The sequence below is a fragment of the Taudactylus pleione genome, unplaced genomic scaffold, assembly GCF_031769625.1.
Source record: "Taudactylus pleione unplaced genomic scaffold, aTauple2 ptg000061l, whole genome shotgun sequence".
NCBI lineage: Eukaryota > Metazoa > Chordata > Amphibia > Anura > Myobatrachidae > Taudactylus > Taudactylus pleione.
Window position 1 is genome coordinate 8053315 of NW_028284463.1, and position 144179 is coordinate 8197493.

The following is a 144179-nucleotide window of genomic DNA, read 5'->3' on the forward strand; positions in this document are numbered from 1 at the left end:
TCTACATTTAAACTTTCACCCTTTTTTGCTTCTTTTTCCTAAATAAATGAAATATAAAAATTTTTGAGAGTTAAGATATACTACAAAATATATTTATTATTGTGCTAAAATGCATCTTAATGCTCACGTTTTAGTATATTATTTGCACATATTGTATACACATAATTATTGTATTCAAGGTTTAATTACTTAGGACATAAATCACCAGCATGATAGTAAAACTTTCCTTGAACATATCTGCATGTTTGTGAGTCATGTACAGAGCAGTGTGGGTTAGTTTATATACAGTAGAATCCTTACTGAGCATCTTATGGAAAAAAAACAATTTATCAACAAAAAATATCTGATGTATTTTTAGACTTATTTCAATCAGCACAGATGTAAAAATAGTCAATGTTTATAAAAAAATGGTCTTCTTTTCTGACAAATTTTAGCTGCAGAAGCTGTGATCAGGACAGACTAATGCCTGGTAAGTGTGTGACTCCTATTTTAACATGGATTTAAATAAAATCCTAAAATCAACAATTGTTTTTCTGATACATGAAACACAGATGTATGGTAGAAGTGGAGGATTACTGAATAAATGTACAGTAAATAGATATAACATGATATTTCCCTCCTTGTATTATGTTGTTATTTTACCTCCAAATCATGATATATATTGGATTATATACTCCCTGCTGTAATTTAAAATGATCCTCAAAGTTATCAAGTAGCTCAACCATACAAAAGCATGAGAATGTAGCCTCTACTGTTATACAGGTCACACAAGGTGACTATACATTGCACTCTTATTAAACACCAACTTACTACAGAGGCAAAATATGCCTTTATGGTAAGGATGGCATTATAATGAGGTTAGTTAGTGCTAAGAGAGATTGTGAAGTTACATAGTTGTTTGTCGTAGACTAAGGTGACAGTACATATCAGGTAAGTGCAATGTAAATGATAGAAGGCCTAAAAAAAGAATAGCTAATGGTAATATAAACAACATAGATCAGGGGTAAAATAATACAGTTATCAGAAAACAAAAACAGCAGGACTGCAGTGCCACATAAATAGTAGTGTTATTTTATTAGTGTTACTGAATTTAGTAGATTTATCACAAAATGTAAACAGAAACAGTCAGAATATAGGTAAAAAATTACCATGCAGAGACAGGAGGAAGGGTCAGATTCAGGCAAGAGGTCAGGGCAGGCAGCACACAAGAAAGAGAAGGAATGGAAGTCCGGGTCATGGAGCAGTGAAAGCATTATAGTCATAATACAAAGCTAGATTAATAAACAAGGAATCAGGAATATGGGCAGACTTCTGAAATACTGGATTCACAGACAGACAGTCAAAGTCATGCAAATGTCAAAGTCAGGCAAAGGTTTACATAGGCCACTTACTGTCATGATCAGCAGCAGGTGTATGTGTGTGTATTTGGGAAGAAGCAGTGACCATTTTCAAGAGGGTGGTATATTAATCAGGAATTTTCAACATACAGAAGATTTCACAATAGATCACACTCTGTGAAAGCTAACATAGACAAAGTCCTAACAGTTGGTGATTAAGTGGATCGCTATACAGTATATAAAGTAGCAGGGGTTTAAATAATTTTATTATGGATAAAAATATCAGTTTGCAAAAACATAAATATTTATTAAAAGTAGTTGAACTGTGAATAGAGTTTAATTTGAATTTGGAGATAATAAGAAAAAATATTTATTTTTAAATAACAGAGACTTTTTTAGTAACACTGAAAAGAAACATTAAATATATGCCATAATATGGAATAGAATAAAGGAATGTAAAAAAAATATAAATTTATCATTCAAAGAATATCACTAGTTAATTACTGTCAATACCACATCTGAATTAACTGAACAGAAAATAACTGCAAATTTACAGTAACCATAATTCATGGCTAATAAAGTAATGGTTGTGAGAAATCATGGAAAATGTCACCAGTCAAAATAATTCAAGTATTTATAGACTCTCACTAGTGGCGGCTCCTACCTTTAGACTAAAGGGGGGTGCAAATTTCTAGCTACTGTTAGTTTCTCACGGTACACCACATACAGATAATCTACTTTAAATTTACCTTAAGATGTGGCATACAGCAACACTCCCTTAACATGCCCATAAGACAGTGTATCTCCATGCATCTGACATGTCATCACTTAATATATTTCCAATAACTTTTTGAGACCGTGCATCTCAATCACTATTGCGCATCTGTGCATACTCTGTGGGATACATGTGCAGTGAGACTTTGTAGTGATTAAGACAAATGCACAGTTGAAATAAAATGACCATTTGCGTGAGTATCGGCATTCCATGCAATTTAGAATCAGGCCCAATGTGTTTGTATGCTATCTGGATAGGGTAGTTCAGGGTTCACTATATATTTACTATTATATAATATAAAAATATCAGATACAATTAATTATCAATTGTTATGTTGTAAATATTTTTTTTATATTAGTGGCTAAGTATTCTAAAATTATTATATTTCCTACAGTTATATGATTCATTTTCCATCATCAACAGGTGGAATATTTATCCTGTAACATTAGTAAGGAACATTATTTTAATACACTAAATCACTGTTATAAAAATATGTATTTATAACAGTACAATTGATAATTAATTAGATCTGATGTAACTTATTTGATATAATAGTGAATAATGAGTCAGTTAGTGTTTACTCATGCAATGCATCAGTAAAACATCTTCTAGAGCTGCACAGTCTGCAGCCCCTAGAAGCACATTATGGCAGCAAATACTGTAACACAGTGTGGGAATCCTGCTTGTAGCTCTTACTGCGATTCAAAATCTGGACTGGCAGTCCCACAGGAGTTTCCTCCATATGAGACTGCCTGCCCTGTGTGAGATGATGAGAAGGAAGAGCTTCCAATTGGAAGCCACTGCAGAGACATCTCTGTCTCCTGCTCCCTGCCTGATCATACTCATGGTGGGGGAATCCAGGAGCTGGAGACAGAGCCAATTGCTGGTGGTGCGGACAAGTGTAGAGTGTTGAAATGAGTTCACTGGGGCTGGCTGTGGCAACACAGTGGTGAAATTTTACTGGGGGGATGCAGTCCTGCAGCTCCTAGATAAAATCTGCCACTGACTCTCACTAATTTGCAGCTGTGGTTAGTCCTTTAAACCACTGTGGTAAAAAAAGGAGAAGAGCATGGTGGATCAAGAAGATACAAGTAGATATATACAAATAATCGATTGATATTGAAGTCTATATGATATACAAAATATATTGTGCCTAAACACTAGTTCAAAATCCTCACTACCTCATGTCAATGTGTAACTTTTTCTTGTGGCCCACTTTAATCCAAGATGACTATTCTCCCATGTACTTGCAGTTCATTGCAAATGCAAGTCATTAACTTGTAGAAGAAGCAAATGGCATCCAGAGTGGAAGTAGCATGTAGCAGATAGATGACTATTCTGAGAACAGGGCACTGAAGTGCATATTTCTAACACACTTTCATTAAATGGTCCAGGTTTAACAAAAAGTCTCTAAAGGAGCATACACACTGGGCGATCAGGAAAGACAGTATGATTACAACATCATAATTGTACCATCATTCCTGATCACCTGTAGTGTCTGCACTGAAAAATCAGTCATTTAGTGCAGGCACAGTCCATCATTCCTGGACATGCCAATCTGTCATTATTGGCAGATTGGTCTGCATATTCGGGTGATGGACAATGTCAGAAATGACCAGCAGGCACGTGCATCGCTGGTCGTTTCTGATATTAAAAGTGCACAATTTGTGCATGATTACTGAGCGATTGCACTATTATGATGTCGTAATTGTGCAATCGCTCAGTAATATCGGCAAATGTGTATGCACCAATAGTCTTTGACTTGTGATCAACTCAGTAATAATAATAATAATAAAAATAATGATATGTATATACATATAATATTTACTCAACATTACAGCAATATGTAGCATATATATTCAAAATATGTACCATACACATACTTTAAATGGGGAATAGCCCAAACTAGTTATCTAGTTTGTGCAGGGATTGCCAACTGTGGTATATACTAAAATTAGAATAAAACTTGACAATTTATATAAGACATAAATAATATTTTACTACTTTCAATATACTCAAATTATAATTGACGACATCATGTAAATAGGTAAGAGGAAAAGAAAACATTTTTGGAAGTTCCTTTTTTTATTCAAAATTGTTTTAAGAGCTCTATTTGAAACAACTTTTTCAATTACTATATTTTTCTTGCAAAAACCATAATACATAGCGTATGCTATTTATTTTTTTCAATACACAATAAGGTGTAATGTTGTCAGATGCACATTTTAAAATTTACAATGTTTTCACCCACTATACTTAAAGCATCATGAACTTTATATATGGAAATAATAAAGTGACCATTAATGTAGTAAGAATAATTTGTTTTTAAAGAATATGCCATGGAGAACCAGACTTATCTTAAAGAATTCCACTTAATACTGCTATCTGGAAACTCTGATTATACAACATTAACTACCTGTGTGTTTTTCTTCCTATATATATTTGGAGTGCTCATTAATTCAATTTTAATTGCGATAATATATATTGATTACCAGTTACACACCCCCATGTACCTATTTCTCTGTAACCTGGCCTTAGTAGATATCTGTTATACAAGCATTACTGTCCCTAAACTGCTGTACATGTTATTATCTGGAGATAATGCAGTGTCCTTCATACAATGCTTCACCCAGATGTACTTTTATGTTTTAGCTGGGACCACAGAGGATGTTCTAATCTTCATTATGGCATATGACCGATATGTTGCTATATGTGATCCTTTGCACTATCACTATGTCTTAAAAAAGAAAAATTGTCTCCTATTTGCTTCTGTCAATTGGATATTAGGATGTTTAAATGGATTTATGATCACAATTCCAGTGTCACACATGTCCTTTTGTCAGACACACACCATACACCATTTTTTCTGTGATCCTAAAGCTGTGTTTAACATCTCCTGTGCTGGAAATGAAGACTTTTATATTATAATGTATATAGTAGCATTGCTATTTGCTGTTTTTCCAGTCATGTTCAGTTTAGCATCTTATATAAAAATTATCAGAGTCATCTTGCGGATAAAATCTAAGGATGGAAGAAAAAAAGCCTTCTCCACCTGCTCATCCCACCTCACCATTGTCATTACATACTATATGACAGCTTTGATTGGATTCATGATGCCACCATCGGAAAACTCCAATCTCCTAGAACAAGTATGCAGTGCAGTCTTCTCAGTTGTTACACCCATGATAAACCCCATCATTTATAGTCTACGAAATAATGATGTGAAAAAGGCTCTTCTGAGATTACGGGGTATAAAACAAAATTGAACAGTAAGAGAGATTTTGAAAAAATGATTAAATAATACACCCTTCCATAAATGATAATCAAATTGAAAAATGAAATGGTGAAGAATACATATAAAATTAAAATTCAGCAGTCTTTGAATCTGCTGTTGTTGTCCACTGAAGTTAATATTTCACTAACTGCCTTTCGAGACTCCTGAAAGTGATGCATTATTCTGTTTTTTAGGAAGAGAAAACACTGCTAATAATATATTATACACAAACAATAAAGCCTACAGTCAAAGGATTGTTTATGAATGTTGGCCACAAATTCACCTATTTGATTGACATTCATGGGTAAACACATGCATTCTGTATTTCAAAAAAGCCTCCATACAGATGTTTTTTGTGACCATTTGTAGGATGGCGAACATCATTCAATCCCAGAAAATTGCTGAAAACATTCAGCTTTAGAGGATACTCCTACCAAGTGGCCCAGTTTGTGCCAACACTAAAGCAGGAATGACCAAGAGACCTAAGGGTAATGTCTATCACAAGCCAACCCTCAAAAACTGTCCATTAACTCTGCAGAAAAAAATTCTCTGCAACTACCCAGAGATAAATGAACTCATAGATGTACCATCTCACCTATTAAATTTAATTTAATATATCTTATCACAAATTAAAACTATTTATTGAAAGTGTACATTACATGAGGTAAAATAGGAAGAATCTGACAGGACTGAACACTGTGGTGCTAATTAGAGTTGGGTCAATATTTGGTTCTTCCAGTCAAAATCTAACCTCAAGACGTGGTAAAACCTAATTCTCTGGAAAATGTTGACACTCGCATGTTTTTACCATTTTAGATTAATTCAATTAGACAGCATGCTTTTGTAACATACATATATCTAACCAGTGCTACATTTCTGCCTTAATATTATATAGAAAGTGTATTTTATCTGTGATACTGACACAATGAATAGGGGACAAGACTGTTTTAAAAATAAATGACATTTCCATGGAGACATTACACAATACTAATCAGGATACATTAGGATTACTTTTTTAAATCATTGGATTTTTTTTAAGACAAAAAACTTGGCACTTGGTTAAATATGCATACCAAATGTTGCATAAAATATTTAATTAGTAAGTTTATACCTAAGATCCTGAGAATCTGCAACAGTTCCTCCTTTCAAAATTCTAAAAGTTTAAAAGAAGAAAGGGAGAACATTTAGATTGCTGTTCATTCTTCCTTTTGATTGAATAGAGAAATCAAAAGGAGAGGGGTGATTTCACCAATAAAATGGTGTCACAATTTGAGAAAGAAATTGTAAGTAAGATTATACCATAGAAAAAGAAAAATCAGTAAGTAAGTAAACACTATGAGGTCAATTATATTAGGAGTGAGAACAAGTTTGGTCCATGAAGATCATGTACATCACGTGAATATACTCACCTAAGAAATGCAAGATTCATTTAGAAATGCCAATTCACTGGACTCATAGTGAGTTTGTATGACTTTTGTACAAAAAGTGAACTGGGAGAAGTGTCTAAAAACAGTGGGGAAACCATCTTGGACCCCATAAAAATAGGAACTGAGTTAGCAGGCTAATAGTGCCCATATGGAAAGTACTGGAGGTTCTTAAAAGGTGACGAATGGATAATTAGTATTTTTTATTAATGGTGGAAAAATGATAGCCAGCAAATTTGTTTAATCAAATTAAAGCATTCCCAGCATTTTTTGGTACAGAATAATGTATGTATAGTGAATTTTCAGTGCTTTAATACAATATTGTAAGAATTGAAAAAAAAACAACCAGATTTTTAGCTTCCATCTGCAAGTACTAAAATGTCTCTCCTACCAATATAACACCTCCGCATACCTGTCCCACATTATTCTTCCCATTTTTGAGCTTTTAACAGATATTCTCCTGAAAACTGACATGTCTTTATTTGTCATATTATGCTATTTAAGCCTCTCCAAGTGCATGACTATTCATTGTGAAGTGTGTATCACAGGTTCTGTGCCACTGTTTCAACTGCTTTTGGGATTTTTGCACAAAAAATGCAAATTATCTCACAAAACTCAAAATGGGTTTGGAATTTAATTGCAAATGCAATTCACAGTGTGATTTCACTGGACAGGTCCCCAAAGCCAGATTAAGACCCAATGGGTCCCTAGGCACGATACCAGTTTCTCTATCCTTACCCCTATTTATTTATCAAATGCATGCCCTTAAATGTGTTCTTGCATGTTCCTGCCTCATGGATGCCAACTTAATTACAGTCAGCTGTGGGTTAATTTATTGCATGATATATGAGTCACAGTATACAGTATGTTGATGTTGTTTGCTTGTCTTTTTTACTGTGGGATGTAATTCATAGTTCTGTTGACCTTGATACAGGTCCAAAATGGGGAACAAAATGTTGGTAGTTCTCTCTATTTGAACACTAGTGATATGTACTTAAAAATTTCTGTTTATCCCATGTATATTGTGAGTGCCCTCTTTCAAAATGAAATGAAGTCAAACAACTTACTGTACAATAACTTCATATATAATAACATAATTGACATAATGAATGGAGCAGCAAGAAAAAAGGCATATAGGTGGGATATAAGCAGCAGTGACTCCTAACCTCTTGGATGAGGGGAGCTGCTGCTGCCCATGCTACCACTAGTCAAGATGGGGAGGACACCTGCACAATGGATCTGGCAAGTGCAGAGACCAGCAGATATGAATGTTGGGACCACACATGTGGAAAAGCCCAGATTCGTGAGGCTTCCTTGGCTGCCCCTAAAACAATGTATGGCTGCCTGAAATGCATGTGAGTGACTTCCTATTGAAAACATGCAGCATGGACTGGCATTCTCATGGAGAGAAAACTACCCCTCTTGACTACCTGTTCTGTGTGTGTTTGACTGGTAGTGCTTCCAATATGAAGTCACTGCCAGTCACAGCATTGCCCTTGCAGTCATGGACTGCATCTGGCTCACTTTGGGGGTAGATTTTACAGAGGTGGGCTGCAGCCCCTAGGTAAACTCCACCACTGGATACAGGGGCCCATTTATTAAATAATATTTTTAGTTAGAGCCTATGGGCTACATTCTGTAAATGGAACTGGGAGAGGGGTCTGCAGTAACCAAACCAGTACTTTCCGCTTGCACATCTGCGATCAGCAGACTGTCTATGCTCAGTACTGCAGTGGCAATATGAAGCCTAAAGTAAAGTGATCACATTAACAATCACTTTTCTTTTTCTCAACACAGGGATGGGCTCCTCTCAGTTCCCCTGCAAGTCATTTTTAAAACATGCCAGTGACCTTTAATTTGGTTATTGCCACGGTGAATAGCAATAAGAAATTATAATTATTGGGTCTAAAACATGGTTATTAATAAATGGGCCCCATTAAATCATGTAGTCATGTACGAGTGTGTATGTGATAACTGGAATTTTTGACTGAAAGCAAAATTCTAATTTAAAAACAATAGTGGGGCCCTTAGAAAGGATTTATTTGGGGTAATTTTGTAATAACTCTCTGAACACCTAAAAACACTGGCTTTGTTTAGGCAGTGCTTACCTGTACTGCTGCCAAGGCTCAGTAAAATCTCTTTCTGAATGCACACTGCACAGCTCCCAGCAACTAACACATACTTCAGGGCTGGGGCCAGTACCTGATGAGTCTAGACAGCCAAGGTAGTCATACAATCACAGCTCTGCTGAGTATGGGAAATGGAGGAGCTGAACATAATATTGGATGCAATCACTGTTCCTCAGTCACAATCTGCTACTGCTGGTGGGGGGATCCAGTTCACACTGTCACTGTACAGGGCTCCCATCTGCTGCAGGATAAAATTCCTCAACCCTTTGCTCACTACTCACTCACAGCTGCTCTGATCCCACTCGTCCACTCATGGCCAACCTTAACTCATTCATGCCACCCTCCCTCACTTGGGCCACCCTCACTCACTTGCAGCTCATAGTATTTTAAGAGATTAAAACTGACTTGAAAAATCTAATGGTGTTGGGGAGGAGGTGGGTCCCTTATAACCAACTGGGCCCTAGGTAGTACCTGCACTGCCTTGTCCATAATTAATCCCTGGCAGGACCCAACTCACACCTACCTGATTCAACCCATTAAGTACTAGTGCCAGGTGACAAAGAAATAATACTGTAACTCATGTAAAACAAAGTGAATTATATTATTCAAGAGACAGAATCCTAAAATCTGCATAAAACAATTTTTCATTATGTTAAATAAATATATTGTGAGAGAACGCCACAAATAATATAGAAAAATGTCAAGTTACAGTATACAGATGTGTCCATTCTTACTGTTGCATCAGTTAAGCTAAATAGCCCCTCTCTGTGCACCAGGTCCCGTGTGACTTGGTCTTGATAAGTGTCTTTTTACTCAAAATGTGCATCTTATTCACAGAAATAAAACACTGAGAATCATTTACAGAAATAAAAAATAAAAAATTGACAAAACTACATTACTTGCGTACTCTGATCAATTTGGTGTGTGAAATGTGTACATCTGTTTACAAATGAGCCTGAATCTGTATAAAAAGGGTTCTAATGCGACTGGCCACAGCTATTCCTTACTCCAAGATCCATTGTTGTATATACAATAATGCCTAACAGAAGGGACAAAACAAAAGGTCTGTACTATACTTCCAAAACCTGGTTTAGAAACCAAGGCACTCTAACTACAGGCATACTGCTAATACACAGAGTACTTACTGTATAGCAGATACTTCTCTTACAATACTGGGCACATCATTCCCTCTGAAACTACAGATTTTATAAAAGCTCATATTTAAAATCATATCAATTGTTCTGTTCTACAGATATTTACATGCATTGATTTCATTACAGTATTTAGGGGTCTATTTACTAAGCAATGTTAGGAGACAAAGTGAAAGGAGATAAGGTACCAACCAATCAGTCCCCAACTGTCATTTTTTTAACACAGCCTGTGAGATGGCAGTTAGGAGACAAAGTGAAATGAGATAAGGTACCAGTCAATCAGCTTCTAACTGCCATCTCACAGGCTGTGTTTGAAAAATGACAGTTTGGAACTGCTTGAGATAAAGTACCACTTTATCTCATTTCACTTTGTCTCCTAACACTGCTTAATAAATAGACCCCTTAGTGTTTGATTTTTATTGTTTGATATTTGTTATACTTATCTGCTACAGTTTCTAACAAGTCCCCAGTCTTAACCAATAACAGCAGCAAGATGGTATGTGTGTCACTGCCAGACACCTGCAGGTCACGGCCCTCTAATTGCCTCCTGGATATGACCAGCTGGTTATATAACAGTTAAGAATCAGTAGACAAAATAATGGTCAGAAAATGTTAAGGTAAAGGTCACAAATAAAGGTTCTATACAGTAATATATACAGGCTGAGGTCAGCTACACAGGTTCAACATGGTTATGCTGGGGTCTTGTACACAGAATTCTAACAGAGACAAGGGGCAATACTAGAACAAGTTATGGGACCAGATTCTCTGGCACAGTATGGTGTCCAGTGTGGGCTTACAAAAGCAAGGCTCATTTGAGTATTGACTCCAGACTTTATCCTCAGACTGCCTGTGCCTAAGAAGTACTCAAAAGTCTGCCCCCACTACTAGGAGAAATGCTGCAACCAGAAAAGAATGCCAGCTCAGGAGGATGGATGTGGAGGAAGGAAGAAGGGAGCAAGATGGACCCATAGAATATTATGCTGGTCCTGGAAAGCTTCTGCATAGCACACCTTTCTCATAGCTTCTGACACTTCTATACATGAGTACAGTCTTGTGCTCCTGACACAATGCTATTAGAGTACAAGTTTAAGTTCCATACAATATGGTACAAAAATTAATCCTGAATTACTGACACTGTTACCTGTGTGTACTACTCAATTTCTGACACTGTGCTACCTGAGTGAAATCTTGACTTAATGACTATACATACAGTATATTTGCAAGCTTCACTCTGCAGTTTATTTGGAAACAATAGTCACTCTAATACTCATACTGCCACTCTGCTACACAGATAAAATCCTGACAGTCTACAGCACTTAGTTTAATCTTGAGTTTGTGACCCTGTTATCCTAGTGCAATCTGGAGTTTCTTAAACTCTGCTTCTTAAGTACAATCATTAGTTTTAGCAACACTCTAGTACCAATGTGTAATCTCAATTTCCTGACACATTAAAATAACAAAATGCCATCTTGAATTCCTAACACTACCTGCTTGATATCATGAGTAAATGTCATTATAATACCTTTTTGCAGTTCTGAGATTTGTAATTTCTTGACTCTCAACTACCTTAGTGAAATACTGAATTCGTAAACTTTTAACCATCCAATTGATCACTGGATTGTGGGCCTGATTCAGAGCCACTCATAAGCGGCCGCTCGTTCGCTCCGAGCGATGTTTGCCCAACTGCGCATGCGTACGGATCGTAATACGCATGCGCGAACCAGTCAGTGCGGCCGAAAATCGTTTGTACGCTAAATAGTGAATGCCTGCTAATATGAGTGACAGGAGGAGGCGTATGTGGGTGGTAACAGGGGAAGGTGCTTGAAAACGGGGAGTGGAAATCAGAACGCAGGCGTGCTTAAAGATCAAAACGGGCGTTTTAAGGGTGTGCATAATTAATACTGGAGCATCATTGACAACGTCACTGGGTTATTTTACAGCCAGAACTGCTTGCAAATTTGTGGTAGCAAACACCAGCCACAAGAATAGCGAGCAGTTCATACGCTGTTCGATGTACTCGATTAATCTAATAAATAGCGGACATGACGTATGGTGCGAGCGGCCAGGGGGCGTCATTTTCAAAATTACAACCGCAAGTTTTGTTTGCTCGTTCAGACATAGAGGCGTCAACAGACCGCAAAGAGCAAACGGTTCATTTGAATAGCCACCCCTTTTTGTTGAACGAACGACCGCAAATAGCGACCGGCTCTGAATCAGGCCTTGTGTCTGTAGATCCAAGATGATTGTGCTATTTGGGGTGTGGATGGAACCGAACAAAATCATTTCCCAGTAATATTAATCAACATATCAACACCCAAAAAGTATTATGGATTTCAATGATATTCAAACTTATCAAAAAGCTCAAACCATATAAAAGCATTAGAATGTAGCAAGTGCTGTTACACAGGTGGCACAATTTCAAGGTGACTACTCTATATATTGCAACATTTTTTTAAGCCCATCTTACAAGATAGGCAAAATATGGCATTATGGTAAGAAATAAATTACAATGAGGTTAGTGCTAAAAGGGTGTGGAGTTACATAAGTGCTCATATATGTCAGTGTATATTAAGTAACTGCAATGTTAATGGTAGAAGGCCTAAGTTCTGTACAAAGCTAATGATGATAAAATGAACACAGACCAGGGGCAAAAGACTACTGTTATCGTAAAACCGAAACTGCAGAGCCACATAAACAGGTATATTTTTTTTTATTGAATTTAGCAGAATGCTATTGATTCAGCAGTCATGCAAGTGCACTGCTGATTGCAGATTTACGATTATCGGGAATCTGTGAGTGTGCAGGGCCCATTCTGCGAGTGTGCAGAATGGGTCCTGCGAAGTCGCACACATACCCTTAAATTCCTGTGCCTGATTCACAGGCAGAGGCATTTAAGGGATGGGGTGGGGTCGGCTGGCATTCCTGGTAATGGGGACTTGTGCGCCCTGTTTTTGGGGAGTGGCCAGCCCAGGAACTGCGTTGATCAATGCAGTGTCCTGGACTTGCAAGCCAGCCAGTCTGAGTGAGCTGAAGCCTACTCAGCTGGCCAGAGGCCTGATGCCATCCACCATCGCAGCCATTGACCACCAATGGTCATAATGGTGATCCCAGCCTGTGACCTTCTTTGCAGTGCTGGGATTGCAGATGCAGCTAAAGGTGTCATACACCTCCTGCTACAAAGCTGCCTGTGTGCATACATCATATATTCATTGCCTGCATGCAGCTTTGCAATTGCAATATTTGCTGCATCGGGCCCATTGTCGCTAGCAGCTTGATTAATATGATACTATGCGGTATACATACTGTATAAAACAGAGCTGACGGTGGTGTAAGGATAGACTTTAAGCTTTCAATTAAAGGAGATTCTGACACTTGTAGTATTGTGTATCCCTGCCTCTTAAACTGCTACTCTAGGCACTGAAGAACAAGTCACAGACAAAATGTGTCACCCCTCTTGTTCGTACCCTCCATGCATTAGTGGTTAATGTAGATGCTTAATACATTGGTCACCTGGGGTTTAATTCCCATTAAGGCCAAGGGCATTGAGCAATGTGACTTTGTAATCAATATTAGTTTATTGACAGTATACAGTCAGGGCTGGTGCTAGGGTGTTCAGCGCCCCCTGCAAACTATAAATTTGTGGCCTCCTACAAATGCAACAGGCAGTGGGGGACACTGGGGAGGGGTAAAATAAAACAGAGTGGAAGACAAGAAGAGGGAGTGGGTGACAGATTATTGTCCCCAATTACTAAATAAGCTCACACTTCCAAAGAGCTCTATGTGGATCAAGTAGGTACCATAGCAGGGTGGCAGCTGTTGTCACCACTGTCAGGTGGACCTCCTCAGAGACACAGCCCCCCATAGTACAGCCCCCCTCAGCACAGCCCCTCACAGCCAGGCGACAGGAAGGCCTGAGGGGGGCCCCAGGGCAACTAAGTTGTGGGGAGCCACTCATATAAATTTGACACCCCACAGTGGCCCCATTTGCTAAACAGAAATACCACCTTGCTATATACATTAACACCCATTTCCAGCACACATTAACCTCACCATATCCAAAACTAATTAACACCTACACTCCCATCAGCCATCAACACATTCCCAAGTATCCATTAATGCATTTACCCCCCACAACCCATTAGCCCAATCACTCATACTAGGATGCCATTAGACAATTCACTTGCTTGTCAAACCAATGCTTATCAAACTCAAATGCCATTTTAGAGCTACTATATTCAGTCTCTGGATTGTCACCTACCTTAAATATTTACCAGGTGTGACTGCACACTAGAGGCCCCATTTATCAATGACTTTTATCATTAACAACAAGTGATAAAACTTGTTGCACATGTTAATGGTGCTACAGCCAATCTGCTCCAAACTATCATTTTTCAAACAGATGACAGCTCTGAGTTGATTGGCTGGAGCACCATTAATATATGCAACAAGTTTTATCACTTGTTGTGAATGATAAAACTCATTTATAAATGAGGCTCAAGATCTGCTGCTATTGTCTGGGCCTGTGGCCTGAGCAGACATCCGCTTCTGACATCCAGTGATCTTCTGAGTTTACCATGATGAGTGCTGGCAGTTTGGCACTAGCCACTGTCACGCATAATAGAACTAGGTAGCCATGGAGGGATGGGGAGTAGTGCCTCATAGGATCACATTGCAGTCAAAGAGGAGTGTTCAGGGCTCTCCTAAAATAAATCCATATGAAGTATATACTGTATATATGGGCAGGAGCTGTGTGCCGTTCCACAGAAGCACTAACAGGTAGATGTACCCTGATGTCATCAGTTACTGTTCAACATCATTCCCTACTATCCACATGGGTATTGAGGGGGAATATAATGTCATGTATAATGTATAACTGTGCCCAAAGCATGGTGAGCAAAGCGAGATTCCAGGTACATCTACTGAGGGGCATCTATATAGTAGCACCAAAGCAGGGCCAGACAGAGAGAATCTTCTTGCTCTATGGTACTGTAGTGTGGAGTTTAAAATCACTGCTGTCTAGTGGTCTGGGGCAGTACTTACTGTATGGTCAAGAGAGGAGGAAGGCTGGGAGGCAGAAAACTAGGAGAGGAGGCAGGCTGGGAGGGAGGAAGAAAGGAAGGATGCTGAGCATGAGAATCCATAGTCAATATCAGCAACTTATTTGGGGACCTGCTGAGGAAGAGCAGAACCCAGACAGGTTGGAGCTTATGGTGCATACACACGGTATGATAAAAATGCACAATATGAATGATAATGATAATCGAGCATAAAGAAGAACTTGAACTCTCAGTTCGTGTGGTGACATTTACAGTTTATGGTCCATTGGAAGGACTATGGGCTAGATGAGCATTTTTGGGTACCTGAGAATTGTGGGTACCTGAGAACTGAAACGGTATTATTTAAAAAAAGATCCCAATAATCTCAGCTCTAGAGGTTTCTTAACCAGTCATCAAGGGGGATACTTTCACAAGCTGCCATCCTGGCTTGTTATTTTCTCATACCTCAGCTGTCACTCTTCTTTTGATACACCGTATTCTCTGGCCCCAGCTTTAGACAGGCTCCACTGTTGCCGGGCAATGTAGATGCTGAACTGTGATGGCTCCTGTGGCTGCTAGGAAATCTAGATGTCGGGCTGCCGCACACTCTTCTGTAATTACTGGTTGATGTTCTTCATCTCAGCTGCTGGCCATCAGCTCATCTGATCTATCTTTTATAAGCCTGCCAGTTTAGCACAATCTTGCCGTTATAGTGTTTCCTAGTGTATGTTCCCAGTTCTTGCCAGTCAATCTTCTGCCTGTCTGTGTCATTGTCCATTAGAGGCTACTGTCTTTGCTGTGACACTGCCAATCATCTTAGATCTCACTCGCTGCAGTTACCACCCAGAGCAGTGTACCAGCTAATGGGAAGGTTACAGCAAACCATGGTTTTTTCTAGTCTGACCTTGGCCTGCAGCCTCACTGCATCCATGGCAATGCCACCTGACAGCCTCTGTCTGTTTCTTGGTCCCTTTTTTCCTCATTACTGTATTTCAGCACCTCAGTGCCGCACCTTAGCCCTCAGGGCCACACCTTGGAACCAAAGCCTCACTTTGGCCCTCAAGGCCACATCTCAGCTATCAAGGCTGCCCCTTAGCACCAGTGTCACACCTCATCCCTCAAAGACACACCTCAACCCTCAAGGTCACACCTTGTCACCAATGTCACACCTCACTCTCAAGGCTGCATCTCAGCCCTCAAGGTTGCATCTTCCCATTTAAACCACACCATTGTCATCTTGGTTGCCAGTCTGCATTCAAGTCACTCCCTGCAACCATATCACTATTTTTGAGACTGGCACTAGTCTAAACTATCATTTGCATAATATTGTGTGGTCACTTGTATTGCCATGTAAGCCTTTACTGTCCTGAGTTTAGGATCAGTCATCCAAATAAGTACCAATGAGCCTATCCAGCTCTAAGGGAACAGCAGGTTGCTCTTATTTGCAAAAGACCTTGCCAGCATGAATCTAGGGGTCTTACATAGTGGCTCCTCAGTGATCGTAACAATACTCCAGTATTTTGTCATAACAGTGAAAAAAATGGATCTAATCAGTGGTGTAACTGACCTGTTAGACACCCAGAGCAGTGGTCATGGATCTTATCTATTGCTGAAGGTGTGGCCTTATGCAGTGAATTCATGCCCACTCTATTGACACTCTTGGGGGCATGACTGCATGTCATGCCACCTGTTTTTGGCACTCAATGGGCACTTAGAGGCACGGGAGAGGCTGACGGCAACCTAGTAGCTGCTGTTGAAGTGTTCCACCAAGTAAGCCTTTCTTACTCGGTGCAGCAGTTGCTCAGCAGCCCCTAGCCTCTCACTACAATGTGACTGCTCAGTGATACCATTCAAAGGGGGTGACACCAAAATAGCAGAGCAGCTCTACTATTTTGATGTCACCCACTTGGATGGTGTCACTGGGTATGGCCCACACCCCCTCAACCCTCCTAGTAAAGCCAGTGGGTATAACAAAGCAAAATATAGCCCTATGATGAAAACAGGTAAAATGTCCACAAAAAATAGTTGTTTGAAAGTACACAATTTATTAGTGATATTGAAACTAGCATTTATCTTATCAGATTTAGCTATGTATGTAAATGCACCTTATATTAAAATTATAATAATTGATGCCATAACATACATGCTCTGTTATATTGAAATATTCAAAGGAGATTTTCACTTGGTCTATAATACAGCAATACATACTGTCCAGGGCCTGAACAGGAGTTGTATGCTAATGCTGGCTGCAGCAAATGTGTATGCAGATGCTATGCAAAAATTTGCAAATGTCTCAGATACCGTGAGATGTATTGAGCTGCCCACCATTGGCTTTGCAAAGCCAAGCATCTGCATGTAAAGTCACAGAAACTGCATACAATACGCAGCATCAGTTGCAGATCATATAATTTTTTCAGTCCTGAGTGAGTCTATGGTTCCCCAGAATGGATGTCAGAACTGATACACTGGAGTCATATTTCTTGCAAACCTTATCATAGTTGCAAGAAGAGACATGCCCCCAAAATGGTTGCACCACACCTGTGTTCTTTACCTCCTATCCTATTATCTCCCCCAATTGCTCCCTCTCTGTCAATCACATGGTGAGTAAAAAGTCACTGTATACAACTGTGTGCCTTGACGCATGTGCAGGGCAATTTTGAAGCATGCATAGTTTACTGATGATTGTTCAAATCCATAAACATATGCATTTCATATAACGCTGAATCAGGTCCTCAGTACATAACATAACTAGGCAATGACACTGTATATTAATCAATTTAACTTGCTAAAGTACTAGATTAATACATATCTCACCACGCTTTCTCTACTCCTTTCTTTTTCTCTATATGTACCACGTTCTACAGATACAAAAAGAAATTGTACAATGTGGCACACAAATATGAAAATATTGGTTAATTAAAACATAACTTTTAATACTGTTAAATAAAAAAGAAAAAAGGAGAAGAAAACCTTGTTCAGTGAAATGTTAAAAGAGAGTATTACAAAAATTGTGAAATAAAGATAAGAAAAGTGAATATTAAAATTGTAGCTGACACACCAAATGCTGCTTACTTATTATATATAATTATAATGGTTCAAATCCCTTGTTGTTAATTCACGTGTAAAAATCTAAATGGACAAAAATATAAATATTAATCAATTATATTGTCACCAGTAGGTATTAATTTCTAGTTTATATAAATTTTTCTCTAAATGAACTGATTCTGAAGCACTAGTTTTTTGATTCAAGGAGACAGTTGTATGATTTTAATAATAGGTATCTTGAAGATACTAGAATTTGCAATAGGTTGACTGGACTGTAGTAACTCCCTATTCAAAGACAATGGTAAAGAACATTTATTTTATTTATTTATTTATTAACAGTTTCTTATATAGCGCAGCATATTCCGTTGCGCTTTACAATTGGAAACATTGATCGAAGAAAACAGGGTAATAACAGATAGACATAGAGGTAAGAGGGCCCTGCTTGCAAGCTTACAATCTATAAGGAAATAGGCATTGATACACAAGGATAGGTGCTATATATTGCAATTTGGTCCGGCCAGGATGCAGAGTTTCTTGGTGGGCTGCATGATCCAGTCACACAGGAATGTCGGCAAAATGTCAGGAGTATGTGAAAGAAAGACAATATGTGAGGTTATGTGTGGACTGTGAGAGGGGATGTAATAAGACATAGAATAGACATAGAATAGAATGACCAATCCTAGCAACAAAGATGCATTAACAGTTTTAAATAATACATGTAGTTAAAGTGAGTCTATTCCTGATGCATCTGGGAAGTATCCTCAGTTGTAATTCTCTTCTTATAGTCACTCAACATAACATGTAAAATAACTAAACTAATATGATGAAGTAAGTCAATGCATATGATAATATCACCCCATGCTGAGATGATATTTGGTGAAGCTTCTTCCACTTAAATAATTTTGTAAAAACTGTAGAAATAAATCCCCCTTTTGGTATCACACTTGCAGAATCCAGGTGACAAATGGACAAATCAAAAGGTCTCTCAATTTTCAGAATATTCTGTCTTTAGTCAGGATAAGACAATATTTATTTCACAACTCAAATTAAAAACATGATGACATAAAAAATAAATCTAATACAATGGGATACCTACTGCTAACAAATCAATAGAGTTGTAAAACAGAAAAAAAATACTTTAAATATCAAAAGATATTATGTGGAATGGCAATGTGATAGATGATGAAAGCCAGAAGTGCTAGTTTTGTTTACTTCCTGTCTGTGGCTCCATGTTTCTGCCAAGAAGATGCTGTCTTGGAGATACCATCTATGTTTTTTTTTTAAAACATCACTCTATCTAACATGCAAATATGTTTCCCAGTTTTCTTACATTTAACCATTTAGCATACACTGTTACATGCCCATCATACAAGTACACAAACAAATGGAAAGATTTATTTAGCAATACATATTCATAGTTAGGACAGCAAATACTTAAATGTCTAGTGAAGACTTGGGAACCATGGTGAAAAGACTTTGTTACATGCAAACTTCCTCCACATATCCAGTAGATGGGCTATCGCCTTTTCTATATATTGTGATCTTGATTTTTTTTAAGCTGAAAAAGATTTTAGAAATGTAAGTGTTAAGTTTTTAATGTGATTACTAAAGTTAAGTGTGAAAGGTATTGCACAATATCTATTCCTTTCTGATTTTTTTGTATAATTGGAGTTACAATAAGGGTTATAAAACATCTAAAGCAATTTTTTGATGTGATTAAACTACTTACTATGGACTTTCTGATATTTACATTTTCATAAGCATACAAAAATAAGTGTGGCCCTAATGTGATTGGATCCCTTAGGTGGAGGCAAACTAAATTATCTGAATTAGACTAAAACACGAGGATATTTTTTAGCAGTTATGAATAAGGAAATACACTATTGATGATGATGATGATTATTATTATTATTATTATTATTATTATTATTATTATTATTAAAATCATCCAGTGTTGATTTAGAATCATTATTAATAAACCAATGGAGGGAGCATTTCTGAAAGCAAAAACAAATCCCTGCTTCCCTAGATACATTTTATTGGGTTTCAAAAGAATTCAGCAATAAAATAAATAAATTAAGGTTGGAAAAAGGTGCTAGATAGGACAGATATCAAAGTTTGTAAATAATTTACAATCCTATTCCTTCGCATGTAGGTCTTTTCTCTTAATTAAATGTAAGTTCATAGAAATAAGTGAAAAACAGAAACAATCATAGTAAAGTAACATTGGATAATGGAACACAGTTGTGCAGTGATAAAGTGGATTGTGTCCCAAAAACAGATAGAGTAACATCCCTTGATGAAAGAATTCCCCAATAATTTAACCTAACATTAATAATAAAAAATGAGTTCAACCTCTTATGGGTGTACTCTTATGATAATGAGATGATGGTAAGTGGTATCTCAGAAAACTGAGGGCAGTAGTTCCCTGCAAGTGGACAGGTCAACCATGTAAAAACACATTTTGATTTCCGAACATGAATCTTTCTCAGCATTGGATGTACTGCCTTCTCATGGCAGACTTCATTTTAGGATGTGGCCATTGAAAATCTTAAGATGCCCATCCACTAAAATAAATCAAAACGCATGCACGATTACGACATTGTAATCGTGCCATTGTTTGTCTTTCTATAATATGTCTACAGTGAACAAGCAGTCGTTCAGTGTAGGCACATCAATCATTTCCTAAAATGCTGAACCTGACGTTATCGTCAGGTTGTCCAGCATGTTTGCCCGATGATAGATGTCTAAATGATTAGTGGGAGCACGCATTGCTGGTCATTTAAGACATTTTTATAAACGATTTGCTAATAATTTTCAAATGATTAATGAACAATTGAATGATAACAATATCGTTATCATTCATTCGCTCACTTTAATTGACTAGTGGATGGGCACCTTAAAAAATAGTCACATGTGTAAGCACAGCATTTCACCTTTTCTCTATTTGTGACTCAGTTATTTGCAACTGGAAATTCAATGCAATCCACAAAAGATACTGTAGATGTTTTACATCAGGTGGTCCACATTATGGGTAGTGGGCTAACATATACAGCTCCGATATGCCAACCATTAAAACACACAGATAATCATCATACATTCCTCATAAATATCTATACTGTACATAAAAATACAATTTATCAAAATATTAAAATAGTTTAGATATCTCGTATGATAATTAGGTATTTTCTTTGTCTTTCTTTCAATCCATCAGTGACATAAAAAGGAGAGGTTAAAAAAGGAGGAAAGCTAAGTCAGAGTTCAAACCTGATGGTATAAGAGATTTTAACTTAAATTGTAGTGCCAAAGTCATGGGATAGCAAAATGTAAAGGTAAAGGTAGGTGGCGTCACCGTATTGTGATGTCTTGGAAATCCACAGTCCTCTTCCATCTCCCCTCTGCAGTCAGCCACAAGCTGCAAGCTTTCCCAGCACACGCAGCCCATCACATGTTAGAGACGGTGGTCTCAACGTGTGGATATAGCATGAGTGCAGTATTGCCACTAGAGGTCAACAGACCGAGAATCCATTATTGGACACTGCCATCCAGACAAGCAGCTTGAGGCCCACAATCACTGGGTGATTTGGAGATTATACCAGAATCATTGTGCAGTTATAAGGGTTAGAAACTATATATCTTATAAAATAACATTATGGACATCACTACATTCTATCAACATTTTTTAAATCAGAGTATGCTGGAATAAGAGCAGTGCTTTCTTGCTCTCTTTGCTCTCAGAGACTTGGACAATACATTTCATAGTTTTATATGTTATTGCTGCTATCATGAAAAAAATATTTGTGCAATATTATTATATTTGCTGCTCATGGCAAGGCAACATGTATTATCAGAGTTTTTATGGTGGGTGCCCATTGCAAGGGACATTTCATTTTCAAAGTTACAGTATTTGGACAATCAACATTCCTCAATTTATGGTGTCACATGTGTATCAGGCAGTGGTGTCACAAGGTGGGTGTGGGGGGTGTGCACCACCCCTGGGTGTCACCCGACAAGGGGTGACACCAAAGTGCCAACTCCTTTTCAGTGACTGGAGCCTGTTGCTGCATTGCAGCACTACATGCAGCACTTGGATCCTGACTCAGTGAGGGAGCCAGCACTGCAAATAGACAGGTCCCCGGGGGCAGTCTGCATCTCCAGGACCCCTGGATTTACAAAAATAGGGGTTAATTTTCATGGGGCCATGCCCCCACCCACAAGACCATGCCATCTTTTTGCTGGCTCACCCACCACTACCCACACTGGGTGTCACATGAGGTAGGAATGCCACTGATATTGGGAAAAATTCATGGAAGACATTACCAACCACCATGGACATTGCAGTGGCAAACCACAGGTGCTTAATAATCATGACCAGCAGCATCTGGCAAGAACTGTCCATGCTAAAAGACAAACAACACTGTCTCAAATCACATCCACATTCAATGCAGGAGGTACCAGACACATATCCAGCAAGTCAGTGCAGTGTTCTTTAGCTTCCATGGGATATGGGAGCAAAAGACACAACAGAGTGCCCCTGTTAACACTATGACACCGGACAAAGTGCCTCACCAGGGCTTGTGATGTCACTAATAGGACCCTGAAGGACTGGCAACAAATAACATGGTCTGATAAGTTACAATTCCAGTTGTTTCACCCGATATGAACCCAATTAAGCAATTATGGGATGTGGTGGAGAGGCCTATTTGCACTCAAGATCCACCATCTACAAATATCAGGGAGCTGTGGAATGCTATCCTTGTTTCAACATCTTCCATCCACTGGTGGATTCAATGCCATATTGAGTTGCTGCACTTTGCCATGCTAGAGGGGGCCCACATGATACTACACATCTATCCCATGACTTTAGTACTTCAGTTTATGTATCTATCTCATCTGTGATGTTATCAGTCATTTTCAACATCATTAGTTCTCCATTTTGGTACATTAGATTGTATTCCATAGAAACCTGTAATATAACTTTCAGAAGAATGTTGCTTATCTTTTAAATGGGATGCAAATGTACATGGCCAAGGTATTTCTTAAATTATATATGTTATCTGAAAGGCATATCTTTAATTGCCTCGAAGTATGTCCAGCATAAATAATAATATTGCAGCTACATGCTATCACTAGTTGGATATGGGTTGCCGGTGCTCGGGATCCTGATGGTCAAAATCCTGACACCAGCATCTAGACAGGGTAAGATACATACATTTGTTGGTAAGTATCCTAACCCTGCCCTACCAATCCCTCCCTGAAGCCTAAACCTAACTCTACCCCCAGAAGCTTAAACCTAACCTTCACCCACAGCCTAAACCTAACCATCACCCACCTAAACCTTCCCCCCTAGTGCCTAACCCTAACCTCTAACCCTCACATTCACCCTAACCTCACTACTTACCAATGGGATGCCGGCTGTCAAGATGCTGACTGATTTTGTCTTCTGGTTCTGGAATTTTAAGAGCCAGAATCCCAACAGCTGGGATTTAAACTACATCCCATTATCACATATTACTCATTTTGAGTATGACATGTTGTAAATGATTTCATGGGAAAGCTCACTCTGTTTACTTTTTGTATATTTACACTTTTTGGTGTTTTTACATTCTGACACATTAAACATGAACTGCAGTTATAGATCTCTTTTGTTCTCTCTAAATTTGTAATATGTTCTTCTAAAGTGCTCTTAACCAAATGGTTTTAGATTGACCAATATATTATAAAGTATGGTTGTACAGGTAAGACTGATTTACAGTTGGTTCCAGGATGAGTATTTTCCAATGAATTCAAATAATCTTCTTGATTTGTTTATATTTTGAACACAGTCAATAAATATAATGAAAATGTTATCTCTTTGTATTTCTCTTTTTTTTTCAAAAGTTCTCCCCTGCTAACCTTATTTAATTGGTCCTTAGCTTTTTTTATTAGTATTGTATAATTTTTGAATGAAGATATTACTTATTTCCTCTAATTGAATTTCAAAAACTGTTCCTTCTGCTTTAAATTTTTAAACTTTCCAAGTGCAATTGACTTCAATCAATTTACACAGTGAGTGATACTTTTTAAATCCATTTTTTGTGCATTCTGTTTTCATTAAAAGTTTTAAAGAAACAAGTATGAAGAGGCATACAAACATATCTGTATCCAATAAGATAATGTAGCATAAAAACACATTAATTGAAATTGAATACAATTAAATTTGTTCATTGAAACACTAAATACATATAAACATAGGAAAAAAGAGAACATGGTAAAATTAAAAATAGGGTGTTGTGAGACAGAGGGAGGGAAGCAAGGGAAGTTCACTGTATATAGGGTAAATTGATGTTTGCAGGTTAAAAGGAAGTCAGGACATATTACATGGAATGGTGGGTTGAAAACATATAGTTGTTATATTCAATAGATGACTTATATTACAGCCATGGGAACCAAATACTGGTGAAAGTAGAGGGCTTATCAGTAGATGAGCTTAAGAGGTCTTCCTCGGACATATAGTAATCGATCCTCTGGAACCAATCTTTATAGGAAGAAGGGGTATTGGAATTCCAGAGTGGTGGAATTTTGTACATATCTAGCTTAGTCTAAAAATGCAATCTCCACTTTTCTGATAATGAACAAAAATTTAATATTAAATCATTATTAATTAATGTACTTAAAGACTCAAAAAGACTTTGTCCCACTTATCTCTATATAAAAACCACATCATCTTTAATACTGTACTACAAAACCATGTTTGCTTTTTCCTCATCTCCTCATATATTTAGATGTTACCAATATGCCATAAAGAGATTTGCATAGCCAGAGGGAAACCTGCTGTCCATTTCAGTCTAAACAACATACTGTACCTATAAGAAATACTGGTACTGTAGAGTAGAAACAAATATTAAAAAGTATATATAGAATACTCTATTTAATTAATGTTTTAGTATAATCTTTAAGATCTGATTGTTATAAAAATAAAGTTATTGCCTCTTGTCCTTTTTCAGCATTTATAGTTGCAATGCAATTTTTGATCCCATTCATTCTCTTATATTTTTCTCTAAACATCAATAGTCTTCTTTAAATATCTAAATTAAATAATGTTTATAATCACAATTTTTTTTAAAGATAGAAATCTATCTAATCTGACAGATTTGAAGTCACACTATCCACCCCAGATATGATGGGTCTACTACAGGGGTTTTGAGTATTCTTATGGATTTTTTAAAAAACATAAATAAGTGGTACACCTAACTTTTGTATTTTCAATACGATGCTACAGTACATCATCTAAGATTACATTTTATTTAAAGGTTTTTTATATAAAATTATTCAGCTCTAAATGTTTTAGAAGTGGGTTCACTCTTCAAAGTTATATAAGTGCACCTATCATTAATTTTCATTTCTATTTATTTAATATATGTACCCCAGTCCATAAGAACTACCCCTCTTGTCTGCAGTTTAATAATTGTGAAATTTGTTTTGGGGATCTTAAATCATCTTATTCCTTTGTAGTTAGATTCAATCTTGTTTTTTAGTAGGTTTTACATTTTCAAATGCATCCACTAAAATCCTAAAAAAAGCATAAGAAAACTGTCAATGTGATGTATTTTCTACATTTGCTTTTGTGTGAAAGATTTTATTTTAAAAAAATCTGGTAAATTTTTGTACATCATCAACATTTTCAAAGGTATTAACAGTAGAGGTGGGCACATTTTTAAATCCTTTGTGTAAAATATAAGTGTCTGCTTCACTTAAACAAGTCAAACTAAACTTGAAGATATTCCCTTTCCTTATTTCTGAAGATGTTCCAGTGCAAATCTTTACTTGCCGGGAGACCACTGTACTACATCTTCTTTGGGAGTTTGGACAGACTATATCTGGAAACAGTTCTTATACGCGCATCTTACCCCTGCAGTTTAGTGTCCACTATTGTTATCTTGTGCCTATCTTGCATTTTAATATATACATTGTAAAGATTTGGAGTCATACTATATCAAGCTTTTCTTGCATCATAACAATGTAGAGAAATTAAAAAACAACAGAAACGAACGTTTTTTTTTGCAAACCTCCACTAACAGTCTTTCTGTTTCTACTGTTTAATTCACTAATATCATATATTTTAAAACCATTTCCCTCTCTTGTGCACTGAACTTATACTCAAGCATAACATGTACAAAACATTACAGCAATATTTAACAATAATTGTTACCTATAATTAAAAGTACTTAATGTCTCCGGCATGATAGATGCTCATGGATTACATCTTGATACCTCCTTGAATAGCTCAAGTATACTGACTGAACTGGCTGATTTGCAGTTTACTTAGTCTGGGATCCTGTGGGAATTTCTACACTAGGTCAGTTGTATGATAACTCAGTTATTTGCTCATTTGCTCAGCTTAGACAGAAGTACTATTACTTACCATAAGAATATTTCTATTGATATCTACAGCTTAGACATGCCTTGTTGATACAGTCCTCAAATTCACACCCTGTTTTAATTTCTTCTTTATTAAAAACAGTTTTGCTGACTCTTGGCCCCCGTAAGTCTTTATCACACTCTTAATCATTTTTACAATTGTTTCACTATACTGAAAATTTACCTAGACTTAAATCTCAGTGGGAAGAGGACTTTGGTCTTATTAAAGATGAGACTTGGGCTGAGGCATTGAAGTCTCTAAATGTTTCTACAACATCTATTAGATTTCAACAAATTCAATTGTTTACTTTACATTGTATGTATCTAACCTAATTTCCTTTAATTAGATATGGAGGGCACTCTTCTGATTGTTGTCCTAAATGCCACACTGAGGGGGGGTCATTTAAACATTAACTGTGGGAGTGTCAATTAGTTTACAAAGAAAAATAGGATCTCAGACTGCACACTCTGGACATACATATATATAATTGGAGGTGCTACCTGTGGAGACCATTGATATATACACAAAGAAGAAATACAAGTGCACAACTCCAAATTAACTGATTATATATAAATAAATACATTTTACAGTAAATACAATAGAGGTTTTTGTCATGATCTTGGCCAAGATTATGGGCCTGCCCACCATATCCGGGTAACCTCTTGTCAGGAAGGTCCCTAACATACTAGGGTTTAAATCCAGAGTGCAGGACACCCCCAAACTAGCCCAGCCAAACCACCCCAAAGCACTGCTCTAATAAGAAAAGTGAAGTGTAAAAGAAATAGTTAGGAGCAGCCTCTGGCCGCATATAAAGAATAAAAATAGAAAAAAGTGAAATACATATATATATATAAAAGAAACAGACAGTGAAGTATTAAAATGTGTTAAATGAAAATGTGTTATACTGCGGTGCCCTGAAGCAGACTCCATGATTTGCACACCTGGGAAGCCTGAACCACTTCCCACTCAGACTAGCACCTTTACTACATTGGTTATAGCATGGAGTCTGGCAATATAATATGCACACCAGTCAGGGCACAATATAGGTAAGTCCTGCTAATATTTAGACTGTGTAGTGGAGCTTTAGTTCATTTTTGGGGTGTGGGTCCCCCTGGATTGCTTTGCTGATCTGCTTCAGGGCACTGCAGGATAACACATTTTCCTTTAACACATTTTAATACTTCACTGTCTGTTTCTTTTATATATATGTATTTCACTTTTTTATTTTTATTCTTTATATGCGGCCAGAGGCTGCTCCTAACTATTTCTTTTACACTTCACTTTTCTTATTAGAGCGGTGCTTTGGGGTGGTTTGGCTGGGCTAGTTTGGGGGTGTCCTGCACTCTGGATTTGAACCCTAGTATGTTAGGGACCTGCCCGACAAGAGGTTACCCGGATATGGTTGGCAGGCCCATAATCTTGGCCAAGATCATGACAAAAACCTCTATTGTATTTACTGTAAAATGTATTTATTTATATATAATCAGTTCATTTGGAGTTGTGCACTTGTATTTCTTCTTTGTGTATATATCAATGGTCTCCACAGTTAGCACCTCCAATTATATATATATATATATATATATATATGTCCAGAGTGTGCAGTCTAGGATCCTTTTTTCTTTGTAAACTAATTAGTGCATTGATTTGCACACCTGGGAAGCCTGAGCCACTTCCCACTCAGACTAGCAACTTTACTACATTGGTTATAGCATGGAGTCTGGCAATGTAATATGCACACCAGTCAGGGCACAATATAGGTAAGTCCTGCTAATATTTAGACTGTGTAGTGCAGCTTTGGTTCATTTTTGGGTGTGGGTCCCCCTGGATTGCTTTGCTGATCTGCTTCAGGGCACCGCAGTATAACACATTTTCCTTTAACACATTTTAATACTTCACTGTCTGTTTCTTTTATATATATGTATTTCACTTTTTTATTTTTATTCTTTATATGCGGCCAGAGGCTGCTCCTAACTATTTCTTTTACACTTCACTTTTCTTATTAGAGCGGTGCTTTGGGGTGGTTTGGCTGGGCTAGTTTGGGGGTGTCCTGCACTCTGGATTTGAACCCTAGTATGTTAGGGACCTGCCCGACAAGAGGTAACCTGGATATGGTGGGCAAGCCCATATTCTTGGCAAAGATCATGCCAAAAACCTCTATTGTATTTACTGTAAAATTTATTTATTTATATATAATCAGTTAATTTGGAGTTGTGCACTTGTATTTCTTGTAAGTGTCAATTAGTTTGCCAATTCTAGGAGCAGGTTAAGTCTGTTTTAACTGGGAATTCTTAATGTAATGTTTACCCTAATAGCCCAGTAGCATGTTGTTTGGGAACAATCAAGGGAAATTTTGTTAATAAAAATAGTAAACAGTTTATAATAAATATGTGTGCCTTAGCTAAAGTGTCTATAGCCTATTTATAGTTGGCTCTAGAAGGACTGGAATTTGACGCCTGGTTGTCTTTGATTCCCCTTATTGTACAGCATGAAAGATATGTTTATATTACACATAAGGCTGAAATTAGATTTAATCAGATTTGGGGTAGATGGCTGGAGTCCATATTTGCCTCATCATAAAGAAATAAGGAAGATTTCATAATAGTTTATCTCTAGTTGAACGTTTACCAAATATTACATGTACATAATAGTGTATGGTATTCTTGAGTATTTAAGTTATGATAAGTGAGCCAGTGGAGCTTTTGAGTTATTTATTTATTTGTATTGTTTCTTTCTGCCTTTCTCTTTTCTTGTTTTTTTTATATATAAGTGATGTTATGTATAGGCATAACAATTTTTATTATAAAATGAGATAGTTATTATATTTTACATGGGAATATAATTTTTTTTCATAACATATATTTTGGTTGTAATTGGGTTGTTTATAAGTAGTAAGTATTTAAATGTTGTATTTATAGTTATTATATATGTCATTATTACATTTATAGACACAATATACATATGGTTTAATAACAGTAATTAATAAATTATCCATAGTCAATATTATTACCATTATATAATTACTTAGTAAAAAGATAGTTATTACACCTATAGTTAATAGACTTATAGTTATTACTATTGAAGCAAACAGATTTATAATCAATGCAAAGGTACATTTTCATATGTACAATCACTATATTTATAGGTATTAAGATTGTGATTATTATATTTGAGGTTAATAAATGTATATGTGATGTGCTAATGGTTTGGATACCTAAAATATTTATATAGTTGTTTAAGTTAGCTGTAATTGTAATAAATATTGTTACATTTAATTGTTATAGTTGTAGTTATGTTTCAGGTCATTATATTTAGAATATTTATATCGCTATAGTTGTGATGGTGAAATATGGAAGTGGATTTCAATTTGCCACTAGGCACTAGATATCAGGCTTTTTACTGAATTGGTATTGAATTTTAGATATATTGCTCTTATGCCTGTCAAGCATTGCCATGTTTTATTCTAAGTTGTATTGTTTGTTACATGTTTAAAAATGGTAAATTAATAAAATACTACTCAACTTAAAAAATATATATTTTACTATCATCAGGTTTGAGTTGAATAACTCAGATTTTTTCTGAGATTTTTTTTTTAATATTATCATTTGATAACCATTTAAAGACCTATGAATGTCTATGTAACAAGTCAGTATAAATAAAGATATGGAGAGTCGAAATTTGCTATTATGATATATGTTCAATTACAGTAATTACATTAAATACTGTAGACTTGCAATATTATTAATATAGGAAAAATAAAATGTAGGTGTGCACTCTAAGTACTATGGGGCCTATTTTGAGCTAGTTTTTTGTAGGATATCCACTGAAAACAACCATTTTCTAGGGGTATCCACAATTAATTAATATTCCCATATGTTTATACAGGGGACCACAGCAGATATCAGAGATATGTACTATGATTAATGTTTTTTATTTTCTAAGACAGCCCTTAGAAACCTATGGTTTTGTTTTCCAAATTTACCAATCTCTGGAATACAAATTATTCTGGAGTTTCAACAACCAAATTTTCAACAGAGAAAGATCCAATGGCACCAATTGCTGTTGTACATATATAAAAACTTTGTTTTCTAAGGACATATGCAGATCTGCAGAAATTATAAGGGGTAACTGCAAATATTATATATTATATTGTAAATCTTGTAACAACATGTAGCAGTCATTAATAAACAGACACTTTGTAGTGCTTTGTATCTACTATCAAAGGATTGCCAGGTGATTGAAAATGATCTTAAATAGTTGCACACCAATAGGATTACAAATCAAATTTATAATCCCAAAGAATAGAATAGGTTAGGTGTGTAGCAAAAGTACCAGCACCAAAGTCTCTCAGGGTGAAAGGAATATCCAAATTAGGAAGTGAGTGAAAGTCTCCAATAATAAAGTCACAAAATCCAACCAAAATGCTGATGTTTGTGAAAGAGGGTGTAATATTATAAGCTGTAGATTATCTAATCAACACTCTACATGTCTCACTCCTTGCTATGTTGATTTGGCTCACTGCTGCTTGCTGTACACCAGGCAATAGTGACTAATATCCCTTTTACAATTACCAAAAATCTTCAGTTGATGCACATCAACCCAGGATTTTTATCTATGTAAATGGATCCACCTGGGACCAGGGACCTGGGGATCCAACTTGTGTACTTTGCAGGGTTGACTTGGGTCATTCCTGTGGCACCCTGCAGTGTAAACGGCACAATCTGGGTCATGATGACCTGGATTTTGCTACATATGCCATATTGGCCAGCTTCATTGGCACTTAGAGATGACATCATCTCCAAGTGTCCACTACAACACCAGAAGAGCAGAATCACTGCAGACCTGGCTCTGTTGTGTAAGGCACTGACTCAGGATTATCCTGGGTCAGTGCCGCAGTATGAAAAAAGTTAGTTCTGGCTTTGATCCGGATTGGAATCATGTACCAACCCTCAGGTCAGACCCGCAACTTTATTATAAAAAAGGTATTATCACTTCCAAATAATGGCAGCAGATAAATAATATACTTTACAGGACAGGCTCTCTTGTAGCAATCTGTGGTGAGCAGTGTTGATAAAAAGAGCAGCACATACAAATATAGGCATCTGGTAAAAAGTATACTCCATAGGACAGGCTCTGTGGTGAGCAAAGACGAGCATACTGGAGGGAGTAAGCAGGTATCAATCAATCTTATATCCTATGCATTTCCTCTCACATCCTGATGGTTCATCAAAGATTCAGAATCTGTCTATGAACTGTTTGACCAATGTATTCAAAGCACAATATGTTTGTTTTTGTTTATTCTGGAGTTTGGCCCTGGTAGACAGTGTTAGCTATTTGTGCCTACACTGAAGAGAGATGTGACTCATGCTTACTGGATAGATGCTCAAAGATTCTTGATAATTCTAGGTGAAGAATCTTGGGTACAAATGGTCCTCTCCTCTATTTCCCATAATGCTTGATTGGTTTAATTTTGGGCAAACATGATGGCCACACCATTCGTCGGAACTCTTCAGAATGCTCCCTGAACCAATTCTAGACAACTTGGGACTGATGACACAGTGTATTTCCAGCTAGACCCAAATTTAGAAGCCATATCTATTTTCAAGGTGCAGCTTCAGGAAATCAATGAGTGGTCAGAAATTGAAAACCAGGTAGGCATGTCACCCCTTATGCTGAATTCAACATTGATGGTGCTTCACACAGTATAACATAAGATAAAGTTGCCTTTTCAAATATATTTTGTATGTTATTTAATTACTAATTTGATGTTACATTTCTGCAATCCTGAAGATTTACAAAATAAACATTAGAATATAAAAAACAAATCCATACAAACATTTAGAAAAAAACAAAACATTGGCAAATCTTACACTATGTGTGAAACAGTGTAATTTTATTTAAACTCTTTTTATTTATTTAGTTGAAAAGAATACATATATATTCAAGGATGAATACATACAAAGTAGGCAAAATAAAAAAAACATAAAATACAGTATAAATAGTATTCCAAAAAATAATAATATTGATATACAAAATATAAAAAATAGCATCAATATTGAATAATAAAACCTTATTTATATTTAGAAAAAAATAAAATACAAACTAAAAAGGGAGAATAGGTCAGGAGGGAAGATTAGGAAGGGCAATGGTAGGGGTTCTATAAAGGTGAGAAGAAGCAATGCAATGATGTCATAAAAATAGGTAAGCGGTGGTATCCATTAATGTAATTGGTTGCAAGAGAGAGTAGTTAAGGTGGAGGAATAGCAGGCAAAGAGGGAAACCCCAGGAGTCTCTTATACAATGAAGATTCTTTAAACTCTAGCCATGGGAACTAAGTAGCAGTAAAATCAGTGGATTTGCCTCTAGAAAAGGATGTAATTTCCTCCATATCCATATAATAATCAATCCTCCTCAACCAATCTTTAATGGATGGAGGGGAAGTTGATTTCCATATAACAGCCTTAGCTGCATTATTAAGGTGCCTTAAATTAGATTTTCTATATGTGGTTGAGGAGGTTGAAGTGATATTCAATAACCAGAACCCTGAGCAAAAAGAGGTGAGCAAGGGGCAGTCCCACATGTGAAGGATTCCTCCAGGGGCAGAGCTACATCTCCAATAATCCTTAGTTATACCTGATTACATTTTCTTTAAAAGTACAGGGTGTCTGTACCAGCGGGAAATTACTTTATAAAGAGTCTCAAGTGGAACCAAACATGACAAACTAGCAAAGGTATTATGAAAAACAATCTCTCAATCAATGTCTTGAAGTTATTTTTCCCAAACTTTTGGAATTGATGGGGGCGAATCAAAAAGATTTTCTATAATTATGGAGTATAGCATGGATATAGTGTGAGAAGATGTTTGAGAGGTATAACATAAAGATTTAAATCGGGTGGGTACCCTGGAGAGGTCTGGTAGTTTACATAGGAGGTTATAAAGTGCTGAATCTGAAGATATTTCCAGAAATCTGACTGGTGAAGGGTCAAAGTTGACTGAAGTTTAGTGAATGCACTCGCCCCAGGTGGACACACCAGCTGGCCTAATTGAAAAAATCCCTTTGTCAACCATGGTTTAAAAAAGGGATCATGGAGGCCCGGTGAAAATCCAGAGTTGCATAGGAAGGATGTGAGAAGAGAAACAAAAGATTAAACTTGTAAAAGTTGTCTTAATATCTTCCAGCAACTTAAAGTAGGGGTATAGTAGGGTGGTTTACTTTAGGAAGAATGGGTAACAATGGAATTATTGTTATATTATAATATACACCACTTTCCTCTACCACAATCCATTGTTTGGAATCATTCACATGAGTCCACTTGAGGACGCAATTAAGCAGTATAGCATGATAATAGCTGGTGATATCAGGGAGCCATAAACCACTATCTTGTTTGCATATAAATAAAATATCATGCTTAAATCAAGGTGTGAAGCATCCCCACACAAATCGGCGAATGAGGCATTGAATTTCAGATAGCCGTGTTGGGGGAATATGAATTGGGAGAGTTTGCATTAAGTATATAATTTTAGGTAAAGGGTTCATATTAACAGCATTTATTCTACCAATACATGATAAATGATTGTGTAATTTATTATAGTCATTACAAATAGATTGAAATAAAAGAGTAAACTTATAACAGAACAATTGGGAAATATACTCCCAAGTATTTGAGTCTAGTGGGGTGCCATACAAAGGAAAAGGACTGTTTCAGGCTATCAACTACTGGTAGCAGTGCAGTCAAATTCAATGCTACAGATTTCAAGTAATTAATTTTAAAATTGAAAAGAGCACCACATTTCTGAAATTCCAATAATAAATTAAGAAGAGAGACAGTGGATTGGTGATTAGGGCTAACAGGTAATCCGCAAAGAGGGCCAACTTGTGTTCCTGACCTCCAACCCGAATACTGGCCATGTCTGTGTTGAGGCAATTGGCTCTTGCAAAAGCTTCTATACAAAGAACAAATAAAAGGGGAGACAAGAGGCATCCCTGTCTCATACCATTTGATATATCATACATCTCAGAAAGAGATTTATTAACCCTAATTCTTGCTGAAGGAGCATCATATAAAGCTAATATTCTGTGAAGACAAGTAGATCCCAAACCCAAATGTAACAGAAGGCCTGTCATAAACTCCCAATCAACCCTATCAAAAGCCTTGTCTACCTTGGTTGATAGTAAAATTGACTATGAGGATGAAAGAGAGGAATGCATCAGGTTTATTATTTTGTTGGTATTGTTTCTATGTCAATGACAAAGCCCACCTGGTCATCATGAATCAATTTAGGTAAAATAATTTTCAACTGGTTGGCCACTAATTTAGCCAAATGTTTCAGATTGATATTAAGGAGTGAGATAGGCTGGAAACTAGCTAACAAAGTGAGATCTTTACCTTTTTTAGGGAGGATAGTAATATGTGCTTCCAATGATTGTTTGTAGAAATGAGTCCTGTATGAAATAAAGTTAAAGGCATGGATCAACAGGGGAGTCAGTCAATCCTTGAAAGCTTTGTAGCCGGCTATAGAGAAGCCTTCTGGGCCCAGGCTCTTACCAGCTGGTGATTAAGAAATCAACTGCTCAACCTCCTCTACAAGGAAAGACTGATCAAGGGTATCAGCATTCTGTGGGGATAAAGTAGGGTAATTAAGAGAGTGCAGATATGACAAAATCACCTCTTTATGTGTTGGGGTAGTATTTCAATGATCTAGACCAGATAAATTATAAAGTTTGATATAATAAGCTCTAAATGACTCAGCAATCCACTCTGTTTCATTATGGTCAGACATCATGCTTATCTTTTTTCACTTGGATGAATGTGACTGCATGCTGCTTATGTAGATCCCTAGCTAGCATCCTACCTGGCTTGTTACCCCATTGATAATGGCAGCTACGATTTTGTCATTGGACAATATAAAGAGGGCAGATTTGGCCTCCTCAAGTTCAGTGTAATAGTTTAGGGACAAATAAACTTTGTGGGTTATTTCTAAGGATTTGATCTTAGCAAGTAGGGCATCTCTCTGTTAGGATTTAGTTTTTTTCAGGTAAGAGCCGAGTTGAATTGAGTTGAGTTGAAGTACCACGCAACACACATTTATGTATTCTCAAAATAGTTACCTTGGAAATGTCGCTGTGGGAGAGAGAGTGGTCTGACCATGTGAATGATTCTATTGATGTGTCAGAGAGAAGATGTATGTGATGATGACTTAGGAAGTCTAGGAGAGATACGGTTTTGTCTAGAATGGAGGAATGGAGGATATGAAAATTGGCTGGCTTGAATTAGGTGCGTAAAGGTTTAGAATTGAAAATCTTTGTTGGTTAAATGCTCTATCTACTGTACAATCAGACTCCTACCTTATACTAGTCTATGTATAGAAATATCAGTAACTGGGAGGAGTCATGCAAATAAAATAGCTACACCCAAAGTTTTGCCAGCAGAATTGGCACAAGAAAAAGCATGACATTAATTTCCTGAACAAAAGCTATATCAATTTTATCTGCATGAAACAACCTAAACATCTTTTCTGGTATATTCAGCCCTTTAGCATTTATTGTGACAATCCATAAACCAAGTTTCTGACTAAACATGTAAGACTAAAAAGATACATGCAGGAACATATCCCTGAACAGAGAAACTAGGAGTGATACACTGCAGGTGATCTACCATGCGAGAGCAGGGGAGTAGTGGAAGGGAAGAGGCAGGGAGAGATGGGGAAGGGAGTAACAAAAATTTAAATCATTTGCTTAACTGTTATATTGAAGATTGATATAGCAACATGTTGAAGGGATATGAACCAGGCTCTAGCATAGGAAGAGGAAATGACAGGAATATGCTCAGCAAAATCTGGCAATGGCCAAAATGATCAAGTCACTTCAGAAGAAGCTGAGACAGACATACATCTCACTCTTCACTTTGTGTTGGATACACATTGCCATCGCTTCTCTTCTGTGTTTAGAGAAGGCAAGGCTGGTGAACAGTAGAGAGCCACCCAGTCAAACAGAGCCACTAGTTGTATGCTTAAAGCTATAAAGAAAGAAGGGAGATCTGTGGGAGTATGGAGAGTTAAATATTTCCCATTGTGGGTAACTTTTAAGTTGAACAGAAATCCCCATCGGTATGGTAGAGAGTGCTTGCAGAGTTCATCTGTTAGCAGTCTTAAGGTTTTCCTTTGTAGGTAAAGTATACCAAGACAGATCCAGGAACAACTGAATTTTGTCACCATTAAAGTCAATTTCCTCTAATTGTCGGACTTTCCAAAGGACAACTTATTATAGTGAAGGCAGCGGATAACATCATGGGACATGTTGATAGATAAACTTCTAGGACAGAGGGCATGAAGTACTCTATTAAATAGGATTTTGCTGCTGGGGTCTAAGCCAAGAATTTCACCAAAGATCTTTGTGAGAACATCTGTGAGGTTGGCTTGAGATATGACTTTGGGTAGGCCCCTAAGTCTGATATTATTGGGTTTGCCTCAATTATCCAGGTCATCCATACGAGATTTCAAGGAGTGGACTTTGGACAGCTGATGTTGCATAACATCTCTAAATTGAAGAAAGATGTCAGCAGATGCCTTTCTATGGTCCTCTAAGTTATGTATCCAATTAGCAAGGTATTCCATGTCATATTGAATGTTAGCCACTTCTTGGTGAATAGTAGACTGAAGCTTGTTTTCCAGAGTCTGAAAGTCCTGTTTCATAAAAAGTGACTTAACATGAGAAAGGATTTAACTAATCTCTTGGTTAATAGAGGAGGATGGAGGACTAGGTAGCAGGTACTCCCCATGCTACATTCTATTCTAAGAAGAGGAAATAGCAGGGGAGGATGAAGTGGAGACCACTTCTGTGTTGCTGGTTCTGGAAATCTTTAGGAATTGGCACATGTTAGGAAGAGAGCCCCTGTCATGTCTACCTGCTCCCCTTGATTTTCGTCTGTGTTCTTATCTTTTCGCATATTAGAGTGAAAAGATATACCACCAGCAACCAACTGCAAATTATTGAGCCAGCTAGGAAAAAAAATGGGTCATCACAAGGCACCATCCCCCCTGTGAACCTAGGCAGCCATCAGGGAAGCAGAAAAATCATAGCAAGGCATATGATGGAGGCATAGTGTTGCAATAGGAAAGCTATTAAAATAAATGCAAAAAATTAGAAAAATGTTGGATAATTATCATGTTGTAGTTCTAATAAGCATCAAGAGTCTCTTGAAAAAGGGAGTTATAGAAAAACATTATATAGCAAAATATCTAAAATTTTCCACAAGAGGGAGCCTAGAGCTCTAAAATGGAGTATATCAGACAAGAGCCACTATAGGAGAGGAAAAAATTTAGGGTATGTAACAATTGTTAATACTATATACATGAAAACACCCCAGGAATGTAAGGGTTATATATTATAGAGTTAAGTGTGGAGGGTTGAGGAGATCACTACCAGGGGAGAGGAAAGGTTCAGCAAGCTGGGGAGTAATTTCCCTGCATCCACATCTAAGACCTTAAATGCACTGCCTTAAAAGTAGGAGAGAGGGAAGGGAGACTGTCCACTTGATGACAAGCAGGAGCTCAACTGTGGGCAGTGGTGATTGTCAGGCCAGTGACCAGTGCATCTAGGAGCACTCCATACAGCTGCCATCAGCAGGTAGATCCAATATGGTGGGCACTATCAGCCAATGGATATGGCAAGCTTCACCTTCTGCACTTGGAGTATTAGCCTGGTCTCCAAACAGGTAGTTGCAGGGGTCACTCCATCAATATCACACTATAGCAGGGTGGTCACCAGGTGCAGTGGACATCCACCAAAGCAAAATCACACACCCCTCTGACTGTGGCAAAAATCCAGTCCTCAGTTTATGGGGAGGTGGTAGGCTACCACCTGCAGGGAGGCAGGAAGCTCCCCCGGCTCCATGGACAGTACCACTTAAAATCCCTGGGTGCAGGACACGTCTGCTCCCAAAGGCTACCAAGCCATGCCCCATGTGAAACAGTTTGATGTTTATAAATCATTCTTGACCACTTTCTCAGTAATTCAGAGAGTCTATAAATTATGGCTAGAGACTGCTAAGTTCTAGCATTTCTCCAGCACCCTGATGGCCCCCAGAGCTTATCTGTGAAAGTGGGTGGGGCATTAGTTCTTGATTATGAAATTCACTATGAAAACTTAGAAATGGTGGCTAAAATGTTATGGAGGTGTGGCCTTGATCATGAAATTTGCAGTGTCCCACCCTATCCCACCTACCAGGCCTGTCCTATATAGGGTACTCTCAGAGAGGAACTTTTCAAAGTTGGCAAGTAAGTTATAAACACTTTCAATATATTATCTAAATCAATTTCTCTTTCTCAAACATTACAATGACAAAAAATTATACATATATCATAACACTGAATATAAATATTGTGCAGAAACAGTTAAAGTATTTATGCTATCATTTTAAAAACACTATTAACTAAAACCCTGGTGATAGTATAGATGATGTAATTTCATCATTATCTCTTATTCCCTATGGTAACATATTAATTAGGTGTACATTCTATAGGGATCCACACAGTATAAGTAAGATTCCTTCCATATCTTGGTTCTGCTTTGTGCAGATTTAAAGGTGAGTTATGATCTTTCCACAAATATACATTGTACTGTACAATGTTACTGTAACTGTACTATGGTTATGATGGTGTGTTATATGTTTTAGAATGTATAGTTAATTGTGTTAAAATTGCAATGGGCACATATGACATTGGAAAATTATTGTTGTATTCCAGACATGTACATTTTTAAGCTTAATCATAAATATTTTATTTACAATTGTTTTGTTATACTGCATATCATTTTCAAATACTTCTGAATATAAGTTACTAAGCATATTTAAGAATATTGGTGTGTAAAAGTAGGACTTGCCATGAAGCAGGAAGAGGTCGAGTACTGAACTAAGAATCAAAGTGAATGTAAAATATTTCTCAATATATGGTAACTTTAACATATAAATAACTATTACAAGATATAACTTCTTGCAGAAATAATTTACACAATTAATAAATCAGGCATAAGCACACAATTTCACAAGAGAGGAAACAAAACCAAATAAAGGAATAGTACTTATAGCAAATACAATATGTATGTAAGAAGTGAGCTCTCCTTTCTTTCAAATGTCAGATCACATTTTTAATTTTACATATTCTATATTATATAACCAAATATTTAATAAAAACATAGTCCTAGTAACGTCTACAAACTCAATTATAGAGTAATTCTGCTAAATTTCAGACAAAATATGATTTGGAAAAGTCAGCATATTTAAATGTTTTATTTTGAACAATGTTCTTCAACTTGTACACACCTTCTTATAGATGTACTGCACAGCAAGCTTCAGTTATAAGGAAACAGCTGACAGCTATGTGATTAGTGTTCTCGCTGCCTAATTCATCACTGTTGATGCAGCTGAATAACTCTGCTGTACCAGCATTATATATGGTTGCATGTGGCTGCATTTATATATTGGGTCAATGCTATTAATGTGGCAGCACAAATTCCTCATTTCCATCCAATTCACCTTAAGGCCCTTTATATTCTACAATGACCCACACAGGTTCCACAAAACTGGCTACAGTACAAGATCCTGCAGTTTCTGCATTTCAAATTTTTTGTACTTGTCTCTAGCACCACAATGTCTTATTGCTGTAAACACATGCTTTAGCAACAAATATCTTTACAATAAGGTCAGAAGATTAAACTTTATTTTATATACAGAAAAGATTGAAAGCAAGAGTATCCTGTATCAAGGTAAGTACACACCTAGCAGATATTATCTGCAAATCAAGTGATCTGCAGATATATCTGTACTATGGCTACCGCTGAAAATGTATGGGCGGTTGGCTGATCCCCTGTACACACAGCACAATGGACAGATATAACTGCTGATATCTCTGCTGTCTGCTGTGCAACACAGCCAAAATGATATATCTGTGAACGTTGCCGTTTACAGAGATATATTGCTGATACACATTGGGTGATGGGCACCCGATATATATTGGCCAATCAATTTATTGGCCAAAATATCTGCCAGTGTGTACCCAGCATCAGACTTGACATAGCTCTACTCAAAGCTGTTGGAGAACCATGATTTTTCCACCATTTATTGGTTAGTCAGTGGCATCCTACTTGACCTCATGAAACTGTCCCTGATGCATTTAGCCCTATCCTCAATTTCACAATCATGTCAGAGGATTGGTCATTGTCTGAAATCTATTTTAGCACACTCAGGTGTCCATTTATCAACAAGTTTTATCATACGCAACAAGTTTTAAAACTCATTTCATATGATGATGGTGCTCCAGCTAATCAGCTCCAACCTGTCATATGTTTGAAAAATTACATTTGGGAGCTTATTGGCTTGTGCATCATTTATCACATGAAATGAGTCTTATCACTCATTGCATTTGATAAAAATTGTTGATAAATGCAGCACTTAAATTTTAAATACTCAGTGCTGCTGTGAACATTCCAATGATTTGGGGCTCCAGGAACATGCAGGAGATGAATAATGATGATAAACTATGCTTTGTGCCTAGTTGAACACAATTTAAAAAATAAAAAATGTAAAAATTCAGCTGTCCTAATGGAGAAGAAAACAATATGTTCACTTGTGTGGCACCACTTAAATGTATTATCATCCATGTAAGTACAATAATACTAAACTGCAGCTATTATATGTCATACTGTAGAAATGTGGGTGTATTTATTGCAGACTTGGGACTACATTGCTTCTTCTTCACAAATAAACAGAAAATAAAAATTGATGCGTGCTAAGATATGCTACAAAAAGAATAATTTCTTAGGTTGCTAAAATACAGTACACTCTAATGCTGATATATTAATCTATACTCTGCACTTATTGTATAAAGATAATTATTGTATTTGAGGAGGAATTACTTAGAACATCAATAAGCAGCATGTGAATTATTATCAGGTTGATGGCGGACTAATTGCACTTTTGTTCACCAGCAGGTTTTTTACCCTATATAATTTTTATAGTTCTTTGTGGGGTTTGCTAATCACATTTTTCCGTTCCCATGAGAACTTCTGCAGGTGAATAAACTGTTTATGAGCTAATATAATTGGATTTTGGATTTATGTAGTGCTGGGTATATTCAATATTGGTTACTTTTCCTTAGGGAATAATATTCACATGTAACATATAAGAATAAGCATGTTTTTTATATGGTAGCTGTAATTCAATGTTTTGCTGTATTATTATTGGCATGTACAGAGAATATGTATGTGTAATGTAGTCAGAAGTGGGTGGGCATCTCAGGTTCTAGGGATATAGTAGCAGATAGTTTAATGCTGAATTTACAGTAGTTACAATCACATTGATATAAAGATATATTTCAGCTGTTAAAATAATGGATGTGGAGGTGATAGAATTAGGTATGAGCCTGTAGGATGTGCAATTTAAAGTTTTGGATGTTTTCACCACTATAGTTACAGCATCAGTAACTTTTATTAGAGATGAACCCTTCCCCCATGTTTTGGTTTTGGATCTGAATTAAAAAAAAAGAATGATAAAAAGTGTTTAAAAACAGTTACAATCATGTAATCTTTGCAATCCAAAATTCAGATTTAAAATCCAAATTCTGAACCGCTGGAAAATCAGGACTGCAGATTTATCCAGATCTCTTTAGGAGATTAGAACCACGACTGGGTTATGTCTGGAGTAACAAAATTTGGGTGGAGTTACAGTAGATTTCTGGAGAACTGAAACACACAGTTTTACTTAATATAAGACCATGACAAAGTACCAATAATGTAGCAATAATTATTTGTTTATAGAATATGCCATGGACAACCAGACTTATCTTAAAGAATTTCACTTAATACTGTTCCCTGCAAAATTTGAGTATACATCATTATCAACCAGTGTGGTTTTCTTCTTATATATATTTGGAGTGCTCATTAATTCTATTATAATTTTGGTGATATATATTGATTACCAGTTACACACTCCCATGTATCTATTTCTCTGTAACCTGGCTTTATTAGATATTGGTTATATAACCACTACTGTCCCTAAACTGCTGGACATGTTATTATCTGGTAAGAATACAATATCTTTTATGCAATGTGTTACCCAGATGTACTTTTATGTTTTAGTTGGCTCCACAGAGGATATTCTAATATTAATTATGGCATATGACAGATATGTTGCTATATGTGATCCTTTACACTATCACAATATCTTAAAAAAGAAAAATTGTCTCTTATTTGTATCTGCCACTTGGATAGCAGGATGCTTAAATTCAATTGTGATCACAAATACAGTGTCACACATGTCGTTCTGTCAGTCACACTCCATAGTCCAGTTTTTCTGTGATGCTAAAGCTCTGTTTAACATCTCCTGTGCTGGCGGTGAAGACTTCTATATTATAATTTGTTTGGTTGCATTGCTATTTGGAGTGTTTCCAGTCATGTTCAGTTTGTTGTCTTATATAAAAATTATTAGAGTCATCTTGCAGATAAAATCTAAGGATGGGAGAAAAAAAGCCTTCTCCACCTGCTCATCCCACCTCATCATTGTCATTATTTACTATATGACGGCTTTGGCTTCATTTGTGATGCCACCATCGGAAAACTATAAGCTCATCGAACCAATCTTTACTGCACTGTACTCAGTTTTTGCACCCATGATAAACCCTATCATTTATAGTCTACGGAATAATGATGTGAAAAGGGCTCTTCTGAGATTACTGAGTATAAAACAAAATTGATAATTAAGGGAGATTATGAAAAATTCTTAAATAATACAATGTACTGTACTCTAAATAATAATCAAAATTGAAAATGTATTGGAGAAGAATATAAAATGAATGTTAGCAGTGTATAAATCTGATATTGTTGTCCACTAAAGATGGGTAGATTTCTGGAGAGTTTGGAAAATGCTTCTTATATTCCAATGCACGGATATCCAGCAATGTATCCCTGAGGAAGTCCTTATGGATGAAACACATTGGTACATTCTGCTGCAACACTCCTCCCCAAATGACTGTGTATACAATGGTGTGCATGATCTACATTGAAATCACAGATAAGCCTTTATCATTTTTTTTTCCTGTATGTATTTAGTGTATAAGACTGAATCCAATAAATTTGTTTATTTAAAAAAAATATTGCACTATGTGGCTATTTATCCTTTGCTTTCCACATGATACTACATGTTTGACCATCCAAGGGTATTACATGATCTTAAATAACTGTATCTTTAGTATGCATATATTATATTTTTGCACAATTGCACATAGTTAAAGCAATTCACACAATTTTAATCATCTACACTATACAGTCAGGTCCATAAATATTGGGACATTGAAAGAATTTTCATATTTTGGCCTCTATTCACCACCATAATGGTTTTGAAATGAAACAAACAAGATGTGCTTTAACTGCAGACTTTCAGATTTTATTTGAGGGTAATTACATCCAAATCGGGTGAACGGTGTAGGAATTACAACAGTTTCAATATGTGCCTCCCACTTTTTAAGGGGCCAAAAGTAATGGGACTATCAACTCAAAAGCTATTTCATGGACAGGTGTGGTCTATTCCCTCGCTATTTCATTATCAATTAAGCAGGTAAAAGGTCTAAAGTTGATTCTAGGTGTGACATTTGCATTTGGAATCAGTTGCTGTCGACTCTCAATATGAGATCCAAAGAGCTGTCACTATCAGTGAAACAAGCCATCATTAAGCTGAAAAATCAAAACAAACCCATCAGAGAGATAGCAAAAAAATTAGGTGTGGCCAAATCAACTGTTTGGAACATTCTTAAAAAGAAAGAACGCACTGGAGAGCTCAGCAACACCAAAAGACCCGGAAAACCATGGAAAACAACTGTGGTGGATGATAAAAGAATTATTTCCCTGGTGAAGAAAAACCCCTTCACAACAGTTGGCCAAATCAAGAACACTCTCCAGGAGGTAGGTATATATGTGTCAAAAACAACAATTAAGAGAAGACTTCACAAGAGTGAATATAGAGGGTTCACCACAAGATGCAAACCATTGGTGAGCCACAAAAACAGGAAGACCAGATTAGAGTTTGCCAAACAACATCTAAAAAAGCCATTACAGTTCTGGAACAACATCCTATGGACAGAGGAGACAAAGATCATCTTGTACCAGAGTGATGGGAAGAGAAGAGAAGGAAAGGAACTGCTCATGATCCAAAACATACCACCTTAAGCATGGTGGTGGTAATGTCATGGCGTGGGCATGTATGGCTGCCAATGGACCTGGTTCCCTTTTATTTATTGATTATGTGACTGCTGACAAAAGCAGCAGAATTAATTCTGAAGTGTTTCGGGCAATATTATATGCTCATATTCAGTCAAATGCTTCAGAACTCATTGGACGGCGCTTCACAGTGCAGATGGACAATGACCCGAAGCATACTGCAAAAGCAACCAAAGAGATTTTAAAGGTTAAAAAGTAGAATGTTATGCAATGGCCAAGTCAATCCCCTGACCTGAATCCGATTGAGCATGCATTTCACTTGATGAAGACAAAACTGAGGCGAAAATGCCCCAAGAACAAGCAGGAACTGAAGACATCTGCGGTAGAGGCCTGGCAGAGCATCACCAGGGATGAAACCCAGCATCTGGTGATGTCTATGTGTTCCAGACTTCAGGCTGTAATTGCCTACAAAGGATTTGCAACAAAGTATTAAAAAGTGAAAGTTAGATTTAGGATTGTTTAGTTTGTCCCATTACTTTTGGCCCCTTAAAAAGTGGGAGGCACATATAGAAACCGTTGTAATTCCTACACCGTTCATATGATTTGGATGTAATTACCCTCAAATTAAATCTGAAAGTCTGCAGTTAAAGCACATCTTGTTTGTTTCATTTCAAAGCCATTGTGGTGGTGAATAGAGGCCAAAATATGAAAATTCTGTCAGTGTCACAATATTTATGGACCTGACTGTATAAACTGTATATTAAAGATATGCGGGGACCCATGTGTTTTGGTTTTGGCAAAAACAACCTCAAAGGTTTTGGTGTTGACAAAACTACTCTCAAGTGTTTTGGTTCAGTTTTAGTTTTGGTTTTTAATTTCTTTAAACGTTGATAAAAAAACAGCTAATTTCATGTTATCTGGACCTGTTTTTGATCCTAAAGATATATTAACATCAATAACCATTTCCAGTAATTTCCAGTCAATTTTGACCACTTCACAGCACCTGGAACATGAGGGAGGGACTTAAATGCAATCCAAAATACGTGAGATCCATTTTTTAGATCTGAGCTCCAAACTTGGTGAGTAGACCCAAGTCAGGACTCAGTTCTACTCGGAAACCCAAAGTGATCCAAGCTTGGACTCGGTTCGACTCAGAACCCCAAATTTCATGAGTGTTTGGTTTTAAGCATAACCAAACAGCATATCTCTTTTGTATAATTGTTTCTTAATTTTTTGATGGATAACCGTACATTGGAGTATAATTAGCAAACTACGGCATCCTGGAAAATACCATAGCCAAGATGAATTCACTGACACAATGAGCAACATCCACCAGATAAGCATTTAAATCTTTATATTCTGGTAAGCATAAAATATATAATTATGAGAACATGTTATCAAGCCTATATTTGAATACTACACTTGAAAGCACCTTTAGTAAACCTCTTTATATATCTGAATACATATCCACATAATTAAACCCATTATTGAGTGTTTTTTCAAAATTCACTTGAAAACTGACATGTTTTTAATTGGCCAAATTGTGGGTCTCATTTAGAGATGAACGCAATGGTGATTTTTACACAGATCGAGTGATTGTTTGTCATTGCACATGCATATAATATCCACTGTGCACACACTGCAATTGTCTTGCAATTCCATACGTAAAGAGAACCCATTCGCAAAGTGAGTGAGTCAGCGTTTGGTGGATGTAACGGGGGTGGCCAATAAAATTCAGATGTGTCAGACCATTTAAATGCTGTTACAGGTGTGCATACTGTAAATTAGCCATTGCGATTACATATGCAGCATGAGAGCTCTCTGCATGTTAGGAGAGTTGCATGTTAGGAGAGTTGCGGCTGGTCAGACTCACTGCAAGGGCAAGATGGTTGCTCGATGTGCATCAATGTAATCAATATTTGCACAGGTTAGTAACATCATATGCATATGAGAAGGCAGCAATGGACATGCTTAAGCTCGGGTAAGCTTTGGATATATTTTCATATTTTCGCAGCTGTGTTCCGTACAAAATTGCAGTTGCGATCGTATTAGTGTCCATCTCTGATGATCGCAATTTTTTGTTCCCTTCTTTTTTTGTTCTTGCATATGATATTTAGGGGTCTATTTACTAAACAGTGTTGGGAGACAGAGTGAAAAGTAATAAGGTGCCAGCCAATCAGCTTCCAACTGTCATTTTTCAAACACAGCCTGTGATATGGCAGTTAGGAGCTGATTGGCTGGCACCTTATCACTTTTCACTCTGTCTCCTAAAACTGCTTAGTAAATAGACCCCCCAATTAGGTGTGCATTTGTTCCTGCAAACCATTCTCACAGCAAATTTGCATTGCTTTTTCTGAGTTAATTTACATTTATGTGTGTGCAGCCCCCTAAGCAGGTGAAGGTAAACATGTCTGGGCACAGAACAGCACCTGTGATACACCTCTCCCAATGAATAATCACATACTTGGAAGGGTTTAAATAGCATAGGGCCTGATTCACAGATGGACACTAATGCAATCGTGATTGAATATGATGAGATATAGTACCATTATGAAAGGCTGAATTAAAATCCAATTGAGTAAAATGTGAAAAATATAAGAGAAGGAACAAATGTGAACACATACAAACACATATTTCAAAACAACAGAAACATAAGGGTGGGAATGAGGAAGAATAGGGAAGGAAGGGGTGAGAAGGAAGGGGCCTCTGTCGAAAGGATGATGTGGCTGAAAAGGTACTACTGTAGATCAGCAAAGGAAACTGCCTGGTCAAACCAAAATCATGGGTGAGTAACAAGAGGGTCTGTGGTCAGGAACTAGGTGGTGAAAACTGCAGAAGGAACAGCCACTTGGGGGAGGCATACAGTGGGATTTATAGTCTTGAGATTGTTCAAACCTAAACCAGTCGTAGACAGGCACCCAGCATCCCAATCGAAGGGATGCCGGTCACAATGAGCGGACAGCCGTGGGGGGGAGGGTTAGGTTTAGGGCACCTGGGGGGATCTAGGGATAGGCACCCCCCGGGAGGGTTAGGGTTAGGCTAGGGGGAGGAAGGGTTAGGGTTAGGCACCCCCCCGGAGGACTTAGGTTTAGGCAGCGGGGAAGGGGGGTTAGGGTTAGGCACTTAGAGGGGGGATTAGGGTTAGGCACTAGGGGGGTAGGTTATGGTTAGGCACCCCGAACCATAAGGAGGGTTAGGGTTAGGGGGTTAGGTTAGTTTATACTTACCTTAGCATTGATCAGGATTTCCAGCACTGTCGGGCTTCCACTGCCAGGCTCTACTCATCTGTCAGCCAGGTGCTGCCGGGAATCGAACCACCGGCCATACGGCCAGTGGTATTTCATACTAATTCCATCTAAGCAGATACTTTTTGTACTATGAAAGGAGTAAGTCCATAAGATTAAAGAGCCAATACTCATGATTGAAGGGGAGTTGGGACCAAGTGATAAGTTCTGAAAGTCTCCTAATTGCTTGCCAGAAGCCCACCATTGAGGAACAATGCTACCAGATATGTATTGGTGTGCCCATGCTTGACCACATCACCAGCAGAGACATTTTTGAATTGGAAACATTTACTTATAGGAGAGAAGGGCACCAGTTCCACCATGAGAGTATCTTATTTTGTGTCTCCCTTACAAGTAGAGAAAGAGCTGGCATGCTTGTATTGAAATATATGTGAGCATTGCTCCTCAACAAGTGGAGCATTCAATTCCCTGTTCCAAGCCAAAGTGTACAATGGTGGCAAATTTGACAAACTCTCTAAGCAGCGCTGATACAGTTTGAAACTAAATTCTTAGGGGGATCTTTTGCTAAACCAAGATTTAAAAGGAGAGGTTGACTACTGAGGGGAGCTATGACATGGCAGCTTAAGAATAAAATGCCTAAAATGGTGATACATTCAAAAAGAATGAGAAGTCAAGATTGAAAGTGCACTGGAGATCCACAAATGGTCAAACACCACCTGAGTCCACCAATTGGCTGAAAGGGACCAATCTGTAAGACATGTGGGAGGGAGACCTGGAAGAAACTCTGGTTTATCCACTAATGAAGTCAAGGTGGACACTCTAGAAGCAAATATGGGGAGATGTATAAATGTTTCCAGCAGAATAATGTAGAGATGAGTGAGGATTGTTGGTTCTTGGGAACTTTGGTCAACCAACGAAAGAAGAAGTAGGGGACTACTACAGATTGTCTTTCAATGAGTGTACAGAAAGATAGTAGTTCAAGAAGTGAGAAAGCTGAAGGCCTCCCTTTGAGTGACTAATTAGCATGCCTTGTTGAAGTCTTGGTCCCCAATTACCCCAGACAAAATTCCCTGGCACTTCTGCACTGCCAACACCACCAGCACTTCCACACTGAGAACAATGCCGGCACCATCTGTCACAGTAAGTGCACCTTTGGTGTATACAACCCATACTGTATTTGAAATGCACTGTGACCCACACTGTATCTGACCCATGCTGTACCTGAACCATGCTGTATCCAACCCACTCTGTATCCAACCCACTCTGTACCCCGCACTGTATCCAACCTGCACTGTAACATGCACTGTATCCAATCCATACATATGGAATACTGGGAACTGCTCAACAAAAATGCTGATTGATTGGGGCTTTCCATGGGCATAGTACCCCTAGGTGGTATGTACAGATTAAGCACTCAGAATAGGCATGTTCTGGGTGCATATGCACTTGTGTAGGGAGCATCCACATCTGCTGTTGCTACACATGGTTTAGGGTTTTATTTTCAATGCTGTTTGTTAACCACTACTGATTTAGAGCAATGATATTTCATGCACAATTATTAGTAAATTTTTGTATTAGATTTTTTTTATATTGAAAGTACTAGGTTCAATTGTTGGTAGGTGGTTGGTTTGATTGGTTATTGCTAATACATTACTAATTTGCAGAACATTTGTAAAAAAAAATAACTGCCATGTATATGTGCCGCTGCTCTGTTGGTTGCTTAGTTTAGCCAGCCAGCCTTTGGCCTGTAATGGTGAACTCTATTGTGAGCTGTGTGGTGATAAAAATTGACTGAAAATTACTGCATAGTAATGTTATTGAGATTAGTAATACTCTAGGAACTAAAAAAAAGTCCCACATTATGTGATTTTATCTTTTTTTGCCATTTTTTAAAAAAATCCAAAACCAAAACCAGTCACAGCATTTTGGTAAACCTAAAAGTGGACAATGAATTAGAACCAGAAACAGAAAAAATGGTCTGGCACATATATCTACTGTACGTGGAACATGAATGTAAAATGTTTAACAGATAACATATACAGTAACCTACAAAGCATTTACTGTAACTAGAAAATGGTGACATGAAAGGGAAGCAACAATGAGAGTAAATGTCATATAAAAATGTCTGATAGGGCAAACTAAAACCAAATGAAAATTGTAGGGGGTCACCTATGAAATCAAGCATTAATAGAGGTGTCAAAAGGGGCTGAAATTGAGACTTGACCAGAGTAGGACAAATTTCAGAACAGGAAGGGTTTCTTGTAAAGGAATCAGTGGTGACAAAAATGTGCAGTAGTTACTCAGTAAACGGAGGTTACACTGTATATAATAAAAAAGAATATAAAATAGAGTCTCATCACTGAAACACTATTGAGAGATAATGGCCAATTGGCAATCTACATCAAAAGAAAAAGTCACTGGTAGATGCTCATCAGGTTTTAGCAACCGATCTTCATTGTGGTTGGAGGGTTCAATACATTTGCTATGCTGTAATACTGCTCACAAGGATGAGGAAGGTGAAGAGGATCAAGCTGGCACCACATATGGAACCAATCAGTTAAGAACAGCTTTTGAATGTTCAGAATTTCACAGAATTTCTCCAAGTCACCATGGTTTTGGAGAACAGCATGTTACTCATTAAGAATGGTTTGCGTAATGAGCAGAGGGCCTAATTCAGAGCCGGATGCTCTGACAGAGCACTCGCTCTAAATCAGGGTTTCGGCCTTCTTGTTTTTTAGAGTGGCCTCCTGGCCACTCGCATAGCTGTGGGTGAACACCCACAGCTATAGTGAGCGGCCAGGAAGATGGTCGCGATGGTCAAGACCATCGTTACCATCGGACTTGCAATGAGACCCTTGTGGTAGGGTCTCGTTGCTGCAAGCCCCAGAGAGATTTCAGCTCAAACAGAGCCAAAATCTCTTCCACTGACATCACTCGTGATGTCAGTGGGGCCGGCCCCAGATGGAGGCGTTCACATGGGAACGCCTCTGTGTGGGCAGCCACTCCCCTGGCCCGCCCACCAAAGGGGGTGTGCTGTCACTCAACATCAACAGCTCGCCCCCTTTGGTACGAGACCCAGAGTGACGGTTTGCCCGTTGCTATCCGGGTATCACGCATGCGCACGATGGGGCCGGCTCCATCGTGCGCATGTGCACGGGGCCACCATCAACCCGCTTGCGAGCGCATAGCACTCGCGAGCGTGTCTGAATCAGGCCCAGAGTGCCCTACTAAAACTTAATACCTTAATGTGTAATAGGATTTGTAAGTGGCTTGATCTTTGCATCTAAATCGACAGCACCTCATTGCGCTAGACCATTAAACCCCATCACCATATGTCATGAAAAGGTGATTATATCGTGACCATTAGCAAATCTCTATATTATTACCAATATATGTTTTACTTTACTCTATACAATATAGACTCTAATATAGAACCTAGAATTCTTACTAGATCTGTACAGTTTTATCTCTCTCCGTTAGTCCACCTTGTAACCCTTCACCTCTTTTAATTTCCATTTTACCAGCCTAGTATATCATTAACCATCCCACCACCATATCATTTTCATACAAAAATACATTATGCCTGTATGTCCGGATAGTCAGATTAATGTACACCCATCAACATCAAGTTCACTGATTGTCAATTTATTAGTTTATTTATCCAAACACATGTGTCATTATCTGTTCTTTATTGCAAGAGCACTAGTACAATTACAGCTGTCATCACCCTAATATGAAACAGACAAACCACTATGAATTATGGTGTCACCAAACCATTATGATCTTATTATGCTCCATAAACCAGGCAACCTATCAGAATGCGAGCATGCCTTACCTATCAGAATAAGGGTGTGAACCTATACAAGGATTTAACCCCCTCTCTGCCAGATCTAACAACACAGAAATACTAGAGGAAGGCTGATGGTGGCCGAAATGCATTGGAGCATACACACTATGTCAACGTTTGTAACCAGTTGTACCCCATCAATTACCACTCTTGTCCAAAATTGAGGAAGATAGGTCCCACGCAGTGGTCATGTGACCCGGAAGTCACCCAGGGAGTGGAGATGCCAACCACATCTACAAGCCGAGCAGACATCCATAGAGGGCAGAAGAGGGAGAAAGCAGCAGCACAGCAAGAGTCAGCTGAGATCCCATTTTGGAAAGGGGGTGTCTGGTGGAGATCGAAAGATCAAAACCATTCTCATCCCCTCCATAGGCAGAGGTAGACTGCTGTGCGGTCAGGACCAAGAGCTGAGTTACACCAAGTACGGTGCTGGCCCCAGACGCTGATCAGTCACCTAAGCCACTATCCCCTGCCACACTGCCTCACAATTGCATGCTCCCACCCTCAAGGTAACCTTGGCACTGTATCCCCATCCTCATACCCTGCATCTATGGACTATCCTAGGGGTTAGTAATGGGACGCCACTACTAACCCTCATCCCAAAGGACATTTACTCATATTGTTGTACACTCACTTATCCACATCTGAGTGCATCAACACACCAGTTAGTACACAGCTGTACTACTGCATGGATTGTTCTACCACCTAGACAACCAATTTTCTTTTATAGCTACTTTTTGTTTTTTTATTTTTATTTGCTCCTAGAAGTGTTCTATGTGTTGTATTTGATTCTATTGTGTATAGATCACCTTTCATATAGCTATTTATCCTTTAAGTAAACTTTGATGATTTGAATATAAACAAGTACAACATTCTTTCTCTTTTCCACACCATACTTATTATTAACGATTTATACACAACTGTAAGGGTTGAGTGCTGTATTCCCCACTGTATTATTGTATCCTTATAGAGTTAGACAATCTCTCACATGAGCTGCACACCCACTACAGACACGTCCCCTCCAGTGTGCAGCCTACTAAATACTTGAACTCTGTAATTGTTTGTTATTGTGTCTCTGCTGGAGGGTATTCCAAGACAAATTGGGGAAGATGTGGATATTAGCAGCATTAAACTTAAAAACCTCCAAAACCTTAGAAATAATCTTCTCCCGGATAGTGTGGTAGTGTAAGCAGCAAATAATTTCCCTCTGAGCTTTGCTCTACAGACCCCATGGCCGCAATTCATGATGTGCTTAATTAGAAAGGATGACATTATCAATATCTGCTTCTGTAATCTCATTAAATAATTGTGTGTGGGCATTGGCAATATGTGGAACTTGGAGACAACTTTTAGTTAAAGGCCTGTGCAAATACAGTGTTTTTGAGTGTAGCCTGGAACTCCCAATCAGCAGTGGCCGTGTCTTCTAGCTCAGAGAGACAGTGGGAAACTTGAGAGATATATGTTTATAACTTTGCAATCTCCATGTTTACCATTTACTTGAGGCTTTTTACCAGGTTAAATTTTGTTTAGAAGGGAGGTTCTGTAGTGAGCAGATATGGGCCAGGATTTCATCCAGATTAATACTGTGTCCTCCATTCACCACACATGCAGTACCACTTGCAGTCATGCCATTTCCATCTCAAAAGTATTCCAGGATCAGATTCTTTCTCACCCTGTATGCTACTAAGACATTCATCCACTCACTGGTCATCTCCAGATTGGACTACTGCAACCTCCTCTGACTCCCACCTTTCACCACTCCTATCTGTCCTCAATGCTGCTTCCTGGCTAATCTTCCTCTCCAAATATACTACATCTGACTCCCCTCTCTTCAAAAGCCCTACACTGACACCCCATTAGAGCCCAATTTAAACTTCTCACATTCACTTAACACATTTTCCTCTCCCATTTACATCTATGACCTTATCTCCCTTCACACTCCTGTCTGCCTTATATGCTGAACAAATGAATGTAGCCTTTATTGCCAACTGATAACTTTCTCTAAACTCCAAGATTTTTCATATGCTGCTCCCTACATCTGAAATTCTCTACCTATCTCTATCAGACTATGCACCTCTCTACAAAACTTCAGATGGACTTTCAAAACCCTTTTCTTCATAAAAGCCTTCCACCTGTCATCCTAACCCTCTGTTCTATGCTTACTGTCTACCCCATCTGTTACCTCCTCCTCTTTAGAATGTAAGCTCTCACAAGCAGGGCCCTCTTTTCCATGTTCTTTTCCTTCCCTTACTTATATTATCGTCTTCTCCATATTTCTTAGAACAGCACCTAATCCATGATTTCTGCCACCCTGCTGCTTGAGTGTTATGACCACTGATGCAGCAATGTACTTGTCCTGTATTGTATTGTTTTGCTCATTTGTTTATGTACTTTGTTAAATGCTGTGGACCCTTGTAGTGCCATATAAATAATAATAATAATAATAATAATAATAATAATAATAATAATAATAATAATCATAATACATTGCTAAGTGTGCTGGGGAAGCCACATTATCAAAGTCTTCTGACAGAGGAAGGAAGTCTACAAGGGCAAGGTAACTTTGGTAGATGACTCAGTGACTGGGGACAAATAGCAAAACAAATTTGGTTGCATTGAGGAAATTAGGTTATGTTGAGATGTTGCCCTTCCTTCCCCATTAAGGAACTATAGAATAAAAAATAGATAGGAAAGTTGAATTCACATAAGAGAGTGGGATCCAGCACAGCAGAAACTATTCATCATCCTTCATATTATGTGGGCTGGAAAGGGGGCCATGTTACAGTGAGGAGGTGGTAGACAGGCCATATTAAGCTAGTGATGAGAGCCAGAGAGCAAATAAAGATCAAATTAGTGCAGTTAATAAAGAGCCAAAAAGTATAAAGGTAGTATCTGTAATTGGGCAAAGGTTGACAGCAGGTGTTTTGAGGCAAATGATATCCTGCAAGACTCAGAACACCAGCAGCAGTGGCATCTATAAAACAGATGGAGGGGGCAGTCATAGACAAAGTCTAGCACAAGTAATCTACCTGGACAAGGAGATAGCACCAGCTTTGAGAGGGCAAAGGGGAGGGGTTGAAATACATTAACACTGGAGACCAATAGAGAAAAGCTCAGCAGAGCCTGAGAGGTATGTGGGGAGTCTTCCAGAGACAACTGGAGCAGCATTCAGGCTGCAAGCCAGGTGACTCACAGACAGCAGATGAGGCGAATGGGGGAGAGTCAGCCCATCTCAGCCCAGCAACCTCACTGGAAGTTAGAGTAACAGTACGGTTAAAGGTAAACTCACACAGGTCCCTCATACCACACATGAGACCCTGATCAATGGCCACCAGGGATGGATATCACCAAGCTCTATGGCACTGATGAGGGATTATGGAACTGACCAGACAAAGCTCCCAAGAACCACATACCCATTTTTGGGGAGTCAGGCCATGCCCTCTTATTAAGAGTGTTTGAAAGTAGTTTGATTATCTAGAGTCATGCAGCCAATGTATATAGTTTTATTTACCTAATAGCAACACTAAATTCCTTATATTTTTATATCTGAGTGCAATTATGAGTGCTCAATTCTATGCTGCAATTTCTGTGTTGAATTCATTTAATTTTATCACACTGTAAGGCTGATTTAATTAAATATTGACAGCCAGCCTAGGACTTTCTAACAAGTCCCCAGTCTGAATCAAGAACAGCAGCAAATTGGTATGGGTGTCACTGCCAGGAACTTGCAGGCCATGGCTCCTGGCATCAATATAATAGTACAAAATCAGTATGCAATAGGATGGTCAGGGTCACCAATACAGGATCTATACAGTAATAAGGCTTAGGTCAGGGACACAAACACAGGTTCAATATGTTCAAGCTGGGGTCTTGTGCACAGGAGTCTAACCAACATAAGTAATACTAGAGCAAGTTATACAACCTTATTATCTGGCACAGTAAGGTGTCTAGAGCCAGCTTACATAGGCAAGGCACATTTGAATACTGGCTCCAGACTTCATTCTCAGAATGCACCTGTGCTTACAAAATACTCAAAAGTCTGAAACCACCTCTTTGGTAATTGCTGAAAGTAGAACAGAATGATAGATCATAAGGATGGATGAGAAAGGAGAAATAGGGGAGCATGATGGACCCATATAATTTGATGCAAGAACTGGAAATTTGGTTCACAGCACTGCTTTGGCACAGCTTCTGACATGTTTTATCTAATATCAGTCCTCTACAGTCCTGTGTTCCCGAAACAATGCTATTAAAATAAAATTCACAGATGAGCTAGCTACATTCAGCTATTTATTTGGAAGCAATATGCACTTAACTACTCATAAACAATCCTAAATTGGTGACATACTGTTGCCTATGTTCAATCCTGATTTCCTTGCTTTCTTTCCAAATGCAAACCTAAGTTCCTGATACTCTGCTACAAAAGAAAATGCCTGACAGTCTGCAACATGTTTAATCTTGAGTTAATGACATTGCTACCCAAGTGCAATCTGGAGTTTCTTAAATTCTGCCATTTAAGTGCAATCATTAATTTCTAACAACACTCTACTAGCCATATGTAAACCCAAATTGCTGACACATTACAATAACCAAGTGCCATCCTGAGTTCCTAACTACTTGATTGTCATGATACCTTTTTGCACCCTGAGATTTTTTTTGTTCTTGCCACTTAGCTACCTTAGTGAAATCCTGAATTCCATGCATTTTTAGCTCTCAAATTAATCATTGGATAGTGCAGGTAGATCCAGGAATATCTCAGGATGTTTGGGCTGTTTGGGGTGTGGATAGAACTGAATAACAGAAGTTCCCAGTAATAGGAATTAACAGTTCAGCCCCCGAACAGTCTTTTGGTATACTACTGCTGATGGTGTGGGTGATCCATCCACAGCTTCTATGGCCATTGGCTTGATCGTCAGAACCAAAGGTGTTATATTATGCAATTGAACTCCAAATTTTAGAATTTTTTGATACAGTAGTTCCAGAATTCAAGAAGACCTTAGTGTCTTTGAAGCAAGTTCCCATTGAGAGGAAAATAAACATAATACATTGTAGAAATTAAAAAGTAGACATAAATGCCTGAATTCTCACCATTAAGAGGTCAGAATTTGAAGCAAGTTACTGTATGTGTGACACCCCTTACGCTGAAACCAACATTGCTTGTGTTTCACAAAGGATAGTATAAGACAAAGTAGACTTAGTAAAAATAATATTTTGTGTATACATTCATTTCAAAATTAATGTTAAATTGTTTCAATCCTGAAGATTCACAAAATGAAAATTAGAATTAAAAAAAAAAATTCATAAAAACATTAAGCAAAAACATAAAACATTAGCAAATCTTATACTAATTGTGAAAGTTTGATGTTTATAAATCTTTCTTGACCACTTTGCTGGAAATTGTGGGAGACTACTGAATAAGGGGGGGAGAGACTCCCAAGTTATAGCAATTCTCCTGCAAGCTGATAGCCCCCTGAGCTTATTGGTGATTGGGACAATGTTGCTAGAAACTGCAATTCAGTATCAATTGCATCATAATGGCCCTGTCCTCAGCTACACAAAATCAGGAATTGTGTCAAAAATGTCATGGAGGTGGGGAACCAATGGCACAATTTGCAGCACTCACTTCTCCATCATCCCAGATGGCCTGTTCTTCCTAGGGAACTATTGGAGAAGAACATGTCTGCATTGGCAAGTAAGTTACAAAACTAGTATATTCCCAAAATCCATTTCTTTCTATTTGTCAGAAATTACAATGACATAGCAAAATTATATATTCATATTGTGCATAAATAGTTTATACAATTTTGCTGCTATAATTTTAAAAGCATTATTACTGAAAACCCTAGTGAAAAGTATGATGATGTAATTACATCTGATTCATTATGGTAACATATTAATTAGTTACATATTGTATAGGGATCCAAACAGTATAAGTAAGATTCCTTCCATTCCTGGGTCCTACTTTATGCAGTTCTCAGGGTGAGTTATGATCTTTTCACTAATATAGAGTGTACTGTACAACGCTACTATAATAGCACTATGGTTGTAATGGTATGTTATATTTTTTTAGAAAGTTTGGGGTAAATGTACTGAAATTACATTGAACCAACAGAATACAAAATCATTGTCTTTTTTTTTAATTTTTATCCTAAAGCTACATTTTTTATTTACAATTATTTACATTTATTTACAATTAATTTTTGTAGGCTACTACACATGATTTACAAATCACCTGTATATAAGTTACTAGTAATATTTAAGAATACTGATATGTAAAAGTTGGACTTGCCGTGAAGCTGGAAGAGGCAGAGTTACAGCACTAATATGCAAAGTGAATGTAACTACAATATAATATAAATCTCCATATCTGGTAACTTTAACATATGAATAACTATTACAAGACGTAATTTCATGCTGAATTCATTTATTCAATTATTAAATCTGGCATGAGCACATGATTTCACAGGAGAGGAAACGAAACCAAACAAAGGAATAGTACATATAGGAAATACAATATGTATGTAAGCAGGGATTTCTCATTTCTTTCAAATGTCAGATCTCATTTTTCATTTTACATGCTGTATAATTCTGTATAATATATACTCAATTATGTCATATAAACTTAGTCTACAAACTCAGTTATAGAGTAATTATGCTACATCACAGACAAAATGTTATTGTAAAAGTCAGCTTTTTTAATTGTTGTATTTCAACAATGTTCTTCAACTTGTACAGATATTCATTTAGAGATACTGCACAGCAAGCTTCAGGTATAAGGAAACAACTGACAGCCATGTGATTAGTTTTCTGTCTGCCTAATTCATCACTGTTGATGCATCTGAAAAACAGCTCAACATAAAGCTGCATGTGGCTGAATTTATACATATTTTCAGTGCTCATAATGGGACAGCTCAAATTCCTCACTTCCATCCAACTCACCATCAGGTTCTTTATCTTCTACAATGACCCTCACAGGTTCTACAGAAATGGCTGCAGTACAAGATCCTGCAGTTTCTGAATTTCAAGCTCATTGTACTTGTCTCTAGCTAGCACCATTGTGTCTTATTGCAGTAAACAGAAGCTTTAGCAACATATATCTTTATAATAAGGTCAGAAGATTAAACTTTATTTAATATACAGTAAAGATGTGATTGAAAGCAAGATTACCCTACATCAGACTTGACATATCTATACTCAAAGCTGTTGAGGGACCCTGATCTTCCCACGATTTATCAGTCAGTCAGTGGCATCCTACTTGACTTAATAAAACTGTCCCTGATGTATGTAGCCATGTCTTCAATTTCAAAATCATGTCAGAGGATAGGTCATTGACTGAATTTTTTTAGCACACTTACTGTAAGTTTTAAATACTTAGTGCTGCTGTGAACTCTCCCATAATATGAAAATATTTTAGTTTGCTTTATGCATGTCCATTTAAATCTGAGGGTCCAAGAATGTGCAGGAGATGAATAATGATGATAAGCTGTGCTTTGTGCCTAGTCAAACACAATTTAGAATATACTGTAAAAAAATTTAAAATTCAGATCTCCTAATGGAGAAAATATGTTCACTTAAAATATTGACACCACCTAAACAGTGGCAAAGGGGCCTATTCATCAACACTAAAACATATAAAGTATTCATTTCTCGCAATGAGTTCTACATAATTTTTGGTATGATTCATCATACTTTATCTACATTAGTATCACTTCTGAAAAAGTGCCATTTCTACGTAGACAGTTTTTTGGAGAGATATACTTTTCTCCTCCTTCCTTTGCTCAGTGCTTCCTTATTTAGTTAAATGCACATGAGCAGCCTTCTGATGAATTAATTCAAGGACAGTAGAAAAAATGACAAATAAGCATTTAAATATTATTTTATTTCAAAATAATGATATACAGTATATGGGATGATATACTCCCTGCTGTAATTTACAATGATACTTGAAGTTATCAAAGAGCTCAAACCATATAAAATAATGAGAATGTAGCATGTGTTGTTGTACAGGTCACATATTTTCAAAGTGAATATACATTGCACCATTTTTTTTAACACTAGATTACAACACAGACAAGATATGCCATTATTGAAAACATGGCATAATAATGGTAAGTTAGAGCTAAGAGGGTCTGAAGTTACAGAGGTGATTGTTACAGGAGTGGCTTCTTGCTATCATCTAATATAAATATAATTGAGAACAATACATATCAGGTAAGTGCAATCTTATTGTCAGAAGGACTAAGAAAGAATAGCTAAAGGTAGTCCCAATAACATAGACCGAGGGGAAGAGACTACTGTTATTGTAAAACATAATTAGAAGGAATGCAGTGCCACATAAATGGGAATATTCTTTACTTATTGTTACAAAATTTACCAGAGGGATAATAAAATATAAAGAGGGATGGTCAGTGTACAGCAGAGAATTGAGGAATGGTCAGAATCAGGCCAGAGATCAGGGCAGGTAGCAAACAAGCAAGTGCAGGAATAGAAGTCAGAATCATTAAGTAGTGGAAGCATGTTAGTCATAATTCAAAACCAGGTTCATAAACAAGGAATTAGGATTGCAGGCAGTAGGCTAAAAGACTGGAATGCCAGACAGAAAGTCAATGATCTTCAATTGTCACAGTCAGGCAATGGTTTCATAGGTCATTCAGTGTAATGACCAGCTGTAGGTATGTGCATGCTACATAAGGAGGTATATTGGTCATGCTCAGTGGTTTGCTATGTATCCCTTACAAAGCAATTGAGCATGTCCAGGCACTTTACAGATTGCCTGGATACAGTAGATTTCACAACAGATTGTACATGTGAAAATTTATATAGACAAAATCTTAATAGTTGATGATTAAGAGGAGCACTTTAAATCCTCACTACCTATTGTCAATGTGTTACATTTCAACTTGTGGTGCACTTTTTTCCAAAGACCTCTGAAAGAAGACTACTCTCCCATGCAATTTTCAGTGCAGATGTACAGTAAGTCATCAACTTGTAAAATAAGCACATGACATCTATATAGGAAATGGAAAGGAACAGATAGATTAGTGCATATTAGTGCATATTTCTAATACACCTTCAGTAGATGGTCTAGATGTAGATGGGTATCTAGTTTGTGCAGGGTTTGCCAACTGTGGTAAATACTAAAATTAGAATTAAACTTGATCAATTTATAATACACAAATAACTGTTTACTAACCACTAAATGCTGTTGACATAGGATATGGAGGATTTCAATATACTTAATGTAATATATAATGATGACATCATGAAAATAGGGAAGAGGAAAGGCAAAACATTTTGGAAACATTTGTATCTAGTTTATTAACTCAGACCGACAGAAGTTGTTTTAATATGTTAAAATTACTTTGACTATAATTAAAAAAATAAATAATTTCAAATATTTTTCTTGCAAAAAGCATCATAAACTGCAAATTGTTAAATAGCAATACTTTGTTTCTGCTTTCAAAATACATTACTTTTACATTTCTATTTTATATAGCTCAATACAAAAAATGTTTTAGAAAAAACATACACTTAAACCAATCTATTTATCCTTCAAACTGAAACACAGATCTACTATCAACATTAATAGAACAGTAGTTCTTGCAGGAAACAGTAATAATATTCACATAAAAAATATATAGGTTAAGAACAGGATGTAGTTGACATTCCAATGGTCAGGATGTCAGTGTTCAGAATACCGATGCTGGCATCCAGACAACAGTCAATATCCCAGGCACCAGAAATCCGACCACCGGCATCCCGACGGTAAATATTAGGGTTAGGGAGACAGTTTTATTTAGGGTTAAGGATAAGGCTCTAGGGGGCAGTTAAGGTTAGTCTGTGGAGTGGAGGGTTAAGGTTAGGCTGCAGGGGGTTAGGGTTAAGCTTTGTGGGTGAGGGTTTTGGTTAGGCTGCGGGGGGAGGGTTAGGGTTAGGCTGTGGGAAAGGAGGGTTAGGGGGAGGGTTAGGGGTTAGGCAACTAACCTTTGGGCATCAGGTTTCTGACTGTTGTAATGCTGCTGTCAGTATTCTGACCGCCAGCATCCCAACCACCGGTATCCTGTACACAACCGGGTAAGAAGGCGCTGGTGAATAAAAGTGCAATAAGATCACTGTCAACCTGATTATAATTCATAATTAAGATATACTTATAAACAAAATAATACTATAAAATAAGAGTCACATATACTCAAAACTATGTACATGTATAAATCTGTCATGTAGTAATAAATGAACCAAATAAACTCAAGTTTTTAGTAAACAGCACCATTAGCGATGAAGGTTGTCTGGAATTAGTTCATAAAGTCTCTTAATTGGAGTACAGGGATATTCCAAAATGAATTGTAACACTGATGTTAAAAAGTTTTAAGTGGTGGTAATATGTATCCAGTGGTAGCAGTAAATATCCAGTGGTAGCAATATGTATCCAGTGGTAGCAATATGCATCCAATGGTAACAGTATATATCCAGTGGTAGCAGTATTTATCCTGTGTTGGCAAAATCTATCCAGTGGTAGTAGTATGTATCCAGTGGTGGCAATATGTATCCAGTGGTAGCAGTATATACAGTATTCAGTGGTAGCAGTATATATCCAGTGGTGGCAATATGCATCCAACAGTAGCAATATGTATCCAGTGGTAGCAATATGTATCCAGTAGTAGTAATATATTTGCATTGGTAGCAGTGCAGTATGTATCCAGTGGCAGCAGCATGTATCCTGTGGTATCAATATGTATCTATTAGTAGCAATATATATGCATTGGTTGCAGTATATATCCAATGGTAGCAGTATGTATCCATTGGTAGCAGTATGGTTATCCTTATACATCTTTGCTGTAGTCACACAAAAAATTCCCTCTTGGCGTGCTATGTTCTGTGAGACTCTGCTTGTGCCATGCAACTTTATTATGTCTTTTCATGCAAAAAATGTGTTTATCTGTATATCTGTGAGTGACTGAATCCCTGAATCTGTATACAAAGTGCTACAATGTAGCATCCATAGCTTTTTTTCATTCCAAGTTCCATTGTGCTACATATACAGACTCAGTTGCACAGAGATATACAAGTGTTGCATATCAAATTATTCAGCACAGTCTGATGGTGCATCCTAGTTGCTTCACATTGCACCTCAGATGCATATTCAGCAAGGAAAACATGCTCAATGCTAGCAGAGTAGCATAGGTCCTGGAGGCTCAATCTCACCAAGCAAGTTGTGCTGTGTAGCATATTCAGGCAAGATATATGAGGACACATCTGTATGTAACCAGTGGTAGCAGAATGTGCCTGGTGCTAGCAATATGTATCCAGTGGTAGCAGTATGTTTCTAGTGGTAGTGAATTTGTACCCAGTGGTAACAGTATGAATCCAGTGGTAGCAGTATGTATACAGTGGAAGCAATATGTACCTAGTGGAAGCAATATGTAACCAGTGGTAGCAGTATGTATACAGTGGAAGCAATATGTACCCAGAGGAAGCAATATATAACCAGTGGTAGCAGTATGTATACAGCGGTAGCAATATGTACTCAATAGAAGTGAGATTATATATATATATATATATATATATATATATATATATATATATATATATACTGTATAGGGTTCAGGCTCCAGGCTTGTTTCAAGGCTGCATAGGTTTTTATTTCACAGTGTTTATTTTTCTAAATGGTATTACATGTACAGCAAATTTTAAAGAGTTAGACAGGTGTTCTTACTAGCTTTATCCGCTGCGATCAGTGAGGGATGATGATATGACTGATTTTCCTATTCTCACTTGCAGGTAAAAAGTCTATTGGCACCAGAATATACTGTTTTTCTAGGTATATTGTTATTAATTAATATTATCTGCAAAACCAAGAGTGACTTATGGTCTGATTATATAAATATATATTAACTCCTAGATACATGGGATTCTGTTTAGGGTCTGTTTATTTGTATTAGAATTTTATAACTTGCATTTGGGGTGGGGTGAGGTTATTGGGGGTGGGGTGCAATTAGTTACTACACATGTATGCTTCGCTATATATTTAGTAGGGCACAGGTTGTAGGCCTGTTTCAAGGCTTCATAGGTTTTTAGTTCAAAGTGTTTTTTTTTCTAAGTGGTATTACATATACAGCATAATTTAAAGAGTTAGACAGGAGGAACACAGGGGAAACACATTTAAAAAGAACTCTCTATAACTTGGAAACAATTGAAAAGGATCTGATCCTCTGGACACCCTGCAACTCAGCCACCTGCTTTCAATACAACCTAGACCACAGGTTCTCAAACTCGGTCCTCAGGACCCCAAACAGTGCATGTTTTCCATGTCTCCTCACAGAATCAAAAGTGAAATAATTAGCTCCATCTGTGGATCTTTTAAAATGTGTCAGTGAGTAATTACTACACCTGTGCACCAGCGGGGTGACCTGGAAAACATGACCTGTGTGGGCGGTCCTGAGGACAGAGTTTGAGAACCACTGACCTAGACAAACCTTTTGCCAACACCCTGCTTCAGCATTGCAAGCAACTACCATTTAGTTTGATGCACATTTATTTTTTGTATGTATATTTTTCAAATCCAACTTTAACAGCTCCAAACTCCTTGCTGTGTATTTACGTCTACCAGCACTGTTCTTCCTTTTATCTGATTTTTAGATATTTTAACTGTACTATACCTGTATCTCACACTCATCACTACTACTGCCATTTACCTTCCCCAAATTCCCTCATCTACACTATGTCTCTCTATTCTACTACTCACCACCTCACTCAGCAGTTACATAATTCTCTCCTCTACCACCACTTCCCACCTCTTTCCCCCTCCATAGTCTCCTACACCTCCTTCTTCTCCTCTGTCTTCCTTCATCCCATTTAGTATTCTCCACCATATCTCCCATAGCTCCATTATTATTTGCTCCTATTCCACCATGGTCCTGCTATACCACCACTAAGCCTTGCACCCTCCCTTTATGCCAAGTCACCTCTCCTCTTCTCCACCCAGAACACACTAAACCTCCACCTTGCCCACCACCTGCTGTCACCCTTCCTCATTCTGAAGCCCACCACATAGCCACACTCTCCTTATACCCCTGTTCTAAATCAATCACAACTTCACACTACAGCAAACCTAATAATATTATTCTTATCTCTCCTCTTAACTCTGTCGATCTCTCCTGTGATCTCTTGAATGGCAGTTTTGTCTATAATATACAAGACCCTGACCATGACCGCTTCATCTCCAACTCCTTGAATCTCTTAGCCATCACCAAATCCTGGATTTACCCACCGGACACTACTTCTCCTGCAGCTATCTTCTTTTGGGGGCCTCACATTCTCTCACACGCCAAGGCCTGGAGGTTGCCATGGTAGTGGTGTTGGGGTCCTTCTATCCTCTGATCAATCTTACCAACTCTTACCTTCTGAACCCTCCATTTAATTCTTTCCATTCAATACTCATGATATTCACCTCTTCCAACTCCTTCGAATAGCTGCCTTTTTTTGTCCCCCCAGCCTTAGCTCAAAATTCCTCAATAACTTTACTTCTTGGCTCAAACTCTTCAAATTCACTCTCAAGACTCATTTCTTCCTCAAAGCTTTCCAGGGCTCATCCTAACCCACTACTCCATGCTCCTTCCTCACAATCTAGACCATCTGTGTCACCCTTGTTGGTCTGCCCCTCCCCTTTAAAATGTAAGCTCTCATGAGCAGGGCCCTCACATGCTTCTCCTTGCCTTACTTATACTTTCATTTACAATGGCACCTACCACTTGGTTGCTGGCACCCTGCAACTTACTTAAATGTTATACAGCAATGTTTATAAATCATGTCCTTGTCCTGCATTGTTTGTTAGTAACTGTTTTTTTGTGTGTTCATTTGTTTAGGCACTGCGGAACCCTTGTGGTGCCATATAAATAAAGGATAATAATAATAAAAATAATAATGTATCCAGAAGTAGCAGTATGTTTCCAGTGGTAGCAACATATACCCAGTGGAAGCAGTCAAGGAAGTATCTAGTGGTAGCAATATGTGTCCGGTGGTAGCAATATGTACTCAATGGTGGCAGTATGGACTAATTCCTGTCATTCATTATTGTTTCTGGTGCTATTTACCAAAAACTTATTTTGGTTCAAATATTACTGCATAATGGATTAATAAATATACATGGTATTAATTATATGTGACTCTTATTTTTATATTGTATTGTTTATAAGTATGTGTACATAAATAGTGAATTTGTCAGGTTTACTGCAGGCTAATTGCACTTGTATTCATCAGCAAGTTCTTACCCTATATTTTTTGTAGTTCTTTGTGGGTTTTTCAAATGTTTCCCATTCTCATGAAGACTGCTGCAGGTGTTTTTCCTAAGGGAATAATATTCACAAGTAACATAAGAATATACTTGTTTTTTGATGTGGAAGCTGTCATGCAATATTTTGCTGTTCTACTATTGGCATGTACACAGTGCATGTATGTATGTTCCATGTAGGCAGAAGGAACTTGGTAGCACAGGTTCAGAGGGAAGAGTAGTAGAGAGTATCATGCTGAATTTAGTTACATTTTCAGGTGTATTTTAATTATTCTTGCCTTTACTAAAGATACATTTTAGCTGTTTAAATAATATATGTGGAGGTGATAGACATAAGGGACAAAGTATAATAGGGTTAGAGTTTGTAAAATGTGCGAGAATCAAGCTATACTCGCATATTTTTACAACTCAGGTGAATGATTGCGAGTGTGTATGTATGTTTTAATAAAATTATACTTTGACAGAGTGTCTTATCTTCATTTTATTATTTTTTTCAGGTGAACTAGAGGTACCAGTGAGCTCCTAATGCCCTGCATGCTGGTATTTTTTTTCTCCAAGTACCAGCATACAGGGGAAACTTTCTTGGACCTCTAGTTCTCCAGTAAAATACAATATTATTAATTTTATTGCTTTTTTACACATTTACACATTCAACCTAGCACTCAGCGCCCAGGGGTGCAGTGGATATCATCGGGCTATCAGGCCAGGCTTGGGGTATCCTGGAGAAGGGAACCCCTTTATTGTGGGTCTCCTCCTCCTCAGCAATCCCTGGCCTAGGCTGACTAGAGGTTATATATAATGCCTTGGCTGGGGGACCCGGTGAAAAGGATCCCCAGCTGTGGCATCCGATGCTGGTTATAGATCATACATTTCCACAGCCAGGACCGGCTTAAAAGAGCCCAGTTCTGATTCTTAAAATACATGGGAACCCTGCGCTTTTTTCCCCCTCTATTTTAATAATCAGGACAGGCTCAACAGAGCCCATGGCTGGTTATGATTGTGAGGGTGGAGCACATCATTTTTTACATTATTTTTACTGTTTACTATTTTTTTACACACATAAACCTTCAAAGATCTCACTGAACTGTGAAGGCTTTATTATGACTTGTTTACATAAGGGGAAAACTTCCACAGACTTCCATAATCTAATATTCTGCAAATTTGTGAGTTTGAGGCTATTACATTTGGAGTTGTATGACAAATTCTGACCTTTAAACGTGCAAGAAGGTCTGAGTTTGTCTCATAATTAAAACTTGGAACCTATTACAGTTACCCAAGGTATGAGACAGGGATGTACAATTTAAAATGTAGGATGTTTTCACCCACTATAGCTATAGCATCAGTAACTTGGCCATGACACAGTGACCATTAATGTAGTAATGATAATTTGTGTTTACAGAAAATGCCATGGAGAACCAGACTTATATTTCTGAATTCCACTTAATGCTTTTCTCTGCAAAGTCTAATTATACATCATTAACTGCCTGTGTATTTTTCTTCCTATATATATTTGGAGTGCTCATCAATGCTATTATAATTACAGTGATATATATTGATGATCACTTACACACCCCAATGTATTTATTTCTCTGTAACCTGGCCTTAGTAGATATCTGTTATACAACTACTACTGTGCCTAAGCTGCTGCACATGTTATTATCTGGAGATAATACAGTGTCCTTCATACAATGCTTCACCCAGATGTACATTTATGCTTTAGTTGGCTCCACGGAGGATCTTCTAATACTCATTATGGCATATGACCGATATGTTGCTATATGTGATCCTTTACACTATCACTGTATCTTAAAAAGGAAACATTGTCTGTTATTGGCATCTGGCACTTGGATAACAGGATGCTTAAATTCATTTATGATCACAAATACAGTGTCACGCATGTCCTTCTGTCAGTCACATATCATACACCAGTTTTTCTGTGATCCTAAAGCTTTATTCGATATCTCTTGTGCTGGAAATGAAGACTTTTATATTATAATGTTCATGGTAGCCTTACTATTTGGAGTTTTTCCAGTCATGTTCAGTTTGACATCTTATATAAAAATTATCAGCGTCATCTTGCAGATAAAATCTAAGGATGGAAGAAAGAAATCCTTCTCCACCTGCTCATCCCACCTCACTGTTGTCATAATGTACTATATTATAGGCTTGGCTTCATTCGTGATGCCACCATCGGAACACTATAAACTCCTAGATCCAATATTTACCACACTATACTCAGTATTTACACCCATGATAAACCCTATCATTTATAGTCTAAGAAATAATGATGTAAAAAGGGCTCTTCTGAAATTACTGGGTTTGAAACAAAATTGTACTCTAAGGGAGATTTTGAAAAACTAATCAAATAATAAAATGTACAGTGAATGATAATCAAATTGGAAAATTCATTGGTGAAGAATTAATCTAAAATTAATTTTAGCAGTCTGTGAATGTGCTCTTGTTGTCCTCAAAAAATGGCAAGATTTCTGGAGAGTTGGAAAAAATGTATTTTAAATATAAAATCAGATGCAGAGAAATTATTGCAGTTTGCAGATCTCTCAGTCACTTCTTCACCATTTGCCTTTTAGGCACCCTACTGAGAGTGATGCATTATTAAATTTTTTTGGAAGTGAAACACTGGTATTAATAAACTCTACATTAAATCTTTTTGTAACTAAGAACATGAACCATAAATCATACAGTCAGAACATTGTTTATAAACTTTGCTACAAATTCAACTATTTGTTTGACATTCATAGGAACACACATACATTCTGTTTTTTAAAATTAGCTCCATATTGATGTTTTGGGTTACCATTTGTAGGATGGTGAACATTACTCAATCCCAGTGAATGTCCAAAAACTTTCAGCCTTACAGGATGCTCCAACTACGTGGCCACATGTATATCAACACTAAAGCATGAATGACCAAGATACATAAGAGTAGTGTCTATCACAAGGCCACCCTCAAAAACTCTCCTTTAACTCGGAAAAAAATATGCTCAGCAGACACCCAAAAGTTAATTCCCTCATATATGCTCTTCTCACCAATTAAATTTATTTTAATATTTCTTGACAAATAAGAAAACTTTTTTATTGAAATTATACACAACATGAGGTAATCTAGTTTATTTTTAATACTGTTGAGTCATTTGATTTGGAATAATCGAACAGGACCAATATTTGAGGGTGCCAAGCAGTATTCGGTCAATACTTGGCTCCTTCAGTCAAAATCCAATTTCAATACGTGGTAAATCCTAGTTTCCAGGAAAATGTTGAATCTCTTTTTTTTCCATTTTAGATTGTATTAGACAGCATGTTTTTGCAACCTACATATATCTAACCAGTGCTAAATTTCTGCCTTTAATGTATATAAAAAATGTATTTAAACTGTAATACTGATAGATTGAATAGGAGACAAGACTATTTAAAAAATAGTGACTCTACTATGGAAACATTACTCAATGCCAATCAGGATTTATTATGATTATTATTTTAAATTAAATAAGCTTTTAAATGCAGAAACTTGGCACTGATTAGATATTCATATAGTATATTGCAAAAATAATTAAATAATATGTTTATACTCAGAATTCTGACAATCATAAAGAGATCTTCCTTTCAGGGAGTTCAATTTATATTATTGATTCTTCTCCCTTATTAAACTTTTGATTGAATTCAGAAATGTTAGGGCAAAAGCCTTTAATAAATATTTACTATAGATCACAGGTTCTCAAACTCAGTCTTCAGGACACCAAACAGTGCACATTTTCCAGATCTCCTCACAGAGCCACAAGTGAAATAATTAGCTCCACCTGTGGATCTTTAAAAATGTGTCAGTGAGTAATGAATGCACCTGTGCAGCTGCTGGGTGACCTTGAAAATGTGAACTGTGTGGGGTCCCGAGGACCGAGTTTGAGGAGCACTGCTATAGAAGACACTTGTTCCTAAAGGGGCACATCCACAAGATGATCTACTCCCTGTCCAATCTCTAAATGATTTTCCCTTGATTTTTTCCCTCGAAATATTATCTTTCAGTCTGAATGATTTGCAAATGATTTGCAAATGATTTGCAAATGATCTTTAATAGATCAAGTGAAATTGACCTGCATGTTCGGCCGACTGACGAGACGGTCAAATGACCAGCGGGAGCATGCATTGTTGATCATTAATGACCAAACACTGCACGATTTATAAACAATTTTTAAATGATTGAACGATAATGACATCATTAACGTTCAAACGCCTGCTAAAATCATGTAGTTGATGGCCCCCTTACTGAGGAATTATAGTATTCCCAATTCCCAATGTAAAGAAAGGGATGATTTCACCAACAAAATGGTGTACCAGTTAGAGAAAGACATCATAGAATTTTTGGTTTAAATCTATCTGTGACCAGAGTAGAAGTAAGAATATACTGTATGACAAAAAAAATTTGTAAGTAAATACTGTGGTCAATTCTATTAGGAGTGAGTTTACAAAATTTCTGTCAAGAAGATCGCATAAGGTTGACAGCAGATGTTTTGAGGCATAGGGTATCCTGCAAGACTCCGAACACCAGCAGCAGTCCAGCATAAGTGATCTGCTAGGACCAGGAGATAGCATTGGCTTTGAGAGGGTCAAAGGGAGGAGTTGAAGTGCATTGACACTGGGGACCAATAGAGGAGAGCTCAGCAGAGCCAGACTGTTCTGTGGGGAGTCTTTCAAAGACAACAGGAGCAGCATTCAGGCCACAAGCCAGGTGACTCAAAGATAGGATCATAGACAGCAGATGAGGAGAATAGGGGAGAGTCAGCCCATTTAAGCCCAGCAACCTCATGGGAAGTTATAGTAACAGTACGGTAAAAGGTAAGCACACACAGGTCCCACATACCACACATGGGGATACAGCATCTGTCAACAGAGAGAACCTGATCAATGGCCACCAGATATGGATACCACCAAGCTCCATGGCAATGATGAGGGATTAGGGAACTGGTCAGACAAAGCTCCCAAGAACCACAGACACATTTTTGTGAAGTCAGGCCACACCCTCTTATTAAAAGTTTTAGAAAGTAGTTTGATTATTTAGAGTTGTGCAGCCATTGTACTAAATATATATTTTTATTTATATAATAGCACAATAAATTTGTCAGAGTCTGTATTTATTGTGAACCTGGGGTGGAAACAGCAGCAGACACAGGTTTAAACTGAAAGTGGGGTTGTTTAATGTGACTGTTTGTAGACATGAATACAGATAAGCTAAAGTCCAGTAATAAACAAACTGATATACAGTATGTGGCTGAAGGGAGCTGCAGTGAATCGGAGTAACAAATGTCGAGATCAGTGGCAGAGATGGATCCAGATGAACTGTGGGAGTGAAATGAAAATCCTGGTTTGCTGAATAGTGGCTGAAGGGGATATCCAGCAATGCAGTGATGCTGGAGGAAATGGAGATCCGGAAATGCTGTGATGCGTAAACTGAGGAGACTGGTGCAGGCAGGAGTGGGTTAACTGAGGAGACAGGTTGAGGCAGGAGAGAGTCTGGTGGAAGACACAGGACCGATCTCAGCAGTGAGCAAGGCTAGTCAGAGTGGTGTAGGCTATGCAGGGAGCCAGAGACCGACAAGGAGCTAGGGCTAGCACCGCAACACAAGACTGGGTACAGGAGTGCAGAGAACAGGTGACCTACAGACTATTGGCCTGCTATGTCACATGGCCAAAGACAACATGACACCACCCAGACACCTGTGACACAGAGATGCCACTAGACTTACCCTTGCCAGGATGGTCCAATGCTGGCAGACCTCTACGTACAGCCAATGCCAGTCTCCACATGCCGGCTCCCTGACAGAAGGACCGCGCCACAGCAGCCTCACTGATAAGGGCTGCAAACCTTCATGCAGCGAAACCTTGGTCGTGACAGTGCTCCCCTCCTTTCGGGTGGCCTCAGTACACCTTCCAGGTTTTTCGGGTTGAGCCGAGTGGAATTTCCTGATGAGTTTTGGAGTGTGGACATCCTCAGCTCTGGTCCAACAATGCTCTTCCAGACCTTAGCCTCACCAATCAAGCAAGAATTGCAAATGACCATGATGGATACGAGAGTCCAGAATCTGAGACACCTCAAAATCCACCCCTTTTTCAGTTTGCATCCTGGGGGGAACAGGGAGAATGCTGACAAATTTATTCAGAGCTAGTGGTTTGAGGAGAGATATATGAAATGAATTAGGAATATTCAAATAAGATGGGAGCTGATGACGATAGGAGACTGGATTGATTATTTCTGTAATGGAGTGTGGTCCAATAAACCGGGGGGCGAACTTCATGGATGGTACCCTGAGGTGAAGATTGTGGGTAGAAAGCCATACTTGATCCCTGACCCACATCTGAGGGACTTTTCTTTGTTTCCTATCAGCTTGATCCTTGTACCGCAGGAAAGTTTTCACAAGAGCATCTTGCACCTTAGCCCAGACTGAAGCAAAGTCCCATACAGTGGCATCCACAGTTGGTACATCAAAGGCAGGTAAACTTCGGAACTCAGGGACACTGGGATGTAGACCATACACAATGAAGAAGGGAGTCTGGTTTGTAGAAGAATGATATGATGCGTTGTGCGCAAATTCGGCCCACAGATGGGAATCAGACCAGTTGTCCTGGGATAAAGACATAAAGATTCTCCTAAAGGTCTCAAGATCCTGGTTCACTCTCTTGGTGGACCCATTACTTTGAGGGTGATAGGCCATGGAGAAGTTGAGTTTAACTTGTAGGACAAAACAGAGGGCTCTCCAGAATTTTGCAACAAATTGGACCCCTCGGTCTGAAACTATTTCTGAAGGAAGTCCATGTAGACTAAATATATCATGTACAAATAGGTGAGCCAAATCAGGTGCTGAAGGTAACTTTTTTAACGGTATGTAGTGGACCATCTTAGAGAAACGGTCTACTACCACCCAGACAGTGGTGTATCCATTAGAACTTGGCAGGTCTGTCACAAAATCCATGGACAGATGTGTACACATATGAGATGGCACAGGAAGGGGACCAATTCTCCAGCTGGAGACTGATTAGGAGATTTATGCTGTGCACACAGGGTCCGGTATGAGATGAACTTGGTTACCTCTGTCTTCATCGATGGCCACCTATAGGATCTTTTTAGGAACTCCATATTCTTGCGAATGCCTGAGTGACTGACAAAATGAGATGAGTGACCCCATGTTAGCAACTGTTTTCTCAACTCTCTTCCCAACATGTGGTTGTAGTTGTATAGTGGCAAAAACCTTTGACTCAAGCACGGGAGTACTCCGCAGTGTTTCTGGACCACTCTCTCTGGACAGTGATTGTGACAAGGCATCGGCCATCAGGTTGAGAGCCCCAGAAAAATATGTCAGGGTAAAATGAAAGCGGGCAAAAAATATTGCCCATATGGCCAGACGAGGACTTACACATTGGATGTTTTTCAGGAAAAGAAGATTCCTGTGGTCTGTAAAAACTGTAAAGGGGAACTTAGCGCCCTCTAGGAGGTACCGCCATTCCTCTAAAGCCAACTTTACAGCTAATAGTTCCTTCTCACCTATGGCATAGTTTCTTTCAGCAGGGGAGAACTTCTTTGAAAAGAAATCACGTGGGTGGAACCGGTTATCCTCAAAGCGCTGAGACAGGATAGCTCCCACTGCTTCAGATGAAGCATCCACTTCCAATAAAAATGGCCTATTGACTTCCGGTTGTCTCAAAACGGGAACTGTGATAAAGGCTTGTTTGAGAAGTTGAAAGGCTGTCTCCACCTCAGGTGGCCATAGAGCAGGATTGGCGCCCTTACAAGTTAAGGCCATGATGGGAGCCACCAAGGAGGAGAATCCCTTAATAAAACATTGATAATAATTGGAGAAACCAACAAGTCTCTGGATGGCTTTCAAAGACGTGGGATGGGACCAGTCCAGGATTGCTTGGACTTTCTTGGGATCCATTTCCAACCCTGAACCAGAAATTATATATCCAAGAAATGGAATACTTGGTACACTGAACACACATTTCTCCAGCTTACAATATAGTTGGTTCTTTCTCAGATGAGATAAGACGCCTTTGACATGATTGCAATGTTCTTCAGGAGAGGATGAAAAAATCTAAATATCATCTACATAGATGACAACTGAGACATATAAGAGATCCCTAAAGATCTCATTAACAAAACCTTGAAAAACAGCAGGTGCATTACACAGCCCAAACGGTATGACCAAATATTCAAAATGACTGTCCCTTGTGTTGAATGCTGTTTTCTACTCGTCACCTGCTCAGATACGGATGAGATTGTATTGCACCTCAGAGATCTAACTTGGAGAATATTGTGGATCCCTTGACCCTGTCAAATAATTCAGTGATTAATGGTTGTGGGTATCTGTTTTTTACTGTGATATCATTCAGGCCTCTATAATCTATACACGGCCTCAGGCCTCCATCTTTTTTAGAAACAAAGAAGAATCCTGCTCCAGCAGGTGATGTAGATGGTTGGATAAATCCCTACTTTAGATTCTCTTGGATGTATTCCGACATGGTGTCGGTTTCTGGTAGGGACAATGGATAGGTCCGACCATGAGGAGGCGTCTTCCCAGGCAAAAAGTCTATAGGTCAATCCCATTCTCTATGAGGAGGTAAGATGTTAGCTTGTTTTTCGGAGAAAGCATCTGTAAATGATTGATATTCTTTTAGGTATAGATGGGGCCTCTGATGTCAGAATTTTCCTCACAGGTCGAATCTTTGGAACACAAGAGCCCTGGCATTCCTCACTCCATGACAGAACCTGGATAGGTTTGCAATCAATTCTGGGATTGTGCTTATGCAGCCATGGGTATCCCAGTATAATCTCATGGGAAGCCTTGGGTATGATTAAGAAGCTGATATGTTCAAGATGAAGGGCTCCAATATAAACTAGAATAGATTGGGTTCTTTTAGACACAGTTCCATTAGAAATAGGCCTACCATCGATGGAGGTCAAGGAGATAGCAGGATTCAAGGTGATGCAAGGAATTTGTAATTTATCTGCCAAACAAGAGGACATGAAATTTTCTACTGCCCCAGAATCCAGGAGGGCAGATACGAATGCAGGACTAGACTTAATGTCTAGAGCTATGGGCAAGACAGAGTCAGTTTGCTTTGGGGACGGAAGTATTACTCCTAACTGAGTGTCCCTGGGACTAGTTAGGAAAGGGCGTTTCCCAGCTTGCAGGTACAAGAAACCACCAGGTGACCCGTGTCACCATAGTATAGACAAAGGCTCTTTTGACTGCGTCTCTGTCGTTCTTCTTTAGAAAGACGGGTATTATTAACCTGCATGGCTCCTTCATTTATAAAGGAGGGAGGAGAACGGGTAGGAGCAGGTAGAGGATGAGGCCCAAAACGATCAGCTCTGTGCTTCTCAGCTTGCCGCTCTCTAAAATGTATATCCACTTTGTTGCAGAAGGAAATTATATCATTAATTCTAGAGGTTAAATCACAAGTGGCTAGATCATCCTTTATACGATCCGATAGTCCATGCCAGAAAGCTGATGTTAGGGCTTCTTCATTCCATCTGAGCTCTGATGCCAACATATTGAACTGAATGACGTACTGACTGACAGGACGGATACCTTGTTTCATATTCATAATACTGAATGAAGCAGAGGTGGTTCTTCCAAGCTCATCAAAAATCCTCCTGAATGATGTTAAAAATTCAGGATAATTATAAAACCCAATCTAAGGCTGAGCCAGACAACAGTGACACAATATAGGCCACTTTGGTTTTAGGAGTAGGAGTAGGGAAATTGGAGGGTTGCAAAGTAAAATGTATATCACACTGGTTTAGAAGTCCACGACACAGTTTAGGATTGCCATCAAACTTGCCAGGTGTAAGTAAATACAAATGAGGAGGAGCTCCAGAGGCAGATACCACAGAAGTGAAGGCAGGCATACTTGGAGAAGTTAGTGTAGCTTGTAAACTATCCTGACGGTGTACCATTTCTTGCACATACTGTGCTAATTGCTGTTGCATGGTTCCCAATCCTTCCAGGTGAGAAGCCATGCCATGAATTAAATCTGTTCTGGACTCCGGTCCAGCAGCCAAATCCATTAGGCCAATGCAAACTGTCACAGTGTGTATTTGTTGTGGACCCAGGGTGGAAACAGGAGCAGACACAGGTTTAAACTGAAAGGTGTGTTGTTTAATGTGACTGTTTGTAGACATGAATAAAGGTAAACTAAAGTCCAGAAATAAACAAACTGATATATGTGGCTGAAGGGAGCTGCAGTGAATGGGAGTAACAAATGTCCAGATCAGTGGCAAAGATGAATCCAGATGAACTGTGGGAGTGAAGTGAAAATCCTGGTTTGCTGAATAGTGGCTGAAGGGGATATCCAGTAATGTAGTGATGCTGGCTGAAATGGAGATCCAGAAATGCTGTGATGCGTGAACTGAGGAGACTGGTCCAGGCAGGAGTGGGTTAACTGAGGAGACAGGTTCAGGCAGGAGAGAGTCTGGTGGAAAGCACATGACTGATCTTAGTAGTGAGCAAGGCTAGGCAGAGTGGTGAATGCTATGCAGGGAGCCAGAGACCGACAAGGAGCTAGGACTAGCAGCGGAACACAAGTCTGGGTACAGGAGTGCAGAGAACTCTTTCTCAAAGCTACGCTGTGTACATGTTGCACTGGCAACTACAGGGAGCTCCAAACACCCTTATGTACCCAGTAGCGGAATGTGATAGGCAAGAGAGAGCAGGTGACCTACAGACGATTGGCTTGCTATGTCACATGGCCAAAACAACATGGTGGCGCCCAGACACCTGTGACACAGAGATGCCACTAGGCTTACCCTTGCCAGGATGGTCCAATGCTGGAAGACCTCTGTGTACAGCCAATGCCAGTCTCCACATGCCAGCTCCCCTGACATAAGGACCACACCACAGTACCCTCACCGGTAAGGACTGCAAACATCCACGTCATGGAACCCTGGTCAGGACAACATTCTTTACATTTTCCTAGCTGAGAGCAATTATGAGCGTACAAGTCTATGCTACAGTTTCTGTGTTGAATTCCTTTATTTTTATCACACTGTAATACTGATTGAATTAAATATTTACCGCCAGTCTAGGACTGTCTAACAAGCCCCCAGTCTTTACCAAGAACAGCAGCAAATTGGTATGGGTGTCACTGCCAGGAACTTGCAAGCCATGGCCTCTGGCATGAATATAACGGTACAAAATCTGGATGCAATAGGATGGTCAGGGTCACCAATACAGGATCTATAGTGTAATAAGGCTGAGGTCAGGGATACAAGCATAGGTTCAATATGGTCAAGCTGGGGTCTTGTACACAGAAGTCTAACCACCATAAGTAATACTAGAGCAAGTTATAGGACCTTATTCTCTAGCACAGTAAGGTGTCTAGAGTGAGCTTACATAGGCAAGGCACATTTGAATATTGGCTGCAGACTTCATTTTCAGAATGCGCCTGTGCCTATAAAATGCTAAAAAGTCTGCAACCAACCCTTTGGTAATTGCTGCAAGTAGTACAGAAAGATAAAGCAAAATAATTTATGCAAACATGGGTGCTACCTTGTATACTCTATGTGGCTTAGAAGATTGTATTAATTGGATGCAGCTGCCAGTGGAAGAAAGCTATGTATTATTTCCAAAACCAAAAATGACAGAAACTGGCTCCGGATGAAGGTTCTTAACAGCACAGAAATGCATTGAGCTTGTAACCATTATTTTGGAACCTCTATTCTATATACTCCCATGGACTATACTCCTTGATACTTGCACTTACCTTCTTGCCGCTGACCTTGCATTGGCTACCAGCATGAGTTCAAGTCACTCAACAGCATTCACTACATGGAAATGCCTATATTCCAGCAAACCTGACACTAGCGGCAGTACCAGTACGGTGTACAATTCAGGAACTGTGGTCTGCACTACCTAACAAGATCCAAGGCAGACGGCAGCTGCCCTACGTGACATCAGCATAGAGCTCATGCCAGAATAAAGATAGAATCACTACCTGCTCACTGGTATACTGCACATACTTTTACTTATGCTGATAACAGAAACCAGAAACCAGGATATGCTAAGGAGGACCTTGGTGATCAGAGAAGCATCAGCGATCCTTATCAAGGAATGACATATGAATTCGATAATTATTCATTGTTCATAAACTGAATTGCATTTCATTGCATATCCTAAAGGAATTATTCTAATGTCCACAGAGGAGAGAATATAGATTTCCAATATTTTCTAACTCAGCATATCTCATTATATTACGCCTAGACCATTTTTTCTAGATGAGATACACTTAGTCTCCATTTTTTTATTAAGGAGAAACACATGTTATATAATTCCAGACATTGTGAGTCTAACACAGTTTATACATTCTGTTGCATTATTTATACTGTGCAGATATACTATGCTGTTTTAAGTGTATTTGTATTATCATTTATGTATGGGATTGTGGCAATAAATTTGTTTATACAATTACCAGCCAATTTGGAGTATATGGGATTGTGCAGCCAGTTTCTGTCAGAACAGAATGATAGATCATGAGGATGGATGAGAAGCGGGGAAACAGGGAGCATGATGGACCCATATAATTTGATGCATGACCTGGAAAGTTGGTCCACAGATCTGATTTGTCACAGTTTCTGACATGTTTATATCTGAGAATAGCCCTTTACAGACAGTCCTGTTATCTGACACAATGTTATTAAAGGAAAAATCACAGATGTCCTAGCTATACTTTGCTATTTATTTGGAAGCAATACTCACTTAACTACTCATACACAATCCTGAATTGGTGACATACAGTTGCCTATGTGAAATCCTGATTTCCTTGCATTCTTTCCAAGTGAAAACCTAAATTCTTGACAATCTGCTACACAGGAAAATGCTTGACAGTCTGCCTCATGTTTAATTTTGAGTTAATGACATTGCTACCCAAGTGCAATCTGGAGTTTCTTAAATTCTGCCATTCAAGTGCAATCATTAATTTCTAACAACACTCTACTAGCCATTTGTAATCCCAAATTGCTGACACATTAAAATAACTAAGTGCCATCATGAGTTCCTAAATACTTGATTGAACCATGAGTTCATGACATTAGGATACTTTTTTTGCATTCCTGAGATTCCTTAGTACTAACACTCAGCTACCTTCATGAAATCCTGAATTCCATGCATTTTTAACTTTCCAAATGATCATTGGATAGTGCTTGTATATCCAGGAATATTCCAGGATGATTGGACTGTTTGGGGTGTGGATAGGACTGAATAACATAAGTTCCCAGTAATAGGAACTAACAGTTCAGCACCCAAACAGTCTTTTGGTATACTAATGCTGATGGTGTTGGTGATCCATCCACAGCTTCAATGGCCATTGACTTGACCTTCAGAACCAAAAATGTTATATTTTACAATTTAACTCCAAATTTTTTAAATTTGTGATACAGTATTTCCAGAATTCAAGAAGAGCTCAGGAGTTGATTCAGACCTGGATGCTAAGCCGCAATCGATCGCATCCAAAAGGGGCCGGGTATGCAAATTCCATGATCACTATGTCTGGTGTAAGGACACCCTCTTTGTCTTAAAGAGCGATGGCAGAGTGAGCGCATGACGGTATGAAGATGCCCACTTTTTTTTCTTAGCACACATTATCACCAGGAAGTGTATGATTAATCAGTAACATCGAGAGCCATCATAGCTGCAGACAGCACTTGAGGTAGGACCTACCCCTATGCAAGCACTGAGATCAGTGCTGGCTGAAAAACTGAAAAAAAGGGATATTCCCTCCTGCACACTGCAGCAATCCAACAAAAATACTTGAATCCTACATGATAATAGAAATTCAGAGTTATTAGTTACATACATTGGCAATTTTTTTTAAGGTGAGCGTTTGGGTGTGTGGCCCCCGGAGTTGCTCTGGCTGGACCTTTTTCAGGCCATCACCACTTAATTCACATAGATACTTTTTCATCACCTTTCTATTTGTGTGTTTATTATTTATGTAATTTTAATTATCTCATTATATTAACACTTATTGATTATCTGTACTCATCTATACTTTACCCTTCACTAGAACCTTTTTTCCCTTTTTCGTGTGATGCCCTAGGGATGGTCCTTGGCTGGATTCTTTTGAAGTACCCTGCACCTTGGATGTGAACCCCTTAATGTTAGGGATGCCGGTATAGTGGAGCCATGATGCTGGCCCAGCGCTTATTCATATATTTGCAAATGTATGTAACCAATACCTCTGAATTTCTATTATCAGGTAGGATTCAAGTATTTTTGTTGGTTTTGCTGCAGTGTGCCAGAGGGAATATCTCCTTTTTTCTGTGGTTCAGTGTAAATCCCACCCTTTACAAGCACCTGTGCAATGTCATTAAGCTGATGTGAGCGACCACCATACTTTTTGTTTGCTGGCTGAAAAACAACCACGTGACATGTACAATGATGCTGCCTTGCTAATTATGGATGCTGTTTTGCCACCCAGACATGCCTGCATTCACAGCACCACTCTCCCATTCACAAGCACCTTCCCCTGTTGCCACCCACAAACAGCACTATCTGTCACTCAAAGTAGCTCTCAGTCTGTGTAATATGAGCATATGAATCTCAGATGCAGTGACTGGTTAGTGCATGCATATTTTGCCTCATACGAATGCACAGACGGGCGACAATCACCCATAGCGAGCGATCGCGGCTTAGCATCCAGGTCTGAATCGACCCCTTAGTGTCTTTGAAGCAAGCTCCCATTGAGAGGAAAATAAACATAATACATTGTAGAAAATAAAAAGGAGAAATAAATGCCTGAATTCTCACCATTAAGAGTTCAGAATTTGAAGCCAGTCACTGTATGTGTGACATTCCTTACGCTGAAATCAACATTTCTTGTGTTTCACAAAGGATAATATAAGACAAAGTAGACTTTGTAAAAATAATTTTTTGTATGTGCTCTTATTACTAAATTTATGTTAAATTGTTGCAATCCTGAAGATTCACAAAATGAAAATTAGAATAATAAAAAAAATAAAATCCATAAAAATATTAAGCAAAAACATAAAATATTGGCAAATCGTATACTAATTGTGAAAGTTACATTTTTATAAGTTATTCTTGACCACTCTAGAAATTTTCCTGCACCCTGATGGTCCCCTGAGCCTGTTGGTGAATGGGACAATGTTGTTAGATACTGCAATTCATTATCAATTGCATCAGAATAGCCATGTCCCTACACAAAATTAAGATTTCTTGTGATAATGTCATGGTGGTGGGGAAGCAATGGCACAATTTGCAGCAATCACACCTCCATCCCCCCACATGGCATGTTCTCCCTAGGAAACTCCTGGAGAGGAACTTATCTGCATTGGCAAGTATGTTATAAAACTAGTATATTCCCAAAATAATTTTTTTTCTATTTGTCAGACATTATAATGACTCAGCAAAATCATATATTTCCCATTAAACTGAAGATTCAAATTGTGCAGAAATAGTTAATACAGTTTTGCTGCTATAATTTTTATTAGCATTATTACTGAAAACCCTGGTGAAAAGTATGATGATATAATTATCTCTGATTCATTATGGTTAAATATTAATTAGTTACATATTGTATAGGGATGCAAACAGTATAAGTATGATACCTTCCTTTGCTGGGTTCTACTTTATGCAGATCTAAAGGTGAGTTATGATACTTCCACTAATATATACTGTACTGGACAATGTTACTGTAATTGCACTATGGTTGTCATGGCATGTTATAGTTTTTAGAAAGTTTTGAGAAATTGTGCTGAAATTACATTGAACCCACAGGACACAAAAGCATTTTCTTTTTTACATTTTTATCCTAAAGCTACATTTTTTATTTACAATTTTTCAAGGCTACTACATATGATTTACAAATCGCATGTATATAAGTTACTAGTACTATTTAAGAATAATGGTGTGTAAGAGTAGAACTTGCCATGAAGCTGGAAGAGACCAATTACAACACTAAGATGCAAAGTGAATGTAACTGCAATGTAATATAAATCTCCATATCTGGTAACTTTAACATATAAACAACTATTACAAGCTGTAGTTTCATGTTGAATTAATGTATTCAATTAATAACTCTGGCAAGAACACATGATATTACAGGAGAGGAAATGAAACCAAACAAAGGAATAGTACATATAGCAAATACAATATGTAAGCAGGGATCTCTCATTTCTTGCAAATTTCAGATCTCATTTTTCATTTTATATCCTGTATAATTCAGTATAAAATATATTCAATTATGTCATATAAACTTAAAGTCTACAAACTCAATTATAGATTAATTATGCTACATCACAGACAAAATATGATTTGGAAAAGTAAGCTTTTTGTTGTATTTTCGACAATGTTCTTCAACTTGTACAGATATTCATTTAGATATACTGCACAGCAAGCTTCGGGTATAAGGAAACAGCTGCCAGTCGTGTGATTAGTTTTCTGTCTGCCTAATTCATCACTGTTGATGCAGCTGAAAAACAGCTCAACATATGGCCTAATGTAGTTGAATTTATACATATTTCTGTTGTCATAATGTGGCAAAAAAACTGCTAATTTCCATCCAACTCACCATCAGGTTCTTTATCTTCTATAATGACCAACACAGGTTCTACAAAACTGGCTGCAGTACAAGATCCTGCAGTTTCTGCATTTCAAGCTCATTGTACTTGTTTCTAGCACCACAATGTCTTATAGCAGTAAACTTATTATTATTATTATTATTATTATTATTATTACCCTTTATTTATATGGTGCCACAAAGGTTCTGCAGCGCCTTACACAGTACATAAAAGAGCATACAAGAAAAACAGTTGATAGCAATACAAAACAATGCAAGACAAGGGCATGATTTATAAACATTGCTGCATAACACAAGCAGCAGGACCTTAGCAAACAAGTTAGGTGAAAATTGGGAAGTTAGGAGTACATTATAATATAAGTAGGGGAAGGAGAAGCACATGAGGGACTAGGACCCTGCTCATGAGAGCTTACCTTCTAAAGTTCAGGGGTGACACTGATGGGGTAGATAGTGAAGAAGGAGCATGGAGCAGTGGGTTAGGATATATGCTGTGGAATGTGTGTGTTAAGATGACCTGATGTTATGTCAAACTTAAATTCTTCATACATCTATCTCTATGACAGAAAACAGATTTTGTTTATGTGTTATTTACATGAGAGATGCACAAAATAAAGTTGTAGCACTTACATGTGTGTGTGTTACATTTTAGCATCTAAATACATCCTGTAAAAAATGCAGCTATTATGGGACTGTCCCACCATCCTAATACAGTAGTGACTACTTTAGACCCAGCTGCTGGGTGCTATGCCATGCTCCTGTGAGTGGGTACTTCTCAAATGCTAGACCCACCCACAAATGCGTGCAGCCATGCCCAACATGCTGTGGTCCCACAGGATGTTGCTCTATCAAGGCCCAGAATTTCACTTGGCAGTCCAGGAGGTGATAGGCAGAACCAGAAGGGAATGGGGCTTAGTGGTGGGGTAGCAAGACCATGGAGGGAGGGAGGTGGTTGAGAGTGGCAGTGGCAAACGCAGGATTTCTATAAGGAGGTTTCCAAATGCTTGATTTTAGAGTGAGTATGGTCAGTCCATGAAGAGGGCATAATTACCACTTATCCAGCTTTAATATGCATCATACAAAGTGTATTGTGTGTCATAATTCCAGCATATACAGGACCAGCAATCACAGTAATTAGCCATTATATGCGGCAGTAGGGCCATCCTGCTTGAGCTGAATGTTTTGAATGATTGGAAGAACAGGAAATGTGGGGGAAAAAAGCAGAGGGTTGGAAAGCAGACTGATTAGAGTAAAAAGGGGGAATAGCAAGTGGAGGACACAAGAGGGGGAGGATAGAGGTTAATAAAGTAGATGATTATGTGGACACTGAATTAGGGGGATGTTTGAAGTAAGTGAGTGGAGGCTGTGTGATGTAGAGACATTGTGGATAGAAGTTGTTAAATATTCAAAAAAACAGGTAAAGGAAAAACACATGCTTTAGCAACATATATCTTTATAAAAAGGTCAGAAGATTAAACTTTATTTAATATACAGGAAAGATGCGATTGAAAGCAAGATTACCCTGCATCAGACTTGACATATCTATACTCAAAGCTGCTAAGGGACCCTGATCTTTCCACGATTTATCAGTCAGTCAATGGCATCCTACGTGACTTCATTAAACTGTCCCTGATGCATGTAGCTATGTCCTCAATTTCACAATCATGTCAGAGGATTGATCATTGACTGAAATGCTTTTAGCACACTTCAATTATAAATACTCAGTGCTGCTGTGAAGTTTCCAATAATTTGATAATCTGTTATTTTGCGTTATGCATGTCCATTTTAATCTGGAGGTCCAAGAATGTGCAGGAGATGAATAATGATGATAAACTGTACCTAGACAAACACAATTTTAAAAATACTAAAATTTGGTTCTCTTATTGGAGAAAGGCATCACCACTTAATTCACATAGATATTTTTTCATCACTTATTTGTTTGTCTATTATTTATGTAATTTTAACTTTTTGTTTACACAGCTATACTGTACACTTCACTATCACATTTTTCCCTTTTTCGTGTGATGCCCTGGGGATGGTCCATTGCTAGATTCTTTTGAAGCTCCCTGTGCCTCAGATGTGAACCCCATAATGTTAGGGATGCCGGTATAGAGGAGCCTTGACGTTGGCCCGATGCTTATTCATATATTTTCAAATGTATGTAACCAATACCTCTGAATTTCTATTATTATGTAGGATTCAAGTATTTTTGCTGATATTGCTACAGTGTGCTGTAGGGAAAATCCCTTTTTTTCTGTAGATCATCTAAACATTGACAAACTGTTTTATCCTCCATGTAAGTTAATCAATAGAAATATACTAACAGTTTGACCGTAATGTTTAGTAACATGATCACGTTTAAACCTTTACCATGTTTTTGCTTCTTTTTCCCAAATAAATGAAAACAAAAAACTGATGCGTGATGAGATATGCTACAAAAATGTCTTAAGTTGCCAAGGTACATCTTAATTCTGATGTTTTAGTAAATTCTGTGCACTTATTGTATACACATAATTACAGTATATCTGGTGGAATTACTTAGGACATAAAGTAGCAGCATGATAGCAAACTTTCCTTCAACATATCTGCATCTGTGTGTTATGTACAGAGCAGTGTGATTTAGATTATATACAGTAAGATGCTTAATGAGCAATTTATCTACAAATATAATGTATTAACAATAAAGTCTGCTGTATTTTCAGAGGCTTTCTTTACTCAACAATGATGTAAAAACAGTCAATGTTTATCAAGAAATTATCTCCCTTTTCTAACACCTGCTGCAGAAGGTATGAACAGGAAAGATTAATGGTGGTAAGTGTGTTACTCCTTCTACTTTCACATGGATTTAAATTAAATCCCAAACTCAACAATTGATTTTCTTTGTCAGTTATTGATGATTTATACATGTAACACAGATGCATGTTATAAGTGAATGGTTTCTGAATAAATGTAGGTAGATAGTACAAGATGTTATTTTGATTCAAAATCATGATATATGTAAAATAATATACTCCCTAATTAATTAATAATGAAACTCAAAGTTATCAAAGAGCTCAAACCATATAAAATCTTGAGAATGTAGCCTGTGCTGTTATACCAGTCACATATTTTCAAGGTGTCTATACAGATGTGCCCAGCTAGTTTGTTGCTCATAATGCATCATTCAGGCCTCCTGTGTTGTGCCATGGAATGTTACATGATGGCTGTACTGTGGCGTAACATGGTATTCTACAACGAAAGATAAGCCATGGCATGTAATACACTACTTAACATCTAGGTGGCAAGTGCTCCACTGATAAAATTTGTACTGCAGTGGGATGTTGAGAGAAATGCTTTCAGTTCAGTAGAGTTCTTTAAAATAACTGAACTTCAATAGCTCTGTCATTATGTAATGTTTAGTATGTGTTTTCTGGTCAATGTAAGCTACTGTACGGCTGCTTTATTTGAATTCGGTACAGTAATATGCATCTACTGTAGGGTCACTTTTAGGGACAGCGACTTTGCAGCACAGTAATAGAAATGAGTCCACGTACATCTATTCTATGCTACAAGTTGCTCCACACATAGCGTAGTAGTGCTGTGTGACTCTGTAGCACCGTGCGTCTTTTATGCGTTTTTTACCTTACAATACCTCTTATTAGCACAATCAGCTTCTGCTGATTAAAATGATATGCAGTATGCCTATGTTCTGTGAGCCAGTATGGTTGTATCTGCAAGCAAATCACTACATTAAAGTGATACAGTCACTGTTAGTGTAATGTAATATTTTGCGTGCAGATACACCCACACTGGCTCACAGAACATAGGCATGCTGCATATCATTTTAATCAGCAGATGCTGCTTGTGCTATCAATTCAATTCGCTGTATGATTCAGATGCATTTGAAGGTAAAAAGTTGCATAAAATATGCTTGTCCTACCGAGTTACTCCATGCCATAACAGAATTCACACACACCACCAAGTGATTTATTTTTAATCTAGTAATGAAGATTTAAAAACTAAAGAAGAAAAAAAACTCCCCTTCCATGATTCATACCCTTGACCCTCAAGGTGCAAGGTGCAGACCTTAACCACTAGCCCACACACAGTAGCCATGTTAAGAGCTGCACCTGTTGTGCATGTGATGTGAATTGTGCAAATTAAAGCAGGTAATGTGTACAATGTCAATAGTGGGCTCAGGAAGTGGCAGCATTGAATAGAAGTGAATGATCGTAGGGGTGCTGGTGAGAAATACAATGAACTCAGTGAAGTTGAATAGTGTTGTGTGATGGTGGGGGGAGGTGGTGAAGGAACTTGGGTGGTCATACACAGAGAGGAAGTGAGGAGGGAAGTGCAAAGTAGTGTATTTTAAAAGTATTGAACCTGACATGATCTCTCTTTATGAAAAACTTGCCCCCTGTTATGTGTACAATACAATGTCTACTGTATAGCAGAAGTGCAGAGTGGTGGGATGCTGAGAGAAAAGTTTTGAGTCTAAGGTCACAGGAGTGCTGTGTGACTCGGGAGCGCCAAGCATCTTGTTTGTGTCTTTTTATCCTAAAATGCATCTTATTAGCCCAAGAAGCTTCTGCTGATTAAATGATATACAGTATGCCTATGTTCTGTGAGCCAGTATGGGTGTATATGCATGCAAATCACTACATTAAAGTGTTACAGTCACTATTAGTGTAATGTACTGTAGCGTTTCACATGCAGATACACCGGCACTGGCTCAAAGTACATAGGCATGCTGCATATAATTTTAATCAGCAGAAGCTACTTGTGCTATCAATTTGATTTGCTGTGTGATTGAGAGGCATTTGAAGGCAAAACTTTGCATAAAAGACACTCACGCTACCGAGTCATACCTTATTAGTACACTACACGTAAACACATTGATCATGTCTCAGTGAAAGCTGTGCATGCTTGTGACCCCTGTCTGAGCCCATTAGAAATATATATATTTATATATTTATATAATATATATTTATTTATTAACAGTACAGGACTCACACACATACTGTACTGTCATTATTTAATATGTTATTACACATTCTTTTACAGCCCTGATTCCATGACCACAATGCTATACTATAGTGTACCAAATCACAGCTTCTGTCAGCCAATCATTAGGTGGTGATACAAAAAATTATTGGAAATCTGACACATGTGCTTTGTAGTTTAGGAAAAGTGACACCTGGTGAACAAAAAGTTTTATTACATGATATGACTTTTTTCCAGTGCTACGCTATGTTCCGTTAAGAAACATTCTGTGTGGCACGACTCAAGGCTACTGTGTGGTGTGAGATGCATGGTGCACTACATGGCTGTATGGAGCAACAAATTAGCTGGGCACATCTATACATGTTCCATTTTTTTAACACCAGTTTACTACACAGACAAAATGTGCCGTTAAGGTAAGCATGGCATAATAATGGATAGTTAGTCTTAAAATGGTGGTTGTAATGGACTCAGGTGGCTTCTGACTGTCATCTAATAAAACCTATTTGAGACCAGTACATTTCGGATAAGTTCAATCTTAATGTCAGAAGACCTAAGAAAGAATAGCTAATGGTAATACACATAACATAGACAAAAGGTAAGAGACAACTGTTATCGTAAAACATAAATATCAGGCCTGCAGTGCCACATAAACAGGAATGTTCTTTAGTTATTGCTACTGAATTTAGCAGAGTGATCACAAGATGTAAAGAGGGACAGTCAGATTACAGCAGAGACATTATGAATGGTCAGCATCAGGGCAGGAAGAAGATAAGCAAGTGCAGGAATAGAAGTCAATATCTTGAAGCAGTAAAAGCAGTAATAGTACAAAGCCATGTTCATAAACAATGAATAATAGACAGAAAGCAGATGATCTACAATTAACACAGTCAGGCAATGTTTTACATAGGCCATTCAGTGTAATAAAAAATATATAAAGGAAGTGCTAATGGTGTAGATACTATAATATTGTGTAAAAATAAAAACTACTGAGAGTAATGGCATGTGCCAGCAATGATGAAACAAACAAACAGACACTCAATACATATAACATATGCAAATGTTTATAGCACTTTCTGTGAATAAATAGATTGTCCTGAAAAGGGTTTCCCCGTGACTGACTTGGGGGTCTAGACCCCTACTGACGTTACTATCCAGTGATCGTGAAGATCGTATTCTCCTAATGAGGGTGGCAGTCAGTAACCAGGCTGTTCACAAGGATGCTGCAGAAGGACTCTGTCCTGGCAAGCTGTCATCATCAAAAGCGGCAGACCGAGTCAGTGCACAGTTGATCCAACAGTAGCAGCCCGGACTTAGCCAGCCCCACATGGATCAAGATTAGACACAGGGAAAGGTAGGGTCAGACCACTTTACCTTACTCTCATCGCCACGTCAGTCATGGGGAAACCCTATTCAGGACAATCTATTTATTCACAGAAAGCGCTATAAACATTTGCATATGTTATATGTATTGAGTGTCTGTTTGTTTCATCATTGCTGGCACATGACATTATTCTCATTTGGGTTTTTTTTACATAATATTATAATATCTACACCATTAGAGCTTCCTTTATATATATTTGAACCCCTATTTGGCCAGTTCTCTGACCATTGAATAGGAAGCTGCTTAACCATTTTTCTGGGAGTGCATGATCCACTACTGTATGCATTCAGTGTAATAAACAGCTGCAGATGTGTGTGTGTGTGTGTATATACATTCTTGTGGGTTTGGGAATAAGTAGTGAGCATGCTACATAAGAAGAAATATTGTTCATGCTAAGCAATTTGCAATCTCTCCCTGACAAAGCAATTGTGCATGTTCAGGGACTATACAGATTGCCTGCATACAGTAGATTTCACAACAGATTGTGAACAGTGAAAGTTGATATAGACAAAATTTTAACAGTTGATGATTAACTGGAGCACTTTAAATCCTCACTGCCTCATGCCAATGTTTTTACTTGTGGTGCACTTTATTTAAAATAACTCTGAAATAAGATTACTCTCCCATGCTCTTGTTTTTCATTGCAGATGCAAGTCATCAACTTGTAGAAGAAGCAGATGGCATCCATATAGGAAATTGCAAGGAACTGATAGATTAATATTCTGAGAATAGAACACTGAAATACCTATTTCTAAAACCTTCAGTAGATTGTCTATATTTAACAAATATTTCTCAGTTTTTGACTTCTGATCCACTAGCGCTATATACTCAGACAAGATAACTATTTTATGCAGTAAATTATATAATAATATTCACCCAAAATGTCAACAATAAGGAGTGTTATATTCAATAATAATTATTACAGTTATACACATACTTTAAGTGGGGAATAGCCGTGGGTATCCAGTTTGTGCAGGGTTTGCAACTGTGGTAAATACTCTAATTAGAATTAAACTTGGTCAATTTAAAAAGGCACAAATATTATTTTACTAACCACTAAATGCTATTGAGACAGGGTAAGAAGGGTTTCAAAATACTCAATGTAATATATAATGATTACACAATGTAAATAGGGAAGAGGAAAGTCAAAACATTTTGGAAAAGTTTGTATTTAGTTTATTAACTCAGACTGAGAAAAGTTTTTTCATATTTTAAAATTGTTTTAAAAGTATAAATTTGAACACAATTTTAATTTTAAATAATTTTTGTGCAAAAAGCATTATATAAAGAAAATCTTTAAAAGCAATACACAAAAAAATTACTTTTTCTGCTTTCAAAATACTATTAAATTTCTATTTTAAATAGCTCAATACAAAAGAAATTTGCAAAAACATATGCTTAAGCCAATCTAATTATCCTTCAAACTGAAACTCAGAACTATCAACATTAATAGCAGTGATTGCAGAAAAGGGAATCTGGTGACGGCATCCCGATCACTGACATTCCAATGGTAAGTATTGTATTTAAGGGGAGGATTAGGGGTTATGGTTAGGCACTAGGGGGAGGGTTAGGGGTAAAATGCAGAGATTGGGGGTTATGGTTAGGCTGCAGGGGGTGTATAAATTTAGTGCTGTGGAGGTAAGGTCAAGTTTAGTGAGGGTTAGGTTTAGGGGTAGGGGTAGGTGTAGGGCTAAGGTACTTACTGGCAGGAGTCGGTAAACTAACCTAGTCACATATAATTAAAACCATGTACAATATAAATATCATGCAGCAATAAATGAACCAAAGAAACTTAAATAGTAATAAAGGATGTCTGGAATTAGTTCATACCCTATAAATTTTTCTAGTTCTTTTTGGGGTTCAGATATATTTCCCCTTCTTTTAAGAACTGCTACAAGTGAACAAATTCTTTATGATATAATATAATTGGAAGTTGCTTTTATCTAGCATTGGGTATATTCAATTTTTGTTGCTTTTTCTAAAGTAATAATATGCACATGTAACATAAAAAATAAACTTGTTTTTGTTATTGTAGCTGTCATACAATGTTCTGCAGTTCTAATATTGGCATGTATACAGTGCATGTATGTATGTACCATCTAGGCAGAAGTGACAGTGCAGCACAGGTTCAAGGGGAACAGTAGTAGATAATTTAATGTTGGATTTAGTTACATTTAAAGGTGTATCTTTCTATTATTGCCTTTAATAAAAATACATTTTAGCTGTTAAAATAATAGAGACAGAGGTGATAGACATAATGTGTCATCCTGTTTGAAGCACAATTTAAAAGTAAGGATGTTTTCACCCACTATAGTTTTAGCATTAGTAATTTTATATATACTGTGACACAGTGATCATTAATGAATTAATAATAATTTGTGTTTATAGAATATGCCATGGAGAACCAGACTTGTCTTAAGGAATTCCACTTAATGCTGTTCTCTGCAAAGGCGGATTATACATTGTTAACTGCCTGTGTGTTTTTCTTCCTATATATATTTGGAGTGCTCATCAATTCTATTATAATAATAGTAATATATATTGATGATCAGTTACACACACCCATGTATCTATTTATATGTAACCTGGCCTTAATAGACATCTGTTATACAACCATTACTGTCCCTAAGCTGCTGTACATGTTACTATCTGGAAATAATACAGTGTCCTTCATACAATGCTTCACCCAAATGTACTTTTATGTTTTTATTGGCTCCACAGAGGATCTTCTTATATTCATTATGGCATATGACCGATATGTTGCCATATGTGATCCTTTACACTATCACTGTGTCTTAAAAAAGAAAAACTGTCTCATATTGGCATCTGGCACTTGGATATCAGGATGCTTAAATTCATTTGTGATTACAATCCCAGTGTCACACATGTCATTCTGTCATTCAGGCACCATACACCAGTTTTTCTGTGATCCTAAAGCTGTGTTTAACATCTCTTGTGCTGGAAATGAAGACTTTTATATTATAGTCTATATAGTAGCATTGCTTTTTGCAGTTTTTCCAGTCATTTTTAGTTTGATGTCTTATATAAAAATTATCAGGGTCATCTTGCAGATAAAATCTAAGGACGGAAGAAAAAAAGCCTTCTCCACCTGCTCATCTCACCTCACTATTGTCATTATGTACTATATTACAGGTTTGGCTTCATTCGTGATGCCACCATCGGAATACTATACGCTGCTAGAACCAATCTTTACTGCACTGTATTCAGTTGTTACACCCATGATAAACCCTATCATATACAGTCTACGGAATAATGATGTGAAAAGGGCTCTTCTGAGATTACTGGGTATAAAACAAAATTGGAAAAAAAAATAATTGGTGAAGAACATAAAATGTCAGCAGTCTGATTATACTCTTGGGGGTATATTTACTAAAGTGAGAGTTTTTAGAAGTGAAGATGTTGCCCATAGCAACCAATTAGATTCTAGCTATTATCATCTAGAAGCTACTAGATAAATGTTAAGTAGAATCTGATTGGTTGCTATTGGCAAAATCTCCAATTGTAAAAAGTCTCAGTTTAACATACTGTACCTCTTGTTGTCCTCAAAAAAATGGAAAGATTTCTGGAGAGTTGGGAATATGTATTTTAAATATAAAATCAGATGCAGAGAAATTATTGCAAAACTCTATCAGTTAATCCTTCACCATTTGCCTTTTCAGACAGCCTGCCGTGATTGATGCATTATTCTATATTTTAGAAAGAGAAACCCCTGGCATTAATAAACTCTACATTAATGACCAATAACAGGAAGAAATCTTACACCAAGAATAATAAATAAATGACAATGTGCATCAAAGGGAATCTAGAATATATCTAAAAAATAGGACAGAAATGATACACAAGTATAATATGTAGGTGTTACCCACTGATTCAAATACAAATAGAACCAATTTTTATTAGATATGCCTTAAAAACAGATATTCAAACTACTTATTATTTATTTTGTTTTATCCTTTATTTGTTACACATAAAGTATTAGCATCACTTTTATTTCCAATTTTTAATATATATTCTTATATTGTATGCCCTATAATAGGGAATGTTCAAAGTGAAGTATAATACCAAACAGTATCAAGAAATAACCTCTATGTATGAACTTCTAAAGCATGTCACCTGTTGTAATTAATATAAATTGTAGCTATTTCCTGATACTATGTAATTACCATTTAACATCTGACAGTGTCAGGAAATAGCTACAATTTATATTACTTAAACTAGGAGACATGCTTTAGAAGTTCAAAATTCACCTGGCGCTCCTCCACCACTCAGAGCGCTGCTCTCAGACCAGCTGATGGCAGCATCCAATTCCTAGGGATCCACCCCTATAAATTCCATTTCCTGACTGGCCCACATTGCCAGTACAATGTCGCTTCTACTGACGTTACAGCTCTGTGCTGAGCTCCCAGGTACAGTACCCTGTATCTGAACAGTTCCAATCTGTGCTATTCCAGTTCCAAGTCTGGTTTATGCAAGTCTACATTTCTATTAGTACTCCAGTCTGGATTTACCTAGAGACTTGTTTCTATCTCAAACCATTGGTTCCTATCCGATATCTCCAACCATCAGTCCCAATTCGATATCTCTAGTATTGGTCTCAATCCGATATCTCTAAACATCGGTCTCAATTCAATAACCCCAACATTTGTACCAATCCAATGTCTCAAACATTGGTCTCAATTCAATATCACCAACATTGGTTTTAATTTCATTCTACAACATTGGTTCTGCTCCTTTCCTACCTTTTCAGATCTGCATGATCGGTTCCAATCCAATTCAACATCAACAGTTCTAGTCCAATTCCACATCATCTGTTCTAAATTATCAGTCCCAGTCTATTATATTCTACATCAGTTCCAATCTGATATCAACAACTACAGTTCCAATTCAACTTCCAGTATAATAAAGATGTTTTCTTTTTTCGTTCTCACCTTTGGACTAACCCTCTGCAGCAGTTCGACTGTCTCCTTTCTTCCTTCAACACATGAGGAAGAGCTGGCTCATACCATCCAGTTTCCTACATGCCTCTGGGTCAATCCGTGTCAAATCAATATACTGATTTTACCTCAGATTTTTTAAAATTTGGTATATGAAGAGTATATATGGACTGTAGTCTAAGAAAAATACAAACATGTATTTAAATATATCATGCCATTTCCAAAATATGGCTATGTATAATTTTCAAAGATCTGTCAAAAATGCACAACCAGCATATTTTCATATCACCATTGCAGCTCTCCCAATTAAAATAGATGGTGGAGGTGGTGTCATTTTATTGTGTTTTTATGCCCTTACTTATGATATACAACACAATAGGCTTTGTAAAGAAAAACTGTTTCTTTATTCAAACTGAAATTTTTGATCATGATTATCTCAAAAAGTGCATCAATAAAAAATACTAAAATACTAATTTTAAATATTTGTCAAAATTTAAAAGTGGGAGGATAAAGGGTTCATATTTAAAAATAATTTTTAAAGCAAGGTAGTTTATTCTAAAAAGCTGGGTGTATTACAAGTAGTAATAGGTAATAATAGATTAGATGACTTCATTAGTTTCATAATATAAATCAAGTTGAATAGAAATACTTGACATTGTATTAGTCTGTCAACAATGTTAGCTCAAGATAGTTTGACAATACCTTAGTGGTTTTTAAAGTGTAATCAGGAGACATGACATAAATTATTCCAGTTGGAGTTATAGGGTCAACTATGCATTAGACATCTATAAGAGGTATACATAGTACATCAGGCTTCCTTAGATAGAAGAATGATGGGGAAGGTCCAGCTGGATGAAGGAAGGTCACTTTTAACTTGGTTTCATCTTCATTCTTGTCCTTCACAAAAGCAAGCTACCATTTCTTGTTATATACAATGGATATATAGTCATTTATTTGTATCAACTGGAGTTTGTATAGAGATTGTGTTGCAAATACTGTAGATTATGTTGTAGCCTTAAAAAAGGTTTTCACAGATATTTTTGATGTACTTGAATAAACAGATATAAAAGCATTATACTTTTGTGTTTCCTGAATAGTTACTGACTGGCTGAAATGATCATTCAAAAATGTTTCAGACTCAATATATTCTTCCTGAGTTGTGAACATCAAAATAATTCTAGATACATTTTCTACTGCCCATTCATAAAGTTGGAAAAGTGCGAGGATTTGGTTCTCATATAGCCATTGCAGGCTGGCTCTAGCTGCCAGTCTCTTGACTGAGCTGCCAACTCCATCACAGGGGCCTTTCCCATGTGCTGTGGCAGAAAAATGCCAAAGTCTAGCTTGTGACAAGACAAGATTGTGAAAAAAACTGAATGTTTATATTGATTGATAACACTGTTTAAATATAACACAAAGTCACAGTATAATCAACTAAAAATATCACTATAATGCACTTACATCCACTCAATACTGACTCCTGAAACAGACTAATAGGTATTGTGAGGGGAGGGGCACTGACTGGGTGCAGTGTCATAACTTGTCAAGAGCTTGCACAGACATGCTACAAACTATCCTGCAATACTGAGCATGATTCCTGACCATTGATTCATGAGAACAATTATTCGTGAGCATGATTCATAAACAATGCATTAACATTATTGAAGATCATTATTTATTTTCTTGCAAACATTATTCATTGGTTTAAGTTAATAAAGTCATATAGGAACTTTTATAATTTGGCCTACAATATTTGAATTTTTGAAAATTCTCTTAATTACCTTTTGACAATCTCTACATATGAAAATATATAATATCTATGTAGACATTAAAAAAGTAATTAAGATAATTTACATTTAATTCAAATATTGAGTGTTGGTATAATTTTAGTTGTTGCATCATATAATTGGATTTAAAAGAGGGCCCTGATTTTTTTTTAATATAGTGCCTACTTCTGTTTAAAATTATTTTTAAGTATAAACCCATTATTCTCCCACTTTTACATTTTTGAAAAACATTTAACATCGGTATAGACTATTTCAAGAAATGTTTTGAACTCTGTCGATGCACTTTTTGAGATAATCATAATCAAAAATTTCAGTTTGAATTTGGAAAAAGTTTTCCCTCACAAAGCCTATTGGTCATAAAAAACACAGTAAAGTGACACCACTCCCACCTCTCTATCTTAATTAGCAGAGCTGCTATGGCGATTTGAAATTATGCTGGTTGTGTGTTTTTGACAGATTTTTGAAAACTTTACATTATTTTGTAAGCGGCAAGAGATATTTAAATAAAATGTTTTATATTTCTTAGACTACATATATACTCTCCATATACCACATTTGAACAAAACTGAGCTGGTGAGTTAAAATTTTAACAAAAGCTGTGTTGATTTCACATGGAATGGCCCCTTTTCAGTCTCCATGCCTCCCATGCCTGTTCCAGCTAACTCTAACTCTTAAGCTGGCCACACATCTAAAGATTATCTGTCCAACCAGCCAACTAGTTGATTGGTTGGAATGAAAATCTGGTAAAGTATGCAATCAGCAATTTGCTCCCAAATGCTGGAAAATGGCCCAAAACTGTTGTTTGAACAAATAGTTTAAATCAAACATTTAACAAACTTTCCTGAATGACCATTTTCATCTGTTTTCTGGCATTTAGGAGCAAATTGATGATCATCATTTACTCTTATTCCTTGCCAGATTTTCATTCCAACCAATCAACAAGTTGGCTGGTTGGATGTAAGTTGGTCTAGTGTGTGGCAAGCTTTAGGCTTGACAATGAGTGGCTATTAAATAATGATATTGATGCTATAATTTATGTTTAATTAAATTAAGTACATTTTATCTCCTTTATCCTTATATGTTCTCCCCTTTTGCATCCACATACCATTGCATTCTTATTTTCCATTGGTTAAAGCTGTAAATCATTATTTGGCAGGTGTCTTAAAAGCTCTGTTGTTTTCTTCTTTACCCCACTAACTGATGCAAAACTGGTTCCCTTGAGTTTTGACTTTAGGGAAATGAAAGAATTCACACGGTGCTAGGTCTTGTGAGTATGGACAGTGTTCTAGCACTGTAATGTTTCTCTGGCAAAAACTGCTTTACAAGGAGAGCTGTTAGGCTGGTGCATTGTCCTGATAGAGGATGAAACCATTTTTCCACAGCCTCATTCTGCTGATTCTTTCCTGCAAAGTTGTTAGAACATCATTGCAGTAATGTTGATTCAATATTCAGATGCTATTTTCATATTTTCATTTGTTTTTGATGTACAAGGCCTTCTGGGATGTTCATCATCTTTGACATCCTCACGACCATCACTAAATCTTTTGTGCCACTCAAACACCTTTGCATGTGACATACAAACTGCCTCGGGTAGCATACAGAAAGATTCAGTGTGCATTTTTTTCAATTTCACTAAAAAATATATAAGTTGCTGTAATTTTGAACTCAACATATTTGTGATGCATGGTAAAAACACAACTTCTTTGAATGTTGTTTAACAGCAAACTATCTATGTGAGAGGATTGAAACTTGCAAACCATTTTGGGAGCATCCAAGGTCAATATTCCACCATTCTCTTTTAACTCCCGCAAGATGTTTTATTTTATTTTAGTCTCGTTATTTAATAACCACAACTCATACAGTATATGCAGTTAGTTGTATATTGTACAGACTATAAAAGGATGCCCAGTAGGATAGACAAAATAAATGGTGTGTACTATACTTCCAACACCCAATTCAGAAACCCAAGGCACTCTAACCAGAAGCATATCGATAATACAAGGAGCACTTACAATATAACAGTAACTTCTCTTACAATATTTGGCACATAATTTCCCCTGAAACTACAGATTTTATATGAGCTCATATCTAAGCAAATTTTAATTGTTCAGGAAAACAGATTTTTGCCATGGGTTGATTTTATTATTTAGTGTTTGATTTTTATTGTCTAGTAATTGCTATACTTATATGAATACCTATTTAAGAGTTTTTGAGAGTAGTTTGATTTTCTAGAGTCTTACAGCCGTTGTATATATTTTTTGTTATTTTTACCTAATAGTAACTGTGAGTTCCTTACACTCTTCATTCTACCTGAATGAAATAAGGAGACCCCACATCTCTGCTACAATGTCTGTGTTAATTTGCTTTATTTTCATCACATTGAAAGACTGTTTAAATCATATCTTGGCAGTCAGCCTAGGATTGTCTAACAAGCCCACAGTCTTCACAACAGCAGCAAGGTGGTATGGGTGTCACTGTCAGAAACCGGCATTTCAAGGCCCTCTAACTGCCACCTGGACATGACCAGCTTGGCATAGGTAGTATGAATATAGCAATAAAAAAAACAGTACTCAAAAAGGATAGTCAGTCAATGCTATGCTCATGGTCACAAATATAGTTTTTATACAGTAATAAGGGTGAGGTCAAGGACACAAACACAGGATCAATATGATCAGGCTGGGGTTTTGTACACAGGAGTCTTACCAAAATAAGATGTAATGCTGGAGCAAGTTTTGGAACCTGATTCACTGACACAAGTACAGTGAGCTTACATAGACAAGGCTCATTTGAATATAGTATCCAGACTTCATTATCAGAATGCACCTGTGCCTATAAAGTATCCAAAATCTGTGCTCACTCCTAGGGGAAATGCTGCAACCAGAACAGAATGCCAGCTCAGGAAGATGGATGAGAAGGGAGGCAGTGTGGAGCATGATGGACCCATAGAATATGATGCTGGATCTGGAAAGATGGTGCAGAGCACTGCATTGTCACAGCTTCTGGCACTTTTATACCTGAGTGCAGTCCTGTGTTCCTGACACAATGCTATCAGAGTACAATTTTGAGTTCCTGACAATATGGCACCCAAATGAGTCCTCAGTTCCTGAATACTGTTACCTGGCACTGTGCTACCTGAGTACAATCTTGGTTTAATGACTATACATGTGCAAGCTTCACTCTGCTATTCATTTGGAAGATATAGTCACTGCACTACTGATATGCAATATGAAGTTGGTGACACACTGTAGCCTATGTGCAATCCTGATTTCCTTGCAATCTACCCAAGTGTAAACCTGATATCCTGATACTCTTCTTACCAAATTCTAACCTAAGATTCTACCACTTTGCTACATGGTAAACTCAATCTGCAACACGTTCAATATTGAGTTCATGACCCTGTTAAACAAGTGCAATCTGGAATTTCTTAAACTCTGACATTCAAGTGCAATCACTAATTTCTAACAACACTCTACTAGCCTAGTTACTGACTTATTAAAATAAACATGCCATCCTAAATTCCTAACACTACCTGATTGAAATTATAAGTTCATTACAATATGCTACCTTACTGCAATCCTGAGATTCCTGAGTTCTAAATTTTTAGCCCTCCAGTTGACCACTGTGTTGTGCATTTAGATGCATGAATATTCCAAGATGATTGCTTTGTTTTGGGGTGTGGATGGAACTAAATAAGATGGGTTCCCAGTAATAATAATTTCAACACATCAGCATTTTTTACATTCTCCATGACCTCATGGTCTTTGAAGTAAGTTACCCATGAGAGGACAATACACAGCTAACATTGCAGAAATTAAAAGGAAAAATAAATGCCTGAATTGTCACCATTAAGAGGTCAGAATTTGAGGTAAGGTATTTGTGCAACCCCTTATGCTGAATCCAATATTGTTTGTGCTTCACAAAGGATAAAATACGACAAAAATACAAAGTAAACATTTCAAAAATCATATTTTCTATTTCTTTTTATTACTATATTGAAGATAAATTGCTGCAATCTTAAAATCCACAAAATAGAAATTAGAATATATTAAATCCATAGAGACATTAATCAAACACATAAAACTTTGCCAAATCTTACACTATGTGTGAAAAAGTTTGATGTACATAAATCATCCTTGACCCCTCACCGTGGAATTTCAGAGAGACTCCTGAATTAGTGGTAGACTCCCAGCTCCTGGCAACTCTTTAGCAGCCAGAGCTTATCAGTTCCTGTTGGTGGGGAAATGTGGCATAATGAAGCAATTCACTATCTATTGCATCAAATCAACTTTGCTCCCAGATACAAAAAGTCAAGTATTCTAGCAAAAATGTCATGGAGGCAGGGATGCAATTTGCAGTGTCCCTTCCTCATCATCAACCTGGCCTGTCCTCTCTAGCAGAGATGTCACCAGGTCTGATGACACCCAGTGCACACTCTGGATAACCCCCATAATCCAGAGGCATGGCCAACAGAAAAGGGTGTGTGGTCCAAATAAAGGGGTCATGGTCCTGATAACATCTTTCTGGGGGCAACCTAGCTTCACTGGGGATGCTGGACTGCCCCGGAGACTGGGCAGTCTGCACTGTCAGCTCTTCTTCTATGACAGGTTCTGGGTACTGCAGGATAATGTCACACTATAGCACTAAGCTCCTGTCACTGCAGAAGAGCCAGCATTTTGGTGTCACCCCATCATTATGCCACTGCTCTCTATGGGTACTCACAGACAACCTGATTCAGACTTGGGAATAGAGTGAGATATCTCTCTCAACTGTGAACCTGAACAAACCATATTGCAATGCAAGGGGTGTAAATACATACATTTTTTACATGTGGGGTAATTACTGTCTGCTTTTGCATATAGCCCACAAATACTGTACAGCTTTATTATTACTCTACAATTTAGATGTCAGTTTGGAAACACTCTTCCCAAATATAAATCTGTCTGCACATTTTAAATCTGCCCCACTGGCAGTGCAGCATGGTTTCACCAAGATGATCGGTTGAGAGAGATATCTCACTCTATTCCAAACTCTGAATCAGGCCCAGAGTCAGCAACTATGTTAGAGTGTTTCAGTACATTCCCTAGATATTTTCTTTTCTCTTACTCAAACATTAAAATTAAAAAACAAAATTATATATTTCCAATAAAATTGAATATTCATATGTGCAGCAACAGTTAATAAAGCTATGCCACACTAATTTAAATGTATTATTAACCAAACCCCGCTGCAATATATGGATGATGTAATTTCATAATTATCTCTGATTCCCTATGGTAGTATATTAATTAGTTACACATTCTATAGGGATTCACACAGTATAAATAAGATTCCTTCCATTCTTGAATTCTGCTTTATGCAGATCTAAAAGTGAGTTATGATCTTTCCACAAATATATACTGTACTGTACAATGTTACTGTAACTGTACTATGGTTTTGATTATGTGTTATATGTTTTGGAATATTTTCAGTACTTGAGTTGAAATTGCAATGAGCACATAGAAAACAAAATTATTGTCTTCTTTGAGTCACATTAATTTTTAAGCCAAAGCAAAATATTTTATTTAAAATTGTTATACAGTATTTGTTATATTATGCTTCACATGATTTACAAGTTCCCCTGTATATAAGTTAATAATAATATTTAAGAATACTGATGTATAAAATTAGGACTTGACATAAAGCTGGAATAGGCCTAGTACAGCACTAAGATGCAAAGTGAATTTAAATACAATGTAAATAAAATCTTCATATCTGGGAACTCTAAAATAGAAATAATTATTACAAGATGTAACTTCATGCTGAATTAATTTATACAGTTAATAAAAATAGGAAAAGACATGATTTTGCAGGACAGGAAATAAAACCAAATAAAGGAATATTACATATAACAAATATAATATGTATGGAAGCAGGAATCTCTAATTTCTTTGAAATGCCAGATGCCATTTGTTGATATACATCCTGTATAATATATACTCAACTATGTAATATAAACTTAAAGCCTGCCCTAGAAAAGTCTACAATCTCAATTATAGAGTAATTATGCTACATTACAGACAAAAAATGCTATGAATGAATTTAATTGTTTTTAAAAAATATTATTTGTCCTTTACAGATGTTCATATAGATGTACTGCACAGCAAACTTCAGTTATAAGGAAACAGCTGACAGCCATGTGATTAGTTTTCTGGCTGCCTAATGCTTCACTGTAGATGCAGCTGAATATTTTAACTTGGGATGTAGTCAGCTTTTTCTCTACTGCACCAACTCTACATATGGCTGCATTTGGCTGAATTTATACATATTTTCTGTGCTCATAATGTGGCAGCACAAACTACTCATTTCCATCCAACTCACCACCAGGTTCTTTATCTTCTAAAATGACCCACACAGGTTCTACAGAACTGGCTGCAGTACAAGATCCTGCAATTTCTGCTTTACAAACTTACTGTACTTGTCTTTAGCACCGTTGTGTCTTATTGCAGTAAACACATGCTTTAGCAGCAAATAACTTTATAATAAGGTCAGAAGATTAAACTTTAATAAATATAAAGATGAGATTGAAAGCAAGAATATTCTGCATCAGACTTGACATAGCTCTACTCAAAACTTTTTGAGAACCTAATCTTTCCACCATTCTTCGGTCAGTCACTGGCCTCCTACCTGACTTTACAAAACTGTTCCTGATGCATGTAGCCCTGTCCTCAATTTCAAAATCATGTCAGAAGATGGGTCATTGACTGAAATATGTTTAGCAGTCTTAAACTTAAAATACTTAGTGCTGCAGTGAACAATTCAATGTTTTGATTATTTGCTAGTTTGCTTTATAGATGTCCATAGAAATCTGGGGCTCTAAGATTGTTCAGGAGCCGAATGATGATGAACTGTGCTTTGTATCTAGTCAAAAACAATAAAAAAGTAAAAAATCAACTTTTCTAATGAAGAATGATATTTTCACTTAAAAAAGTGATGCCACCTAAATGTATTATCCTCCATGTACAGTAAGTACATCAATACTAATGTGCAACTGTTATTTGTCATAAAAATGTATTAAAAGCGTGACTGTAACTTATTGTAGACTCATGACTATGTTTAAATCTTTACCATGTTCTTGCTTCTTTTTCCAAAATAAACAAACAAAATTATTACCTGTAAAGAAATGCTACACAATATAATTTTAGGTTGTCAAAATACATCTTAATTTTCATGCATTAGGCTATTCTCTGCACTTTTTGTATCCAGATAATTACGGTATACAGGGCTGGCACTACCACTAGGCAAACTTAGGCAGCTGCCTAAGAGCACTGGCCACTGCTGGATTGATGTGTAGTATGGACCGCACATAAGTGCAGTCTGCACTACACTACTAGTAACAAACACACAGCTTTTTTTCTGTGTGTGTGTCTGTCTGGCTGGGGGATGACTACTACTACTACTACTATGGGCAATGCTGGGAGGACTACTGTGGGCACTGCACACTAGTTGGACCACTACTGGGGCATTGCCTAGAGGGGGATTACTACTAGGGGTACAGCTGGTGGGTCTACTACTGGGGGCACTGCTGGAGGGGACAGCTACTGGGGGCACTGATGGGAGGACTACTACTGGGGCACTACATGGGGGTGTTACTGCTGGGGGCACTACATGGGTGGGCTTACTGCTGGGGGCACTACATAGGGGGGACTACTACTAGGGGCACTGCTGGGGGGATTGCTACTGGGAGCACTACTACTGGGGGCACTGCACTGGTGGGACCACTACTGTGGGCACTGCATAGGGAGTGATTACTGCGGGGGCACTGCTGGGGGGACTACTACTAGGGGAACTGCTGGGGGAGGGCTGCTACTGTGGTCACTGCTGGGGGGAAGACTACTGCTGGGAGTACTGCATCAGGGGGACCACTACTGAATGCACTGCATAGGGAAAGTTACTACTGGGAGCAGTATATAAAGGGCACTGCATAGGTGGAGGACTACTACTGGGGGCACTGCATGGGGGGCCACTACTGGGGGCACTGTATAAGGGGCAATATGTAAGGAGAACTATATTGGGGGCACTGCATGGGGGGACCACTACTGGGGGCACTGCATAGGTGGGACCACTACTAGGTGCATTGCACAGGGGGGGGCAACTTCTGATGGCACTACTGAAGGCACTGCATAGGGGGGCCATTACTGGGGGCACTTTATAAGGGGCACTACTGTGGGCACTGTATATGGGCTTGTGCAACTATCAAGGGTGGGGGTGGGGGGTTGTAAAGCTGAAGTAATGCCTAGGGTGCTAAGAAACCTTGCACCTGCCCTGCCTGTATATTAGGTGTAATCACTTGGGACATAAATAAGCAGCATGATAACAAAAGTTTGCTTGAACATCTCCCCATAATTGCAAGTCATGCACAGAAAAGCGATGATAAGTTTATATAGAAAGGTTACTTAACATCTTATCAACAAAGTTAATTTATCAACAAAAGTCTGCTGTATTTTCAGACAATTACTTCACTCAACACAGATGTAAAAATAGTCTATGTTTATTAAGACATTATCTAGTTTTCTGACACATTTTAGGTGCACAATATATTACCAGGACAGACTAATGCATGCTAAGTGTGTGACTCCTTCTACATTCACATGGATTTCAATAAAATCACAAAACCAACATTTGTTATTCTTTGTCTGTTATTGATGGTTCATACATGAAACACAGATGTATGGTAGAAGTGGAGGGTTACTAAATAAATGTAGGCAGATATAACATGACTGTTTCCTTACTTGTATCATGATGTTATTTTACCTCCAAATTATGATATATTTGGGATAATGTACTCCCTGCTGTATTTTACAATGATACTCAAAGTTACCAAAGAGCTCAAACTGTGTTTTTATACAGGTCACACAATTTCAAAGTTACTATAGATTGCACCATTTTTTTTAATTCCATCTTACAAGACCAGCAAAATATGCCACTGTTGTAAGGTTGACATTACAGAGAGGTTAGCTAGTGCTAAGAGGGTGTGGAGTTAAATATGTGCTCATTTATATCAGTATATATCAAGTAAGTACAATGTTACTGGTAAAAGGTCTAATGGTAATACAAATAACATAGACCAGGGGTAAAAGACTACTGTTTTCAGAAAACAGAAACAGCAGGACCGCAGTGCTACATAAACAAGAATATAATTTTTTTATTGAATGCTCATACAGTGTAAAGTGAGACAGCCAGGGAACAGCAGATAAAAGAGAAAATCCCCATGCAGGAGACAGGAGGGATGACCAGAACGAATCCATAGATAAGGGCAGGTAGCAAACAAGCAAGAGCAGGAATGAAAGTTAGAATCATGGAGCAGTGAAAGCAACATAGTAATAAAACAAAGCCTGGTTAATAAGTCAGAAATCAGGAATATAAGTAGACTGCTGAAAGACTGGAATCACAGACATAAAGTCAATGATCTGCAAATATCACAGTCAGGTAAAGATTTACATGAGCCATTTACTGTCATGATCAGCAGCACTGTAGCCATGTGTGTACACGTGTGTGTGTAAGCAGTAAGCATGCTACATTAGGCAGCATATTGATCAGTCTCACAAACTTTATATCTCTCCCACACAAAGCATTTGAGCATTTACGGTACTGTAAAGATTGCCTGCATAGATATCAAAACAGATCACGCCTGTAAAAGTTAATATAGACAAGATCATAACAGTTGGTGATCAAGTGGAGCACTATATAAAGTAAGATGGGTTTCTAATAGTTTGTAAGTAAATACATATTTGTTAAAATAAGTTGAACAGTTAGTGAACACATTTAATGAAGCAATAATTAGAATTTAGAGATTACAATTAAGATTGAGTGTTGAAAAGATTAGGGTTCCCCAACAGTTTTGAGTAGAGCTATGTCAAGTCTGATGCAGAATAATCTTGCTTTCAATCTCATCTTTATATTTATTAAAGTTTAATCTTCTGACACTATTATAAAGTTATTTGCTGCTAAAGCATGTGTTTACTGCAGGAAGACACAGTGGTTCTAAAGACAAGTACAGTAAGTTTGTAAAGCAGAAACTGCAAGATCTTGTGCTACAGCCAGTTTGTGGGTCATTGTAGAAGATAAAGAACCTGAAAGTAGACTAAAGATGTGCCCAGCTAGTTTGTTGCTCCATATGCCATATAGTGCGCCATGCATGGCGCACCACACACTACGCCATGAGACGTGCCACACAGAAAGTTTCATAATGGAACATAGCGTAGCGCTCTAAAAAAGTCATAATGTGTAATACAACATTTTGTCCACCAGGTGTCACTTTTCCTAAACTACACAGCGCATGCGTCTGATTTCCAATGCATGTTCTGTATCACCGCCCAATGATTGGCTGACAGAAGCAGTGATTCGGTACACTATACAATAGTACAGCATATTCCTCATGTAATCAGGGCTGTAGAAGAATATCTAATTGAATTTGAAATCATTAAGTGTGTGAGTCCTCTACTTTTATCTAAAAATATTTCACAAGCATGCACAGCACTGTATTACACACTGACTGTGCGGTTGAAGTTGCACACTTGCGGCAATGTAAGCACTGTCAGCACTTTCCCAGACTTAGACATTGTAGTGATTTGATGACTTTAGGAACTACTGTAGTATTGGGCTCAGGCATGTGGCTAGGGGGTTAGATGATCGCCTAGCCTCACTACTTGTCCCATCTTATTCTTGTCCCGCGGTTTCAAGACATTGGAAATATTTTTATTTTTTAAATCTTCACTAGTTCAGTTTATCCAACCGTTGCTGAAATCAATACATTATCCACAACTTCCCACCACTTTGCATTTCAATGCTACTTTATGCCACTGAGTGCTCAAGAAAGGGGTGTACGGAGCTCCAATACAGTACCCACATAGTGTCCTGCTAGTTGCGCTATGGCATTTTGAGTCTATTTGTACTCCACATGCCCAGTGTGTCGGATTCACACACTGCATCCCAGACTACTGTATAGTGATTTCATGACTTTAGAAATTAGTAGTAGGCTGTTTAAAAGTGGGGTCTCTATATTACAATGATTGTGTGTTTGAAAATGCTAAATTGCAGCACTGTCAGTGCTGTCTCAGACTTTTACACTATAGTGATTTCATGACTTTAGAAACTAGTAGTGGGCTCTGTTTAAAATTCCCATGCCCTTGCATTTCTTTGAAGATCCAAATTATTACCTTGTGGAAGAAGCAAATGTCACCCAGAGAGGAAATTGCATGTAGCAGATAGATGACTGTTCTCAGAACAGAGCACCAGATTGCATATTTCTAACACACCCTTATTAAATGGTCTAGATTTATCAAACGTTTCTCAGTTTTTGACTCCTGATTGATATACTTATACTATACACACAAAAGAGTTAACTATTTCATACAGTAAATTAAAGAATAGTATTTGATCAACATTACAACAATATGTAGCAATTATATTTAACACACTTACTTTAAGTGGGTAACAGCCATGGGTATCAAGTTTGTGAATATTTTGCTAAATCTAGTAAATAAAAAAATTATAATTCAATTTTGTTCAATTTTCTAAGACACAAATAATATTTAACTAGCTACTAAGTGCTGTTGACATAGAGTAAGGTGGGTTTCAATATAACTAATGTAATGTAATAATGATGACATCATGCAAATAGGGAAGAGAAAAGGCAAAACATTTTGGAAAACTTTGTGGTCATACAAACATGAATTTAGTTTATTAATATGTTGTTTTATTTTGGTAAAATTGGTTTAAGAGTTTATTTTTGATTTTTTTTTCATTTCAAATAATTTTCTTGCAAAAAGCATGACAGTGGGCACAACTCAAAAGTAGCATATTTCCAATTATAGAATTGACTGAAGGTGCCTATCCACTAGAAGACAAGCAAAAGACTGCATGATTACGACATTGTAATCATGCAGTCATTTTTTAGTCTGTGATGTGCCTACACTGAATGACCAATCGTTCAGTGTAGGCACAATCAATCATCTGCAAATATGCTGAACCTGAGATTATCATCAGGTTGACCAGCTTGTTTGCCGATGATAGATGTCTAAATGACCAGCGTGAGTGTGCATCACTGGTCATTTTAGAATTTTTTTAAACAATCTCCAAATGATTTTCAAACAATTATTGAACGATTATCGAATGATTATCTAATGATTGAATGATAACGATATCATTATTGTTCAATTGCTAATTTTAATCATCTAGTGGATAGGCACCTGTAGTTTTGAAAGTGGTAACTTTAGTTGTTATATGTGCCTGTATAATATTCCTCTGTCCTAACTGTTAAGCAGTCTGTTGGTTGGAACTGCTATTCGGTTGCTCTATGCAGCACAATAAAGGGTCTGAGGTGCACGGTGGTTACCTTGTAGTTCTGTGGAAAAAAGGTTCTAAATGCAAAATGGCATTTCCAGATAAATATTAATATCCAGTAACTGTAATCTGTTTTGGAATACTATATCCCTGTAGTCGAATTAAGAGACTATATCCAAACATTATTTTTTGTGGCTGGTGCTATTTAGTAAAAACTCAAGTTTAGGTGGTTAATTTATTACTGCATGATAGATTAATACATGTACATGGTTTTAATTATATGAAACTTTTATTTTTATATTATCTATATTGTTTTGTTTATAATGTCTAAATAAAGAGTGAATTATTATCAGGTTGACTGCTGTCTAACTGCTCTTTTATTCACCAGTGTATTCTTCCCCTATATTTTTTTATCTAGTTCTTTGGGTGGTCTGCAACTTTTTTCCCTATTCATGAGAAATGATGCAGGTGAATAAACTGTTTATGAATTAATATAATTGGATACTGTTTTTTTTAGCACTGAGTATATTCAATTTGTGTTGCACTTACATAGGGAATAATATTCATATGTAACATAAAAATAGACTTGTTTTTGATATGGTAGTTTTGATTCAATGTTCAGTTGTTCTACTACTGGCATGTACAAAGTATGTATGTATGTATGTATGTATGTACCATGTAGACAGAAAAGACAGGGAAACACAGGTTCAAGGGAAACAGTAGTAGAAACTGTAATGCTGAATATGATTACATGAACGGGAGTATCCTCTTATTATTGCAAACATACATTTTAGCTGTTAAAGGTGGACGTGATTGACAATGTATGAACCTGTGGGATGCACAATTTAAAATTTAGGATGTGTTTTCACCGACTATAGTTACAGCAATAGTAACTATATATATATGTGATGTGACACAGTTACCATTAATGAAGTAATAATAATTTGTTATATTTTTTAGAATATGTCATGGAAAATCAGACTTATCCTAAAGAATTCCACTTAATTTTGTTCTCTGCAAAGGCTGATTATGCATCATTAACTACCTGTGTGGTTTTCTTCCTATATGTATTTGGAGTGCTCATCAATTCTATTATAATTACAGTCATATATACTGATAATCAGTTACACACCCCCATGTATCTATTTCTCTGTAACCTTGCCTTAGTAGATATCTGTTATACAACTACTACTGTCCCTAATCTGCTATACATGTTATTATCTGGAAATAATACAGTCTCCTTCATACAATGCTTCACACAGATGTACTTTTATATTTTTGTCAGTTCCACAGAAGATATTCTAATATTCATTATGGCATATGACCGATATGTTGCTATATGTGATCCTTTACACTATCATTCTGTCTTAAAAAAGAAAAATTGTATAATATTGGCATCTGGCACTTGGATATCAGGATGTTTAAATTCAATTGTGATTACAATCCCAGTGTCACACATGTCCTTCTGTCAGTCACATACCATACACCATTTTTTCTGTGATCTTAAAGTTTTAATTAACATATCCTGTGCTGGCAGTGAAAATGTTTTTATTGTAATCTATATATTAGCATTTGTATATGGATTTTTCCCAGTTGTCTTTAGTTTGACATCTTATGTTAAAATTATCAAGGTCATCTTACAGATAAAATCTAAGTATGGAAGGAAAAAAGCCTTCTCCACGTGCTCATCCCACATCAGCATTCTCATTATATACTATTTGACAGCTTTGGCTGCATTTGTGATGCCACCATCGGAACACTATAAGCTCCTAGAACCAATTTTTACTGCACTGTACTCAGTTGTTACACCCATGATAAACCCTATCATTTATAGTCTACGGAATAATGATGTGAAAAGGGCTCTTCTGAGATTACGGGGTGTAAAGCAAATTGAACAGTAAGGGAGATTTTAAAATAATGATTAAATAATACAATGTACAGTGAATGATAATCAAATTGGAAAATTCATTGGTGAAGAATTTAAAATGAATGTCAGCAGTCTTTGAATCTTCTCTTGTTGTCCACTAAAAATGGAAACATCTCTGGAAAGTTTGGAAAATATATTTTAAATTTAAAATTAGATGCAGAGAAATTATTGCAGATTGCAGATCTGTGAATCCTCCATTTGCCTTTTCAGACAGCCTATGAAGAGTGATGCATTATTCTATTTTTGTAGGAAGATAAATTACTGCTATTAATAAAGTCTACATAAAATGAGCCATAAAGCCTACATTCAGAGGATTGTTTATGAAGTTTTGCCACAACTTCACCTATTTGATTGACATTCATAGGCACACACATGCATTCTGTATTTCAAAACTGCCTCCATACAGATGTTTTGGGTGACAATTTGTAGGATGGTGAACATCACTCAATCCCATGGGATGGCTAAAAACTTTTAGCCTTAGAGGATACTCCAGACAAGTGGCCCAGTGTGTACCAACACTAATGCATGACATAGATACATAAGGGTAATGTCTATTACAAGGCCACCCTAAAAAAAAACTCTCTATTCATTCTGCAGAAATAATGTTCTGCAGCCATACAAAAGTTAATGCTCTCATAATTTATTTTCTTACTTATTAGTTTTTTTAATATCTCTTGACAAATTATAAAACTTTTGATTGAAAGTATACATGTCATGAGGTGAAATAGTATGTTTTTAATAGTGGAGTCTGAGTCAGAACTTATTATTGGGATGCCCAGCAGAATTCAGTCGATATTTGTTTCCTCCAGTCAAAATCCAAACTCAAAACTAGTTAGTTAAATCTAATTTTTTTTCATTTTAGATTGAATTAAACATCATGTTTTTGCATCATATATATATCTAACCAGTGCTGAATTTCAGCCTTCAAACTACATGAAAATGTCTTTAAACTGTGATCCTCACAGATTGTATAGGAGACAAGACTATTAAAATAAGAATGACTGTATTATGGATACATTACCCAATACCAATCAGGATTAATTATGATACTATTTTAAATTAAAGGATCTTTTGAAGGCAGAAAGTTGGCACTGTGCGTGCGCAAGCCCCAGAACGAGAGAGAAACTCTCTTGCTCTGGAGCTCACTACAAAAGGGGCGGCTGTCGATGTTGATCGACAGCTTGCCCCATTTTGTAGGTGGGGCGGCTACACAAATGGAGGCATTCCTGACAGAACACCTGCCATTTTGTGGGTGGCTGCACAGACATCAGCAGTGATGTCAGTGGGGAGCTTCCTGGTCGATCAGAGCAGGAAGCTCCCTGGGGCTTGTGTTTGCCGAGACACAACCTTAGGGTCTCGTCGCAAGCCCCAATGGTCACGATGGCCTTGACCATCGCGACCATCAACCTGGTCAGTCGCTGAAGCTGTGGGTGGTAACCTACAGCTTGGCTAGTGACCAGGAGGCCACACTTAAAATTCCAAGCAGCCGCCCACATTCAGAACGAGCGGTCACTTCTTGTGACCGCCTCTGAATGAGGGCCATAGTGTGTTGCAACAATATTTAAATTTTAAGTTTATACAAAGGATCCTGATTAGCATCAATATATCCTGTTTTCAATATTATGAAAGGTTAACAGAAAAAAAGGAGAGCATTTTAGATTCTTTCTCCTTTTCCCTCTTTAAACTTTTGATTTAGTACAGATATAATAGAGAAAAATACTTTTAAAAAGATATAGAAGACACTTGTTCCCTTCTGAGGAACTATAGTACACATTCACAATTAAATGGTTTAACAATATGAAAAACATATTATAGATTTTTTTTAAAATGTATCTGTGACCAGTCAAGAAGTAAGAACATTCCTTATAACAAGAAAAATCAATAACTAAGTAGACACTATGAAGTCAATTCTATTAGTAGAGAGTTTGCAAAAGTAAATATGTAACATAAAACTTGAACACACTGCGTGAATGCACACCCCTGCGAAATATGAGATCCAATTAGAAATGCCACTTCATGGGACTCGCAAATAGGTTGCATGACTTTTCTACAAAAAGCGACTTTTAAGAAATGCATTGAAAAGTGGCAAAACCATCCTGGACTACAATAAAATGGCAACTGAGATAGCAGGATCATATAGAAGCTGATAGTGGCCATAAGGAAAGTACTGGTTGTTCTTAAATGGTGTCAAATGGATGATTTTTTGCACTTTTTATTAATGGTGAAAAAATAATAATGTGAAACCCCATAATTGTGCCCTGTAACTTTGTATTTTATATATATATATATATATATATATATCATTTGTGACAGTGGACATGGAGATGGTTACTGCAAAAGCTGCTATGCGGGAGTGGAGGGACAAATCTGCGTGTGTTACTATGGGGCTGACTCATGGGCCAGACAGTAAACATCCAGGACCCAGAGAGGAAATTATAAAAACTGGGTCTTACCTGCAGTTGGGGGTTGGAGAGTAATGAACTTGCTAAATGGAGACAGGTGCTGAGTGTTAGGTCGCTGCTGGAGACTGCGCTGTTTCCAGCTGTCAGAGTAAAGTGATTTCCCTCTGTAATTGTTCCCAGTGTCTGGATTCCACATCTAACTCACTGTTGACTCCTGAGAAGGGGGCGGATCGGAGGCAGAGTCAAGATAGAGGGTAGCCATCCCTCTTGCTGATTCCTAGTGACCGGAGGCAGACAGGATTTGAAGGTGGGGTGGAGATACATCTAATCTAGATGGAGAGTGGGGGGTCTCCTAAGAAATTGACTCACCATTTTGGGCTGTCTCAATGAATGGGACTTGTCAGCTGTAGAGATACTGAGGTAGAGGAGAGATCTCTGCGAGTGTGGATGACAGTTGCGGCATCTAAAGTAAGCATCTGGATGAGGTCTGTAAAAATTCCTGCTAACATCACTATACACTATAGTTTTTAACCCCTTCAATAGCACAGACCAGACACAAGGAAATATTGAGCAGAATACTGTAACCCTGCATGTAATGACTAGGATTTCACCTGTATAGCTTTCTAACACCTGATGTTCAGAAAGGGAAGTTTATTACTGCAGACAGTTCCTCTTCCAATTTATCGTCAGGAACCATTCACTGGAGAGTTATTCAAGTTATAAAAACAGGCTTAACACATCCATCCAATTTCATAAAGTGCCTTATCAGGGAGTTAATTACTTTGCAATAGTTGAAAAGGGCAATATTAAAAGCCCTATCTACCAGCAGGCTGGATAAGTTCCAACAGACAGCAGCAACCGGGTAAGGCAGAGTCCTGTTTTAAATACTTCCAGCCTAATTTATATAGCCAACAAACTGAACTTACTTAGCGCAAAGGATTAAACAGGAGATAGTAGTCACCAGTTACAACTGTAACCCTTTAGGAACAAAATTTACAAGCTTATTCTACTACAATTAACTACACTTGTGCACCAATGAAGCCCTGGCCAGGTAGGACACCTAGGAGTAGCATGGTCTCAAGATTTGTATTGATACTAGGTATGTTATCCAATGCCTAAAATTGTTACCTACATTGTGATATTGATACCATAGTGAATATGTTCATTTACGATTGTTAGTGAGTTATTGTCATTATAATACTGTAAGGAAGTTTCCACTTATAACTTATTTACTCCTAGATCCTACCTTGAAGTGTTTTGTTTAATACATTACAAATTGTTTCACATTGTGTGTTTATTGTGTGGGGTGCTGGGGACCACTTGCCTCTCTGCTGAGAAACCGAGAAGAGCAGGCCACCGGAAATCCATCAAAGTGATAGAACATTACATAAGTGTTTTTCATCAAATTATAGTATTTTCAACATTTTGGAGTACAGAATAATGTGTGTAAAGTATTTTTTTAGTGTTTTAATACAAATTTGTAAGAAGTTGTAAAAAAAGGTGTCACGCTGGGAGGTGGGTTTCTGAAAGCTGAGGCCTGAGGCTGCAGGAGGAAACGGAGGTGAGGGGCCTGGATGTATGATCTCCGCATCCACAGGTTTTGGTTGTTGGCGAGACCAAGTCAAAGGTGCGGAATCTAACACACGCGGTGGTGTTCGCCAGTGACCCCTCCAATCGGGATGTGGGCTTGAGCTGCACCCAGTAAGCAGGTCGCGGTCCTTTGACTAGGTGACAAAAGCCCACGGGAAAAGGAGAGACGAACACTTATGGCCCAATGGGTCGGTGCCAGTAAGAGGCACGTAGGGACGGGGGTGGAACCCCTAGTTCGGGATACTGTACTTGAGGTACAAGGGAGTGTGCACTGTGGACACACTCTACCTGGTTGCTGGTCAGAAGGAGTGCACCACGGTGCAATACTGTAGCACATAGGTAGAAACCACAGAGTCCAGTGACAAGGTGGGTAGTGGTGTTAGGCCCAGCCAGATATGATAACACTGGAGAGGTGGGTACGTATAATTACACTCAGGCTGTGATGGTAAAGCACTGGTGAAATAGATAGTATACTGCACACAGGCGACGGTGATAATGCACTGGTAAAATGGAGGTATACTGCACACAGGTGAGGTGGTAACGCACTGATGAGATGAACGATATAGCTGCACACAGGCTGAGGTGGTAAAGCACTGGTGAGGTGGACGATATAGCTGCACACAGGCTGAGGTGGTAAAGCACTGGTGAGATGGATGATATAGCTGCACACACTGGGATAGATCACTTGAAAGCAAGGGAACCTGGAACGAGAGACCACTAGTAACACTAGCAGTGAAAATGGTTGTTCAGGCAACTACCTGATACACAGGAGCTGGATCTCAACCCCTGGAAGCCCACTGATTGGTCCACAGCATCAGCTGACCAGCCAGACTGTCAGGGAAGGAAGGCTAGTCAGAGAAGGAAGTGTCTTGGCGGCACCCATGACAGAGACTCTGATCCCTGCGCACCAGGCCGCCCAACACATTAGCATCAGGGAGAATGCTCAGCACCTCCCACGCCGCTGCACCAGCCGCCCGACTGCCCGGGAAGTCAGAGGAAGCCGGCGGGACCGTAAGGGACGGCTGACCCCCACTGAACTCTGACAAAAGGCTTTTAAGCTCCAATCTGCAAGTTTAAAAACCCCACTCCCATCAGTGCAACACCTCTACATACCTGCCCCACATAATTTAACCCATTAATAAGATTTTTAGATAAATTCACCTGAAACTGACATGTCTTTATTTCATAATTTTTGCTATTTAAAAACCCTTTAAATTAATGCACTTTGTCCAGACATTTTTACCTTTAAAAAAAAATGTTCCCTACCTTTTCAACTGATCATGGGGCTGCACACAAAAAAAACCTGAATTATCTCAGAAAAAGCAATGTGAGTTTGGAAGTGAATTGCAAATGAAATTTGCGTTGCAAGTCTGCTGTGAGAGTGGCTCACAGGACCCAACTCGCACCTTATTGAATCGACCTACAAAAGCATAGTACAGGTGCCAGGTGACAAAGAAAGAATAAATCATCTTAAATAAGTGCAATATATAACTCAAAAGACAAAATCCTAAAATATGCATAAAACAATATTTTAATATGTTGAATGAATATAGGGCCTGATTCAGAGCCGCTCGCAAGCAGCTCGATGGTTCCCCACTGCGCACGTGCCACGTCTGGCGTGTGCTCTCCCAGCTGAGCGACTGAAGTTCAGTTGCTGAGGGGCTCGAACCAAGACAGGGTGGCTGTTGATGGTGATTGACAGCTCGCCCTGTTTTGTAAGCGGTTAGATGAGGTGGCTGCACAAATGCAGGTATTCCCTTAGGAACACCTGGTATTTGTAGGAGGACCTACTGACATCACTAGTGATGTCAGTAGTGGACTTCCTGCTCTATTAGAGCAGGAAGTCTACTCGGGCTTGAGGCAGCCGAGACCCTACCCCAGGGTCTCGACGCAAGACCGATGGTCGCGATAATAGTGACAGTCTCCAGCCCGCTCGTTCAAGCTGTGGGTGGACACCCACAGCTTTGCAAATGGCCTGGATCCCAAAAAATTTAAAATCCCACAGACCCTGCGAGCTGCCTGCGGCAGCGAATGGGTCTGATTAAGGGCCATAGTGAGCCTGATTAATAGATGTATGCTAATGCAGCCACTACTGTGTCTATGTGAATGTGCGCAGATATGCAAATATCGCAGACGTCTAGGTTTGTACAGATTGAGTCTTCCATTTCCAATTATTTCAAAATATGGAATATTCTGAAATATGGAATTTATTTTAGCATGACTGAGATCGTGAAACTTCTACTTTTTGATGGATCAATGTACACAAACTATGTTTAAGGCACAAAATTATTAAAAATATTGTATAAAAATACCTTCAGGTTGTATGTACAAGGTGTATATGAAACATAAATGAATTTCATGTATGTACACAAACTTTGTTTGAGCCCCAAAATGATTGAAAATACTGTATAAAGTTACCTTCAGGCTGTGTTTCTAAGGTGTATATAAAACATAAATGCATTCTGTGTTTAGATTTTTGTCCCATTCCCAAGATATTTCATTATGGTTTGCAAATATTCCAAAATATGGAATAGTCTGATATCCAAAATGCCCCTGATCCCAAGCATTTTGGATATGGGAGACATATTGAGATGTCCATTAGTGGCTTTGCAAATCCAAGCATCTGCATACAAAGCTGCATCAGTTGAAGATACTTTGGTAATAAGCCTTCTAGGTAATTCAATTTTCATTAAGTTGAATGTTGAGGAAAAGGGAAGGAGGGGAAGCATAGGAGTTGGATGAAAAATATGTAAAGTAAATTCATAATGCAATAAAAGATTTTATGCTTATAAATCCAGTGTATTTTTAAAGCCATATCTGGCTTATAGTAAAATCAGAGGTACACCCAGGAGTAATAATGTAAACAGAAAAAACAAACAAAGGAACAAAACTCCAGAATAAAGACACACTCTAAATATATATCAAATAAAAATGTTAAAAGTTAACTGTTATTAGAATATTTTAAAAAGCATATAGAAAAGCCAAAAATTAAATTAAAAAAATCTAAAAAATCAGCACTAAAATGACCAAGTCAACAGTATCATTATATTTTGTATATTTAATGTAGAATCACAATATAAATAGTAAAAAATCCTCCAAATACTACAAAAAATAAATATACTAATAATAGCCAGGAGGAGGTAATTACAAAAATGTGAGGCGAAAAAGCCAAATGATAGTGAAAGATTGTGGTGTGGTGTGGTGTGGTGAGGCAATATATGTGAACATTAAATACATGAAAAATAAATATAGCCAACAGTAGATTCCCACATATCATGTAGATAGGCCCAATTTACATGATTTTAGCTGTTTTTAGTAATTTTAAGGAAAACCAAAACCAAGATACTTGAGGGTGATTTTGCCAAAACCAAAAAAAAAACTAAAAACAAAAGGATTTGTGCACATCTATATAATTTTGCTTTGTGCTCTTTCTCACATGTGGGAAGCTACTGTTGCCAATATTGTCTCTCAGACTGTGACCATATTTTGATTGATATCTGCCATCCTATTTTTTCATTGTCATAATACACGTTATTTTGATTAAGACCCTCAGTGCCGCTGCCTCTTCTTTTGATGTTGTGCATCCATACTTGCGGAGGGCACAAGGGCTATATTATCACACTATTGGAGTGCCGAACCATAGGACTTTATATATATGAATATATATATATATATATATATATATATATATATATATGCTCTAATCCACGGCACTCACATTCCTAGATTTGGGGTGCAACATGGTATGTGACCACATTGTTTAAATAGAAACATGCACCCCAAATCTAGGAATGGTGAGTGCCGTGTAGTAGTGCTTTTTGTTTATTATGATTCATTTTTATAATTAATCATTTTTGTGATCACATTTTCTCATGTACCCCTTTTAACTAATTATCTAACTTGTGTCAGCTGATTTCCTAGGTGCTTTGCAACAGGTGTGCTTGGTAACTGTCTCACATTTAAAAGCAAAGTTGCTGTGAGCTTTAAACCTTGATAGCATACCCTGAGTTTAACACTAATGTGATGGCTATGTCCATGTTATAATTCTGAGCAATAGAGTAGGGACTTGCAGTAATGTGGGGTCCCGTGACGGGGGCTGCAAGCTTAAATGCATTGATCAATTCATGAACCAAAACCCCACTGTTTATTATGTTTATTATTATTATTATTGTTAGTTATTATGGTGAGTGCAGAGCCCCTGTGATTTCTATTTAAACAATGTGGTCACATACCATGTTGCACCCCAAATCTAGGAATGGTGAGTGCCGTGGATTAGTGCTTTTTGTTTATTATGATTCATTTTAATAATTAATCATGTTTGTGATCACATTTTCTCATATTATGTTTATTATTATTGTTATCATTGTGAGTGCAGAGCCCCTGTTATTTCTCTCTCTCTCTCTCTCTCTCTCTCTCTCTCTCTCTCTCTATATATATATATATATATATACATATTTATTGTGACAAGAATCACATTGACTGGGTAAAATTCCATCAGTAGCTTTTATTGCTCATCACTGGCAGGTAAACAGGCTATGGCAGTTTCAAATACAAGGTAATCTATGTACAGTATATATAAGGTGCAAAGTGAACACAATTAAAATATGGTTGATTAACAGCTGTAATGCAGCTCCCACTTAAAGTGCTGGGAACACCTACATAGCTATACAAAACTAGTAAAATACAGAACAAGGCAGCGCATATACTGTAGAATAAAACTAATTTTGTTTAATATAACATGAAAAAAAATTGACCTGGTCAAGATGTACCACACCTTCTGATGAAACCATTGGATATACATAACGGAGAAATGCCTTAAGATCTGTTTTGGACATTAATACTGGCTGCTGGACATTTAACTTGTCATCGGTGAGATACTTTGGACTCTGAACTGTGCATGTCTGCTCACAGCATAAGCTGAGTCTCCCTCCACATTGCATTAGGCCATGGATGTGTTTCTTCCAGGACCACTGCTACATTGTATTCAGGCGGGGACAATTTATCAACATCAAGGGATTGTAATACACAGAGGCCATTCTCCCACCATCGCTTTTTTGTGATAAACATTGCTGGGCATCAACATTGATGGTGAGATCAAGTCCTTGGAGAGTGAGCACGTGAACTATTTGGCATTTTTGCCACAATATAATACTAATTGGAACATCTCACTATCTAAGTGTCAATTATATGCCATAAACTTGAGATCAATCAGTGGCATTTATTGTCTACAGACATTGTTTCTATTTCTTTTATTGTTTTATTATCTAATAGTGATTTTTTCATGATATATTAAACAAAATTTGTTTTATTCTATATGCGCTCCCTTGTTCTGTATATCACAGGCAAGATGTCATACAAAGTCTTCCAATACAGCAATATTTCTACTGTGGACTCGCAGGTCCAGGAACCCTAAGAGTAGTCACTCCCAGGCCTATAAACTGGGTGACTATTTCACCATCAGGCTTAGTTTTCCCAGTGTCTCTGCAGTTCTTAAACCAGCTTCTCACAGGTGTCTGTAATCAGCTACCTTTCCAGGCACTGACTGATGCAACACCCGAACTGGACATTTACACAATCCTATTGCCTTTGGTCTGCCAAACCTGGGAGATCTGGATATTCCACATTTACTTCATGTGGGATTATGCTGACCCTCTCAAATTCCTCCCCTCTTAGCTTCAACCACCCTGGTAAAGCTAAAATACTTGCAGGTGACCTATCTGCCTTGCTCACATCTATTTGTGCCACCAGTCCAGTTACACAGCTCTCTGCCATTTTCCACAGTTCACCATCCTCAACCTTTTCATCCTCCTCCTCTAGCTTCACAATAGGGTTGCTAGGAGGATCGGGCCCAAAAATATTCCTGGAGAGGGCATCAGCATTGAGGCGCTGTTTTCCCGATGCTGTACCTCAAACTTAAATGGATGCAAAGACAAAAACCAGTGGGTTACATGAGCATTCACTTCTTTGTCTGTGTGCATCCATTGTAAAGTGGCATGATCTGTAACCAACAAAAACTCTCGCCCCAACAAATAATATTTTAATGAGTCTACTGGCCACACTTGATTGCCAAGTACTCTTGCTCCACAGTGGAGTACTTGCGCTCCCTGGGCAGCAGTTTCCGGCTGAGATAGAGGATGGGTTTCTCTTCCCCTTCTACCACTTGGGAAAGGACTGTCTCCAATCCCATACCTGAGGCTTCTGTCTGCAATATAAACTGCTTTTAAAAGTTAGGAGCCTGCAAAACAGGTTCTGCACACGATGTGCGCCTTAAATCCTGCCATGCAGCTTCTCCTGCTCTAGACCACAGTATCTTATCTGGGGACTGTTTTTTAAGACACTCTGTTTATGATGCTGCCCTAGTGGCAAAATCATGAATTAATATGTGGTAGTAACCCACTAGACCAAGGAATGTTCTTAACTGGGATTTACATTTGGGTGTAGCTCATGTGAGGACTGCCTCCACCTTACTGGGTTGAGTTTTTACCTGCCATCTGCATACAATATATCCCAAATATTTTGCCTCCACAATTCTAATGGCACACTTCTCAGGATTAGCAGTAAACCCATGTGCCCATGAAGATTGCAACACTGCTTCTACTCTTGGTAAGTGTGACCCCCAGTCAGGGCTAAATTTGACTATGTCATCTAGATATGCAGCTGCATATTCCTTGTGAGGTCATTGCAACCTGTTCATAGCCCTCTGGAAGGTTGCTGGAGCCCCATGCAGACCAAATGGCAGCATTTTATACTGAAACAATTCTTCTGGGGTAGAGAAGGCTGTTTTGGCCTTAGCAGACTCATTTAAAGGAATCTGCCAATACCCTTTTGTCAAATCTGACTGTTTGTTAAATTTTCCACCAGCTCGTCCATCCAGGGAATCAGATAAGAATCAAACTGTGACACTTGATTTAATTTGTGAAAAATTGTGAAAATCATTGCAGAATCTTAAACACCTGAAGGCTTAGGCACTAAAACTGCGGGATTATTCCATTCACTATTTAATTCCTTGATAACCCCTAGGTGCAGCATTTGCACTACTTCCTGTTTAACCACTGCCGCTTTGCCTTGGGTATACGGTATGGTCTCTGTTTTATTACCACCCCGGAAGGAGTAACTATATCATGCTGGGTAATTTCCAGGGTTTTAACAGGTTTACATGGTAGATTTGCACCTCTTTTCTTCTACCCTCCTGTCGCACCTTATAAATGACAGGTCCCACCACCTCTTTAACTTCATAAGGGCCTCGCCACTGGACATACATTTTGCTGTCAGTGGTGGGTACCAGAACCAGTACCTTGTCTCCCGGTTTAAAAGAATGATTAACCGCGGTCACGTGATATCAACATTTTTGCTGCTGTTGCACCCTATCCATGTGCTTGTTCACAAGTGGCATAATTTGCCTTAAACGGCCATACAATTGGGTTACAAACTGAATGATGTTAGGCAATTGGCATGACTGTTGTTCCCACCCTTCTTTCGACAGATTTTATATTCCTTTAGGTTGCTTCCCATAGAGGAGTTCAAAGGTACTAAATACCATAGAGTATTGGGGTACCTCTCGCACTGCAAACATTAAATAGGGTAGGAGTAAATCCCAATCTCACTTTTCCTCAGACACCACCCTTTTTATCATTTGTTTAGGGGTCTGGTTAAAGCAATCAACAAGCCCATCATTCTGTTGGTAAACTGAGGTAGTAATCCTATCCACCTATTAACAGTCGGCACATATCTTTCATTTTTTTAGAGACAAAAGGGGTACCTTGGTCAATTAAGTCCTCCTTTGGTATTCCCAAGTGTGTATATAGCCTCAACATTTCCTGGGCAATAGTGCTAGATTTCATGTTACATAGTGGGATAGCCTCCGGAATAACTTGTGGTATAATCTACCACCATTAATACCTGTATGTATTGATGCCCACAAACAGATTTTTCCACTGGCCCTATCAGATCTATACCAATTCTCTCAAAAGGTATAGAAATTACAGGAAGGGGAACCAAGGGTGCACTAAACCTTGGCCAGGGTGCTGTCTTTTGACACACTGGACATTTCTGACAATTATTTTTTACTGCTGCATGAATGCCGGGCCAGAAGAATCTTAATTGAAAATGCTGAAGAGTTGTCTTCTCCCTCAAATGGCCACCCCACAGCTGTGTATAAGCCGCCCTTAACACCAACTGCTCGTGTTTCCAGGGAACCAATAGTTGGTCTACTCTCTTACCCTGAAAATAGGTTACATGATAAAACAAATTATTTTTTAATGCAAAGTATGGTACACCTTCTGCTGGTAAAGCCATGATTACTCTTCCATTTATCTCTACAACATTTTCAAATGCAATTATCCAGTTCCCATCATTCTGTTGATCCTGGTCAAAGTCCTGCAAGGACACTTCCTTGCCAAGGGGAACCCACTGTGTCTTGGTCTCACTCCCCTATGGTTGCTCACTGGCCAAGGAGGGCGATACAGCCACCAAAGTTTGGGAAATAGCATAGCTTGGCTCCTGGGACACCTCTGATGTGAACCTTCTGCTGTCATCATGCCACGTAACCACCTCTTGTAACAATGGAAAGTCCCAACCAAGGATAAATAGTAAGGGTGGCCTGGCGGCTACTGTGGCCGTCACCTTCAGGGATAGCCCTTTGACCACAATTGGGAAGTGCACTTGGGGGCATTCTTCTACATCACCATGTACACATATAATCTTTACCGGGGCTAGCACCTGATCAGCCCCAGGTGGAACCAGGTTGGCAGAGATAATGGTTAATTTGCTGCCAGAATCCAGTGAGGCCCAGACACCCTGGCCTTCCACTTGCACCATCAAAGAAAACAAGGTGGTTTGCACCAGGGAAGTACTTCCAGCAGCCATGCTGACCACTGGTTGAGTTGTTTTTCCATTTTTTCCAGCACTACAGTCCATCTGCTGACCAGTCTTTGGGCAGTGCCGGCACAAATGACCAGGCTCGTCACAGTCAAAACACACAGCTGGAGGTGGGTTGTTGGCTTTAACAACTGGGACATGGGTTCTATGCTTGGAAACTGGCTGGAATCCTTGTTTGGCTTTGCTTAAGAGTCAGGTACCATTCAATCACCACCGCTAACTCCTCAAACATATGAGGATCAGCATTCAGAGCCCACTGATGCGCCACATGATCTAGTACCCACACAGCATGGTCCAAAGCCACCATCTCTACTGTACTGCAGAGTTCTTATCCAGCTGTAACCATGCCTTACTCAGCCTGGCTAATTTGGCCAGTTGAACCCTTGGAGCTTCAGACTAATGTATCTGCCATTCCTGAAACTCCTTGTCTTTTCTGGGTCCAGTCACTCAAACTCTGCTTAATATGGCCTTTTTCAAGTGCGGATAGGAGTTTGCCTTAGTCACATTTAAATCAACATATGCTCTCTGAGGTTCCCCTGTGAGACAGGGAGCAAGTCTGGAAAACCACTCCTCCTCAAGCCATTTTAAACATACAGCAGTTTGCTCAAAGGTGCACAGAAAAGCTACAATGTCATCAGATGGTGTAAGCTTCTGTAACACTCCTTGCTCATGCCCACCTTTCCTTATTTTAGTTAACTCTGCACATAATAACTGAATTTGAGTTTGTTGTCCTTGTATCTGTGCTTGATGCACTGCTGACAGAGCTTGTTGCCCTGCAGCTGTTTCAGCAAAAAAGCCAGATTCCCAACAAACTATGGCCCTCATTCAGAGCCGCTCGTTAGCGGCAGTACGCTCGTTCCGAGCGATGTTTGCACATCTGCGCATGCGTACGGTTTTTAGTACGCATGCGCGAACCAGTCAGTGCGGCCAAAAATCGTTGGTACGCAATATAGCGAGGGCCTGCTATTTTGAGTGACAGAATGAGGCGTATGTGGGTGGTAACAGGGGAAGGTGCTTGAAAATGGGGAGTGGAGATCCGAACGCAGGTGTGCTTAAAGGTCAAAACGGGCGTTTTATGGGTGTGCATATTTAAAACAGCAGCGTCATTGACCACATCACTGGGTTATTTTATAGCCAGAACTGCTCGCAAATTTGTGGTAGCAAACACCAACCACAAGAATAGCGAGCAGTTCATACGCTGGTCGATGTACTCGATTAATCTAATAAATAGCGGACATGACGTAGGATGCGAGCGGCCAGGGGGCGTTTTTAACAAATAAACGAGCGTATGTTTTGCTCGCTCGTTCAGACTTAGAGGTGTGAACAGACTGCAATGTGCGTACGGATCATTTGAATAGCCACCCCTTGTTTTTAAACGAGCGACCACAAATAGCGAACGGCTCTGAATGAGGGCCTATATCAGCTGCTTCTCTTAAAACTGCACCACATTCCCTGGCCTTTCACCCGTACACAGGAATTAAGTAGTTTTTATGTTGTGCACAATTTGCATATACACAGACATATTATCACTGTGAACAACTGCCATTTTATGGATGGCCTGCCACACCCACCCACCCAGCTGCTAGTGAAGAGATTTACTCACCAAGCCACTGTGCAGTGGGTAGCATCCTGCAAAGCAACTCACTGCTGCTATGGGTGGATCTGTGCAGTAGTATCCAGAAAGAGCCCCTATTTGGGCACCAAATGTGACAAGAATCACAGACTGGATAAAATCCATCAGTAGCTTTTATTGATCACCACAGGCAGGTACACAGGATATGGCAGTTTCACAGGCAAGATGTCATACAAAGTATTCCAATACAGCAATATTTCTTTCGTGGTCTCACAGGTCCTGGAACCCTAAGACTAGTCACCCCCAGGTCTATAAGCTGGGTGACTATTTCACCATCAGACTCAGTTTCACCAGTGTCTCTGCAGTTCTTAAAGTAGCTTCTCATAGGTGTCTGAAATCAGCTGCCTTTCCTTTCATGTGGAATTATGCTGACTCTGTCACAATATATATATATATATATATATATATATATGCACTTGGGTGCTGGCACTCAGGTCAATAAAAATGTATTGTCCTGAGTGCCGCCTGAGGGCATATATTATGGACCCACTATCTGGGTTTGTTTGCAGAGGTCACCAGGGGCTTTGTAATTTGTTGCTAGAGTGCCGTCCATCTGGAACTTATATATATATATATATATATATATATATATACTCCAATAAGCGGCACTCTGTGGTCTTGATCAACAAATAACAACACTGCACAGGTCCTTCAAGCAATGTTTTGGGCTTTATTGCCCTTCGTCAGGCTGCATATATAGAAAATACACCATAAGTGCTTACCTTATATCCCCATGATATTGTCCGGCCTGCGTCCAGTCACCGCTGGCTTCCCTCCACCTCGTGAGCTCAGCTTCTGGCAAACAGCGGATGTGCGTCACTGCATCACCCAACAAGAGTGTCTCCATGGCAACCCAGCGCCCACCGGACAACATTCTATATTAAATACAAAAAAGTGACACATAAACTGACACAAGTTAAAAACGAATCACTTATTCATTTAAAGCTAATAACATAGAAATAGAAGACCACATTATATAGATGAGCTACAAAAAATATGATATACATATATATAGCGCATGTTCCTCAATGTGAAAACCTCTTCAAAGAAATATATTATAATTTAACTTGTCATTTAGTCCTTTGGGTCTGACAGTGTCCAAAAGATGGATCCACTTTGCTTCCAATCTCATCAACTTCTTATTCCTGTCACCTCCTCTCCCATCATCTGGCACACGATTGATTACTATATGCTTGAGGCTTGATAGGTTATGCTTGTATTCGGCAAAGTGCCTAGCTACAGGCTGCTCTGAGATTTTACCATTGATGGCTGATCTAATGGCTGATCTATGAAGGGCCATGTGCTCTTTAAATGAGCGTATGGTTTTCCCTACATAGCATAGACCGCATGGACATTTTATAAGATAAATAACAAATGAACTCATACAAGATAATCTATGTCATATCTCAAATGTTAATCCTGTGTGGGTGAAAAAAATGCCTTCCTGTAATCATGTGACTACAGGTGGTGCATCCCACACATCTGTAACATCCATTTTTAGGTCTGCATGAAATATTGGATATTAGATTATGTTCTGTTACATCAGAGCGTACCACCAAATCCTTGATGTTTTTACCCTTTTTGTAACAAGACCTAATTCTAGATTTCTTGAGTCCGGGTAAATCTATATCATTTCGTATGAGTGGCCAAAGCTGGTTATTCACTTTCCTAATTTTCTGATGAGCTGTAGAATAAGTGTGTACCCAGTTAATCACATCAGCGGCATTCTCCTTCTCTTTATGATGTAAAGTATCTTTTCTTTCAATACGATCAACTTTATCTTTAGCTGCACTTAATGTTATAGCAGAATAGCCCCTATCCATGAACTTTTTCAACAACTTATTCATTTCTTCCTCTAAAATTTCTTCATCACTGGTTATCCTCTTAACTCTCAGTAATTGGGAATATGGAAGACTCTGGATCGTTGATTTTGGATGGAAACTATCAGCTCTCAGGAGTGTATTCCTATCAGTCTGCTTGGAGAAAATCCTGGTTGAAATTTTATTATCCTTCACTGAGATGGTCACATCCAAAAAATGTATAGACTCCAAGCTCATTTGGTAAGTGAACTTGATTGGATGATCCATTGTAGTGATTTTATCTATCAAATCAATCAGATCATTACTCGTCCCCCTCCACAAAAGAAAAACGTCATCTATGTCAGTTTTTTGTATTTAATATAGAATGTTGTCCGGTGGGCGCCGGGTTGCCATGGAGACACTCTTGTCAGGTGATGCAGTGATGCACATCCGGTGTTTGCTGGAAGCTGAGCTCATGAGGTGGAGGGAAGCCAGCGGTGACCAGACGCAGGCTGGACAATATCATGGGGATATAAGGTAAGCACTTATGGTGTATTTTCTATATATGCAGCCTGACAAAGGGCAATAAAGTCTGAAACGTTGCTTGAAGGGCCTGTGCAGTGTCGTTATTTGTTGATCAAGACCACAGAGTGCTGCTTATTGGAGTATATCTATCTGTATGACCAGTGGGCACCGTGGCTGATGATTATTTTGGAAGGAGTGTGCTGTTGCATTGGACTTAATTATATATATATATATATATATATATATAATTATCAGCTGACAGTATACAGATCTTTTCTTTCTTACTGTTGCTTCAGTCATGCCGAGTAGTCCCTCTAGTTGTACCAGGTCCTGTGTGACTCAGCTATGTTGATTGTCTCTTTCCCTAAAATGTGCCTCTTATTCACAGAGTTCCTGACACAATGCTATTAGAATGCTATAAAAATAAAATTTTGAATTCCTGACAATTTGGTACCCAACTGTGTGTAATACTGAGTTCTTGACACTGTGCTACTGTACCCAAGTGCAATCTTGATTTAATGACTATACATATGCAAACTACACTGTGCAATTAATTTGGAAGCAATAGTCACTCTACTATTTATATACATTACTGAGTTGGTGAAACACTTATTGACCATTTCTCATATATGTTCACATATCTCAGTATATTTATCAAGCAATTTCTTAACACATGCCCATAGATCTTTAGATTTACAATACTGTTTACTGATGTATGTTTCATTAAGATGATTTATATCTTTATTCATGTACTATGGTTGCACTAGAAAACTAGTGCCCCCTCTTTTTTTAGATATACATATATTAAAAGTATTGTTTACAGATTTGCCTTTTTACAGGTCATTCATTTAGATACTTTGGTCAGTTCACACTTTTTACCTGCTCACATTTCATTATTACATTTATTTGTTGCGCTATCACCTTTTTCTTTATTAATTACCAAGTGACCATTGTTTATTGATAGCAGCAATTTATTCTCACTCCACATTCATTTATTTATTTTTCATTAATATACACCATACCTAAAGATATTCAGAGACATTGTTTACAAAGGTGACTCTTAGTGCAGTCCTCTTGTCTTTTTTCACTGTTGCTTATGTGCCATCCAGATTTCTGATTTCCTTACATTCTACCGTAGTTCAAACCGAAGTTCCAGACACCATTCTTCCTAGTTACAAACCCAAGTTTCTGCCACTCTGCTGTTCCTTAGTTCAATTCTAAATTCCTGAAGTTATAGCCCTCAAATTTAGGCCTGTAGCTCCAAGTATATTTCAGGCTGATTGTCGTGTGGATAATTCTAAATAGGATAGTTACTTGGAACTATCCTAGTAAATAGGATAGTTCCAAGTAATATGAATCAATACATCAGCATCCAATTAGTCTGATTGGTTGCTAAAGCTGATTGTATGGGTGATCCATCCACAGCTTTTATAGCCATTGACTTGAAATTCAGAACCAAAGGCAATAATATTTTGCAATAGTACACCACATTTTTGACATTTTCCATGGTTACAGAAACCAAGAAGATATCATTGTCTTTGAAGCACATTGCCCAAGTAAGTCAGTTCTTCTTTATTGGAATCAACTTATTATCTCTGAATAAGGGGAGCAGTTACTCATCATTCCATCTGCTCTCAGCTGCTACAGCAATGGAATGCTGGTTAATGTAGCACCACATTGCACAAACCATTGTTGTCTTGTAGGGGCAGTGCTATGTAAAAAGTCAAAGACAAACCTTAGTGTGGTCAAAAAGTCTGTGCTATTACACATCAATGGACTTCTTATGGAACAATGTGGTGCAGGCCAAAACTTGGCAAGTCAACTTTGAGATTACATTTTCAACTGGAAACTGCTTCAATCAAACCAACAATGCTGTCTATAGTTCTAACTGCAGCAAATCTGGAGCAGAAATCTCCTGAACCATTCAGTTTACCATCAGATTGCAAATGTCCAGTAATTTTAGGATCCCACACAAAAAATCAGTACTGCCATTTGTTGTACCTGTACAAAAATCTGAGGTACTGTCATCAGACGATTAAGTTTGCTGACCCACAACTCAACTGCAAGGACTACGTGTTTAAAAATTCTTACTTAATGGGAACGAGAAGATAAAATGTTACGGCAAAGCTGAATGTGTTTATTTGGACTGGAGAATGTAGAATTGATAGGTAAAATGCTAGAATTTATTGAATAAAGAATGTTCAATTGTGAGTCTCATATTCAAAGTTGATAAACAGGCAATCATAATGAAGATCTATTAAACACAATGAGAGAAGCAAAATTCCAAATTTGCTCATGCAAAACAATGGTAGGAGTTAGGAAACTACAGTATTAAATTAATATTCAAGTGAGATCTCTTATGGGTTTATTTACTAGGTGTTGGATTGACTACATAGGTTAGGATAGGGGACAGCTTGGTGAGTGGAAGTCTATGTTTTGCAAAGAGGCCACAGATAGAAAAGGGATCAGACATTTATCAATGCAGATTCAATGTGAAACCACAAGTAGGTTACTTAAGGAGGGCCATCATGATCTTGGGAGAACTGCAGTGCCAGAGGAATTTTGGAGACAATTGAGTTCTGATAGCGGGACTCTAACAGAAAGGTACTTAAATAGGTAGAGAAGTTTAAAGAAAATACTCATTATAACTGCCATGTTCCTACCCATCTAGGAAATTATGAAGAGGTGCTAAGATGAAAGGTCCAATTTAATATTAGCAAGCATGCACTGAAATTCTCCCGATAGAGTGAGTCATAGGGGCACGTGATGAAGACCCCCAGGTATTTTAGTTTGAATTGTTTCCACTTTAAGTTAAATTGGGAAGTGATCTCATGTGCAGAGGTTTCATGCTAATTAGTGGCCACTGGGACTTTTATTGGGTGATTTTTTTGGTGAGTGGGTTTATTCCAGAAATCTTTTGGACTTTCCATTTATGCGAAATGAGGTGTACACCATGAGGTGTAGCTTATTTGTTTTTAGTCCAAGATAAGGGAATTTGTATACTGTTGATATATATTTCCATGCAGCCTATACTGTATAACATTTTCCCCTGTCATGCAATTGTTCTTTAAATGTCCATATGTGTCCTATCTGCCCACTTTTGATACCAAGTGGCAAGTGTGGAAGGGCAGGGCAGCATTAATTGATTCATCATGATTCATTGATTCACACTAACTGTGGCATAATGCAGTGAATTGCACAATCACACATTTGGGATGATGCAGTTAGCCATGAATAACATCTTAAAGCCCACACCAAGGCCCTTTCTCTAGGGAAGTGGGCAATATCTTGGAGGGTCCCATGCTCTCCTTGCTTGGATAAGCTACAGATTTCCTCAGTGTAGGCAATTTATATATGGGGGTGGTGACTTTTAGGTCAAGTAATTTTAGGATGAATGTCAGCATGTACAACTTGCGCAACCCAAATAGACTGATCACTTCCTCATCACAATATTTTGACATGAGGCTCAGTGTGTTAAGATAAAGGCAGATTCAACAATGCTACTGTACATTTTACTTCTTATGATATGAAAGATAAATAGGCTGAAGCCTATTTAAACCCCAGTTACTGTAGATACTGCAATGTGCTCCAATTACAAGGATACATTTTAATAGCTTTTTAATTTTTAGTAACTGCAAAATATGCTACAAATTTATATTTGCTTAAAACATTCATTACAAACAGACAGCATATTAATTATAAATGTGTGGTTCAGTTTTCCTGAAATATGAAATATTAAAATTTCAAGGTTTCAAGTCAAATTGAGTCACGGCTAGGATCAATTTTTGAGGTTTTGTGTAAACCAATTCCCGGCTCGGGTCTGCTGTAAGTTTGGAACGGATTTAAAAACAAATCTCGCTTATGGATTGCATGTATGCAGCTCCAAATTACATGATTTTTGATAGATATTAAAGCTAACCAAAACTAAAACCAAAAATGAATCTGAACCAAAACATTTCAGAGTGGTTTTGCCAAAACCAAAACACATGGGTTTACGCACATCTCTTATATTATTAATACATAACACAAGACACACAACAATGAATGCACCTTATTGATTTTATTATCTGCTGCCAAATTTTTACTTTTTAATTTCCATGTGTCTAGAAGCAAATCCACATCTTTAGGTTTAGTTTTATTTATCTATGAATTTATCTAATCCAAGTGTTCCCTCTAAGATTAATTATTTGAATGTATCATCCTTGATGTACCAGTTCCAAAGACACAATATACTGTAATTCCATAACTATTGCCAATTTTATTATTTGAGGTACCTATAAAAAACACCTTCACATTTCACACCTTAAAAATTTGCAAAATAAAAAGCAATTAATGAGTAAACATATTTGCACACTTAGTGTAAAGTGTGGATTGCTAAATGTTAGTCTTCTTATTTCATTCATTTTCATTTACAAAATATTAAAATGAGAATAAAATTAGTGGAGAGGTCACTTTATGGGGCTCACCCCTGGTTAGCTGGAAGCTGTAGACCAGGGGTCTTCAAACTTGGCCCTCCAGATGCTGTGGAACTACACATCCCAGCATGCACTGCACATAGTTTTAGCATGCTGTTATATCAAAAAGGTGGCAGTGCATGCTGGGATGTGTAGTTCCACAGCAGCTGGAGGGCCAAGTTTGAAGACCCCTGCTGTAGACCCTTTTATCTTCAATAGATTGTTGAATCACATGGCACCAGCATTTTTCAAGAAAATAATGGAAAGAAATGGAAATAAAAGTAAAATTATTAACTTAGCTTCAATAAGAAGCATACAGAAGTGTCATTATGCAGTTTCTGTAGAAGAGGAGCCACCATCTCAATGTGAAATTCCTGCATTTTTTGAGGAATAAAATACTCAGCCAGATTATTTCCAAAAATGAACACTAAAGCTGCATACACATGTAAAGATTTTCTGTCCAACCATCCAACTAGTTGATTGGTTGGAATGAAAATCTGGTAACGTATGAAAGTAAATGATGATCAGCAATTTGATCCTAAATGCCAGGAAACAGATTAAAATGGTCATTAGACAAGTTTGTTAAATGTTTTACCTAACAATTTGTTCAAACAACAGTTTTTGTCCATTTTCCGGCGTTTGGGAGCAAATTGCTGATTGGCATTTGCTTTCATACCTTATCAGATTTTCATTGTAACCAATCAACTAGTTGGATGGTTGGACAGAAAATCTTTGTGTGTATACAACTTTAGGGTTAAATTTAATAAGATGGGAATTCTATTAAGAAGTGATGTTGCCAATAGCAACCAATCAGGTTCTACTTCTCATTTATCTAGCACCTTCTAGAAGATAATACCTGGAATCTGATTGGTTGCTATGGGCAACATCACTTCTTAAGAGAACTCCCATTTTAGTAAATTTACCCCTAAGGGAGGGATGTTTTTAAGGTGGGGGTCAATTATTATGAGGGGGAATTTACAAGAATGATTGGTAAATGATACAGTGATCTTGGAACAATGATACATAGCTTGGATAGACACACACAGAATTGTGATAGAGAATGTATCTCCTGTAGTTCTAAGAAAGATTGTGGAGCAAATCCACCCAGAATATGATGAAAATGGGTGATGCCAGCTGCTGTCCAAGTGCAGACCATATGGGGTGAGTGAATGGGGGGAAAAGAGAGATGAAACCATATGTTTGAGGTGATGGGTGATTAGACAATTCAAACATAGTATTGAGAGAGTCCCAAACAGAGAATGTATGAAGAACTAAAGGGACCATCAAAATTGAGATAGGTCTGTGTTGCCGGGGGGGTCATGGGAGGTTAGAAGCAGAAGAGACCTTACTGAGAGCAGATTAAGGATCAATCCAGTATTTGGTACCTTTGGGAGATGCCAAGTAACTTGTTGGCTAAGTCTACAGGCTTGGTAATATTTTTACAATGATGGGAGACCGAGACCACCATCTGTAGTACTTTTAAGAGGACAGCTCTGCGAATACAAGGTCTTCTAAATTGACCATAAAGTGTATGTAAAGAAAGAAAAACACAAGGGGGAACTGCTACAGGAAAAGTCTGGAATAAGTAAAGGAGCTTGGGAAGTACATTCATTTTAATCACATTAATGTAACCAATCAAGGAGATAAACAAAGTCCGCCAAAAGAGAGGTCTTGTCTATAGCTCTGAACAAGTGGGGATAATTTGCTTTGCAGAGACTAAGGTAAGATTTTACAAGATATATACCTAAATATTTAATGGATTCTGTATGCCAAGTGAAATTGAATTTAAGATGGAGGAGGTTTAAGAGTGATTTCGGAATATGTAAGGGTAAAGCTTCTCATTTGTCAATATTCATTTTATAACCAGAGAGTTGCCCATATAAGGAAAGCTCTTGAAAAAGGTTTGGAAGGTAAATCAGTGGGTTGGTGAGCTTAAGAAGGACATTGTCGGCATAAAGAGAGAGTTTGTAGGAAGCATCACTAATAGATGCTAGAGATGTCCAGAAATGCTCAAATCCTTCAGGCCAGTGGTTCAAAAATTAGAGCAAATATTAGCAGGGAGAAAGGACACCCTTGCCTGGTGCCATTACAGATGGAGAAGGATACCAAGAGGAGGCCCCTGCAAGGACTGTGGTAGAGGGATCGTGGTAGAGCGCCTTGATGGTTTAAAGAAATTTGCCTCTGAAGCCAAAAATATGGAAAGTATTGCTCATGAAATACCAAGAGACCCTATAAAGGCCTTCTTGGCATTGAGGGCAAGAAGAAGGAAGGGGAGCCTAGTAGAATTACATTGTGGATAAGGTCTGTTGTGCCTCTGGAATTATCGAGGGCTTAATGGAAAGGTACAAAGCCAACCTGAGCTGGAGGGATAAGAGAAGGGAGGATGTGATTAAGTATATCAGCAAAAATTTGGGCAAAAAGTTTGAGGTCGATATTTAAGAGGGAATTTTGCTGGTAATTAGATACCAATTGAGACTCCTTACCCGGTTTCAGAATGAACATTATTTTGTCTCGAGTGGTGTCCGGGGAAAAAAAGTTGCCCTCAAGGATTTGGTTAAAAGAGTTTGTAAAATGGGGAATTAGCGAGCTCTGAAAGATTTAATAATAAGAGAAAGGAAGACCATCCAGACCAGGTGACTTAGGAGGTTTTTATATTTTAAGAGCGTTAGAGACCTCGTTCTCAGTTATAGGAAGGTTGAGTGACTCAGAAGTGGAGTTGATCTTGGGAAGGGCACAGGATGACAGATAATCAGCAATGGAGCTGTGAAGGGAGGATTGGGGAGGGGTGTGATCCTACAGATTTTAGAGATACAATTAATAATATTTCAAGATGGTGCTGATTTTGGAGGGATTGTAATGAGGAGAGCCAGAGTGGTCTTTAACCAAAGGGACTGCCATAGTAGCCTTGCGAGTGTTAAAACTTTTGGCAAGATGAGTGTCTGCTTTGTTGCTCTTTTCTTAGAATCGCTGATTCATCCATCTGAGGCATTTTTCTATTTTTCAGAAAGAATGGATTTAAGTGCGGACTTTGCCAAGGTGAAATGCTTGTAAAGGGTATTAGTGGGCATACATTTATGGAGGGATTCAAAATGGTGTACTTGATTGGTGAGGGAGCAGAGAAGACTTTTATGTCTTTATTTCTATGTGAAGCAAAACTAATGTAATGTCCTCAAGGTACGGACTTGTGAGCTTCCCAAACAAGAGGAGAATAACCAAAGCCAGAGACATTAATAAAGAAATTATATTTTAAGTGTTTACTTTATTTTAGTCTGAAAATTAGAAAGTTTCAAAAGGGTCTCATTAAGCCGCCAAGAGGGTTTGGTGATTGGAGTGTCTAGAAGATCACAGGAGGAGGTCACGATGGAGTGATCAGACCAGGTATTAATAGTAATATTTGCATCTATGAGGAGTTTAGAAATGCAAAGACTATATAGGATTAAATCAATCCTGGAGTGTGTGTGGTGGGCATTAGAATAGAAAGTATAATCCCTACAAGAGGGATTTAGAGAGTGCCATGTGTTAAAAAGATCGGCAACTTTCTTATTGAGAATTCTAGAAGCAGGACAAATAGAAGGATGGTTGCATGGGGTAGATTTGTCTAGAGTCTGGTCTAGAACAGATTTAAAATCCCTACCGAGGAACAGGTGACCAATATGACGTTTGTACAAAATCTTAAAAAATGAGATTATTGGCATATACTGTGGCACTAGTGATCTCTGTGTGCCTGAACCTACCAGCCAGGATGATGTACTGACCATCTGCATTACTACATACAGAATCTTGTGTAAAAGGTAATTTCTTATTTATGAGAATTGCTGCTCCATTGTGTTTAGTTGTGCTAGAGGATGAGAACATGGTAAAGAATCATCTAGAAAGCAAGGTAGGGTGGCCAGGTCTATGAAAATGGGTTTCCTGAAAAAGGACTATATCAGCTTTCATTGATTGAATAGTATGGAACAAATGTGACCATGTCTGAGGAGTGGTAAGGCCTCAGACAATTAATTGAAGCTGGAGAAGTCTTAAAAGATTGAGTGGCAAAAAGGAGATAAAGTTAAAAAAGAGGACCAAAAAGGGAGAGGGGGCACTGAGATTAAGGAATAAACAAGACTGAGTACAAAAACCCTACCTACAAAAATGGATGGGAAAGTACAGAGAAGTTGGGATTTAGTAGTCCAAAGAGGTGTAAGCTATAAATCTCTAGGAACCTCTAGGAGGAAAAAAAACAAGAGAGTCAAGTTAAAGGCAACACAGATTAAGAGAGGGATTGAATATCTCAGAATGGTGTGTAGGGAAAAGTAAGAGTATGGAGTTGTCTGGGAGCAATAGCATCCACTAGGTGCAGAGGGGGCAGAAAAAGTTATGTAAAGGGAAGAGAAAAAGAAAAACAAAAAATTAGGTGCTAGGAAAAGAGAAACAAAAGGTGAAAAAGTTTATTGAATATAAGAATTGTGGTCATAGAATTATGGTCGAGAAGAGAGTACAACTTAAGGAGATATGCAAAGTTTTGCCTCCTATGCATCTAAAAATACACAATCTAAAATGAGGCTAAAAAGAAACCGGGATAGGGAGGGAGCATAAATGGGGTGAGGGATTATAGTTACAGTGGGGGGTAATAGGAGAAAAAGAAAGAGAAAAAAGACAAAAATTATTATTATATCTTGGTACCTTAAACCTCACAGAAAAGGCAAAAGTCTAAAATGGCACGAAACTTCATGGCAACAAATCAATTAAATAGAAAGAAAAATTAATAAAAAAACAGCAATCCCTTAACAAAGGTATCATGTGACATCTAAAAGTAAAGTAATATACTCTCTGCAAAACAAACGTGTAGAGAAGGGGCAGAAGGTGGAGGGGAATTGTAGGGGGCGAGATGAGAGCAGGGGAACAACAATATTCAGTTCAAGACTGTAAATAAATGAGCAAACATTCAATTTGAAGGAGACAAACACTAGGATAAAGTTGAGGTGTGATCACTGGAAGGCAGGTCACTCATGAGCCACTGCTCATGAGTCTGAAGAGGGATTATATTCCTCTAGGTGTTGAAGCAGGTCCTTGCATTTGTGAAGATCTTGGATAAGAACAGACTTGCCATTCAGGTCAACTGTAAGCTTGGAAGGGAACGCCCAGTGGTATCTGACTCTCCTGTCTCAAAGTGCCTGGTCAAGTCCTGGAAGTCTCTCTGTTTAGCAATCACCAGGGGGAAAAGGTCTTGAAAGAATTGGAGCTTGGTGGAGTTGAACAGAATGTAAGGTCTACCCCGATTAGGGGTGAGAATGAGTTCTTTGTCTTTATAGCTGAGGAACCTCATGATGACAACACCGGGAGGATAGTTGTAACTAGATTTAGGTCAGATAGCATGGTGTGCCCTTTCCAGTGGTAGAATTCAAGAACCAAGAGCAGGGAGCAGGAAGTAGTAAAGTCTATTTAGATAAGATTCTAGTGAGTCATGGGTAACAGATTCCAGGATATTGTGGATACATATATTATTCCTGCATTCCCAATTTTCCACATCATCATTTTTAGTATGGAGGTCAGAAAGTTCAGAGATGATATGATTCAAATCCTTATAGGTGCATTCAAGATTTTCTGGAAACCATCCTGATGAGATTCAAGTTTAGTGGTACTTGTTGATAGGGTGGAAACATCAGCTTTAATGATGTCGACCACCTTGTCAACTTTGGTTTCAAGAGAGCCCTTGAACTCTGTGATAAGGAAACAGAGAGCTAAGATGTCCTCTTTGGTTGATGGAACAGGTGATTTAGAACCATCCTCTTGCATGGCACCAAGAGGGGAGGAGGGGGTACCCCTTTGTTGAGTAGATATTGTGCCTCTGGTGAAGTGTTGCAAAATGTCGGCTCCCCCTTGTTTATTAGTCCTTGGTGGTAGCTTTCTGCATGTGTGGACTACCAGAAATGAAATTGTAGGAGGAAAAAATGCCTGTAAATTTGTCAGTGGGAAAAAGAGAAAAACAACAAGAAAAAAATGGGGGATATGGGGAGTAGAATAGCACAGGAGTGACTAGTTGCGCACATCAGGGAAAGATGTTAGGGACAAGGCACCCAGGGGATGGGGAATGCTTGTTAATGTGACATTATAGTCAGGCAACCAGGGTTAATAAGAACCCAATTGTTATGACCAGACAGCCAATTTTTCAGATACCTTAATCTGAGAATCGCCACCAGTGACATACTGCCACCAACAATGATGTTCATGGGAGTCACTAGGTTCTCCCCTCAAATATTAATATTTTACACTCACTTACATAACCTCACAGCTCGTGATTTCGACAAGAACACGGAGAATACACGGAATTAAGAATGTTTAATCCAAAAAATATTTCCAAGGTTATTAGTTACAGAAAAAAGTAATACAAATATGGACAATAAAAATATATTAAAAATAATTTCAGAAAATAAAAGGAATTATAATTATATAAACTCAGAGTCGTTACACCACTTAGAGACTCTGTCATGAAGGAGACACCTAATGCATCGGGCCCAAGCTTTTCATCATGACTATCCTTAGGCACAACAAACACTTATCATTGTAGGAGAAGCACAGTTATACCATCTCAGCTGCATCAGCCCCCACCCTTGGGTTTTACTTCTCTCCTTACTAGACACTGAACATTAAGGAATCAGACACACCCTTCCAAATAATTGTCTTTCAGGAGATAGGTTTGAAAAAGTATGGATGGGGATTTTGAAACCAGTCAGCTGATAACATAATATACATTCTTCCTGGAAGATTTAGAGGCAAAAGCGGGCAGTGGTTTCTCATAGAAGGGGTATGGGTGTCTCACCACTAGTAGCTCTCTCTGGAAGTATCCCCACTTCCTATAACAGTAAAATATAATTAGATAAAGCACTCTGTGGTTTTGAAAAAATTATGCAGTAAAAAATAAATAATATCAGTTGAATAAATGTTCCAAAACTGACTAAGTAGTAATGCCCAAAAACATGATTAGAACTGATGTTGTGAAACTGTTCTTTACATCAGGTGGACAAAAACTTGAGGCTGGGAGGTCGGGACTGGAGTCACCAAGAATAAAGTAATTAGAGGGTAATCCACTGGTGATACTAATAAGTTAGTGGTATATGTCCAGACGATTTGACCACAACATGAATACAGGATAGTAATGGACCCAAGTAGGCAAACACTGTTGGCAGGATGTTCTGGATGCACAATAACTTACAATGCAATACTGCAGTTATGCAAAAACTGTGGGCAGGCTGTTGTGTGGGTTAAACCAGACCTCATCCAGGAATGGTATATGAGTGGCTTCTTCCTTCACTGCTCTCACCACCTCAGGAAAGGAATGCAGTATCAGAGTGACAGGTCCAAAATGATGCAGTGTCTTAGGTGAGGAATAATCGCTTACCTGACCATAATGTCTGCTGGTCCTGCACGTTCCTGCATCCCCTGTTGCTGTGTGTGGGTGTAAGTGAGGGGCCTCTAGTGAATAATAATGACTGTGTAATCAAATCTAATACAAATGCTGTTTATTAAACAGTTAAAAGTGGCAGAATGTACCCTTCAAACAGGGATTGAAAATTAAAAGTACATGGGTTAGTATATCATGTCCCTTGTGTCACTTTTAACTGTTTAATAAACAACATTTGTATTAGATTTGATTACACAGTCATTATTATTCAGTAGAGGCCCCTCACTTACACCCATACACAGCTACTGGGGACGCAGGAACGTGCAGGACCAGCAGACATTATGGTCAGGTAAGCAATTGTTCCTCACCTAAGACATTTGTCACTCTGATACTGCGTTCCTTTCCTGAGGTGGAGAGAGCAGTGAAGGAAGAATCCACTCATATAAGGATGTTCTGTTGGCAGAACATCCTGCCAACAGTTTTTGCCTACTTGGGTCCATTACTATCCTGTATTCATGTTGTGGTCAAATCGTCTGGACATATACAACTAACTTATTAGTATCACCAGTGGATTACCCTCTAATTACTTTATTCTAGGGGACTCCAGTCCTGACCTCCCAGCCTCAAGTTTTTGGCCACCTGATGTAAAGAACAGTTTCACAACTTCAGTTCTAATCCCATTTTTGGTCATTAGTACGTAGTCAGTTTTGGAACATTTATTCAACTGATATTATTTATTTATTACTGCATTAATTTCTTCAAAACCACAGAGCGCTTTATCTAATTATTTTTTATTCTTCCTGGAAGATTTATACCCTGTGGCCTGGCTTGACCATATCCTGCTATCTGAAAATGAAGGATCCATTTCCCCCCAAACTTTATGGCTTGTATAGATAAGAGATGGTTATCTCGAGTTCTTGTTTCAGGAAGACAGGAAAGACAGGTCAATTACAGGACACAGCTTGGCAGTCATTTTTACACACAAAACCAGGTCACATAATAAAATAAAATATGATAATATATATCTCTATATATAGAGGGCCTGTCAACTGTGAAACAGGGGCATGAGCAATAAACTGTTTAGCTATACCCAAGTATAGCTACATAGCAAGTAGTGCAAGCAAAATTGGTAGGGAGATGTATAGAATAATGGTGTTCAAGGCTATGTGATTACTGTACAGTGGTCAGCCACAAGTGGGAGCCAAAATGCCAAATAATGAAGGCTTGGATTCTTATACAGCCAATATTCCCATAGAGGAAACAGACGAAAGTATGTACAATTAAATATAATGTCCTCTTTTTCTTCCTTTCCCCCTATTCCCTGAGGCAGCTATTACACAGCCGAGAAAAGGGGAGCAGATGTTGCATCCGGCAGTTATTTAGTATGAGGGGGACATATCCAGGATACAGTAATGGTCTTGCAGACAAGGGGAGTATACAGGAACAGCCCTGGTGAGACTCCCCAGCACCTCAAAGGAGAGAGTGAGATGGAGACTGTCTGAAGAACAACTGGGTAGGCAGCAGTAGCTCTACTGAGGGCAGCAGTCACAGACGCACAGGGAGCTAGAGTGCTCCAGGAGCACAATCCATCTGAGCAGAGGGATTGAAGATGGCAGGCATACCCTGAGTCTGGAAGCTGGCTGCTGCAGAAAGGAGGCACAGGTTCCAATGAAAGAGTACAGGTGCCCAGAGGGTGAGTGTGGTAACTTGCTAGTTACATATATAGCAGGGCAGCAGGAGGAGAGTCTGGTAAGACTACAGCCATGGGTGTAATCCCCATTGCAGATGACAGGACCAATTCAGAAAATAAGTCCTCGGCTTGTGTAGTAATGGTAGGTTGCAACCTGCAGGGAGGCAGGAGGATTCCCCTGGCTCTGCAATCGCTACCACCTGGGACACAACTGATGTAGTGACACTGGAAGAGCACCTTCAGCGGCCAGAAATAGAGACTGGGGTTAGTAAAATGGGTATATTGTTGTTTTTGGCCCAGAGCCCTAGTGCAGCATGCCTGTTCTCATTAGCTGTCAAGCCATACCCTGCATCCAGGTCTTTTCTAATCCTCATGTTACATTTGAGTGAAACACTTAGCTGAAATAAATAATAATTTAGAAAAAAAGATGATATTCAAGTGAAAGTAAACTGTACTTTGAAAATATAATGTTATGCTTTCCAATTTGTACATATTTAGCAGGACCTGCAATATTGAATAAGTTAGCATATTACCATTTCATGAATGGAGTTTTTGAAAAGAGGTCAGTATTTGAAGCCAGGTGGTTGTCCAACCCCTCTAATTAGATTGAATCCAACATTTCTTGCACTTAAAAATTGTAAACATAAGGCCCTGTTTACTGTGCCTCTCAAAGCTTAATATTTTATATTTGAAACCATTATTAAATAGATGTGGGGCCAAATGTCATATGGTGAGCATTAAGAAAATTTGAGTGTTTATCAGTAAACTGTCACATTGGTCAAGTTGTATCTTTAAAATGGGAAAACATCTGGATGAGAGTTTAAATCGTGAGAGTTTTTTTAGTCTAAAAATATGCAAGTTTGCATGTTCAATGTGAGAGTTTACTGCTAAACTCTCACATTTTCTAAACTCTCACCCTATTACATATGGCCCATGTTTTTCAGTATTGCCAAAATGAGCATGAAAATAAATGAAAATATAATTTAGAAATTTATTTTAAAAATACACACAATTGGTACATCCAACAGTCTATGTCTATGTAACAAATTGATATATATATATATAAATATTTTGCTATATTTTTTCTAAATATGTGATTTAGGGAAAAACATTACAAATATATATATATATATATATATATATATATATATATATATATATATATATATACAGAAAGAGAAAAATGATTGGTTGTAAATCTACATATTTTGTAATCAATCCCCAAGTGTAGTGTATATGGATGATGTTATTCCATAATTTCCTCTACTCCCTAAAGAAATATCTTAACTACACACTTTATAAGGATCCACACAGTATAAATAAGATTCCTTCTTTTCATGTGATCTCTATTATGCTGACCTACAGGTAAGTTAAAATCCTTAATTTAAATGCAAATATTTTATGCAATGTTACTGCAGTTAATCTATGGCTGTAATGGTGTGGTATATTTATTAGGAAATTTTGAATACTTATGTTGAAATTATAATGAGCCCATAGGACACCAAAAGGTTGTCTTCTTTCAGTCATTTCTTTTTTAAGGTATGGTAAAATGTGTCTTCAAGTTTTATAACACATGGCATAAAGATTCCTTTATTTAAAATAACTATTATTATTTAAAAAATGGATAGCAAAAGTACCAGGAGTTTCTAAATATTTTCATGCAAGAGAACATTGTTAATATGTGGAACATTTTCCTATTGTATAAAATAAGCAATATAGGACTCACCATGTACACTGAAAAGGTTGATTATACCAAAAAATTAGTTTGCACTAAACTGCAGAATGAAAGTAATGACAATTTAAATTATTTTAATTGGGGTACATCAAATAGCATGCAAGTTGTAGTAGTCATTAGATTTAATCAATTTTACTACCAACCTAGTTGGTTTTGCCTTTTAAATTATTTCCACTATTACATTTACCTCAATATTTTGGGATGTTAACTTGAGAAGTGCAACAGAATAATAATAATAATAATAATAATAATAATTATTATTATTATTATTATTATTATTATTATTATTATTATTATTATTATTATTATTATTGTTATTATTATTATTTTATATAAATTATAATTATATTAATAATTGTTGTAATATTTTTTTAATAAATATTTCCTATTAGCACTTTTTCCTTTTAAAGTCCAGAACACATTTTCTATTATGTATTATATACAGTAAACCCAAATATAACCACATATCTAATACACAGCATTGTCAGATATAGAATAATTATACTACATCATGGACGATATATAATTTCAATGGAAGACATAGGGTATACAGATTTTTTCAGTTTTGTTCTTTGCTGTGAAAGGTGATGCATTTTTAGAATCTTAACCACCAAAGAACTTTCAGCATATATTTATCAGTGTGGAAAATATTTGTCTTTTTTATTTATGTCATAAAACTGATCCTGTCACATTCAGCCTTTGCCTCTTATTTAAAATCAGACAAGAGGAAAGGTCACTGACTGTCCAAAGTTACTACAATTTTATTTTGAAATACTTTGTGGTTCTGTGAACTCTTTGATGATTTCATTATCTGTTAGTTTGCTTTAATGTTTATGTTCCCACTTCAGTCCAGGGACTGTGAATGAAGGTGAAGAATTATAATAAATTGTGCTTTTAGTTTGAGCCTAGTCAAACACATCTTCAAAATTTAAAAAATAAAATGAAACAATGATTAAAAAGTGAATCTCTCCTAATGGAAACAGAAAAAAATATTAAATAGTGTAATCACATTAAAGTATTTTCCACAATGTGTTGTACAGTAAGTACAATATAAAATGAAGTGCTTATGTTATACACAGTATAGTCTACATTTTGAGAGATGATGAGCAACATGTTTGTATGACACTAGCACATTGTGCAATCCTCACTAAGTTCAAAGGTATCCTTATTTGCCTAGCATATAATCAGAGCCATTTTGTGTTCAACAAACAAATATTAATATTATTAATTAAAGAATACTACTAGTGAATCACTCTTAATAACACTTTAATTGAATTAAATAAGATAGCAAATATGTACCAGTAATAAAGTTTGACTAATAAAAATACTTGTGTGTATAAATGAAAAATGTCACTAACCAAAATAATAATTTCCAAAGTCTCTCCCAATTGCAATATTTCTCAGGGCTGAAACAGATCATAAACTATAGTGATCTACTAAATTAAGAAAGAGCATAGTGGACCAAGTAGATAGATAAAAAAAAACTATAGATGCCCAAAACAGTTGGTGCATATGTAATAGTTTCAAAATCTCACCAACTTATGTAAATGTATATTTTCCTAGTGGTCATGGTATTCTATGGACTACTCTCCCACTTGTAGTCCATTATAAATGTCATTCACCATGTCATAGAAGTAGATGATAAGATAAGAAGATATTATTTATTATTATTATTATTATTATTATTATTATTATTATTATTATTATTATTATTATTATTATTATCAGTTATTTATATAGTGCACACATATTCCGCAGTGCTTTACAGAGAGAATATTTGGCCACTCACATCAGTCCATGCCCCAGTTGAGCTTACAATCTATGTTCCCTATCACATGCTCACACACATACACACTTGGGTTAATTTTGTTGGGAGCCAATTAACATACCAGTATAATTTTTGGAATGTGGGAGGAAACTGAAGTACCCAGAGGAAACCCACGCAAGCACTGGGAGAATATACAAACTCCACACAGTTAA